At 42.3% G+C, this 103,098-nt stretch overlaps 3 protein-coding genes across 10 annotated transcripts; 1 reads left to right on the forward strand and 2 right to left on the reverse strand.

The window, feature by feature from the left end:
* Positions 1–6,385: 6,385 nt before the first annotated feature.
* LOC311516341 (uncharacterized protein) lies at positions 6,386–13,660 on the reverse strand. 3 transcript variants are annotated; one of them, XM_084620316.1, is made up of 3 exons: positions 13,173–13,660; positions 11,057–11,283; positions 6,386–8,317 (listed from the first exon to the last, which is right to left on the reverse strand). In XM_084620316.1, exons 2-3 carry the CDS (start codon positions 11,168–11,170, stop codon positions 6,767–6,769), a joined length of 1,665 nt encoding a protein of 554 aa, XP_084476442.1. In that variant the 5' UTR covers positions 11,171–11,283; positions 13,173–13,660; the 3' UTR covers positions 6,386–6,766. The 3 variants fall into 3 exon arrangements, with proteins under 3 accessions (XP_084476442.1, XP_084476441.1, XP_084476440.1); XM_084620315.1 differs by having other exon boundaries at positions 11,057–11,385; XM_084620314.1 differs by lacking the exon at positions 13,173–13,660 and having other exon boundaries at positions 11,057–12,087.
* Positions 13,661–28,736: 15,076 nt separating this feature from the next.
* On the reverse strand, positions 28,737–89,005 carry RNF182 (ring finger protein 182). Of its 6 annotated transcripts, none has more exons than XM_084620322.1 (2): positions 88,926–89,005; positions 28,737–29,751 (listed from the first exon to the last, which is right to left on the reverse strand). In XM_084620322.1, exon 2 carries the CDS (start codon positions 29,512–29,514, stop codon positions 28,777–28,779), a length of 738 nt encoding a protein of 245 aa, XP_084476448.1. In that variant the 5' UTR covers positions 29,515–29,751; positions 88,926–89,005; the 3' UTR covers positions 28,737–28,776. The 6 variants fall into 6 exon arrangements, with proteins under 6 accessions (XP_084476448.1, XP_084476443.1, XP_084476447.1 ...); XM_084620317.1 differs by lacking the exon at positions 88,926–89,005 and adding an exon at positions 60,350–60,469; XM_084620321.1 differs by lacking the exon at positions 88,926–89,005 and adding an exon at positions 60,071–60,121.
* On the forward strand, positions 88,565–102,852 carry CD83 (CD83 molecule). The gene is made up of 5 exons (XM_084620323.1): positions 88,565–88,801; positions 88,938–89,068; positions 98,309–98,540; positions 98,679–98,782; positions 101,002–102,852. The coding sequence occupies exons 1-5, from the start codon at positions 88,759–88,761 to the stop codon at positions 101,173–101,175; spliced, it is 684 nt and encodes a 227-aa protein (XP_084476449.1). The 5' UTR covers positions 88,565–88,758; the 3' UTR covers positions 101,176–102,852.
* Positions 102,853–103,098: the final 246 nt, after the last annotated feature.

Raw genomic sequence — 103,098 nt, forward strand, 5'->3', positions numbered from 1 at the left:
ATAAATTGGTTAGTCTCTAAGGTGCCACAAGTCCTCCTTTTCTTTTTGTGAATACAGACTAACACGGCTGCTACTCTGAAACCTGAAACGTGGAAATGTAATGTTCAGACTTGACCTCTGTTATGAACTCAAGTCTTTGGACTACGGATTCTCTCATACCTGCCCATTATGGCCCTGAATCTTCGTAAAATTGTTGTTCTGCTCCTGGATATAATTAAAATGTCCAGCTGAAATATATCCAAGGTAGTGCTGGATTCACACTCCAATGTCTGTTACCATTACTTGCCAAATGACTGAGTACTTCCCATAAAAAACAATTGCACTCAACTATTTTTCATATATACGCAAAATATCCAGTAATTCAGTGGTTCCCAAACTTGTTCCACCACTTGTGCAGGGAAAGCCCCTGGCAGGCCCGGCCGGTTTGTTTACCTGCTGCGTCCGCAGGTTCGGCTGATTGCAGCTCCCACAGGCTGCGGTTCGCTGCTCAAGGCCAATGGGAGCTGTTGGAAGTGGCAGGGGCCGAGGGACGTACTGGCTGTGGCTTCCAGCAGCAACCTGACATTTTTATTCCCTGTCTCAATTATCCATCCATTGTCCCCCCATGCATCTCACTTTCATCTGCCCACCAGCAGGTGTAGCAGTAGTCACTGAAGTTCCACAGATAAAGGAGAAACTACAATCCTGTATTAGCAATGATCGTGAGAATTGCGCTGAGTGGTGCAGGGTCCATGCTTCTGCCAGAGTGATGGTAGAGACTGAAAAGCAGTGCACAGGACTTTGGGAATTTAAAAAATAGCATGAAAATGATGGGATGAAGTAAACATTATGGGATGGAGAAAGTGGAATTGCGGGAATTTGACCCCTAGTTCCCAGAAATCCCTGGGTGAATTGGTGGTATCCCACAAGCACTGGGAAAAAGTCCCACAAGGCATTGTGCCGGACAGCAGCATTGGGCATATTGGGATGCTTATCCATGGTGCGCTGCATTTTCAAATACACCTAAGGGCATATGATATTTATTAAAAAATAGATATTTTCCAGTTCTCCACAACTCTCATACAGAGAAAACTGGATTCTTATATGCTGGGAGGAATTCTAGATATGTTGTGGCTATAGTTAATGGAGAGAGACTGCTTTAACATCAAGTTCTCTCTTTCTCAACAGCTACACTAAATTTTTTAATCAGTGCAGTAAAAAAGGAGTTACTTTTTTTATCCTTTCCAAGAAAAGAAATTTAATCCCCCGAGAGTGTAATAAGGAAGCTGCAGACCACTCAGAGTCCCGTTCTGCTCCTGTTCGCTCCAGTGGTGCAGGATCAACACAATAGGGGGAAACCTGGCCCCACTGAAGTCAATGGGAGTTTGGCCATTGATTTAAATGGGGTCAAAATTTCACCCAATGTCTGAGTGGATGCACAGAAAAACCTTCTGGGAGTGTTGGAAGAACAGGGCATTATTTCTAAATGATACTCAGGTTGATGTGTTGTGCAAAATGTTTAAAGTGTTAATCACATTGGCTTTTGTCAAAGGCTTAAACTGAGGCCTTGCAAAGAAAGAATGGGATAATATTGAGAAAATATTAAAATGTACCTTAATATAGTATATCTATGGCAATTCAAGGCTAACTTCTGTATAGGTCTTTGTAATAGGTGACTCAGAGGGCCAAGCTGCCTAGTGGTTGGAGCAACTGACTTCCAGCCCCTTGCCTCTCAGTCAGGGTGGTAGAGGTGCCTGTTCCTGACCTTAAGCCAGGGATCTTCAGCTTTTCACCCACATCTGGGTCTATGCCCCTACGAGGGTGTGTCTATTCCCCTAAAAGGGGGAACAAGCCTCCTCCATGGGGGCCCAGCCCAGGGCCCTGTTGGAAGCAACACTGGCGAGATCCTCCCTCCAGTGAATTTAAGTTGCTTCCCCAGACTACTTCCTACTTATAGATTCCTTCAGTTAGAGCATGGCCCCTATAGTCCAACAGTCAGTCACCTCACACCCCAAATAGTCGAAAGGAACAGAACCCTTCTGGACCTGCAAGTTCTCAAAGGGGAGGAGGTGGTTAAAGAAGGCGCTGCCTGAGGGCCTTACCTGCCCTGTGATCCCCCTCAGGCTCACTCTTCTTGTCGGAGAAGTGCTCCTCTTTCCTGCAGCCTGTCCACGACCCTTTGCCTGGGCTTCTGAGCATCCTTTAACCTGCTCCTCCAGTCACAGCATGATCAGCAAGTCTGGAGGGGCAGGGCTATCTGGGCCCGGTATTGCCTTTTAACCCTTTCAGGCCCAGGGTGGGTTTTGTATAACCCATGACAGTCTTATTCTACGCAATCAACGTTACACACATTTAACAGCAATACATACCAGTTCAATGTGGAAGAATAGGGGATTGGTCCACCATGGGGAGATGCCCCCAGATTAATTTATCCTGAAAATCTCCCAGGGAGTGATTCATAACATTACTAAGGTTAGTAAATAAATTGGTTAGTCTCTAAGGTGCCACAAGTCCTCCTTTTCTTTTTGCGAATACAGACTAACACGGCTGTTACTCTGAAACCTGTCATTGTAAGGAGATAAGCTATTACCAACAGGAGAGTGGGTTTGTGTATGTGTGTGTGTGGGAGAAAACCTGGATTTGTGCTGGAAATGGCCCAACTTGATTATCATACACATTGTAAGGAGAGTGATCACTTTAGATAAGCTATTACCAGCAGGAGAGTGGGGTGGGGGGAGAGAAAACCTTTTGTTGTGGTAAACACCCATTTTTTCATGCTTTGTGTGTATAAAAAGATCTTCTGTACTTTCCACAGTATGCATCCGATGAAGTGAGCTGTAGCTCACAAAAGCTTATGCTCAAATAAATTGGTTAGTCTCTAAGGTGCCACAAGTCCTCCTGTTCTTATTACTAAGGAAGTCTTCTCTGAGATTGTGTCTCTGTGTTATCAGGTTGGTGAGGCTTGCATTTTTAAGTAGGTAGAAGAGTAGGAAAAATATGTATGGTGTTTTTTGTTGGCAATGAGAATCATTTTAGCTCTTTGGGAAAATGTTGGTACCTAATACTGTGCAAGTGGTAATGGAACATTTTAGCAGAAAAGAAACATATATCATAGAATCTCAGGGTTGGAAGGGACCTCAGGAGATCATCTAGTCCAACCCCCTGCTCAAAGCAGGACCAAGCAGCAGTTTTTGGCCCAGATCTCCAAATGGCCCCCTCAAGGATTGAACTCACAACCCTAGGTTTAGCAGACCAATGCTCAAACCACCAAGCTATCCCACCCCCTAATGGTGAAGCACCATTAAACTGACTTTTAGCAGCTGGTAGTACAGTTTAAGAGATGCCAAAATCTGGGTTTGGTTACACTGATGTAGCCCCAAAGATGTCCACTGGTGTAATCTGAGATGGAAATTTGTCTGAAGATGTTTACAGCCTCCAAGCTGGCATCTTGTAATTCCTTGGGCCTTCATTTATAAGAAATCTATACTTAGGCAAACTGTATTTCATTTCAATGGTATACTTAGCTTTGAATCCCATATGGCAGCATCCAAACCAATCCTGCTTGCCATTTTCTGGAAATGTTTAGAAGTTCTGGAATACTACATGCAACCCTGTAAGAGGAGAATTTGGCACAATGTGCTTATGTTATCTTGCTTGCTATTTTATCTTATATGTTTTACTGATTTGTTTATTCTTTTATTCACATTAGAATACAAAATTTACTCTTCTTTTCTTTTCTTACTCTATTTTAGTTTGAAAGAAACACCACTGAATCTCACATTGGCCTTATACAAATAACAAGTGAATCCCATAATGTGGCCAGGCCAAAAAGGCTTTTTTAAATAAACTCCACTCAGAGTAATTGAGACAAAGAAAATAGAGTGATTCAAGAAACATTTAAAAAAGCCATTTGAAAAAAGCAAACTAACAAAATGGAGGAACATTGATCAGCTAAATAGCCTTTTATCATTCCCATGTTCTTTTAGGTACTCTCCTCACTTTTCTTTTCTTCATGATCTATAATTTTTCATCTCCAATAAGAAAAAAAGGTTTTAAAAAAGTTTAGATCAAAAAGATCCCCTATCCTTTAAGCACTATAATAAAAAGCAATCTACTATCCATCCTTCTGGACTGAGGAGAAGCTAGGTAACCATCTTTTGTTCTGCTCCTCATGCTCCATTATTTTCAATCCATGTACTCAAGACATATAACAATTGATGTCACTGAAATTTATCTGAGCTGAATTAGACAATGCTAAGTGCTTTAGAAGTGCCTGTACCTATCTTTAAAGGTCTTCACAGTGAACACTAGTATATCAATGAGTTACACCTCTTCCCTTTGTCATCATCTGCATTAATAATGGACTGTGAGCATGTCTCCAGTGCTTGTCAAAAGCTTTTTGTTTTTTACACATTCCACATAAGATTTGATGATGAAAAGTAAAAATTAAATGAACTACAGCCAAAGTAGTTGGATTGTTTTATTAGAACATTATGACAGCTTATTTTATCCATCTACTTGTTGATTTGTGAGGATTATATTGCTCTCTTAGAAGGCTGTTGTATGACAGCATTTAACACCTGTAGAAAGTGGCTGTGCTTTCTACTGCTGCTGTAATGTGTAAAAAAAAAAAAAAAGAAAGAAAAAGAAAAGAAAAGATGATCTAAGAAAATCCCCTAAAGACTCATTAAGAAGCTTACTGTCTGCACATTAGTGTATTGTGATAAATATATTTGCTGATTTTGATGTCAACATCAACTAACACGTATGAAAAGCTTATGCAACATCAAGGAGGTTAGTAAAATAAAAACATTCAGTTTAAGGGGTTAGATTAAACTAAACTGTGATTAACAGTTTACCATTACAAACAGTATCAAAAGGCAACGAGGAAATGACTGCATTATGCACAGCCACCACTACTATAAAGGTTCTAAAATAAAGTTCTGGGGTGCAACCCAGATCAGTGAGGGGTTGTGCCCCTGTCTGTCCTGTAACTCTAGGTGCCTTAAATGCTCTGCTGCTGTGACTCAGAGCCTGGGCCCTAGAAGCGGGGAGACAAGCCTGCAGGTCACACCCTGCGTGTCTGTGTGCTGGGCATCTCTGGATAAGCAATGCTGCCTCCTGCAGCCTGCCTACAGCACAAAGCCCCACCCTGGCTTCCACCAGCCTTGGCTACTACTTGCACCGTGAACCCAGCAGAACTCCCCAGGCCTGAATTTCCCTAAAACTATGTGCCCTGAAGTTAGGGTTGCCAACTTTCTAATAGCACAAAACCAAACACCCTTGCCCCTGCCCCACATCTGCCCCACATCTGCTGCTGCCCCGCCCCTTCTCTGAGACCCCGCTCCCATTCACTCCAGCCCCCCTCTCTCCGTCACTTGCTCTTCCCCACCCTCACTCACTTTAACTGGGCTGGAGCTGGGGGTTGGGGTGCAGGAGGATGTGAGGGCTCCAGATGGGGGTGTGGGCTCTTGGTTGGGGCTGGGGCCAAGGGGTTTGAGTGAGGGAGGGGGCTCAGGGCTGGGGTAGGGGGTTCGGGTGCAGGAGGGGGCTCAGGACTGGGGTTGGGGGTTGAGGGTGGGAGGGGGTGCGGGCTCTGAGAGGGAGTTTGGGTATGGGAGGGGGTTCCAACCTCAGGCATGGGGTTGGGGTGGGGGGGGTGCCATCTGAGAGGGAGTTAGGGTGCGGGAGGGGGTTCCAACCTGGGGCAGGGGGTTTGGGGTGCAGGCTCCAGCTGGGCGGCACTTACCTCAGGCGGCTCTCAGTTGGTGGCGCAGTGGGGTTAAGGCAGGCTCCCTGCCTGCCGTGGCTCCGCGCTGCTCCTAGAAGCAGCTGGCATGTCCGGCTCCTAAGTGGAGGTGCAGCCAGGTGGCTTTGCATTGTACTTTCTGCCTGTGCCCACAGGTGCCACCCCCACAGCTCACACTGGCCGTAGTTCCCGGCCAATGGGAGCTGCAAAGCCGGTGCTGGGGATGAGGGCAGCACACGGAACTTCCCTGATCACCCCTTGGCCTAAGGGACAGACATGCCGGCTGCTTCTGGGGAGCTGCACAGAGCCAGGGCAGGCAGGGAGCCTGCCTTAGCCCCGCTGCACCAGGAACCGGACTTTTAACAGCATGGTCAGTGGTGCTGACCGGAGACACCAGCGTCCAAACTGGATGCCTGGCAACCCTACCTAAAGTATCCAGTCCTCTCCTGGACCACTCAGAGAAATAATAAGGTTCTCTTGTTCCTTTAAAGAGACAAAAGCACATAATAACATTAACTTAACTGGGATAAATACACCCTGCCCTTCCAACACAGTATTGAGCTTGTTTATCGGAAAAATAAAACGAAATTTATTAACAGTGGGACACAGGTTAAGTGACGCCAAGTGTGGCGGTTCAATGATGAGACAGAACACAGCTTTATGCAAGCAAGCAGGCTGGTCAGCTGAGATGGGCTGTTCTGCCCCCCCGCCTTCCACCTTCTCCTTTTATTATATTTCTCCCCCCTAAGCATTACACACTGCTACCGCAAAAAGATACACAAAGGAATGTATGACGTTGATTAATATACTTATTTACCATCCTTTATCTACTACAATCCTGGTTCTCAAGCCTTGAGCCCAGGCTAAGAAAGCTTCCCACAGTTGCTGTCCCAACAATCAAGTTCTCATGGTTCATATCTAGCCCTTGTCCTTGGATAGAGCAATGTGTGCATTGCTTCTACAAAACAGTCAGGGTGTGCCCTGCCTGCTTCCAGGTGGAATAGCTAAACACGAACCCTTCATCCCCCCGTTTTTTATTTAATGATATTTGGCCATCTCATGGTAGCCGTCAATTTGTTTTGTCATGCTATTTAACTCCCAGCCAGACAAGGACATAACTTGGGGAGCTTTCCAGGGCGAAATTTTACAAAGTCTTAACAAGGAAGGAATACATTGTACACAGCAGCAGCAAAAAATAAGCCCAATGATTACAAACACAGCATAACCAAAAAGCTGTCGCAGCCATTCTAGAGAGGGCAGCCAACCTGTAAGCCAATTCCAAAAACCCTCAAACCCCAGATCTTGGCGTATGTGTGTTGTAAGACTGGCCAATTCAGCCAGTCTAGTTTCTATGGAGCGACTATTATCAGTTAAATTAAAGCAACACATGTGCTGAAACGTGGAGCAACCTAGATGGTGTTTCAGGAGCAGAAAATCAATGGCTGCTCTGTTATCCAAAATTGCATCCCTTAATTCGTGTTGTTCTGTGTTAAGTAAGGCAATAGCCTGGGATGTTGTATTAATTGCCTTTGCTGCAAAGCATGTCAGGTTATTTAAAGTTCTGGCTGAATACATAGCAAGCGCGGGGACCCCAACAATAGAGGCCGTTAAGGCAGTATACTCAGCACGACTAAAAAGCTCAACATCTGCAATACAATCATCTGAAAGGGGTACACTTCTTTTACTACGTTTTTGACCAGCAAAAGGCAATATAAGTGTCATTCTACTAAGACAGCAAAGGGTGCCATCACTTAAATTTGCAGGAATATAATTAAAGGTGCGTGAACCGCAAGTAAAAAACCATCCTGATGGTAGGATGCTATGGCCATAATTATATGAAACATTAACAGCATGGGAACAATTTAAAAGGGGTTGAGAAATTTTTCGACAGCCCAAGGGCACCTTTGTACTAGTGCAGTTAACTACACGCGCACAGGTGACATTGTGAGCCCCGGCTGGGTATGGTGTGTGGAGGGATATAGCCGTGCGAGGCAGAGTATAGTTGGCCGGGCCCCAATTAGCCATGCTAGAGTACTGGGAAGAAAGATTCGCATAAGCAGAGAACAGTGTCTTATTCTCCATCTCCTCAGGGTGATGACATACTGGAATAAGGCATGTACCTAACAAATCTCTGGCTGCTACACAATTAGATAGACAAAAGTGGGTAACATTTGCTATTGAAGCCAATCTTTCCCATATGTTATATGTCATTCGGGCTCGTAACGGGGGAAGCGCTTCCGAGCCAACCCCTACAGGAAATAGCAGGCACAAAAGGCACACAATCATCACAGAATTAGCAGTGATTTGGGCGAGAATCGCCACAAACAAAGTCTCAGGAGTCTCTGGCTGTTGATCTGCTGCCAGTCTTTGTTGGGCTGCGGCGACCAATGCTTTTACTGCTCCCCATGTCAAGGGCCGGTTTGGGACACTATGCCTCCTCCGTTTCCGTCCCGTCGTTGTCGACTCGGGGGGCAACGCGGTCTCCTCCAAAGTCAGCTGAAACTCTGGTATGGGATTCGACAGCCCCTGGTGCCATGCCATGTTGTTTAAGTGCCGGTCGCACACACCGAGCTGGAACCCACAATGGTCCTGCAGGGAGAGACACAGCAGCATATCCCCGACCCCAAGTGATTAGAGGTACTGGGCCCAGCCACTGTGCATCGGGCAGCTGACGGTAAAAGACACGCGGTCTTTCCAGTACCTCAGATTTGTGAAAATGCTGATCCGCAGGGGTCTGCTGATCTGCATTCAGTGTTAAATTATTTAAAGTAAACAAGAGGATATGCATTTGTTGTTGAATGTCTCCTAAGGTTCGGAGACGCAGCTCCCCTTGTTTTAATTGTTTATCTAGCAAGGTTTTGAGTGTGCGATTGGCACGTTCAACAATGGCTTGGCCCGTGGAATTATAAGGGATTCCGTGTTTAAGACGGACGTCCCAGCGGGCACAAAAGGTGGAGAGGGCTGCAGAGCAGTAGGCTGGGGCATTATCTGTTTTAATTTGGCAGGGGTGACCCATAACAGAAAAGCAGGCCAGCAAATGGTGAATAACTTTGTTAGTGGCTTCCCCACGTTGTGGGGTTGCCCAAAGGAAGCCCGAATAAGTATCAACGGAAACATGTAAAAATGAATAGGGGTGGAATTGTGGCACATGAGTAACATCCATTTGCCACAGCTGATTTGCTGCGGTACCTCTGGGGTTAACGGCATAAGAAAAAGTAGGAGCAACAGCAGCACAGTGGGGGCAGGAACGAACAATGGAACGTGTATGATCATCAGGAATGTGAAACTGCCGGGCCAAAACAGAGGCAGACTGATGAAAAAAGGCATGGCTTTCAATGGGGTCAGAAAAAAGGGAATTTACCTGACCACGCAACGCGCGATCGGCGCGTGCATTGCCCTCAGGGAGTGGCCCAGGCAGAGGGGTATGACTGCGAATATGAGCAACAAAGTAAGGGAAATGACGAGTGGCAAGAAGATGCTGCAAAGACAAAAACAGGCAAAGGAGGTCTGCATCAACCTGAGGGGTAATGAGGGCAAGGGGTAAATGATCAATTACCTGATAAACATAATGGGTATCCACAATTAAATTAAAGGGACAATCAGCAAAAAGTTGAAAGGCCAAAATAACAGCAGCCAATTCTGAACGCTGTGCAGAACGCTGAGGCAGTGTAAAACGAGAATGCCAACGAGGGGGGTCACCCAACTGATAAGTGACTACACCTCGGTGGGGAGAGCCATCAGTAAAAAGAGTGACAGCGGAAACAATGGGTTGAGAGCGGCTAAGACGATGAACAACTAGGGGCACCTTTTGGGTAATGACCAACCGAGGATCTTTTGGAGGATTGTAAGAAATCTCTCCCACATAATCACAAAGAGCAACCTGCCAGGCCAAGGAGGTGTGGCACAAAGAGTCAAATTCAGTACGGGACAAGGGGAGCACAATGGCAACTAAATCAGTGCCAGTGAGTTGCACTGCACGGTGGCGGGCTTTACGAACAAGATCAGATAGGGCATCTAAATACGGATAAATATTTCGAGGAGGGGTGGATGAAAGGTACAGCCACTCTATAATAGAGACGGCTGTGTCTGTACGGGGTACAAACAGAGCCGCAGTTGGCGTATGAGGGGTGGCAAGAAGAACCAATCGTAAGGGACGGACCTCTGGGAGTCTGTCCACAAACTGCTGACTCAATGCTGCATTGATTTGTCGAATGCAGGCAGTATGCTTTTCAGTGATGGCAATAAGCGCACCCGGTGCCCGGGCTCCACGCAGGAGCTCAAACAACGGCTGCAGCATTGAAGTGGGGAGACGAAAGTAGGGCCGAATCCAATTTAAATGACCCAAAATCTGTTGTAATTTAACAAGGGTTAGGGGTTGAGGTAGAATTAATTCCGGACGAACCGGAGCAGCATAGGTTTGTAAAACCTTATATCCGAGGTAGTGGTAGGGATAAGAGCGTTGGATTTTTTCTGGTGCCACTAACAGGCCATTTTGGCCGAGAATCTGAGATAAAGATTCAAGCTGTTGTGCCGTGACCCGGGGACCGCTTAGCAAAATGTCATCCATGTAATGGTAGACCTTTAGCGAAGGGTACCGGGCACGGAAAGGGGCAAGGGCCCGATCCACAAAAAGCTGACACAAGGTTGGACTATTTTGCATTCCCTGGGGCAAGACCTTCCACTGATACCTTTGAGAGGGTTGCTGATTATTATATTGTGGCACCGTAAATGCAAATTTTTCGCGATCTTGAGGGCAAAGGGGGATGGTGAAAAAACAATCTTTTAAATCTAACACACAAAGTTGATCGGTTTGAGGAATTAAATTTGGATTTGGTAAGCCAAATTGCAAGGGGCCCATAGGTTGGATGCGTTTATTTATTTCCCTTAAATCATGTAACAGCCGCCAAGCACCCGATTTTTTCTTAATAACGAACACCGGGGTGTTCCAGGGACTGGTGGAGCTCTCCAATCGCTGTGCTTGCAAATGCTGCTGCACAAGTGAATGAAGCGCTTTTAGCTTTTCTAGAGGGAGGGGCCACTGGTCAATCCATACGGGCTCTAAGGATTGCCATACCCAGGGTAATGCGGAGGGCACGGTGGGTGAGGGAGGGTTTTGGGCCATCAGATGTTAATATCGAGGGTGGTGTCTAACTTTGTAAGTAAATCACGGCCCCAAATATTGAGGTGGACAGGGAGTACAAAAGGGCGGATAGTAGCAAGGGTACGGCCTCCCGGTTTAGAGACTGTGACCCAAGACAAACTGTGGCGCCCGGGTTTACTACCCCCGATCCCACACAATTCTTTAGAAGGAACCATAGGCCAACTAACCGGCCACTCCAGATCATGAATCACCGTAACGTCAGCTCCAGTGTCCACCAGCCCTGTAAAAGGAACATCATTTAAGAGAAGTGTTAACTGAGGTTTCGAGGGGCGGACTGACATTGTCAGAGCAACAAGTGGAGAAGACGCGCTGTGAGACGGCGAGTGAGACAACGTCGATCCAAAGCCGCCTCCGCCCCGAGTTCGATCCTCGGCAGCTGGCACCTGATAGGGGACTAAAATCAATTGTGCAATTGACCGTCCACGCGGGAGCGACTGTGGAAGATGAGTCCACACCTGAACCTTAATAATGCCAGTGTAATCAGCATCAATGACCCCTGGAATGACAAAAAAGCCCTGTTTCCCAGCATGTGAGCGAGGGAGAACAAGACCTACAAAGCTGGCAGGGAGAGGTCCCGTCACCTGTGTAGGTATGGCACAGACCTCCCCTGGCAGCCGAAAGTCAGTGTCCTCCTGCATGATCAAATCAAGCCCTCCACTTCCAGCAGTCGCCACCCTCATAGAGTCTACGGATTTTAAGGCAGAGGAGCGGTTGTCTGAGTGGGAAACACCCCCGTTTGGCCCTGGGTTCGGGGGGGACCCGTCGCGCGGTTTCCCGACCCGCTACGACACTGATTAGCCCAGTGATAACCTTTCCCACACTTGGGGCACTTCTTTGAGGGTCGGGCTGGTGCCTTAAATGAGCGGCACTCCCGCTGAAAATGACCCTCCTTACCACAGCGGTAACAACGCTTCCCCTCCTTCCCGGTTTTTCTCAGGGCGGCAGCCAGAACTCCAGCCTTGTGGGCTTGTGTGCCAATGTTCTGGCACGCCCGCAGCATGTCTGAGAGCTCTAAAATACCAGAGGCTTGCGCTGCCTGGAGAGCACGGCGGCAATCCTCATTTGCATTTTCAACTGCCAATTTTAACAGGAGCTCGTGAGCTGCCTCAGTGTTATCCACCTGTTGGAGGATAGCCTCATGCAATCTGTTGGTAAAATCCAAAAAGGACTCTGAGGCACCCTGACGGATACTGACAAAGCTTTTGGTAGGCTTGCCTGAATCCGGGACCTTCTTGAAAGCATGCTGGGCACAGGTGGAAATAATAGGGAAGACGGTCTGAGGGAGTTGAGACTGCATCTCAATAGTAGCAAACGGGCCCTCCCCTGCCAAATGCTCATAAATGATACCGTGCTCTCTATGTACCTGAACTTGGCGTTCTGCCATCTGCCGATACTCACTAATCCAAATAACATACTGACTGGGTGATAACATCATGCGCAGCAGCGTTTTCCAATCCTCAGGGATACCCAGTACCTATCCCTTCAATGAGACCACGCACAAAGGTGCTAGTCAGGCCAAACTCACGAATTGCTTTCTTTACCTCTCTAACCACCGAGTATGGCAAAGTGGTCCAGGTGCCCACGGGGTTGCCCTGGTCATCATTCTGCCAGGTCACCGGGCAAACTGAGACCAGATCAGCCAGCTCTTCCGCTGTAAGATCTGATCGAGCTTTCGCTGCGTGAACCATTTGTTGCACCAGCGAAAGCTTCTGAGCAGGTACAGATGACCCTCCGGGGGGCCCCGGAGCATGGGGCCCCATGGACGGAGGGTGATCACACACTGGCTCCGGTGGGGAAGGCAAGGGACGCGGTGGTAATGAAGACACTGGGGGCAAAGCAGGGAGAGGGGGGGCTGTGGGTACGGGAGAGGGTCTTTCCGAAGCGACACGCTGGGTTGCATCGGTAGAAGGGGGGAGAGCTGCAACGGGGATGGCTACAGGAGCCGACGGGCGTGGCGAGATCACCAGCCTCATGAAAGAGGGCCTATCCGAGGTGACACGCAGTATCGCGTCGCGACAGAGGTGCCAGGCATGTAAAGCCTGCACGGGCGCCCAAGGCTCTTCGTGCAATGTCTGGCCCAATCGCTCCCAGTCCGTTAGCTTAAGGCTTCCGGCTTCAGGATACCACGGGCACTGGGCACGCACCTCCTGTAGCAGGAGAGTAAGTGCTCGAGCGGGGCAGTCATGCTGAGCCTTACGCAGCAAATACTGCAGCTCATTGCGGTGTTGCACTTGCAAAGCAGAGAGGGAGCTTCCCATAATTACCACAATGAAAAATACTCACCGGGATCCACGAAGCGGATGAGTGACGCGTCTGAAACCCTTGCCGGGCGAGGTGAGTGCTGAGGGCCCCACGTTTGGGCGCCAGTTGTGGCGGTTCAATGATGAGACAGAACACAGCTTTATGCAAGCAAGCAGGCTGGTCAGCTGAGACGGGCTGTTCTGCCCCCCCGCCTTCCACCTTCTCCTTTTATTATATTTCTCCCCCCTAAGCATTACACACTGCTACCGCAAAAAGATACACAAAGGAATGTATGACGTTGATTAATATACTTATTTACCATCCTTTATCTACTACAATCCTGGTTCTCAGGCCTTGAGCCCAGGCTAAGAAAGCTTCCCACAGTTGCTGTCCCAACAATCAAGTTCTCATGGTTCATATCTAGCCCTTGTCCTTGGATAGAGCAATGTGTGCATTGCTTCTACAAAACAGTCAGGGTGTGCCCTGCCTGCTTCCAGGTGGAATAGCTAAACATGAACCCTTCAGCCAAGTAAAAGGAATAACGGTAGAAAGGGTTACAAGCAAATAAAACTGAATATGCATTACTTTAGCAAGCTACGGACTTTGTTCAAGAGGGTTTCTCTCACTACTCATTCTTCTTCCCAGCCATGGCTGACTTTCCCTCAGTCAGGACCTTCCACAAAATTACAGGGTGCTGGCTTCCCTTGCCTTCCCAGTTGAAAGATCTTTGCCTAAGCAAGTTTTTCACCTATATTCATTTGCCAGAGACTTCAAACCCTCCTTTGTTTAAGGACCGACCCATCTTTCTCAGCTTGCAAGCGCTCTGGCCCCTTGCGTCCGTCGAGGGACGGATGTCCATATGGCTTCTCCTTTCTCTTTATATCTTCCCAAACTCACTGTTTTGTCCCCAGACTCAGGATGACCTCATGCTGTTCTTCCCTTAATGTTGATGTCCCATCCCCCGCTGATTTTTATGTAAATGGGGCTTCCATTGTTTTCGGCCACACCTTGCTTAATTTCTTTGGAGACAGTTAGATAGCTGTTACAGTCCCGCCTGTCTGGGAGGGAACATAGAATAACAGAATAATAGAATATCAGGGTTGGAAGGGACCTCAGGAGGTCATCTAGTCCAACTCCCTGTTTCTCTCTGAGTTTGGTCACAGACTTTAAAGCCTAAAATCATTGTTTCCATATTTCCTCATATAACATTAATACATACATGTCACAATGATATTAATCACCAGTGTGTCATCTGCTTTCAGAAAAGACCTTACTTGATACACTTGTGCAATACAGTAATATTGTGTACAATCAGTTGATTCAATTACTTATCATTTGAGGGTCAGACCCCCTGTCTCTATAGCTTAGGGAAAGTTTCTCTCTCCCACTGGGGAGTAAATGCCATGCTGTCTTCTCCCCTGCTTGATGACTTTGTTTACCTAATATGTAAACAGACCTTCATTGTCATTTCTTTTTTTGGCTACAAAATGCAGATTTGCATTGACGAACGTTTTGTGAATTCGTAACAAATTCACCACCTCCTCCCTATCCTGGCTGCTCCAGTTTGGCTTGCAAAATCCAGCAAAAGCAGAGGCAGAGAGGCTGCCTGTTATTTCTCCACCATAGTAGCCCTCGCGCTCAGGTGGAGAAACTGCAGGGAATTCCAGCAAATTGTGTGATATTGCAGCTGGGCTGCCAGAAGGTGTGATGAGGTTGCCAACTGTGTGAGTGACATGCAAGATGCCTGATACTGTGAATAGTGTGTGCATTATAATTACAGATGGATGAAAAAAATGCATTTATTTTCCTTGATGAATATTCATTCACATTGTAAAATGAATTTACTTTGACCATACACACACTCTCTTTTGTGTTCACTTTCTATGAACATTAAGCAGTCATTTTACTAGCACAAATGTTTACACAAAGAAACTTCCAAGTCACGTGCACAAATATTTGCAGAAACAAAATTTTCCGTTTGCACATGTGGGTAATTGTGTCAGTAGTGTTTGCATGCTCAACCAATCAAGGAACATAAACAAAACCATATTATTTATCTCACTAATTACAACCAGCAGCATAACTCAAAGTTTACATATTTGTGACCAATCAATTGAGGAAAAAATTCCAAATGATATTGGTAGAAAATACAAGCCTAATTATAATTCAGATCTAATTTGAATATTCAATCTAGCAATTTCCATAGGATTTTGTTCTTCTCCTTGTGCAGGATGCAGGAAACTATTGACAATAGACAAGCTAAGAAGTTAAAGGGTAGGAGCAAAGCTCTGGACATGGGTGAAAAATTCTTTAACGTACGTGCTACTGGGGGATTAGTAAAGACAGTAAAGCTTGGGGCACTTCCATTCTCAAGTGATTTAGCAGAAGGTAGGAAGGAGAGTCTCAGTTGGAAAGAATGAGATTGGACTGATCTATGGGAATAGATCAAAGTGCACTAAGGAGCTTTTAGCACCCAGCAGCAGGGTCCATTCAGTTAGTGTGTGGCAGGCTAGTGTGAGGTAGATTTACATCCCAGCTTACCACACACTAACTGTTCCTCTAGACAACCCTTCAGGGAAGATAACAAAGGTGGGTGGGAGCAGGAGATTGGAAAGAGAGAGAGAGAGATTCCAGGGTCAGAAATCTCTGGTGAGTGTAGGCAGCTGGTTGGAAGGGGTTGATGCTGAGTGCAGTTCTGTGCTGGGCTGAAGTATCCTTTAATCATTGTGATCGCTGTCACTATTGGGATGAAGGAACACCTGCACTAGTGGCTGCTGAAAACAGGACAGAACCTCTGAACTTGACCATTGTAAGATTGTGGTCAGGTTTGGTTTTGCAGTTTCAAATATGCCAATTTGAAACTGCAAATATGCCGTCCAAATATGCCGGGGATATGCCTCGTTCTCTCACCTCAAATTTCTGGACAGTAACACCCGTGTCCTAAGTGTTGGTAACAGCTTTCATCTTGAATTTACTTCCTGTCATTTTGTGTGTGTGACTGTTAGATACTTAGCATCCTTTGGATGGACCAGGTGCAGGGTGGAATGGCAGAGAATTCTCCTCAGGCCACGAAGTGCTTGTGCTTCTTTACAGGTGGTAAAGCAGATCAGTGAATGGACATGAATCTCTGGCCCCTTATGTACCAACCTTATGGGGTGGAAGATACAAGCTGCATAGCAGCAGTGTGTTAAACCCCAGCCCACTGTAGTACTACCGAATGGGATAAAACACATCTCCAGTCATACTCCATCATGTACTAATGGAACAATGATGCTTCCAGGAATGCTGTCAAATAACACTGCAGCACAAAAGAGAGTATGAGAGAAAGGCCTAAGAAAAGTTGTTTTGTATTTAATGGGCAAAATTATCCGCCGGCACAACTCCATTGTTTTCAATGGAGATGCACTGGCAGAACATTTGGCCCACTACCAGGAAGTGTTTCACAATGGAGAATACATAGTACAATATAAAGTTACTGAAGTTAGGGTAAATGTTCAGTGCAGTACGCTGGGAACTGTGCACTATTCTCCCATTAACATTGATTAAATGGGAACACAGGGTTAATTCCCAGAGCACTGTGCTGAAATCAGACTCCACAATATCCACATTGCTGTTCTACTTAAGTCACTAGAAGCTGCTTCACACTTCTAGATAGAGCTTGCAAAATAAAGTGTTTTCTCAGGTAGGAAGATTACATGCTAGTGTGCTGCACCAAATGGTTCAAATAGAACTCATTTGTCTGGGAAACAACAATGTTTTACATTTGGTAAAAACACCTACAGCTGGCAGGTAGCATCTCTCTCAAAGTATTTCTAAATGTGATAATTATTCAAATACCTGGGAGACCAAGCTATCCCAGCCCTCCCTATTTTGTTGCTATAGAGATTTACAAACCCTTGAAGCAGAGATACCAATGACTTATGTTTTCCCCCCTACAAAATAGGCTATTCAAGTCAAAATCCCAATCTGTAGTAAGACTAAACCACTAAATAACTTGCATGGAGGTTAATTGCAAGAAGAATGATTTATATCCCTTTATGATTTATAACTAAGGTCTGATGTTTTCTGGTTGTTGTTGCTCACCCTACCCCATGACTTTTTTTTACCTTAGAAATAGCTGGAAAGTCAAGTCTGGTCTTTCCAAATTTTGTGAGAGGACTCACTGAAGGTCTCAGATATGTGGCCTGTGAACCCTAAAATTGAAGGGCTGGTGTGTTGAATTGAATGAAGCTGTTTTTTCTCCCAAAGTTTTATATGGTATTGGTATTAAATAGGTGTTAACAAATAAGCAAACAACTTTGAACAATATGAGTTCAAATTACCTCTCAATAAATAATCAGGTTCATTTGCAAGATCCTTTTTTGGCAGTAACTGATGAGCTGTATCTTGATTTTAGTAAGGCTTTTGACATAGTCCCACATGTCATTCTCATAAACAAACTAGGGAACTATGGTCTAGCTGAAATTATTATAAGGTGGGTGCACAATTGGTTGAAATAACTATGTTTAGCATCATCTCAATATTTGCTGTCAAACTTGGGAGGGTGTATCTAGTGGGGTCAGTCCTGAGCCTGATACTATGCAATATTTTCATTATTGACTTGGTAATGGAGTGGTGAGTATGCTTATAAAATGACATCAAGCTGGGAGTGGACACGAGCACTTTGGAGGACAGGATTAGAATTCAAAACAACCTGGACAAACTAGAGGGTTGGTCTGAAATCAACAAGATGAAATTCAATAAAGACAAGTGCAAAAGTAGCGTACTTAGGAAGGGAAAAAATCAAATGCACAACTACAAATTGGGGAATAACTGGCTCGGTAGTAGTACTGCTGAAAAAGACCTTTGGGCTATCGGGGACCACAAATTGAATATAAGTCAATAATGCCATTATGAAAAAGACTAACCCCACAGGATGATGTATTAACAGGACTGTTGTATGTAAGAGTAAGACACAAGAAGTAATTTTCCCACTCTACTCAGCACTGGTGAGGCCTCAGCTGGGATACTGCATCCAATCCTGGGCATCACACTGTAGGAGAGATGTGAATAAATTGGAGAGAGTCCAGAGGAGAGCAATACAGATGAAACCAGGTTTAGAAAACCTGACCTATGCGGAAAGATTAAAAGAACTGGGCATGTTTAGTCTTGAGGAAAGAAGACTGAGGGGGGACCAGATATGTTAAGGGCTGTTATAAAGAGGACAGTGAGCAATGGTTCTCCAAGTCCATTGAAGGTAGGAAAAGATGTCACGTGCTTAAGCTGAGATTTAAGTCAGATAAAGGAAAAACTTTCTATGTACAAGGGGAGTTAAGCTCTGGAATAGGCTTCCCAAGGAGGTTGTAGAATCCCCATCACTGGAGTTTTTAAGAGGAGGTTGGATTTGGACAAACACCTGTCAGGTTTAGGTTTACTTGGTCCTGCCTCAGTGCAGGGGGCTGGACTTGATGACTTCTCAAGGTCCCTTCCAGCCCTACATTTCTATAATTCGTGGTGTCTCTGATATCATAATTCTACCTTTCTCCACTGATCCATAGAGTCTGTCAGGTTTTACTTACACACTAGAAAGAAGCAAAGAGGGCACAGATCCAGGCCAGCCCTTTTTCAGGTGCAGGCCACTTTTAAATAGAGGAGGGCCTGAACCAAAACCCTGGATCAAACACCCCTAACCTTATGGGGTATTTGGCATCTTGCTGTGAATTAGAAAAAAACAGGATTGGGGATTTTTGCTTTAAAAATAAGGACACCACTACACAAATGATTTACACACATTTTGTTATACGAAGGAGAGCATTTACTATCTTAAGATGGAAACTGCCTCAGTAGCCAAGTTCTGGCTAATGCTGGAAAAGTCATGTAATCTCACCCGTTACCAAAGAGACACATATGTGAACTGCAAAAACTGTGTTCTTACCTATCTATATTCTGGCTGAAGCCAGCTGTATACACAACACTCCCTCCCATTCTATTCCTCCTAAGAGATGGAATGATTTATGCCGAGGGACTGTACATAGGGATCATTGCCTCATTCGGGCAGCTGCATTTGCCTATGTGCACATGTATGTGTGGATCACGTCCACTTCCCCTGTGACCATGCACCATCACCGCCCTCTGTCCCAGAGGACCTGCAGATTCTCTGCAAACTGTTCTCTGCAACTTTCCAAAGGCATTAAAAATCAGTGGTGTGATCAGCTTTCACCATGTGCTCCTGTTGATGCCTGTACAGAAGGTTTTTCTGGCAGAAACATATTTCACCACTAGCCTGTTTTTAGTCCCATGTTTTTAACACTGTCATAAAAGATCAAATCCCGAAAATGTAGTGCTGCACTGAAAATACACATCAATAGGCCTACTCTGATATTTCACTCCTATGTGCAACTCCAGTATCTTGAGTTTCAGAGTAACAGCCGTGTTAGTCTGTATTCGCAAAAAGAAAAGGAGTACTTGTGGCACCTTAGAGACTAACCAATTTATTTGAGCATGAGCTTTCGTGAGCTACAGTGAGCTGTAGCTCACGAAAGCTCATGCTCAAATAAATTGGTTAGTCTCTAAGGTGCCACAAGTACTCCTTTTCTTTTAGTATCTTGAGTGTATCTCGGATGCTTTTGCTTTTCATATATTTAAAATGTGAGGCTGTGCAACACTTCACTTTGTGTACACTTCAGTTTTGTGTCCATGTAGATGCACACACCATACTATACCGTCTCATGTACTAAGAGCAGCTATTTTGTGGCTTTTTTGGTTAAGAGGCCACAGCAATACTAAAATGAATGGCATTGATCTGTTCCTTAAATTAATACAGTGAATAACAGGCTAATCTGTTTAGGTCATCAGAAACATATTTATCTTTTATGATTTTTTGTTGGAAAATTAAATTGTTATTGAGTGAAGAATTACTTTTACAAAAGTGCTAGATTATTTCAAATAGGAAAACTTCATTATTTTATCATTTACTACTACACTATAGTTTGTGTGGCTGGAAGACTAATTACTATTTCATTGATTCTCATTAGAAATAAAAACAAACAAAAAATAACCCCAAAGCTATAGGTGAAATTTTTCATAAGACTATCTAGGAAAAAACACATCGGGCAAGCTTCTGGGAATCACACTCCTACAAGCAGGCACCCGTTTTGCATTTCATCTGATAAACCTTAAGGTGATCTTTCATATTGATTGTACTTATCATTAAGGAAAAATCACAGTTATTACTTGCCAAGGAGAAAATGAGAGGAACATGATTTTGAAGGGTTCAAATATTCAGAATTTAAGTTAAAACTGTCTAGGGTCAGGTCCTCTCTGTTTCCAATTTGTTTACTTTATTCAAGAGTAAAATACAGTGAAGTTAGCTTGTCTTTATTTCACTGATCACAGCTTGCTCATTTATTTTTAACATTTTGCCAGGTCTCCCCTGCTGTTTTCCTTAAAGCCTCTCCTACTGTCAAGTTATATTCCCTCTATCTGTCTTTGTTACATGCTGCCCTTGTCCCTGTGACTTCCTCTCTTTTAACTTCCTTCTAACTCTTAGACCTTGCCATGCAGAGGATAACTGCCTGCCTGCCTGCATGTTTTATAAAGCTTAGGCTGACACAGCTGTATTTAACCATTATTTTATTTAACAATCGTCAGGACTGATGATCAGAAATTTGTTGCTGGCCCACGGAAATTTGTTGCTGTTCCACTGGCCTCCTGGACAGAGCCATGGAGGCTATTCCTTGTTCAGTGGAGAAAGGGCCTGCTCCAGTTGCTATGGAATGTTGAATGTTTCCGCATCCACCCCTTCTTTTCCAAGGATGAGCCTATCTTCAAGAACAAAGTCTGCGTCCTCACTGGACTCATTACCACCTATGGCATGTGAACTCCTAGAAGAGCATTGGGAGATTCCATTGAGCCTGGTGAAGGAATGCCCTAGGAGTACCTAGGCCCAGCGTACTGTTGACTTCAGTGGGAGCTGCAGGTGCTCAACCACTCTGAAATCAAGGCCTCTAAATGGTAATGTAGGGCGCTAGTTTTCCTTCAGCTCGATTAAATGCCAGTCAACAGGGGAAACAAATTTAAAAGCGGTTACAACCTGAATGGTAACAGCTCCATCCCTAAGTCTGCCAGGGCGAACAAGGAAAGGGCTGTGAGGATTGAAGAAATAAGAGATGAAATAAAGTGGGGCAGGGTGGGGGTGGTGGTGAGGGGGAAAGCTTACAGTCAAGAGAGATTCTCTCCTTCATCTGGAACTCTAGGATGGGATGACAGGGGTAAGGGGGAGAGGTGGGGGCATGACAATGGTAAATGGAGGAGTCATATAGCACTAGAGATTGTCACCCCCACCCACCACACACACACTCATTGGCCAGATTATTAAAATCAATCTCAGAGGATTGTCCTAAACCTTGTCTGACTCCACAGCCATAAAAGGTGGGTAACTGTAGCACTAGAGCTGACTTAATGGTAACTAAAGACATAGCCATGGGTTGCAGGGAAAGGTTGCATTATTGGGTTGGGGGGAGCTGATTTTAATCTCAAAATGTGCAGGCTGATGCTGTTTTCATTTTGGCTTTAATAAGCAGCCTCTCAGTCCAGCAATGTTTTGGTTTGACTACAGTATGAGACCACCAGGCCACAAGTTTTATGGAGCTAATTTCCATGTCCTCTATATGATAATTAAATATTCCCATGGAATCCACTCTCCTTTTGACAGGTAGACCTATTAGAAGAGGCCTATTTAGATAGACACACAGAAAATACGTACTGTATAAATGCATTAGTAAAGTTATCAAGTTGCATATACTGCATTTCCTTGCACCATGTATTTTATTAAGTAAATAGTAGCCCATAACAAGAAGTATAGTTATGCTGGACAATCAGACACCTCAGATGCATTGTAGGTATTGATACCAAAGGCCAAATGCTTTCAATAACCTCAGAAGTGTGCACTATGACTACATTAGTTATTGCTTATAGAATGTGTATTATCACTCTTTAAAAATAACTGGCTAATGAGAGGAGGTCAGTAGAATTATATCAAATACCTGTACAGTCTGAACTTTCCTCAACCACCTTCCTGGTTCTTGTAATTTGAAATAAACAAAAGGATTGTCTAGTGAATTATAATTAAATTGACAATGTAATATGTCCATTGAATCAGAGTTTTTACGCATGGATCAGCTGTCGCAGATATAGCTGCAAAGACATCTTTTGAAATTGGCCTCTTCAAAATTGAACCAGATTTCACATCTGGGTTGTGATGTCAGCATAAGCCATTCTACGGTGAAAAGTAATTAATCTGAGTTTCATTTTGTGTACAGGCAAGAGTTTTGCCATGTGTGGTCCAGGTATATACAGCTTTACTTATCAAAAGGATTTGATTTTTATGGTGTGTATTTCTATTAAAGTGACCCATTTTTAAATTCTATCTAAGCAGTGCACTCAACATCTCCTAGAGATCAAGAGTATTGCCATGTAGGCCCTTGGGGTGGCATATCCCTCTCAGTATCACTTGACATTTTTCACTCTTTAATCAAGACATAGGTGTCAGCGGTGACTTGCCAGGAAAAGCATATCCCTTGATTCATAGCATAACTTCTCAATGAAATATTAGCCTTGTACCAACTGTTTGCTTACTTATTATACTATCTGAATAACACGAATATATGAACTATTCAACCACAGTGTGAGAAAGATAAATATGACACACAAGCACAGAGTTCACCTAAGTTAAAATGTTGTTCCAAGGGGATATAAACGGAGTATAGGGATTACATTAAGCAAAGGAAAATATAGGCTGCGTATCAAGAAAACATTTCCTAACAGTGATGTCTGTTAGATAGTGGAACAATCCCACAAGAGAAGGGGTGGAGGCCATATTGCTTATCTAAAACTAGACTAGGTAGAGCACTCTCCTATATGGTGGAAGAAACAATGCTGCCGTGGCACAGGAAAGGGGCAAGATAGCCAAATAGGCTTTTCCCATATCTAATTTCTCTGATTCAATGGATTTTGTTTTATACAAGCCAATTTGTATAATTTATGGAAGATGTGTAAATACAGTAAGTGAATTTCAGCTGTACTGTTGCAAAACACAATATACCATCATTCGAATTTGATACCAAATTAAATTTGTGCTAGCAATTCAGACTGTGACATGATTTCCCTTTGTTTAAGGAATAATAGCTAATGCTTTGCAGTACAGGATACATCACTACAGGAACAACTGCTAAAATTGATTAGTGGGTGAAATTGTTGTGTAATTGCTGTTGAAATATAAAAATTCAGCTGCTAGAAAAATCTAACAGCTTATTTATAAAACTAAACAGCTGTACTTTCATGTACTGGCTAACATTTGACAGAAACCCACAGTAGGTGTATTTTCTGTGCCAGTGTTTCTTAAACTGTGAGGCTCCAACTTTTGATCGGAAAGCTGATGCAAAACCCCAGGGAAAATGGTTTCAGGTGGAGAAGAAAAGGAATATATATGGTTTTGCTTACTGCTTGGTAGAATGGAATCTCCAATAGTGAATACTTACAGCTAGTCCTTAAAAGGTAACGTCTAATTTGCTCATCTGAAAGTGGAAATGAACAAGAAAAAATACAACAGGTTGCCTTATCCACTTTAAATGTTTTAAAAATATAATTCCCAAATGCCCAATTCCCCCCTCCATTTCTCCAGGGAAGGCAACAGTCTCCCCTCCACCACATTTAAAATAAATTACATGGAGGGGACCTACGTATATTTTTGTAATAGGAGGAAGAATGACTTTGACAAAGTCTGAGAAACTCTGAATATATGCCATCTAAATGTATCTGTTAAATGGTTCAGTGTGTACCTGTCATTCACCTGTACCAACTCCATCCAAACGGAATGATTAAACCTCCCCCTCTCAGTTGCTATAACAGAAATCAAGCCATGGTATTAGAACAGAATTGCCACACAGCTTCCGACTAGTTCATATCTTACCATAGAGTGGTAGGGTATGAGGGGTTGTGTGTTCCGGGGTGAGTACCTTCCCACAACCCCTGCAAATATCTCTCATAGGAAAGTTAAAGACTTACCTTCTTTGAGTGCCTTTGGGTGGTTGGGAAAGGCTCTTCTCCACCTGAGGAAGGTGAATATTAGGAGTCTTTGGAACCACTATAAACAATGGCTCGGTGCCCTGAAAGCAAGTGAGACAGAGACCCCCTTCCTAAGAGACCACCAACTTTCCTTTCTCATGTCCATTCTGAAGTCATCCTTCTTTGATTAGTCCTGTATGATACTTGTCCATTATGTTTTACACTGTTTTGGACTCATTTGTGCTTTTAGATGATTATAATCTCTTGGCACAAGGACTCTGCTCTTTGTTGGACATACTATGAAATCCTGACTCCGTTGAAATCAATGGCAAAACTCCCATTGTTTTCAATGGGGCCTAGATTTCACCCATCATATCTATTTTACAGTAGCATACACACTTACGCAGCTGCATAGATAACCGATAAGACAGAACTTGAACAGCTCCTATGTCAAAGACATCAGTTTTCATTTTGGTTCGTCCTGTGAAAAGCTGTGTCATGCAGCTGAGGCCACAAATATAATACATGCCTTTAAATTATTAAAAATTGGATAGGAAATCAGTATGATCCTAAATGTTTCTTTTAATTCTACAATCAGCTGCTTTGTCACTGAGAAAGTAAATATACAAAATAGTAGTGACAGGGTCTGATCCTCCACTGTCTTGAACATCATCTAGTTATTTACACCAGTGCAAAGTGAGTGTAAAGAACAATCCAATCACATTTCTCTACACATCTACTAGTAGCATCTTATAATCACTTTGCATAGGTGCAAAAACTACATAATGTTCAAGACTTCAGAGAATAAAGTCCACAATATTTGGAGCAGCAGGTCTCAAACTGTGGGGTGGGACCCCAAAGTGGGGTGTGACCCCGTTTTAATAGGGTTGCCAGGGCTTGTGTTAGACTTGTGGTGCTCGGAGCAGTCTGAAGCTGAAGCCCGAGCCCCACCGCGGAGCTCAGGCTTTGGTTCTGAATGGTGAGGCTCAGGTTACAGGCCTCCTGCCCTGGACTGAAGCCCTTGGCCCCCTGCCTTGAATGGCAGGGCTTGAGCTTGGGCTTTGGCCCCCCTGCCAGGGCTGCCAGCCTTGGGCGGGCTCAGGCTTCCGTCTCCCCTCCTAGGGTCACGTAGTAATTTTTGTTGTCAGAAGGAGGTCACGGTGCAATGAAGTTTGAGAACCCCTGATTTGGGGGATCTAAACGGAGAGAGCAATATGGTAAACTGTTGTTGGATGTGCTTTGACAATTAAGTATGTTTAATTACAGAACTGTATCAACAAATACACAAATAAGAACCAGGTTAACTTCAGCTCCAGCAGAAATCACTGTTCATGGAAAATGTAATATTGGCGAAGGGAGCTAAAATTGGGAGGTAAGCAAGTAGGGCTTGATTCTGTTCTCATTTACATTGATTTCACACCAGTGTAACACCATTGACTTCAATAGGGTTACTCTTGATTTACTGCAGTGTAAGTGAACTCAGCGTCACAGACAATCAGTCCACAATGTTTTCTGTGTTTATCGTTCTCAGTCATTAAGATAATATTTTAAACCATGGAGAATGAAAGTAAATTAAAGAGATGGTATTGTTCTTTTAACTTTGATAACAGAGCAAATAACTTCTCTCATCTTCTCATAGAATCATAGAACATCAGGGGTTGGAAGGGACCTCAGGAGGTCATCTAGTCCAACCCCCTGCTCAAAGCAGGACCAATCCCCAATTTTTGCCCCGATCCCTAAATGGCCCCCTCAAGGATTGAACTCACAACCCTGGGTTTAGCAGGCCAATGCTCAAACCACTGAACTATCCCTCCCCCCCCCCGAGCTATCCCTCCCCCCAAAAATAATTGGGAGTTAGAACCTCCTGAAAATTCTGACTGGGTACATTACAAGTCATATAAGAATCTTATGAGACCTCAGGTAGAATAATGTGCTCCAGCTGAGTGGTAGGATAGCTATTTAATCAGTTTCTGCATAGTCCCACTTTTTGGAGTGGCCTAATATCGAAATGTGGTCTAGAATAACAGTGTACCTTTAACCAGCTGTCAGAGAAATCAAACTCGTAGATTCTGCAGAAATACGATTTGATGGCCAAGCCACACGCTTTGGCACCGCTTACAATAGTACAGTCAGTCTACTTTTTTTTTTTTACTTGTAGGCAAAAGGTATTATCCTCATCCACTTGATATTAAGTTATGTTTTAAACCCAAATAGTAAAATATGGGGCCGGAGCTAAGGCAACTCAAGGGCAACATTAATAATTTTAAAAATAAAAGACGGGGAAAGACACCAGATAACACTGCAGACATGTCAGACAGTTGTAATACATACATACATGGCACACACTTGCAGAAATTTCTTCCTGTGTCAGCCACCTATTTATTAGAGATATTACATTCAGACAAATTGAACAGGAAAACCCTACAAATATGTAAATCCCTGCCACAGACACACACATTTTCAAAACATTATGTATACTCTAAAAACCATATTGTTTTTTTTTTCTGGGGTGGTGGTGGTGTTGCACATTTCTCACAGTTGCCTCTGTTTGGATACTGAAGTTTATGGATTAGTTATATCATGTGATTTACCTATGGTGTAGATGCCAGCTCCTCTGACTACACATGCTTTACCACAAGCATTAAAAGAAGTAATTTAGTAATATCCCTTTCTAAGAAAGATGAAAATCTTGTAATGCTAATTATTAGTAATGGATTATTGAAAAGACTAAAACATTTCCTTTAACCATTGAGTACCTAACCCTGTAATCTCATATACTTGAAAAACTATACTCTGCTACATCTTTTCTTCTTGTACATATGTATTATTACACACTTCCTTAGTGTGAAGAAAAGTGTTACATTTTAATTGTCACCTTTTTTCTGTCTTTAATAGGAATGAAACTGTAGAAGTGATTTGAATCTTCTTCACAAACTGGGCTAATCCAATTTCAAATCACCTAAGGTGGCAACAAATCCACTTTATGCTTTCCTTGTCCTATCTCCATCTTGCATTACATGGAGTCACTTTCAGACCCTTGTTAGGCAGTGCACTTGGTCTTTACATTACTTGCACCTTTCCCCTTTATGCTGCACTAACCTTGCATATAGTCCCAAAACTATGCTTGCACTGATACATATTTCCATTTCATTTTTGGCTCTGCTGGGCATAGGAGAACTGAGCCTTAGTTATGTTCTCAACTCGCATTATTTATACACTTGGACATTAACCACTTCTTTTTATTTTGGTGGTCTTCCACGAGTTCAAAAAACTGACTAAAAACCAACCCAATTTTATAGGATCTGATTCTGTTTGAAACTCTGCTGGTAAATCATTAGTAACGACCAAAGTCAATGGAGCTCCATGCGGTGTAAGAGCCTGAGCCTTTGAGTTGCAGATTGTCATCAACTCTAATAAGTGAAGTCAGTGGGAGTTCAGCATCTTGCGGGACTGAGCTCTAAATGAAATAATTTATTAGGCCCACAGCATTTCCTGACACTATTCACACTGTGAATTTGGGAACCAGAAAGCAGATACACATATCTATAATTTTTCTTAAATCTGTATTATTTGTAAATTAGAGGGCCTATCTCCCAATGGAAGAGAAAAGTCTGTCGTGCAGCTAAAGGAACTAAGGGAGGTTCTCTTGTGTATCTACAGAAGGTGAGCATCCATAAGGTTGGTCAGGTGTCTTACTGGGGGAACTCATGGGGTTAATGTGTTTTATAAAGGTGGAAATGCACACGGCGAGTGAAGGTGTAATGGGGCATGGTTAGAGCAATTCATAGGAGGACTTTGAATAAGTGAAGGGAAGTCCAAAGGAGTTGGGCATTTCAGTAAGGAGTGCACATGGAAATAAGCTGCTCATGAGGGAGTGAACATGCATGGTTGTGTCTTGGGGTGGAATCTCAAGGGGACCTGCAAGAATAAGGAGAAGTGCATGCACAGTGGGTATATGGGAGGAAAATGTACGCAAGAGATATTTCTACTAAGACAAGATGACATCTGGACTCTCGCTACCCCAGGATGCTACTGTCTTTTAAGTGGAGAAAGGGAAGTCAGTAACCAATTATCTCTGACAAAGATTTCTGCTTCAGCAAAGGCTTGTGGAACCTATGGTATCTTGTCTTGTTCTTATAATAAACAACAAAGAGACTTAATTCACTAACAGACATAACACACGACAAAACAGAACATAATATGGGCTTTGCCTGGGAGAATGCCTAATGTTCCAATGTCTTCCAAGGGCCTGATCCTGCTGTTCTGACTCTTGACTAATCCAGCTGAAGACAAGTGCTACTTATTTGAATAAGGGCAGCAGCATCAGGTTAGGTAATTTTGCTTTTTTTCCTATAGTTTAACCTTCAAAAATTGACATGTACATTTTATTTCCATTCGGTGGTATAATGAACAAGTAGAATGAAGCACAATAAATATCAAAGCAAAATTAAAAAACAAAATAAATGGACCATAAAATTGTGGCCACTACTTCTGTTTAGTGTGATGAATAAAATAAAATAATAATAAATAGTAATACAATAGAGAAGATAAATTATGCTACAAACATGGCAGTGCCTTATTTCTTATTTCACTATATTTGTTATCAAGAAGACATGCAGTCCAGAAACTCATGGCATACACATTGGCAAAAGCCATAAACCATAAGAATAACAAGGCTCGAAGGAACAAGGCTGACGAAGACGACCCCCAGGGTGACTTTCTTAGATACCAGTAAGTAGATCCCTAAAGGCAAGGAACTAAAGTATAGCAAACCTAGCAACCAAATTAGCACTCGAATTGAGGTCTGGAAGAGCAAGGATGTACAGTTCCACACTGTCCAGTTGTGGGATACAGTTGCAACAGACTCAAAACTCGTGGGCCTGTAGAATTCCACCACCGGGGTAGAGTTCAGAGTCTGTGGGCTTTCTCTCTGCACTTCCATGATGGTTATAACCAGGCAGTTGGAGGAAGCGTGAGAAGGGCTAACAAGAGATGCCAGCCTTTTGGGAGTTAGCAACAGTTCTGTAGGATTATCTGGCAGGCACTTCTTCCCCTTTCCCCCACAAGCCAAATTCACAAGGATGTTGTTGTCATCAGGAAGACTACTAACCTCATCATCAGGCAGGCATGTCTCAAACCTACAGAATGGGCACACTATGACTCCCTGAGGAGAGTCCCCAAAGTCTATGATCTTGCAAAGGCATTTGGCACATACTCTGTGACAACACTCCAGCACTTTTGGTTTCCTCTGTCTCTGATTATAGCGGTTGTAACAAATCTTGCACTCAAGCTCATCTGAGCCCTGGGACTCCACAGGATCCTCTGGTAGTTGACTGATCATTTCTTCTTATGGTCTGTAGACTTGTGATGATGGGAGTCAAAAATAAATGCTTCACTAAGGATGCTATTAGGGCACCTCTCAGATTATCATACCACCCATATCAGCCAGGAAAACAAGAGAGGAAGATGTCACAAGTACCAGTAATCTTCATTCATTTTCAGCTTCTGTCAATGACATTGTACTGTGTGTCCTTCACTCTGTGCCATGTATCCATGTAAACAAGACAATGTGGACTTTCTGTAGAGGAAAGAGAGTCTAGCATTGTTAGCACTGAATTGACAACAAGTCTTTTACAGCTTTATCTTCCCAATAACATTTTAAAAGCTCTCTAATAGCATTCTTAAAATAGTTTTTTTTTTGTGTCAGACAGGGCATATACAGTAACCTTGCTGATTATAAAATTTTATACCACTCCAGACATTTATGTATCCTTAGTCTTGCATATAGCCCCATTGCCTCTCTAAACCTATTAAACCCTTATTGGGTCCTCATTCTGTTAGGTTTGTTCACTTATCTAGGACCCTGTTTTTTATTTTTCTCTCTTTACATATCTGTAAGTGCACCTCTTTTCCATTATGCCTCGAAGCCAAACATACAGGGCAATGAGGAGTGGGCTTTTACTATCCAGTCAACAGTCCCCCTTAAAAATACATTTTGGGCCCAACCATTACATCTCCCAAGTGCCATGGCCTTTTTTTCCTGATGCTTCTAACTTTCTATGCTGTGATGACGGGTTGTAGACCCCTAACTAGAGAGAAGGTTGTAGGAAGCTTGCATTGCTGCACCCCCTGTACTGGGTGGGGTTTCTGCCACCAGGACCTGCAGCTTGGGTTGTGCTGGCATAAATAAATAAGTCCTGCTATGTAACAGATATTGTGTGTATTATCCTGGCTTCTGGGCATGTTACAGATATTAAATACAAAACATCAACCAATGCTGCCTACATTGGGTAATAATAATTGTCAACCTCTATAAACCAGTGCAATGTGCCAGAGGGCAAAAAACTTTCCATAATATTACCCCAAATTCATTCACATTCTTGGCCAAAACACTAAGTTTCACAATGTGTTTTGAAGACCACAGCAAATTCATGCTCTGGCAGAGTACCACAGACAGTGTGTACACAGCTAGTTACTTGCCACTAGGAACACTCTGTCCTAATACTCTGATCCAGCTGAGCTGTGCTTGCAGACGCGGATTAAAATTTCCTTGGGCCAGAGCAAATCGGGGGGTAGGGGGCTCTCCCCCCACTTCTGTCTGTGGCACCACCCACAGCCCCACCGCTTTCTGCCCCTTCCCTGGGACCCACCCCTGTTCCACCCAGGGTCCCCCCATTCTGCCTGCCCCACAACCCGTTTGCTCCTTTCTGCTCCCCCCCACCGTGGTCCCAAGACCGGAGAAGCTCTGTCCCCACGCCATGGCCCCGGGGCCATAGCAGGGAGTGAGAACTTCTCCAGTCCCAAGGCCCCAGTAGGGGTCCAGGTGCTGGGGCTTCTGCCGCCATTCCCCGCACTTCTGCGTGGGACCAGGATCAGGACTCCGGGACTTCTCCTGCCCTGCCTGCCAAGTGCTTCTGCCAGAGAGAGGGATTGGGCACGGGGGCTTCCACTGCCGCCATGCAGCTTTTGCCAGGGATGGGGTTGGGGACCACTGCGGGGGCTTCCCCCACCCAGGAGCTTTTGCCGGGGAGGGGGTTGGGGGGTGCTTCCCCCATCCCACAGCTTTTGCCATGGTCGGGGCCACTGCAAGAGAGTTTCCCCCGTTCCAGAGCTTCTGCCGGGGCCAGAGGGGGAGCTTCCCCCACCCCATGGCTTCTGCCAGATTCAGGGGGTTACTGGCTGAAGAGAGAAGTCTTTTGGGTATTACTGTGTAGTCCTAATCAAAACTTAGCTCTCTACATATTTTTGCTTTCTGGCCCTGATGAGTGTTTCCAGGCTTCACCACAGCCTATGTCCTTGTATTTGTCTCTCAATCTTTAAACTTTAATATCTTGATCATTAGTTTTGGCAAGGTTTTGATTTTATTTATTCTCTTTTTTAGATTCTTCTGTCAATTAATTGTCATCCTCTCAGGCGCCCAAACATCTCCTTTATGGATCTCTAATGTACTTGTATTTTGTATTATTTGTCTTAACTTCCAGTGCAAATTGGGTTCTACTCTCAACTTCTAGGTTTTAAAATTTACTTTCAAATTGTTTACACAAGATACAACACTTTGAACGAAACAGGAATGGAAAACAATGAAATAGTGCAAACATATAATAATATACTCTTATGAGAATTTATATTATACAGACTCCGTCATTCATTTTCTTCTCTTATTTCTACATCTCACTTCATTCACTAATCTTTCCAAACATCCTCCACACCTTATTGATAAGTTAATTATTATTTGTATTGAAGGCATTATGCTAGGCACTGTAAACACATAATACAAACAGCTGCTCCCTGCTGCATGGAACTTAAAATCTAAGTATACCAGGAGACACAAGAGGTGGATACTCACATGACTCCTGGTTACTTTTTGCACTTCTTTATTCATTTACACTAGTCTTTTTATTTTACTCCTGGTATCATCTCCAGATGACCTTTAGTCATACATAAATGCCACAAGATACTAATCCATCTGGAATCTGGGAAACCTACAAAATGGGCACAGTAAGATGAAATGCTGGCCTTCAAGGATCCTAGAAGAAAAGGCTTAAAAAAACCTAAAAAAATTTGGGGCCTTGGATTTATAAATCCCATCTCATCTGTTTTTTTTGTACTGGGTGTGAGATAGGGCAGTGAATTCATCAATTCACAATTAGGGTTGGTCAAAAATTCTGTCAAAACTGTTTTTTTTTGTTTTGTTTTGTTTTTTTTACAGAAAATTGGGGTTTGAGAAACCAAATTTTTTTCACAAAGTCTGCTTGCCATGGAAAATTTCAACTTCTTGTTAAAAACCCTCAACCCCAAAATTTTCAGATTTGAATCAAAGATGTTTGTTTTTTCAATGAAAAGTCAAACATTTCTGCAGAAAACAAACCCATTTTCCAACCAACTCTACTCATAATTTTATCACATTTGCTTGCATACCATAAACATGTATTGTATGCTAAAAAAAGTATTTCTGTGTAGCAAAAAATACATTATTTGGCCAGATTCAGCACTACTATAAGACATCAAAATTCCATTGAAGTTCCACTTATAAAAGTAGTAGATTTGTCTCATTATTCCAGATTTCCTGAACCCCTTCTTCTAGCCTTCAAGTAACCCCCCAACCTCTCCAGGCTCATCATCACAAGCAAGCTCCCCACAGACCAGGACACACCAACTCAAAGTGGCACCGCGCCCTGCCAGATGCAAAACCTGCAGATGTGTCTCCACTGCTATGGTGATCAATACCCCCACAACACGCCTTTCAAGATTCCTGGGTCCAACAACTGCCTATCACAACATGTGCTGTACCTCATCCAGTGCACTAAATGTCCCCATGACAACAGTGGGTGAAACCAGACAATCGCTATCCTCTTGAATGAACTCACACTGCAAAATGATAAAAAAAAAAAAAGACAAAAACACACTATCACCTCTATGTGAACACTTTTCACAAAATGATCACTCTGTATCTGACCTCTCAGAAACAGGCACAACACTTTCAGAAGATGAGCCTGGGAACTTAAATTCACAACTTTGCTAGACACTTAAAAATCATGGTCTTAGAGACACTGGATTTATAACTTTTTACAACAATCTGTAACCTACCAACCTCCCTTTTTGTACTATGACTACAGGGGTGTTAACAGGCTACCTCACCCTGATTGGTCCCTTTGCATATGTACAAACTACTTATGCTAAACTGCTTTTGCCAGGGACACAACAGGAATGGAGTCTTAGAACTTTTAGAATTGAAAAGGAGAGGCAATATACATCTGGCTGTGGTTAGTTACAGAAGCAAAGCTGACTGTGCACTCAACTCTGCCACCTTTGTTCATGGGTATGTACACAGTTCCTGGACAAAGATGACAAAGACAACACTGACATTTCACACAGACGCTTCTATTCTCATAGCTCCACCTGAAATATATGCATCCGATGAAGTGAGCTGTAGCTCACAAGAGCTTATGCTCAAATAAATTGGGTAGTCTCTAAGGTGCCCCAAGTCCTCCTTTTCTTTCTGTTCGACCTTGTATTTAGTTGTGAAGCTGGGATTACCTTTCCCAGAAGAGCTCTGTGTAGCTTGAAAAACTTGTCTCTCACGCCAACAGAAGTTGGGTCAATAAAAGGTATTACCTCACCCACCTTATCTCTCTAAAATCCTGGGACCGACCTGGCTACAACACTGCATACAAAAAGAAGAGAGGCAGCCAGGAAGCTGGAGGTTGGGCATGTGTAGCAGCACGGATTCCTGTGTTTATGGGAACTAGAGCCCAGGGCCACACACAAGCACAGCTAAAGAGAGGTTAGAAATCAGTGTTAGTCAGGCAAGAAGTTCCCTCTGTATCACAGTTCAGGCATGGTGACAGGGCAGTGTGTGTGGGAAGCTTGCCCTACGGCTGCTGTGTAGATAAACACAGGACTCCATTCATCAGGGCTATCCAGCCAGTGCTTTTTACAAGCACTAAATGCACACAAATTTTTGTGTGTGTGGAAGTTTATGGTTATAGGCACATTTATGCAAATATTCATATTAGCTTAGTCATTAATTTAAAATGTATAAAATGTATAAAATGTCAGCTGAAGCTGCGCAAAACTTGGTAGTTATGAAAAAAGTACCCAGAGAATAACTGGCCAAGGAACAGGGGAAATGGGTGCTAGTTGTCTGTGTGGGGCCCATTTGAGGGAGTTTTACTCCCCTTACTTGAGCTTGCTTAACGCAGACTCTTGTAGAGGGCTGCAGACTGGCAGTGTTCGTTTGAAAACTGCTCCTCTGCTGCACCCATTTGCTGGGGGGTGGGGGGGGTTTGCTGGCTTGCAAGGGAGGCATGATGGTGATCCTGAAGGGGAAGCAGGGTGATGCCAGGTGCTTAAACTACCTGGTTGAATCTCTTTCTCGGTCTCCAAGCTGTTATGCAACACAGCGGGAGGCAGCCAAGTTGCTAGCTGCAGGAGCAGGTACCCTGATGTTTCCCTGTGGGCTGGTAACCACCAGAGAAACCTCTGGTGCTTGGGAATATGCCGCAAGTGCTGCTGCACTCCAATGAACATGGAACAGATCATTTTCTGAGCCTGGAAGTGGGAGCAGGAGCCATTTTATATTCCTGATCGGGCTGCTCCACCTCAGTCAGTACGGACAAGGTTAGGGATCTATTGCTACATTAGCAAAGCCCCCCAGCCTGTCCCAAAGAGCTTCCTTGAAGATCTTCTTTCTTCCAACTGGAAGTCACTCTGGAGGGAGCAGGAGAAAATTTACAGGGGAAATAAAAATAAATGTAATTCCCAGGGGAAAGAATCCCTTACAAAAGCTCACTGGCAAGGAGCAGATGAAAAACATCTGCTCTCTTTCATGGGGCCAGGACAAAGTGTTTCAGCAAATATGCCAGCAGGAGGAGCTTTGAGTTAATTAAAAAAAAAAAAAAAAAAAAAAAAAGGAACTGGCATCATCTCACTGGTTTGGATGGAAATACCCTGCTGATATGACTATAGTCCAGAAGAGGACATCCATATTAGAAGAATCCTATTTACAAGAAGTATTTAGACTTCCCTACAAAGGCCACACTTTGTCTTTAAAGCTCTGTAGCTGATTTTTAAACTATTATACCATCCATACCTATATTATAAATCAACAGCTCCTCCAACAAAAGCTCTTTACAAATGACAACAACCCAGTCCAAAATTACAGAGATGAAACAGCCAGAGGCATGCTGCCCTTCAAAAGAAGAGACTTTTTAAAAATATCAAAATACTTTCCTTCAGAAATCTCACAGAAGCTCTTTGATCACGTCTAGCTTTCCCAACAAATTGCAACCTCTTCTTCGGTATTGATTGAAAATCATATCTCCTGTAGACCACTGCATTCATATTCAACCAGTTCCAACTATATACTGTCTCAGCAGCAAGTGCCCATCTCACTGGATTTTTCCAGCTTGTGCCATGCAGTCTGCTAAAATAAAAAACTGCTTTACTCATCTTGACATTTGTCTACACTACATTCAATGCTCTGGCAGCTATAGTGTGTTCAACATGTTTCATGCCACATTTCTGCTAGCATTGGACAGTTTTTAACAATGAGCATTTGCCTGTCAGCTCTAATCAATGTGTCACTTTGCATTAATTACAGGATGTGGGATATTGATTTGTTCTTGGTTTATGGTGAACTGTGTACCTACACTGAAAAGTGCCTTAGTGAATTCTTTGCATGATAAAATGATTCTTACTGGGCAAGGGAGAGAAGCGTGGTTTTTTTTTATAAGGCTTTCAAAGAAAACCCAAGAAGTACTGTGCATGGAAGCGAAAATTTGCAACATGTGCAGCTTAAAGATTTTATTAATATTTTATAAATATATAATACCACATACAATAAATCTGAGGCAGGGACTGTCTTTTTACCAGAGGTTAAAAGAGCACTTAGCACAGTGGGGGCTCTAACTACTGCTGAGCTACAAATAACAACACTAGAATACAAAATATAGAAAACTGACATTCGGGTATGAGGTGCATGAAGGAAGTGAATAGCATATACAATGGTGTTATAGTTACAAAGAGTATAAACACATGTGTTAAACTGTCACAAACCATGTGTAATTCTTCCTTGTACCAATAGTCTAGGTGAGATTTTTAGGATCCTCTTCTCCTTAATAATGCACATCTAACTTAGAGTATATTTATTTATGTGAATGGCTGAGTGAGTACCTTGGCCTTTGAACGTTTATAATATGCAGTAACATAAAGGGTTTAAGGTATTGTGTAGTTTAAGGGATAACAATGTAATCAATGGGTAACACTGTTTTTCTGATTCCATTGGTAAAGGTTCCTTGTGTAGGCAGGGCAGACATTACTTACCTTGTTTTGTATCTAATACAGAGTGATATTTACCTACTATTGTACACTGGCTCGGCATGTACTTTCCACCACATTTTTGCCGATACATGAGCAGAGATCACCAGACTCCACCACATGTAACCTAGTGTAATTTGCATTACTTCTTAATTATTCTAATACTAAAACTATGTGCCGGATAGCAAGTGAAAGTGACAGGAATATCTGAGGATGTTTATTGAAAACAGAATACCCTGCATAACTTCCCTTTAGCTCCAGACAGAGGCTAAGACAATGCAGATACAAATCTTGCAACTGACTATGATGTAGACTGCTCCATCAATGAGGCACATAGAAACCAGCTTTTCCAGAGAACGATTTTATTTCTCATATATAATTATTAAATCATTTACACAGCAATATGCTGGTGGAATATTTTTATCCAAAATTAAGCTGTGCTTTATTTTATTTTTAGAATAAAAACAACAAAACACAAAGGGCCAGATCCCACAGAAGGTATATATTGATTTTAGTGGATTAATGCTAATTTACACAATTTAAAGATTTGGCCCCAAATTTGTATTTAAAATGGAAACAAAATTAGTTTTGTTAAAAAAATTATTCAACAATTCTTTCTTTCTTTCTTTCTTTCTTTCTTTTAATCTCTGTTAATTAATTAATTTCCTGTTTACTTGGGCTTCCACTTTTTTCTGTATTGGACAAACTGTTTGGTTACTTTTTCCTGCAATACTTTTTCACTGCAGATGGCTTTCCCTTTATGACTCTAAAATCAAAATAAATGATCCATTATAATATGAATAAATACTGCACTATAGAAATCCTATCCTTAAAAACACAATCATTATGCTATACAAAGAGATGAGAATTACTTCATAGAGCAGGCTCAAAAATTTACCACTCTTCTCTGGTAATATTTTTTTCACTGGGTTGCCCAGTTAGGTAGATAATCTGGGGCCCTGTTTTCCTTCTCCAGATTTTTTGCCCTTCAGAAGCTCTGAGAATTATGTGGTGTCTGTAAGACTTTGATTCTAGATGATGAATTGAAAAGATATACAATGATAAATAAAAAAGCTTGCCAACATTTTATTATGTTAATTAATGTTTAATTATGTGATCTGCAGATATGTAAACCACTTATCTTTATGCTCAGCATTAATAAAAAGCCAACATGTTATTATACTGGGTTTCAGAATGCCTGCCAATTAAAGATGATAACATTGTGGAAGTTTGCCAGGTAGTTTGCTTGACACAATACATTTGAATGTAACACATTAAAGTGAGTTAAGAAGCATCGTCACAGAAGCTTTTTGGTTTTTTTTTTATTTTAAGATATATTGTTGTACTGGAAAGTGTAGATTAATACATACAAAATTACACATCACTAAAATACTACAGAATTGTTTCCCTTAGGACATATTTTGTATTTTCTATCATTTGGGAGGGACCTTTGAGTGTGGGACCAGATGAGAACAAATTACAGTACTCAGTCATGATTTCTTCAGTCAGGTGAAATTACCATCTGTGCCAAGGGAACAAAAAAGGCCTATGTTCTGTAAATCCCACGTGAACCTTCAAAATAGAGTTTAAATAGAAATTAAGCAGTGCATAGGCCGTGTGCAGGTCTTCTGGTCTGGGTCTATAAATAATTCCAGCATGGAGTGCAAGGGAAGGTGTAATTCTTCCTTCTACTATTGCTATTACAACACGGGTGAAAGTAACTTAAAGGACTTACTGGTACTCCGGAGTCCTGAGCGGAGGGGCATGGCCTCGACCAGAAGAGGCGTGGCCTCAACCGGGAAGAGGTGGGGCCTTTAAATACCCAGGCCATTTAAATCAAGATTTAAAGGCCCCAGGGCTCTGGCTAAATCACCCCCAGAGCTACCAGCTGCAGAGGCGGCTGGGAGCCCTGGGGCTCAGGGGCGATATAAAGGGCCCTGGCCTCCACTACCACAGCAGAGCTCTGGGGCCTTTAAATCACCGCCGGAGCCCTGCTGCTGCTACCCCATGGCTCTGGCAGCAGGGCTCGGAGGGCGCTTTAAAGGGCCCGGGGCTCCCCACAGCGGCCGGAGCCCCTGACCCTTTAAAGCGCTGCCAGAGCCCTGCCGCCGCTACCACAGGGGATCCAGCAGTGGGGCTCTGGCGATGCTTTAAAGGGCCAGGGGTTCTGGCCGCTGCGGGAAGCCCCGGGACCTTTAAAGTGCCAGCCTAGGGAAGCTGGTCCGGTCCAGCACGGCGTACTGGCTCTTGCCGATGGACCGGACCGGACCGGCTTACTTTCACCTCTGAACACAGCTTCCCTGACACTGCAATGTTTTACTTGGTACACCTTGCTAATTAGCCACTGAACATCTATATATGGAAAAGAGATGGTTCTGAAGCAACATCCTAGATCTGGAAACCCTGCAATTTCAGGAAATTCAGATCTAGTTCTAGATTCGAACTCTATCGTCTATGCCTGCCTCTAATATGTAAATCGGTGATGGATGCAAATCAGAAAGTTTGGACATTTGGATGTTTATCTCTAGCTCTCTGAATTGTGATTCAGTCTGTACGCATGAAGTGAAATCTTGATCCCACTGAAGTCAATGAGAGTTCCGTCACTGACTTCAATTGACCCAGGATTTCACCCAAGAGATTTCCAGACCTCTTGTAAAACTTCCAGTACTCCCTGGTAGCCAGGCTGGCAAATCCATAAAACAGCCTAGGTGTGTCCTGGGTGAAACCAGGAAGTCCAGAGCCCTATGAAAATTAAACACAAAAACAATGACCTATGATGGTTTTGATCTCAGAAAATATTCCACTTCAATTGGTTCAAATTTTAAGGAAAGGTCTGTGTAAAAATTCTCTCTCATTCTTATTTTACCTGAACAAGTTAGCACAGCCACACTATAAAAGGAAAAAACAAAGGAATTATACTTGATGCAGTGTTGATACTGAAGTTTACGCATATTTTGCTATGTAGGTTTTATGTTTTATTCAGAATTGGTATTATTTTTCTTTGCCAAATAGAAAAGAAAATGTGAAAGACAACTGGATTTACTTTAGTTACAGAATGCTGACAATTCATAAGTGGCAGAACAACCTACTTCAGATACGAACTTTCACACATGAAGCAACCCTCTCAGTCCTTACCTTCCATCAACAAGCCTTTCTGGAGAAAATCTGAACCGAACTCTGTCCTGATTGATGTGCTATGCAATCTCCATAACTTCAGGGGTCATCTGAGAAACATATAATCAAACTCTCTAGGTATATTAACATGTAAGACCTGAACTTCAGTTTACTTGGAAAGTATATTTAAAAAATAAGTGTTGGGATAAAATATATACATTTTTTTGCACTATGCCAATATTTGGTTTACCAAAAATGTGACATTCCCCTCTCAGTTAAGTTTAGTACAAATGGAATTGTATTGAAGGAACTGAGAACGGGATCTAGTTTATAATTCTCACAAATATGCTAAAAAGAACCCTAATAAATTAAAAATCCAGATGTTGAGAGAAAAAAAATATCATTAAATTCTGCTACTTACTAATCATAGGATAAAGCTAAGAAGCATGCCTGCATTGTGGTCTTCCTGGTGTTTGAGTGATCACACAAATGTAAAAATCGTGAAGAGGCTAAGTTTGCCCATGACTGCATTAGTCATCGTGCAGATGTTTGTACTCATATTGGAACGATCCATTGGACATGCTTTGTACACAAGGGGGGGAAAAAGCAAATATAGCAACAATCCAGTAAGTTTGCTTTATGCTTCAAATTTTCTTGATGGTTACTTAATTCATGAGAGCCCTTGCTGGCAATTATGCCACCCCAGCAAGCTTCATTTTCATCTGATTTTCAAAGGCATATTTCCTTTGCCTTGATAGTTTTCACAAATAATGAAATGGAAAAATTCTGGCTGTATTTTTACATAAAGGATGAGGTAATTAGAACCTGTGTCCTCCCTTGAACTCGGTGAATACTGCAAAAAAGTATCTGTGAACATTCATTTGAATGTTTATTTGAGCCTTTCATGATTGAAAATAGTCGACAAGGAGTATCATAGCAATTCCTGTTCTGTATAGCAGAATTTCAGTTTCATAAACAGAGGTCCAGATTGTTTCCCCAGCATCTGCACATAGAGGGGTCCTCCACATGCAGATTTCTCTTCCTCTGTGTGTGGAAGGGGCGCTATAGCCCTTCAGAAGCACTGTTTCCTACACTCACCTTCCCCCATCTCATCCCAGACCTTGGAGGACCCTCTCTGCACAGTCAGAGATCCACACAAGAAAAGTGAGGGGAGGGGGGTGAGCTGGGAAAATAAAGGGTTTGGGGTAGGATGCTCATGTAGCTCTATGGAACTTGCATAGCAAAATTAATAAAGCTCTAGGCTGTGTTAATATTTCCACAGTCTCCAACAAGGAGCTTGAAGGGAACCATGGCCAGAGGGAATCCCTGTCAGTGCAGTTCCCATGGGAGCTGGGCTGGGGCAGTGGCCATTAGGAACAAGAGTAACTACATGGATACAGGGCTTCCACATGAATGGGATCGACTTTTCCAAAATAGGAGGACCCACCCACTTCCCCACAGCAGGACAATGGGGGATAATTTCTGTGAAGGATTTTCACATAAAAAAATCCCCTCCCATGGCTTTCCACATAGGCCCATGGGAAGTACAATGCAGGGACTTTTTGCTCTGTATTTGTACAGTGCCTAGTGCACTGGGGTCCTGGTCCATACCTAGGGCTCCTAGGCATTACTGCAACATGAACAAAAATACCATTATAGCTAGTCAAGGATTCCACAAGAAGTGTTGTGGTAATTTCTCAATCTATAAGCTAACTTTTCCATTGGTGAAACTTCTGAAGTCCATTCCTGTCCTCCGCTCCTGTCCTGTAGGGACCTATCCCAATTTCTATTGCTGTGCAATATAGAAATTTAATTTTTTTTAATGAATTTACTTCAGTGGAGTTCATGCCCCTTTATTTGTTTTATGTGAATGCTCTTGTGTATGAGTTTATTGGCAGGAATGATCACAAAAATGGCAAATTTTAGGTGAACATTGCAGGGTATGCACAGAAAGGGAAATGCCAACATTCATACTAGAAACCTGATTCTAAGAGTTAAACTAATCAAGTCCTGGAACAGAAATATGTCATATGCTCTATGTTTTCAATCAAAACCACTTGGATTGCAGATACCAAATAAACCACTTGCAAACAAGCTACAGAGAAAAAAATATTTGCAGAAATTATTCTATGAATAATTTGGAACAACAGATAAATGAGACAAAACTTCAATCTGTTTGCAGAGATTTAAACAGAAAAAGAGGTGAAACTGGTTGAATAAATTGCTTGGTACAAATGATTTTCCCAGCTGCAGTCTGTGCTTACCTCAAATGTGCAATAGAATCTATTGCAATGGACTTTTATGTGTAATGCGACTGGGAACTGAAAACAGATTCCTCTTAAACAATAGGAACGCAAGTGTTAGAAAAGCAATTTTGGGACTTCCTTGTAACAGATGGCATCATACTAATTTATAGCAAAGTGCTATAAAGTGTAGCCTCACCAGCCCCATGACTGCTGGAGTGTTGCTGTGACTTGCTTAAATCAAATTAATGCCGGAATAGGACTTCTCAGTCTTCAAGAGGACTGAAATTGCATTATTGAGACTTAATATGGTACTTAGCAATGAAATGTGCTGGTCTTGTCCCCGTTGTGGGTTGTCAATGAAAGAGAATATTGTATTGACAGCAACGGGAGACAATCCTTTAACTTAAGCAGTAAAGTTATTGCTAATGGATACAATGCTGTCTAGGTCAAGTGAAGGGCAGAATCTTCACAGACTGAACTTGTATATATAGTGGTAATACACAGACCACAAATGTTCAGCAAGGACACTGATGGTGGGCTGTTAAGAGACTTTCATGCCATGCCAGAACATACAGATATGTAGTCCCCTTTCAGTTTATTACAACTAGAACCGACACTTTAGTGTTGTTGATGTTGTTTAGATTAGGACTGATAATGTGATATTCCTGTTGGAGTATTTAATTCTAGGGCTTCCCTGGAACTGGATGAGGGACAGTCAGATCATGGCTCGATCCTGCAAACCCTTACTCACCTGGATAGGTCCTAGAGATACGAGCAGTTCCAGTACACTGAGGAGGCTGGCCAGACAGTTTACTGTGGAAGAGACGGGGAACACCCACTAGATGGGGTGAGCTCAGAACGTCTCCCCAAAGTGCTTGTGGATGAGAAGGGATTGGGTTCTTGGGGGAGACTTTGCTGCTCTCCACTTTACTCATTGCAGTCATAGATGGGAGAGTAGGTATTTCATAGTGTTGGCTGACTCTGGTGGAAAGTGGGAAGAAGGAAGGGGACCACTTTATTGTCTCCCCTTCTGTCAGCCAATGAAACTCTTCTCTTCACTGGGGGAGACAACACCCCCACCCAAAGTCATTTCTAATGAAGCCATGGCTAATATGGCAGTGGAGAGGCATCTCAGATTACATTTACAGCCCTTAGGGATTCCATGCATTGTCTCTGTGGATGCTCTCAAACATCCCTCCCATGCGCTGGATGCCAGTACCACTCCTTGGGCACTGAGCATGGTGAGCTGCAGAGCTCCCTCTGCACTGCATCTGCTGAGCAGTTGCATCACAATTTGACCCAATGACAGAGCATATATAGAGCAAAATCCAGACCTTTACTGCACTCCAAAGGGAACTGATACCCAGACTTCAGAAAACAGGTGCCATATATTCCCAGTTAAACTGCATTGACATCACTGAGCAAGCAGGAAGCCCCCACACGCTAGCCAACTGTAGCTTTCAACAGGTCTTCAAAAAGGTAACCTCAAGAAGTGCATATTGCAACCAAAGAATATGGAGGTCATAAAAGCCTGGATAATTGTGGGCATGCCTGCAATACAGAGAAGTGGTTGAAGTTATTTAGCCAATGCAGATGAAAAGGGGTACTTTTAACTATTGACACTACATGGTCCACCACTGCCAATATCAGCAAACCTAATGGTCAGTGGTACTGAAGGTTGCTTAGTGATCTAAAATAGCCCAGAGGAGACAATCAATTGGTTAAACTAGTGCAGTCTACATGTCAGATTGAGATTAAAAATAGTTTAAAAGGTGTCAAAATTGCTCCACTACAATCTTCTCAGTAACCTGGCTCAAATGAGGAAGATTAGAAATACAGCAGTAGTTGGCAAAACTGATATGAAGGGACAGCTTCTTAAACATGAACCTAACAGTCACTTGTGAAAAAGTGGATCCTTGGCAATGATTTCTTTCAGGAAGGAAATCTTAACCAGTAGTATACCCAATACCTCCTTCAGAGGAAGCCATACGGAGCCTGAGTCTACTAGCTCATAGGTTTCAGGCCAAGAAACCAGCACATCTAGCACCAAGAATCAGATTCTCAGCCTTTCACTGCTCCTAAGTGGGCAGCTGAGGAGGCTGGGTATGCTAGCTCTATGTCATTCCAAAGATCCCCTCGCATAAGGAGTATATTGGGGCTATGCAGGGGGTTTGTGGTTGGGATATGCTGTGCTCTAACAGACTTTGAGGGCATAGTGGCCTCTAGGGAACCTTTTACTAGCCAGAACAACTTGGAGCAGCCTGAGGCTACTCTTAGGCCTGGTCTATACTTAAACCATAGGCTGACATAGCTATGGTGCTCAGAGGGGTGAAAAATCCACACCCCTGAGTGCTATACCTACCTAAATCCTGGTGTAGATGCAGGTAGGTTGACAGAAGACTGCTTCCATTGACCTAGTTACTGTTGCTTGGAGAAGTGGTGTTCCTACAGTGACAGAACCCCCCCCCGCTTCCATCACTGTAGGCTACGCTGCATCTACACTATAGGATTATGCCAACATTGCTATGCTGCTATAGTCCTTGTAGCATAGACATGGCCTTAGTAATGCTGGGAGCATATTCAGGCCTGAATATCTACCCAGGATTAGGTGAGAGGACCAGAAAAGTGGCAAGTGCTCCAGTGTATCTGAAGATTTATCTCTCAGCACGTGTAACCTGTCAAAACTCAGAGATGATGTACTTCCCTCACCCCCGTCCCCACCCAAAAGGATTTGCTACCACAGAGACAGCCAATCCAATAAAATCTGATCATTCTTGTCTGCAAAGTAGATAGAAAAAGTCTTGCAGTGAGAATCACCTGGTTCTGTTTTTGGGCAAGGATAACCTGGGTTCCCTAGATTGTCCTCCACCCAAAATAGTTCTACTAGTCAGGACTTTGTGGACTCTATGGAGTAGGTATGAAAGTTTTCTTTGCCTTCACCACAGCCATGGCCCTTTTCTGTCATTTGCATACTACTACACTTGAAATGGTAAACTAATTTCAAATATTTAAAGTGTGTTTTTCCATTTAAACATATTTAAAAACACAAAAATCGCTGAGGCATATCACTGTCTCAGAAATTTCTCCATATGGCCTGCCCAGCAGTCTAACTAGAAAGTTTAGATAAAGGGAACTTAAAGTCATATAAACTATCATAAAGCAGGATCACATAAGAGTTCTTATACTTGCTTACTTAGCTGTTCTACCTCGTATTGTTTGAGACCTGATATATTATTTGTCACACAGTACACTGGGTTTTAGTTAAGTGCCTAGTTAATTGCATTCATGGTTAGATGCTGTACAATGCAAGAAGAATACAAATTAGAACCATCAAAAATTCTAGATTTCACTCTAATATGGACAAATCTCCTTAGCAACATATTATTTTCTTAATGAGTACTCCCAGCAATGTCACTTTTCCTTTTAGAGTGTCACAAAAGAACAGTTTGGCGGAGGAGAAAAGAATGAAGCAGGATAATGAAGGATAATTCTTGCCTGATCCAAATTAAGAATGAGAAGACACTTTGACAGGGAAAGAAACAGTAAGATTAAAGTTACATTAAAGAGTATAATTAATATTTCTTTAAAAATAATTAAAGAATATAATGGTTTTAATAAAGCAAAACCACCTTCACCCTCACTACTCTGAGCTGTTGAATGGAATGGTCTCCTGAACACTCCACTGCGTCTGATATCTTTTCCAAAAAGTGATGAGCGAATGATCAGCCAGCTCAGTGACTTGACGGACCAAACATTCCAGGATGATTTATATATTTCCTAATGCACTCACTTTCAGTGTGCTGAATGCTTGCAATTTGCATATATTTATAAGGTAAAAGTCCCTTCTCTGAAGTGCCAGGGGGTTAATACATAGGGCTGCATTTCATCCATTGTGAATCCATGGTTTCGTCACACGTCTCCAAACACTGTGCACACAAGTTGTAGTGTATTAAAATATATCCTTCTCCTGGGGTTTGGTTTTATTGACAAAAGGAGCTCTCAATGAAACATAAAATCCAGCCCAAGCGATCTCTCTAGATTGGACTGCTTACAACAAGACTAACGCAGGATTTCTCAGCACCCTCCCCCATATTCTCTCCTTCAGTAGAGCCACTCCCACCACTCTTCTATTAAGTGAATTATGAGTTACTTGCAACAGAGATAGGTTCAACAGAAGTTATTTAACATTGTCCAGCAGATCATCACTTTCTATCAAGTTGAGGTTTTGCTACAACAGCTGCCTATCAGTTGCACTTGTGTTTGCCTGCTTAGCACCAGATCTGTAAGCAGTCCATGGTGTTACACGAGCCATGGAGAGGAACAAAAAAGTGCTTTTAGAAAAGCGATAGAAGATATCTGAGAAGACCACAGAAGTTTTATCTTTCACTCTACAAGTTTCCATACCCAGAACACGTCTCAAATTGACCTGGATGGTTCAGAGGATGAGTAAAGACATAAAATTGAGACTGTCATCTTCAGGGTCCATATATTCCCCTCCCCTCATGTAGATTTGTGAACTGTGCTGCTCAGCCATATTCTTCCCTTAGAAAGGCGAGGCAGTGATACTACACAATAGATATGGCTTCACAATAGAAGACCTGCAGACCCTTCCCCAAAGGTTTTTGTAATTCTCTTAGACCCATACCTCCAGCCATGCAACAGTGTGTCCCTCTATAATGACCCCTCTAATAGAGGTAACAAAGTCTGCAAGTGGAAACTTTCAGTAACATTAACTTCCATGAGTTTCTAACAGAGCCCAATTCTGCAGGATCTCTTGCACACTGCTGTATAAATGGGAGGGGGATGGGACACAGGTGAGCCAGGGGGAAGAGCAAGCAAATACAGTGCTAGTGGATCTTACGCTACATAGATCTACCAGCTATTGCCCCCTCCAGAGAGGCATTCAGAGAGCAGTGGCCACAGTTTCCACACACTAAACCAAAATACCTATGATCAGACAGGTTACTTTTATGACACCTGTTAAAGGGAATGACTGTTTTCTTCAATAAGGTTATCTTTTTAAAAGATTTCCATAGTAAGGGGGAAAATCAAACAGATTTTTCTGAAGAAAAGACTCTTGTTGCAAATGCTAATAGTGCTATCTTTATGCAACAACTATCCTATTGACACATTTCTGAGATTGAACTATGCACCAAATAGAACCTTAGTTTATGTATCCAGATGTGCAATGGCTAATCCTGTAGTCCTCACTCAGGCAAAAGTTCCACTGAACTGAATAGGAAGTGGTCTGAAAAAGGTCTGCAAGATAATCCCACCTGGTGAAATTCCTTCCCCACAATGATACAGATTGAATTTTCTGACTTTTTTCAGCCTGTCCAAAAGGAAGGTTCACCCTGTTAATGAGGTATTCCTTCTCTATATCAAGAAGTGATTATGTTTTAGCCAGAGGATATCATGCCACCTGTGACCAAACCTCTAGCTTCCAATTATCCCTGCCAAACTGCACAAAATAAAAACAGTACTGAACACCACTTTTAGTGATGCAATTTATGGTATAATACATCTGTAAATAATTCTTACGTCACTGAGAAAAAGGGTGAAATGGTTAAAAACACTTAGATTACAAAAATGGAACTGGGGCAGGGCCATCCTTACCCATATGCAAAGCACCAAATTTCCTGGTGCCCTGCACAGCCGCATCCTGCTCCAGCCCCTGCTCCGGCTCCGGCTCTTCCCCAGGCCCCTGCCCCAGACCCACCTCTTCCTGCCCCTGCTCCACCCCAGCCCCGCCCCCACTCTTCTGAAGACTGCAACCAGACCCAACCCTGCACTCACCGTGTGGTAAGTGGAGGGACCCGGCCCCAGCCTGCTCCACTCCCCTGGCTTCCAGCCACGCCGCTGGCCAGTGCTGGGGGGTGGTTCCTTCCCGGTGGAGGCCTGGGGGCTGCGAAGGGCACCAAAACAGCTAGGGATGGCCCTGAACTGGGGCATAATGCTATGTCAACAGAACCTCTAGATGGGGGTGACCAACCTGAGCCTGAGAAGGAGCCAGAATTTACCAATGAACATTGCCAAAGAGCCACAGTAATCTGTCAGCAGCCCCCATCTGCTACCCCCCTCTAGCCCCGAGCACCTCCCGCCCACTAGCAGCCCCATCAATCAGTCCCTCCCCTTCCCTCCCCATGCCTCCCGCCCACCGCAATCAACTGTTTTGCAGTGTGCAGGAGGTTCTGGTGGGGAGGGGGGAGGAGTGAGGGCATGGCAGGCTCGGGGGAAGGCACCAGGGCCTTGGGGGAAGGGGTGGAATGGTGGCAGGACCTGAAGCAGAGCATGGGGTTGAGCAGTGAGCATCCCACAGCTCACTGGAAAGTTAGCATCTGTAGTTCCAGCCCCAGAGTCATCACCTATGCAAGGAGCTGCATACTAACCTCTGAAGAGCCGCATGCGGCTCCGGAGCCACAGGTTGGCCACCCCTGCTCTAGATATTGCAAGTCAGCCCCTGATCTCAGTTAGACCAGTGTGAATCCAGAGTAATTCAGTTGAAACCAACGTAACTTTAGCCAATGTCATGTTAGCAAATCTTGCCTATTTTTGTCTTTAAAAAACAGAACACCAATAGTGATGTCAAAGTAAATAAATGTTATAACAATGGTGGAATATCGTGTTAATGTTTTTTTTTTTTTTTTTTGCCAGTCTCATAGATAGGTTGCATTGAAACAAGGTCTACTGTTCCATTCTGTTGCTTTCATTATATATTTTTTAAAGGTATGTTAACAAATCTTATTTTTAGGGATTCATAACTTAGTTAATTTCATTTACATTTGCTTGGAATGTTGCATGAGAAATGTAATGTATGAGTATGGGCATTTTTTCCAAAGGGCCCTATCTGCAAACCATATGGAGGTAAAACTCCACGTTCACTTCCTGGGTGAGAGGGGACAGTGCCTGTAAAGCCTGCAAACCCTCAGAAATATTTTGGTTTGTAGCTTTAAAACTCTTTTTGGCTCATGTAGTCAAAGATGCAGTAGACAATCCTATAGTTCGTACTCAGGCAAAAGTCCTACTGGATTGAATGGGAGGCAATAAGAAAAGCAAACTAAAAAAAATTTTTTTACAAAAATGTCGGGTGTTAATCTGTAGAGAATGATGCTGTTATTGAAAACCATTTTTAAATTGTCAAGTTATTAAAGCTTGGCAACAGGTGTGCTTGTATCTACATCCACTCTGTGAACATCATAATTAAGAAATGGCATTTTAGTCATTACACCATCATCATACAACTCTGCATGTACTTGCATGCCCAAAATGATAAACTTGTTTTAAAACCAGAGGGTGTGTAAAAGGGGCAGACAGGATCTCTCTGTAAGTCTTTATGAATGCATGAATTCTGGAAGCTATTGGCAGAGTATCAAGTCTAATGGACCTGATCCAGTAGGTGAATGAAGCATTTGATACTCTTGCACTACATTGTATCCTGTCCAAAAGGGCCATTATGGTAGCAGAAGAAGTGTCTCATATATTCTATTAATGTACCATGTGAAATAATTGCTCCGTTGGGTCTGAGAGAGACCTAAGTATAATTCACTGGCAATAGCAGGGTTAAAACATATTATTTGGTAATCTTTTAATTCAACTATTCAGAAAATGAAATTTAATACAATAAATGATTAAAACAACATCAATAAGAATTGTATTTTTACTGAAAAAAAATCAAGGGAATTCAAATGAAAGATTTTCAATCCATTCTCAGTGTCCTGATTCCTGGGGCAAATTCTACCCTCAGTGGCACCTGTTCAAGGCCACTGAACTCAGCCCCATTGAGTTAAATGGGCTGCATGCGTGTAACTGAAGACATTTTGTAAGATTTGCTTCTGAGATCCCTATAATGCCTAAGCTAATAGTGGTATCTCAAATTAAAATATACGCCTGAAACGTAAGTTTCTTGGTGTTTGTCAGCTTTAGTTCGCACACTACTATTATTTTAGCATATTTCTGTATTTCTTATACTGTTTTTTGGGTCAGCATAAAAGTACTGGATAACTCTACTCTCAGTCTGGATCAGAACACTTCAACAGTAAACAATATCAGTGTGGCCACAGACCATGGCTATATATTTGTACACTATTATTAGTATTATTAATTCTTATGATGATGATGATTTGCTTTATAGTGCCCAAAATATACTTAGGGATTTAAAAGAAATATATAAAAAGACAAGGCCCCTGCAACAAAGGTCTTACAGTCTAATATTAGAGATGATGTGATGAAAAGAGAACAAACAGTCAATGTGGGGGAAGGAGGACAAGGGTTACAATTATATGGTGGCTCAGTTTGAGCAGATGCACATTTTGGGATTGTTTAATGAACAATGAAATCTTGTTATTTTAATGAACTCACTCACTTCTTGAAGGTGCTCTCACAGAAGTGTGTTTGAAAGAGTGAGATAAAGGATGAGAGTTTGGTGGATGGGATGAGGTTACAAACACGTGTGTGGGGGGAGTGGTATGGAAGATGGTATAGACATGAGTGTGGGAGAAGGAAATTCAGGAAAGGCGGCTTCAAGGCTAGCATTATTTGCAGAGTAGAGGGAGGTAGGATGAATTCAGTAGGAGACTGTCAGAGATATACGCAGGGCCAGATGTAGAGCCTTGAATATGATGAAAACTACTTTGACCTTGATATGCAAGCCAGTCCATGGAGTGAGTCAAAGATGGGAGAGGTGGTAACATGGCTTGTAAGATGGCTAAGGAAGATGTCAGGGTTTTGGACATGCTGGAGGAAAGCAATGTGGATATCAAGTCAGCTGGTGAGAAGTGGGTTACAGGAGACAAGGTGGAAGAGAGTATAAAGGAATAAATTTGTTAGTCTCTAAGGTGCCACAAGTACTCCTTTTCTTTTTGCGAATACAGACTAACACAGCTGCTACTCTGAAACAAGAGATTGAGACATTGGACAGATAGGAAGGTGAGGGAATTTTAGATATGTTGTGGAGGGAGCAATGGCAGGATTTTATCCTAGCCTGGATGTAAAGAGAAAAAGGAGAAGGAAGCGCTGAAATTTATCTTTGCATTGCAAACCTGGGAATTGCTTTGTTGTTGACAGTAATGGAGACTGGTTGAGCAGACAAGGATTTAGGAGGGAAAATTACAAGATGGCTTTGGTAATCCTTAGTTGGAGCTGTCAGCAAACCATCCTAGATGAAATGTTAGTGAATGCAGGAGAAAGCAGGCAATTCTATTTCCTCTCTCACTAGCCTCACAAGACTCTCTCACTAGCAAGAAGGTTCAATTTCCAACCATAGTTAATGGCACCTATGAAAACAAATTAGATGTTTTAGGCAGGTGAGGTCACTTCCTTAGGTTTTAGGCCACCAAGCTGACAAATGGTTTGGATATTATCATAGAAAATACCTTAAATAAAAATGGATAGCCATGGAGTGGCAGATGTGATTTATGGCAACTCCTTTATCTTTTGTGAGGAAATCATATTTCCTCAAACAAAACTTATTGGGTTTGTCATGGAATTGACAGACATGCATGATTCTGAGACATGATTTGTTTCTATGTACAACTGGATTACTACACTCCTGAATGAAAGATATTGTTTGTGACTCCAAGCCCACAGGGTTAGTCTAATACAGCTGGGTGTTCAACAAGACAGGATTGTGAATGCAGGATAAGGGACTATGGTGCTGCCAACATTTCATACATGTGAATGGTACATGTGCCCTGTACCACTTATGGCTCTAAGTTAGCAATGCTCTGGTTATGGCTGGGGAAATATTTACATTCTAGGCACCTGATTTCAAATATTTATAACCTGAATAAAGTGTACCCTTGGACTGAAATTTCTCATGTTTCTTTTCAGCCTTAAATTATTTAGGTAGAAAGTTTAGTAAATCAGAAATTGCCAAATGGGATTTTAAGTGTTAAGAAACACATCAGGTTCTTTTTTGTACTCAGATAACTCAAAACCAATAAACTTTTAAAACTCTGAACTTTACCCCTAGTTCTCAATGAGACGTTTATTTGCGGCTAGAAGGAATCATTGTGACTATCTAATCTTTTGTAAGACAGGTCATAGAATGCCACCCAGTAATTCCTGCATCAAGCCAGATCCCATCTGGGCCTTACAGAGGTGCACAGTCTCGGGAGGGTGCAAGGAACTTTTCCCACGCTCAGTGTGTGACCCTTATAACATAGGAACTGCTTCCTGACAGGGGGCAGGAAGAATGGTGATGAGGTGGAGCAGAGCTGGCCCTTGGACTGCTGCACAAGGGGCTGTAAGTTGCATCTCATTATGGGGCATAGCTTCTGAGAACCTGAGGAGGCGTTTTGGACCACATCCTGTGGTCAGCTAAGGCTGGGTTGTGCTGCTCTGGTGGAGCAATGTAACCTTAGCATCCTAAAATGCCAACAATCCCTCACTACCAGGAGCTCCTTAGAACCACAGACAGCTGGCTTAAGAGAAAGCAACCCTGAAACTGCTCTGATTTACACTGCAGACTTGGGGGAAGCAAGGATAGCTTTATGCCACCTTCTCAGCTGTTCTGAGAATACCTTGGTCATAGCTTAGAATCCAGGCCCCTGCTTTTCTGAGGCAGAATGTCTCCCGATGCTCCCTTAGGAATGGCACAGCTCTACACTTTCCTAGACATGGGACTGTTCTTACAAGACACAATTTTTTAACAAGCCGCTGTGCAGTATTTGTATGTGCCAGTGGTTCTCAACCTGCAGGCTGTGTGCGGCCCAGTTAGCACACAGCTGCAGCCCAGCTGTGTGCTAAAGCCTGCACAGCCCCACCCGGCGGGGTCTGGGGTCCATTGAAGGAGGGCACTGGGAAAGAAGGATTTTCCTCATTAGGTAAATTCCCATAAAGGAAAGGGAAAAAAAATCCTGACCTGTTACGGTTGTCCAACCAAAATGGAGCATATAATACACTTGATGCCACTCTTCTGAAAGCATACTAGAGAAGCTGGGGAGAGCCATGATGTATTTCTCTGAATATCATGTTGATAAGTTTAGCGAGGTTTTGGTCTATGAGTAGAGTGTGCATACAATATTATTAGCTATTGAATTTCACCTGGTATTTTGGGAACCATTCTTCCTTATCTCCATTCCACAATCAATATCCAAAAGGAGAGACTCCCCCCACCCCCTGCAACAAAAACCATTGCATTCAGAGAAGACTGGACGTCCTCACATAAATGTTGATTTAAGACTTCAAACAAGAGTGACAGGAAGAATGCCCATGGATTTATTAAATAAAAGAGAAGCTATGTTTAAACATTAAGGCTAGGACACATGAGGAGCGCAGCTCCCAGTGCTGGTCCACTGTCTACACTGCTGCTTTACAGAGCTGAAACGTGCTGTGCTCGGGGTGTGTGTGTTTTTTCACAATCCTGAGAACGTTGCAGCACTGTAAATTGCCAGTGTAGACAAGCCCTCCGTGACAACCAAACACCACAATTCTCATAACTTCACATGCATTAATTATATATATATGAATAGAGAAAGGACTTTCAGCAAATTGTAACCTTTCCTCTGATACCTTACAAGGCTTGCTTTATATGCAAAGGTAAGTCTTCACTCGTAATGTTAAAGCACTGTCGCAGCAGTGCCTTAACATGGCCGTGCAGTCGTAGCACCAGCTACTAGGAGAGCTCTCTCCCAGCGCTCTGAATACCCACCTCCACGCGGGGAGTAGCTCCCAGCGCTGGTGCACTGTCTACGCTGACCCTTTACAACGCTGAAACTTGCAGTGCTCAGGGGGGTGTTTTTTACACCCCTGAGCGAGAAAGTTTCAGTGCTTTCAAGTGCCAGTATAGACAAGCCCTCATATCAGAATTATATACAGATGAGGAATACGGGGGGTTGCAGGGTGCTCTCCCAAGGCAAAGAACGTCACAATAGATACTACCTGTAGGCCCTGAGGATGTCACATGGGCCGCAGCTGTGTGCTGCTTGGGTGGCAGGTTGAGAACCACTGATATAAATACACCTACTATGTTATACTGTCGGAAGTTACCTATCAGCCTTGAGTGATTATAGGCATATAATGGGTGAAAAGGGTGAAATGAGTTAGTACTTATGTGTACACATTTCAGATTGTAAACTATATCTCTAGTCTATCTGGTAAATAGGTATATTTTGATTTAAAATACCATAACTGTCTTGAGAAAGTCTTGTAGACTTTCTGCAAGTTAAAATCTCTCGCTTTATATAATATTGTAATGATTCACAGCATCATTATATTAATATGGTTATTTGTATTTAACTGGTTATAGGGCATGTACTATTGTCAATTCCTATTATGAATAATTTGAATATATTGCAATTGAAAAGAAAAATGCACAAAAAAGGCCCAATTTGCAACAAGGTCTGAAGATTTAAAGACCCTCCTCAAACACACACACCAGCTTTTTAACAACAAGAATGCAAAAAGCAAATCAGCAAGTCTCTTTATGTGCACTACTGTAACACAAAAAAGGTTGAATAGAATTTTAATTGTAAAGGAGTACAATATTAATGCATGTTAATGGAAACCACAATTTAAATTCTGACAAATTACCCTCACTCCCCAACACATATTTCAGCTTGAAGCAAATGTGTTTGGTTGTATTACTATAAACTGCTGAAAAAGAGACTTTAGATGGAAATGTGGCCAGATCTTTAACCACAGCAAAACACAGTGGGATAAATTCTGTTTGCAGTTTACATACACAGGACACCACTGGTGAACTTACATACAATTGCTCAAAACACGCCTTAATTTACCAGCAGGACCTAGGAAGGGCAGACAGTCACTTTAAGGTGGGTTCACTCATTCCTTTTGGAAAGATCTCAGAGGATTTCAACAGGCAATTTTTTTCCTCTGAGAATTCTCACTTATGGAGTCTCAGAGGGGTTAATCTTGTCAGCTCTCTTTTTCCATGTGTACATTTTGTAAAGCCACAGGGAGAAGACTATGAGATATTATAGGCTACTGTGTCATCAATATGCTGACGATTCTCAGTTATGTCTCTCTCTTACAGTCTGGAGAGAGAGAGAGTTGTTTCCATGATCCCCTTCCAGACATCAAATAAGCACATGCTTAAATCCCACTAAAATTAAGCATATGCTTAACTACTGTCATGTTGTCTGAAGATAGGTACTTTATACAAACTATTTGGTTTACGTTTAGTCCCGAAAACATGGATGTGATGCTTGGAAAACCATTCCTGAGAACTTTCAGGGACTATGACTGCATCCTTAGTTTTGCACACCTATCTGCCAGTTGCCAAATTGGCTTACAGTGTTGGGCTCTATCTATCCATCCATCCCAATAGCATCTGAGTGACTGATATGAAAATAAGCAGGTGGTTCATTGCTGGTATGTTCTCTCCCACCTTTGTCTTATGGTAGTGAAGATAATTTGTCCCAGCGATTAGTGTGTTTATGTTTTATACTGAGGGAAATCTAGGGCATCAAGATGGGTTTTTTGATCTTATTGGAGTCACACCAGCTCCTAGATAGAAGTGATGGTTGGAAATAATAAACAATAATAATACCTAGCTCTTATACAGCACTTTTCATTAGTAGTCTCAAAGTGCGTTACAAAGGGAAATAAGTATTATAATCCCCACGTTGCCCACTCAATCTTAATTTTGGCAATTCCTATCTTTTGACAGCTTGACTTTTCAACCTAAACATTTTTAATGCAGTTTTTTTTAAGGTAATTTCCTAGGTTTTTAAACAGTAAACTAGGAAAAAAACAAAACACCAGACATTCCACCATGTGGAACCATACTGACTCATACATGGTTGGTTCATCAGCAAGATTGGGACATTTAAGGATATCCACAGCACAGACCTCTGCCACTTGAACTAACAGAGTAGTTAATGTGGGCCAACCAGTAAAGGGAGACAAAGCACGTATTTTCCGTATGGGTTTCACAGATGCCTGCCGAGCGACAGCACAGAAATGTTGAAACTCAGGAACCCTGGGTTCGGTTCTCTATTCTTTGGGGAGTGTATCTAGTGGTTACAGACCCTTCTGTCCCTGGCTCCTCCAGCCTGTTCTCGTCCCAGTCTCCCCCTCCACCACCCCTTTGTCTCCTTGTCCCAGCCCCTTCTCTCTTCAGCTCCCCATCTCAGTCTCTTCTCCTCCCCCTTGTCCTAGTCTTCCTTCTCTCTACCCTCCAGAACCAGCTCCTCACCTCTCTGCATTTCACTCCTCTGCTTCCTCCTCCTCCTCACTGCCTGGGCACCAGTGGGGCATGAGGGGACTGAGAAAATGGAGACACAGTCTCCCTGCGCCTGGTTCCTGTGCACGGCGCCACAGCTGCCCCTGGCTGCCATGAGGAGCAATTGCAGGGAAAGTCATAATCAGCCTTGCAGTCCTGAGATGGAGCATGCTCAGCAGAGGTGGAATCTTCAGAGAATTTAGCTGCACAACTAACAAGTCTCTACTGAGCTTGAATGTGAACTGAGATTTTCAGAGGCTCATAACATGGCCAAATTTGGGCAGAATTTCACGAGACTGGCAAAACACACATCCCTGACACAGATGACCACCTGCTAAATTTAAAGTCCCTGCATAGAAGCACCAGAGCATGTCAACAAAATGGCTGTAAGCAATTTTTAACATGGAAAAAAGCAAACAATCTATTTTCCCCTAACCTTGTTCTGAGAAATGGCTGGAATGTTTTTGTTGAAATTTTCAAAAAAGTCAGCCTGAGGCAGACATCTGGTATGGAAAATTGCAGCCCAAATGGTTAGAATTTGGCAAAGATAAGCAACGGAAAACAGGATCTTATAATGGAAAATGTTGAGCAACCTTAACTTTAGGGATTGCTACAAAATTACTCTAAACTATTGATATGTACTCCCAAACTTTAACTCCATTTTAGCATAATTTTTGTCTGGGAATTAATAGAAGGTAGAAAATTGTCCCAGTCTCCCTATAATAAATAAGAGCTACATGTTCCTTTTTTTTGGCCAGAAAAAAAAATGGAAAGGTACATATGCATAATTATCACATTTTTATTATGCCTAAGTTGCTGTGTATCATGCCATTCAATCTGCAGGAAAAACAAGTTATAAGAAACCATCCATGATGTGGCTTTGAAAATCCATTATAGTGGTTTAAAAGTCACAGTTCATGTGCTGGGGAAGATGCATAGCATTATACATCTTTATATGTGCCTGCAAATGGAGCTGAAGCACAAGGCATATGTCCACATGGACCATTTCTGACTTCTTTGCGGTAGTCTAACATGTAGCCTATAAATATCTATCATTTGCAAGTTGCTTTTTTATGCTTGGAAATCCACTGTCATGATTACTGTATGTATATTACGCCACACTAAGCTGCAGATGTCTGCCAATAGCATGTTACTGCTGGAACATCATTTACAATGGGTAGGTACAGCAACACTTCAGAAAGTGTGTAAAGACCACACGAGAATTTCCTGAACCTTGTACAGTTAGATCCCACAGCACTCCATAGCAACAATGCTGGGAGGGCTGAAGTCACAGTCTCCAGGGTGCCAGTGCTGTGTATCTCTCTGTATGTATGAAACTGCTGCTGGTGTGTACCAGTGCCTATGGTGACCCTGTATCACTACTAGCAGTTCCTTGTAATGGCTTCCTATATGACTTCTTGGGCCCTGTCCCCTGCTTCCTGAGATATTATGTGGAATGAGGGACCTCAGGAAGATATGAAATGGCTTACTCTGCACAGTCCTGATGTGGTCTAAACTTCTTCTGCACCTCTTTACGTAGAAGGTTATGATACAGCCATATTCTCTGTGGTAAATTACCTTGTTCTTTCAGGGTACCAGTGTGGTACTTTGGCTTTTCTCTTCTGTCTCCTCTCACATTTCATCAAACACCACTCCCATTTTGGGAGTTTGCAGATATTCTACATGGAACCATTTCTGTAATGTAATTTGATAGCATAACCAGTAAGAGATTTTGGGCTTTCACTTGGGGGTTTAAGGTAGGATTTGTGTTAAGTTCCAATGTTTTTCTCACCTGGTGCCATGCAAACAAAGGGAGCAGAAGTCCCCTTGTCATTAATGTACACAATTGACCTTTTACTACCTGACAGATGCATTCAATTTCACATAGCCTGGAGGAAGGTCTAGAAATGCCATTTCCCATTGTGCTAACTTACCTCAGGTTGCTATTCCTATGCATTTAATAAATTCAGATTTGCTCCTTGGTGTTACATGCAAACAGAGGGCATTTAGAAGGATATGACTTTCAACAAAGCAACTGTTATGACACTTTGGCAAAAAAGGCAAACACTTTTTTTTTTTAAATATTGAGTAAACCTTTGCACATAGACTATGTAAACCAGTCTACTGGGACTTTAGGGTTTTTTTACTCAATACTTCCGAGGTCTTTTCATGCAAGGTTTAAATGAGAGATACTACAGTGATATACACCTTAGAATTACTTAAGATAGTTTAATATGTATTAATTTTAAATATCAGGTAATTTGTTTCTTACAAAAGAAGACAATTTCAGCTTTATACAAAGCTTCTGCTGCTTTTGCTCACAGCTGCTAAAGAAAGTTGAGCTTTCATGTCACCATTTCTTTATATTTCCTAGCTCAATATTCTCAAGTCTCTCTCAGTGAAGTGAAATTGGTGGGTTAATTATTTCATTTAAGAGTAACAATTTCTATATTCACCTCATAGACTCATCAGCGCCTAGGCTACAATTAGCTAATGAGGGTACTGAAATCCTGAAAGATGAATATTACATTATTTCCTGTGTCTTAAATCTTGACACTGTGATTATACTCAGAATACCCCATACCACTTCAAGTTCCAATCCTTAATTGACAATCATCATCTCTACTGCCAAATCTACCTCTGTACATGGTTCTTTTATATACAATCTCCCATCTTTTCCTGTTTACATCAAAGACCACACACGTTTCGAGTACCTGACAGGCTGCACACATGTACTGCTATAATTTCATTCCACTTCCCACAATAGAACACTACTAGCTAATTATTTAGACTGACCTTGCAGGATCCGGTCCTATCTGTCATCACTGGGAGTTGTTTTCATTCAGAAAGCTCTTTCAACTTCTATTAAATACATTTACTTGCAAAGCAAATAAGTAGCAATGCCGAAAAATAATTCTATTTATGAGCCCAGTACAAATACAATACAGGCATTTAACTGTATTGCAAACTTCTACAGACTGCCTTGTCAATGACCTTCCTATTGATCCTGTTTGGCATTAAAAGCAAATTCACCTTCCTACTATTCCAACCCTCCTAGCAACTCAATCCAGACTACCCTTGGTTGCCACAGTTAACCACATTTCTGACAGAGTTTAAAAACAAACAAACAAAACAAAACAAACACACACAACCCCTCCCCCCCCACTTTCTAGTGAAGGTTGAATTTGAGAGCAACAAACACATTTTACATAAAACCAAACAGTAACTTATTGTATGTTTACTCCCATCAGTGTGCAGCAATTTCTTGATTCATTAATCCTAAACCCAATGCTTCAGCATTTCTTGTTTTTCTCAGGCAATACATTTCAAAATCATCAGACCCAGTCGTTTCCTAAAAACAAGAATCAGAACAGAACGAGATATAACACAGAACTCCCAAGGGAAAACATTTTCTTTTCATTTGCAACAAAATATGAACTTCATTGATGAACATGCATGTTATTTTAAATATATAGATATCATTCCCACTGGAAATGAAAAGCCAAGCTCACCAGTTGCAGATCAGGGAACTAAAATGGAATGAAACCTGGAAGTATCATTTTTCTGTAAGCTTATCTTTCAAGTTGTTGCCAGGACAGTAAGTCAACCTGTCAGACTAACAGAAGAAAGTGACCTCAACAAGCACCGTGAACCCTGGAGTTGCACAATTAAACTGAACCATTTTTATTCCTCCCACACTTGAGGCAAAGTCATAAAACTGTCTGTTTCTCTCTAAGTCTTTTGTCCCTCTTCCTTTCAGAGGAGTCTTCATCACTAGCACTGAGTTTCTAGTGAACTTCAGAAAAACAAAAACAAAAATAAGAGATTTGACAGAAATCTCAACTTTCCTTCTTTTGCCTTTTACCACAGTATCTACGTATCTGCTCGTGCTCTTCTCTCACTATATCAATATTTGTGTGTATTAATCTTTCCTTTCCCTTCTTCCTTTTATTCTTTCATGTGTTTTTCTCCACAGTGGCAAAGCCAGGCAGAGTTCAGCCCCATCACTCCCTCCATCACACCCATTTCCTCACCTCCTTCCCAAATAATCCTGAGAGAGGGCAGGGGTGTGCAGGGGGCTTTGCATCAGGCTCTTTGGTGAATGAGCTGCTTCAGGCAGGGCTGCTGCTTGCTCCTTCAAGGGGAGACACTGGTGCAGTAATAAACTGTCAGCAAGTCATTAAATCCCATTGATGCTTTGGGAGCCCCAACCCCACAATGCCACCCAGAGACATAGTCAGCCCCCTGTGCAGGGGATGGGGATGCAGTGAAAGGAGAGGTGGCTGCAGATAGAACTGGGTGCCTCTCTGTACCTGTTTTTAGTGCTGCAGGCAGGGTTTCTTCAGGAGACGGTTCCCTCCTCCTCCCTCAGCCTCAGCAGCAGCAAGTGTCTGAGAGCAGGGAACAGGCTTTGTTACTACTCTGGAGACCTGGATCAGTGCCGTCGCTATAGAAACTGGCTGCAGCCTGAAGTGACACTGACAAGTGGCAGGGGGCCTGAGCTGTTCATTCAGGAATATCCTGGTCTCCTCCTACTGCAGCCAACCCCACAGCAGCCCAGCCCAGGGAGGGAAAGGGCCCAACCCAAGGTTGTTTCTCCCCATTCTCCTTCCACTTCTAGGGGGCAGTCAAGCGCAGAGCATTACTCGCCCCCCCCCATTCTTCCTCCAGTCTGAGGTGCTGGAGGGCACAGTTTGAGGGGAGAGCCCCTTGTTCACATTTTGCCATCAAACTGAAAGAAATGTTGGGATGCTCTCCCTGCTGCAGATGAGCTCACTCCTTTCTGCATGCTGCCAGAGACAGCTTATCCCTGGGGCTCACAAAAAGAGAAAATGTTGGACTTGCACCAAATGGTGGATATTTGCAAACACTTCCCAGGGGAGAAACACCCTTAAAATCCAGATGTGCATTTTAAATCCCTACCACTTCACATTATTCAGGGTGAACAAGGTGCCATACTATCCATTGGTTACAGAGATTTTTCAGAACCACAGTATAAACATTTCCAGCAAAGGCTGTGGTAGCCCATTGCGGGCCCCCAAGCAGGAATATTTTGGGTCCCTCCCACACAACACAATAAAAAGCAAATAGGGGACCCCTTTGAGCTGCTCAGGGCCCTAAGCAATTGCTTAATCTGCTTATGCTTAGCACTGGCTCTGATTTCCTGCAGCAGCACTTAATAGAAGTGATGTTTCTCACAAGAGAAAAAGTGGGTATGTTTTTGTTTAAATGGGTGACCTAATGAATCAGCCCCCCAGCCCTTTACCCCTCCTGGAGGCAAGTGTGAGCACACAGTACATGGGGTTTATCACACATTGTGGGGAATTGTTTTGTGGGAGTAGCTCATTATTCTCTAAGGGGAGCCCAATGGAGAGTATCACTCATTTGTTATTCTTAATAATAATCATGTTTATTAGAATAATGGCTAAGGACCAACCAAGAATTGGGCCCCATTGTGCTGGGTGGTGAACAAACACAGACTAGTGGATGCTCCCTGCTTCAAAGTGCTTTCAATCTAAATAGCTCAGGCAGACACTGGGTAGGGAAAGGGTAGACCACCTGCAGAGTGAACTGTGGGATGGCAGCAAATGTCATGTTAGCTCCACTGTTTTTAAATGGGGGGGGGGGTTAGTTAGGAGAGGATACGCTAAATGGAAAGGAAGGGAAAGGGGGTGAGACGGACAGGACAAGGAGGCGAGGGTAAGGGGACAGGTGTGAAGGGAAGCGGAGGTGAAGAGACTGAGGGAGGAGGAGGAGGGTTGGAACACAGCCAATCAGCACAGGGCAGAGAAAGTCCAGTCAGAACGAGAAAGTTCTCTGAATATATCCAAAGGTCTCTGCTTTGGCTGCTCCCGCAGCTGCTGCTACTGGCTGGAGTCTTCGGCTGGTTCCTCCCTGTGGTTTTGCCCTCAGGGCCACATGGGCATAACTCTCAACATTACACATAGCTGCATGGAGTTTCCCACGGCCAGCAGAGCAGTTCCTGAGCATAGTGGCTGCCGAGCCCAGCACTGGGGGAGCTGGGGAGATCCCAGGCCGCAGTGTGTCTGCCAATCCCTGCAGAATCATCAAAGCTGCAGTGGCTGGCCCCAGTGCCTTTCCTGCTGGGTCTGTGCCATGCTCATCCCCTGCCTTCCAGTCAGGCAGTATCACGCTCCAGCCCTGAGCTCCGCTGCAGCCACTGAGCTGCCCAGAGGAGCTGAGCATTCCCAGGAGCAGTTGAAGCCAGTGCCCTCCCTAGCTGTCCCCCAGCCAATTTTACACACTGCATGTAAGGTGAGTATTGCTGTGGGCACCACTGAATGTGGGAAATGTTCTGCTTCAACCACGCCAGGGGGTTTTGGGAGCCACAGCAGGACAGTCCCGCATAACCTGGGACTGTTGGGGGGTACGCATGGAGGTGTGCGTAGGAGAGGCACCACCTATGCCCTAGTGCTTCCAAAGTAGATGGGCATCTCCCCCTGCACAGTTCTGGATCCAGAGAATATATTGGGGAGGGATGGCCCCAGTTCAACCCCATTTTACCGCCTTCCCTTCCCAGTTCAGAAGTTCCTGCTTTGGCTGGCTGGTTCCTGTCTGCTCTCCCCCATTCCCCAAGACTACAGTGTGGGGGAGGCCCTACTTGGATCCTAGTGTCCTCAAAATGAGGGCCTCCCCTCACACTTCTTGGTTTGGTTATGCACAGGTGTGGGCTGGGGGGTACTTTTCCATGGGAGCCTCCTGCCCATGTGGGGTGTCACTCACCACCACCACAGAGCAGTGCTATGAGAGCCAAAGGGAAGTCAAAGGCAATTCCTATTCTTCGTCCTGTGCATCCTCCTCCTCTTCCTCCACAGGTTGTTCAATCCAACCCTGACTCCACTTTATGCAGCATGCTCTCATTTTATTTTCCCCTTTGAAAAGTTTTCTTCTCTCCCAAGCAAATGAAAGTTGATAATCATCCTTCTTGAATGAAAGATGGACTCTCTCTCTTTTCTCTTTCCTTAGTTTATATTTATTGACTTTGCTCCTAAATTTGCCAAATATAAGAAACCCAACACACAACACCCAAGCTACATTATCAATCTTAGCTGCTGCCAGTGCTAAACTACTGGTGATGACTATTAAGTATCAGCATTGCAAGTCACTGTGAGTTGATGAATCTGTGCCAAGATCTGCCTACGCATTTCAGGTTATACTCCTCAGGAAGAGTTTGGCAAAGACAAGAAAGCCCTTCCTCTCTCCCCATGACTTCCTCACAAAACATGGGTTAAAGCAGAATTTTTGACAGATTATAGAACAATGAACAACAGCAGGAGGAAAGAGGGAGAAGTGAGAACAGAGCAGAGTTGCTATGAAGGATTGGGGTCACCATCTACCAACCTACCTACCAAGGATGCCTGCTGAATACCAAATCTAGAGTGAGACAAATCCATCTGATCAGAGGCTGAATGGAATTGCTTTTTTACATTAAAGAACTCCTCTGATCCGAAGCACAAAGTGTAGGTTTAGAGAATGGGACATGTTGACCTTCACAGCCAAGGTGATATTTGCTTATTAATTCCCATTTGCAGCAGTATTTTTATATACCCTTTGGTTGTCTGGAATTTAATTATACTCTCAATAAATAAATTTGTTTAAAAATTAGCAAGTTAAAATGCAATTCATCTGAGATTTTATAGTAAAGAGGCCCTTCAAATTAAGACTGTAAAAATTTAAGAATGTGAACATTAGTTTGTAATAAACTGGTCAGTTAGTCTCAAGGGAGAAGCACAATGTCAACAGTACAATGCCTATTCATTTCAGTTATAAAAGAACTTCCCAGACAATCTTCTATCAGAAAGATGATTCTATCCGATGATTTTAACCCATATGGTTTTCTCCACATGCCCACAGGAATTAGAATTTGCAAACCATTGCCACATTTTCCTCCTTTACATGTTCACAGGAAGGGCTAGAAAAATGATAGAAAAGTGGACATCCTTGAACGCAGTACAGTATCTGGGCACTGATAACACTAAACTCAAAAGTAGCATTTTCAATCTGTAATGAAATTTACTTTAAAAAGACTGAGACTATTCAGCTTGGAAAAGACACAACTAAGGGAGGATATGATAGAAGTCTATAACAGTGGTTTTCAAACTGCAGGTCACGACCCAGTACCGGGTTGCGGAACGTAAAGCAATGGGTGGCGGCAGTTCTGGTCAGCACCGCCACTGAGCCGTTAAAAGTCTCGTTGGCGGTGCTGCACGGCTAAGGCAGGCTAGTTCCTACCTGTTCTGACACCGCGCTGTGCCCCAGAAGTGGCCATCAGCAGGTCCGGCTCCTAGGCAGGGGGGCCACGGGGCTCCAAGTGCTGCCCCTACCCCAAGCACCAGCTCCACGCTCCCATTGGCCGGGAACAGGCCAATGGGACCTGTTGGGGTGGTACCTGCAGGCGAGAGCCGTGCGGAGCCACTTGTGTGCCTCTGCCTAGGAGCTTCGGGGGTGCAGCATGGTCCTCGGTACCAGGAGAGGCAGGAAACCTGCCTTAGCACCCCCACTGCACTGCTGACCGGGAGCCGCCTGAGGTAAGCCCATGCTCCAATCCCCTGCCCCAGCCCTGAGATCCCCCAAACCCAGAGCCCCTTCCTGCACCTCAAACCCCTCATCCCCAGCCCCAGCGCAGAGCCTGCACCCCCAGCCCAGAGCCTTGACCCTCTCCTGTACCCCAACCTCCTGCCCCAGCCCAGAGCCCCTCCCATACCCCAAACCCCTCATCCCCAGCTCTGTTGGGTTGCGGGCATCAACAGTTTTCTTCAACTGGGTCACCAGAAAAAAGTTTGAAAACCACTGGTCTATAAAATCATGAATGGTGTGGAGAAAGTGAATAAGAAAGTGCTATTTATCCCTTCTCATAACACAAGAACTAGGGGTCACACAATGAAATTAATAGGCAGCAGGGTTAAAACAAACAAAATAAAAGTACTTCATACAATGCACAGTCAACCTCTGGAACTAGTTGCCAGGGGATGTTGTGAAGGCCAAAACTATAACTGGATTAAAAAAAGAATTAGATAGGTTCATGGAAGATAGCCATTGATGGATCTATTAGCCAAGATGTCAGGGATGCAGCCCCATGCTCTGGGGGGTCCCTAAGCCTCTGACTGCCAGATGCTAGAAATGGATGACAGGGAATGAATCAGTTGATGATTGTCCTGTTCATTCCCTTTGAAGTAGCTGGCAATGGCTACAGTCGGAAGACAGGATACTGCGCTAGATAGACCATTGGTCTGACCTAGTGTGACAGTCTATACTATTATGGTCACAACTTTTACAGAATATGGATAATGTCACACCCAGTGTAGCCATTCTTATGTTCTAAGTATTAACTATTTAATTTGTTGTCAATCCGTGAAGTAAGTAAGTTTTCAGATAGGGAAACTGAGGCATGACATTTAGGTGACTTGTCAAGCAGCACAGGAGTCCTCAGAATCAGAATTAAAACTCAGGTGCTTCTCGTTCCCAGTACTTTGCACAGTTCTCTCAAAAGATAGGATGTTGTTTTACCTGAAATGGGGCTCAACCCATGTGGATATATTTCATCTGGATCTTAGCCTTAGCCATTGGGCTCTTCCGGGTCCTATACATGTTTTCCATTTTTAAGCTTTTATTTTAAACTTAATTTTAGCTAAGTAAGAGTCATTAAGAGTCTTTTGGAGCCTATCATCTAGAATAGTGTTAGGAGGCAGTTCACTTTAATCCCAAACATGCCAAGTTGATGCAAACTGTTTTATGTTGCCATAGTTGAAATGCCGCCATTTCAGTGATGTCATTTTTAACCATCAGCATCAAATTTTGCAGCATTTTAAAGCCCTGGTTATCTTACGCTTTTGCTCTCCAACAGTCTCCCCTTCTCCTAACTCTGCAGAAGCCTTTCCAGGGTAAGGTGACCATACTTTTAAAATCAAAAGCTGGCTCACTTATAGCAGCATTTTATTAGGGTCACAAAATACTCAGACAAAAAACGAAGAACATTTAAAAAATAAAATAAAAGTGTGCTAGGGTTACCATTACCAGCTTCTGACTCAGCATCAACATGTGCTTATTCTCGGTATGAAGGATTTTTTCCCGTAACTCAGTGTTCTGAGTGACTTCATTATGAAACACTGAGCAAGTGTTGTTAACGTTCTCTTTGAGCAAAAGAACGGCTTTGAAAGTGTCCACACTCTTCTGCCTTTTGTCCTCGCTCCAAATACCATTAATCATACCAAACCCTTACTTAATTGGATTGTTTGTTCCTGGTAAACAGAGAACAAATCCTACCCCGTACAGCAATACATTTTAAAAAATAACCAAACTAAAAAACATTTCGACTGAGGAAATGGAAAACTCGGACATTTTCAGGCATCCTGAAAGAAGTTCTCAGGACACCATGTAAAAATCTGGTGCTGTCCTGATAAAACTTTTCATTATCATTGTCATGATTTGTATTGAAGTATGCCTAGAGGCTCCATCCGAATTGTGCTAGGCACTGCGCACACGCGACAAAAACAGCCTCTCCCCTAAAGCACTTACAGTTCAAATAAGTAGCTTTTTAGGGAGGGGATTGTCATTTGCTGTATACTTGTACAGGGCCTAGTCCAGTGTGGCCTTCAGGTGGTACCACAATATCAAAGTTAAATAGTAATAATTGTATAGTCTCTTTATTCAGGGGGATTGGGTTTTGCCAGTTTTGTGGGGACAGAAGTGAAGCATTGAAACATTATCACTATGTTGTACCTATTTTTTAAAAAAGATGCTCACAGCAATCCTGGGAATTAGAGACTAGTCAGCCGTATTTCAATACCAGGAACATTGGTTGAAAATGATAAGTAAAGAAAGAAAGCACCTACATAATATGATAGGGACAAACAAGCATGCCTTCTCTAAAGGAAATGTGCCTTCCCATTCTACTTCAGTTATTTGAGTATATTAACACAATACTGGATAAAGAAGATCAGATACAATTTATTTGGTCTTTCAATAAGACCTTTAATAAAGTCACTTACAAAAGTCTATTAAGGAAATTAAATAGTCTTGGGGAGAGAGAGAAAATGATGTTATGGATTAAAAACTGGCTAAGAGAAAGCAAAGAGTGGGAATAAATGGTCAATTTCAACATGACAAAAGGCGATCAGTGGGGCATCCCCAGGATCCATATTAGGATTGATATAAAATATATTTATTTATAATTGAGAAAAGGGAGTGAAATAAGGTGGCAAAATGTGTAGATGACACTATATTTTTTAGTCTGCAAAACACTAGAAAGATCTAGGAACCTTTGAAATATCTCAACCAAGAGAGGTGAATGGACAACACAATGGCTAGTGAAATTCATTGTTGAAAAATGGAATGTAATACATTCTGAAAGGAATAAATTAAACTGCTCATACAACTTACTAGGTTCTAACTTAAATGTAACCATCCAGGAAGAAGACCCAGACATCGCTGTGGACAGTCAACCCACAGCAGCAGTCAAAAAGCAGACAAAATGATGGGATGTATGAGGAATGGGATAGAAAAATCATACTGAAAATATTATAATCTGCTATACATCAACTATCTGCCTTCACCTGGAATACTTTAGTCACTTCTGGTAACCCCATCTCAAAAAAGAGGGTGATAAAATGATTAGAGGCTTGGAGAGAGAGTTCTGTATGGAGACACTGAAAAGGATTAGGGCTGTGTATGGAAGAGATGAATAAGAGGGGACATGATGGAGGTTATGTAATGGTATCGAGAAAATATGTAATGGTATCGAGAAAATAAATCCTGTGTTCCTAGTCAGCATTTTTCATAATACAAGAACTAGGGGGCTTCCAGTGAAGTTGAAAGGGAACAAAGAGAAAAGGAAATATTAAGATGAGAGCATCTAGTTACATTAGATAGGGTGAAAGCAGGGATAATCAGACTGAGGCTCGGGAGCCGCAAGTGGCTCCTTAACGTGTCTCCTGTGGCTCTTTTTGCAGCACATGATATTAAAACAAGTGTGTGATTTAATTATTAACCAGTCACAATGCTTTTAGTATGTTATTAACAAATTGTAGAATACTTGGTCAGTCAGAAAATTATATATGTATAGTAAACGAAACAATGAATTCACACTACTGTGGCTCTTTTGGGTAATGTTGATGGCTAATTTGGCTCGTGAACCACTGAAGTCTGAGTATCACTGGTTTAGAGAAAGGATTAGATAGCATAAACATTTGTTAAGGCATATAAACCCAGATATTTTGGAGCATACACCAACCGCTAACTGATGAGGGTGGTGGTGATAAAGAAAAAACTTCCCTGTGGGCAGGTATGATGGAGCGCAGAGCTCACCGCTAGTCTGGCACCTCCCTCTGGTCACTCTAGGGATTAGCTCTCAAGGTCAACACCAGTTCCCATGATTGCACACCATCATACTATCTCTCTCACAGATCTGCAGCTCTTCTCGCCCAGGAACCACAGTGCCCTCTTCATGATTCAGACCTCCGGCCAGGTCACTCAGCGTTCACCCCTTCCAGGGTACAGTCCTTCAATTCCCTGTCACTCCCACAGTGGCTCTGGCAATTTTCCAGTTCACTGACTCACCAGTGCCACTTCTCCAGTGGCGGGTAGGGGAACCCGGGCCTGCCCTCTACTCTGGGTTCCAGTCCAGGGACCCTCAACCCAACAGCTCTGGGCTTTCCTCTCCCAGCCCTCGCTGCTCCTTCCTCGTACTGCCTCCCACAACTCCAGGTGTCCCTCCTTGCCCTGGGTGTACCAGAGCCAAACCCTCCTCTCTCTTCCCAGGGAGTGACTGCCCTTTCCCAGCAGCAGTCTCTGGCTATTGCCAGCTTCCTGGCTTTATGGGCCCCACCTATTCCTGCACAGCGGAACCTGCTTGCAATCAATTCCTTGCTCCCTGGCTCTCCCTCCAGGTGGAGTTAGTAGGCCTACTTGGCCACCTTAACCCCTTCCAGTCCTTCCATCACAGCAGGTTATTCCATTATGGAATTTCCTCCACCTTCTTCTGAAACATTTGATCGCTCTTATAGAAAAGATATAGGACTGGATAGCCACTGGTCTGATCTGGAATGGAAATTTCTACCTTCCCCAGAGATGTGAATACCCACGTGGATATCGGAGACTGATGTCTGAAGCAGCAATAACTCACCACACCTGTAACCCCTTGGAGAACGTTTTTTGTACAAGACAGGGTGCTTGACCAATGACTTGGTGGTTGGGGGCCAGGGCAACAGAACAAAGGTGCCAACTCTTCGGACATGGCTGACAGATCTGCTTTTTCTGGGTAATTGTAGCACTCAGTCTTTGGCCTCATGTCTGACAACAACCAAAGGCATTCAGGTATCTGAGCATAAGCATATCCCATCAGGAGTTATTGCTGTTCCAAATGCCACTTTAAAACCCCCAGATATGGACTGAATTTTAATAAACTACAGGGAAAACACGCATGAAAATACAAAGTAGGATATATAAACTTTCTTTAACACCATAGAGCCCAAAGATTACACTTAATATTGATTTAAATAAAAACAAAACCAAAAATATTTGCCCAAGAGTTGAATATTCAGAAGTGCCTAAGGAACCTAATGAGCCTAAGTCACTTAGGCTATGTTTACACCTAACCCACCACAGCCGCACAGCTACAGCACTGCAGCTGCACTGCTGCAGTGCTTAGTGTAGCCACTCACTTCAGTGACGGGAGGGGTTCTCTTGTCACTATAGTCAATCCACCTCTCCTAGAGGTGATAGCTAGAGCTGTCTACACTGGGGTTAGGTCGGTGTAACTATGTCACCCAGGGATGTGGACTTTTTGCACCTCTTGAGCGACATAGCTGGGTCAACTTAACTTGTTAGTGTAGACCTGGCCTAAGGTCCAGACCCTCAAAGGTATTTAGATGCCTAACTCCCATTGAAATTTCATCTCAGAATTCTGTAATCCTTACTCAGGCAAAATCCTCACTGAAGCCAGCAGGTGTTTTGCATAATAATTAAGATTTGGCCCATTTTATTTATACATTTCTCAGATGATGGGATTCAGCAGAAGACCGTAACTGTAGGTTGCACAAGAAAGCAGGAGCTCAATACAGATTGGGAAAAAGACGATAATATAGTGAGACTTGGGGCAGACACATATCTGAACATATTCAGACAGTTGAAAAATTACCCTCCCACAGTCATTACTATATATAAACTTGTGTTATACTTTAAATTTAATGTCAAATAACAGTACTTTCACTTTATAGTATTGCACGTATCACTTTCACAATATAGTACAGGCTACATGATCCAAACTAGTCCTGGTACAGTTAGCTCTGTTCAGTGCAGAGGGATCAACATTTTTTCCATGTTATTTGTACTATTTTTTTTTTTTTAAAAAAACCCTGAGATTTTAGAACAGACTGGTTCAATCTGTCCTGCCCTTTGAGAGATACAAATGTGCCCATCTTTTCTTGACAGATATAAAAACCAATTACTGGCTCACAGCTGGGGTCTGTGCAGTAATTCAGTATCAGCAGTGACAGTTTCCCTTTGTGTTCCCCTCCCACAGCAAAAAAAAAAAAAAAAAAAAAAAGATGATGGCACAGCAACAACAGTAATGACCAAAAAAAAAAAAAAAAAGTGTAACAAACCCACTCTGGGAGTCTTCTTGTCACCACTGCCCACCATCTAGTATAATGTTTGGTTCAGTTTTTTCCTTAAAAACACAAACACAGATTGATTTCAGTAAAAATGTGTGTGAATCATTTAAAAACTGGGAAAAATTATAAAATATATAGATCTAATAGTAGCTCAGCATCTGACTCTACATTTATCAGAGTGATGTAAAAATTGGTAGAATTCACAGTACACTTTATTATATTGCTTTTCTTTAGGTACTCTGGTTCCCAGTGGGGTATGTGTGCCATGTGATGCAGAGGTGTTGCTGGGGTAATATTAATTACTCATTGTTCAAGAATAACAAGAAACTGTAATGGCCATAAACTGCCTGATCACACCTTCTTTCTTTAAACAAGTACTGTTATTGTTGTTGTTGTTATTATTTTCTTTTTTGCATTCAAACAGGGGTTCTCTCTTTTATTGTTCAGCTTCCTCTTATTTCTTTTCCATTGCTTAGGTACACGAGGCATTAGCTCATTGCGTACAGGAAGACAGCCTTTGTAAACAGAACAATGCAGAGTGTGTGGCTCTGCTTTGGAGCGATCAGTATATGCTGGATAGTAATTTCCCTAACTGAACTGATAGCACTCCATGACTCCAGTAGTTCACAAGTACAGTTCTAAGAACAGCATTGCAATATAATACACTGAATTTTTATATGGTGTTTGTCTTACAAAAATATCACAGAATGCCTTACAGTAAGATCTGTCTGAGGGCTAAAGTGAAAAGGAAGGGAACTAAGACAAGATTTAAAGAGAGGAAATGATTCAGTAGCTTAGGGGAAGTTGGGGGAGAGGAGAGAGAGTTTCAGATGATGGGTCAGAAAAATGAAAAGGCTACTCTGAAAGAGAGTTTTAGAAGATGTCTGTATATTTTATATTTAATTTTGACCTTTGATTTATTTTTTGTATTAAGCATATAATGATTTACCAGATACGCACAGAACATAAAGTCACACCTTTCCACATGACTAATAAGCAGCCATTAAAAGTTTCAGGTGGGTGTTTCCTCTTAATCCCACAACTAACTGGTAGTGTATGTAGATAGACCAATGACTAGACTTTTACTTTTCTGTTCGTCTTTAAGGGCCAGAATTGGGTTTAGGATAGTTAATCAAATTGACAACCTGTGTGTACTCTCACTCACAGTTTTTGTTTAAGTTGCTGGCATCAGAAGATGAAGAATTTTTTTTGTTACTAGTTCCAGAATTCCTGTGGATCCTTAGATACTGAACCAAAAGGGTGTGTTATAGAAGTTACTCATTTGTAACGGATGATGGTTGTGTCATAGGAATTTTGCAAAGAATAAGATTTTGGCTATTGAATGACTGATACCCAATAGTCCATGAAGAATTTTCTTTCTTTGCTCTCCCGTCTGAGGTAGACACAGCCTATTCATCTGCAGTTAGTGGGAGTAAGAGTCTTTATAAAGCTTGAAGATTATTTAAAAATCAATTGAGCTCTTTCTATGCCATGTTTGCACTATGGGTGCTACAGCGGCATTGGTTGCAGCACCTTAGCTATGCTGCTGTAACCCCATAGTGTAGACAGACTACAGCGATGACTGGGGTGTTCCCACAGCAGCAGAAAATCATCTCCCCAAGAGCTGGTACGTAGGCGGAAGGAAGACTGCTTCCACCGACCTAGCTATATTTACACCCCTGAACTCCATGGCTATGTCAACCTAACTTTTAAGTATAGACCAGGTCTTAGTCAAAGAAATTGACGGAGAGTTTTAACTTATTTAGACAAAAGTGGGGAGTGACTGGTACCCATATAAAGTGCCAGGAGCACAGGGATAGGGGGCTAATTAGAACTTCATTTTTTGAGATCATGGGCTCCATGATTTTCATGTTTCAATAACTGGTCATGTTAAATGCAACTTGATGTCATTTCTCTGTTTGGCTGTAACGTGATAATTTCTGAATGATGCATCTGATCAATTCCAAAATTTCAGGGAACGTTCTAGACATCAATGGGCAGAGTCTTATCAACTTTGATGAAAACTAGGAAAAAATAGGGGACACACAGAGCTTGGAACAGCGAAAGCTCCCTGAAAGTGGCTGGGGCCACTGGCGCCCGAACTGTGCCCCCCCTTCCTCCTGAGGCCCTGCCCTTGGGCAGCCCTTTCTCCCCAAGCCCTGCCCTCACGCTACCCCTTCTCCCCAAGCCGCCATCCTCACACTGCCCCTTCCCCAAGGCCCCACTTCTGCACTGCCTCTTCCCCTCCAAACCCCCCACGCTCGCTCCTGTCTGCCCCTTCTCCCCTGTCACTGGCCCTTATGACTGGTAAAAAGTGATGGGGCCATGGCCCCCACCCCCCATTACGGCACCCCATACAGAGCTCCTAGCATCTGGTTAACAGAACCAACAGTTTCAACTACATCTTTAGATCAAAGAACTTACTGATAGAAGAAATTAACACATTCCAGCATAACAGTACTCTTCATCATAACCCTGCCCATGTCCCAATTGAGTTTAAAATATTAATAGCCTGAAGAAAAAGAAAGGAACCAATAATAAGAATTGTGGTGGGAAAGGAGGTATGGGAGGCAGGAGGGATTCAGGAATAGGGAACCGTAGCATAGGGAAGAAAGGGGAAGTCATGCAGAACCCTTGGCACGAGTGGGATGGGTGGCAGTGGCATGGGGGAAGCATCAGAATTAACTTTAAACAAAATAGGTTTTATTTTGGCCCTTTTGGAACCTTATTGGTTACTGAATTCTGTTACCTGTCCTTAAAACATGCTCAACCTCTGGGGTGCTATTGCAAGCTATTTTTCAAGGATACTGTTGGATTCCCTAAAAGCTTTTGGATACCTACATAGCCAGTCTCAGATGACCAGCACAGCACCTTATTCTCTTGGACATCCAGCTGGCTACCGATCCAAATATTTGTGACTTCCAGGCTTGATTACTACAACACATTTTATCTAGAAAATAATCCACACAGCCTCAAAAAGAGCCAACTGGTGCAATATGTAGCAAGTCATCTACTTAGCAACCAAGATAGCAGCAAACACATGAGCCAGGTATATCACTCTCTGCCCTGGCTCCCTATTAAATGCAGAGGCTGGAACCCAGTGTAGAGGATGGGTCTGGGTTCCCCTACCAACCACCAGGAAGTGGCAAGGGTGTTGGTGATGCCAGCCACACAGCAGGTCTGGAAGGACTTAGAATTCCCCAGAAGGGGAGGACATTAGTGACCTGGTTGGAGGACCAACCATGAAGTGGAAAGTGAGTGTGGCCACAGAGCAAGACAGGATGGGGGAAAGACACCACCAGAGGGAGAGCGCAAGCCAGAGGGGGGCTAATTACCAGGACAGCCAGCAGGAGGCACTGTTAGTGGTGAGTGAACCCCAGGACACGGGTATTATAAATATATGCTATCATCAGAGGTAAAAGTAAGCCGGTACACCCCGGTACGGCGTACCGGCAAGAGCTGGTGCGCCATACCGGGGTGGATTGGCTTCCCCAGGTGCAATTTAAAGGGCCTACAGTGGCTGGAGCCCCCGGCCCTTTAAATTGCTGCCAGAACCCCGCTGCCGGAGTCCTGGGGTAGCAGCGGCGGGGTTGGGACGGAGATTTAAAGGGGCTGGGGCGGTAGCCGAGCCCTGGGCCCTTTAAATCGTTCCTGGAGCCCTGCCGCCACTCCCCAGGGCTCTGGCAGGCTCCAGGGATGATTTAAAGGGCGCGGGACGGTAGTGGCAGCCGGAGCCCCGTCCCCAGAGCCCTGCTGCCGGAGCCCTGGGGAAGCGATGGCGGGGCTCCGGGGACAATTTAAAGGACTCAAGGCTCCAGCCGCTGCTACTGCCCGGAGCCCTTTAAATCACTGCCAGAGCCCCCGGATGCCACTGTTACCCCGGGAAGGGGGAAAGAGGCACTTGCTGGTACAGGGTGGGCCAAGGCTGGCTCTGACCACCCCAGCCCTGCCCCTTCCTCCCGAGGCCCTGCCTCTTCCAGGGGCCAGAGCTGGCCCCAGCCCAACTCTGTACCGGTAACTCCCTAGACTTACTTTCATCCCTGGCTATCATCAGGCTTGCACACAGAAAAAAAAAGAGCCTTTTATGTCTTATAACTGCAGTACGAGGCCTTCTTTACTGCAATAAAAAGTCAAAAGGGACATTTTTTTCCCTTTTAATCTCCCAGAGCTTTGTTTTGAACACATCAATGAAGATTCAAATATTTTATTGAAAGTCAGTACAACTGATTTATGAAAAAAGTGTCACAATCCCTATGTAAAAGTGACTTTTGTATGCCTTGTGAGTGTTCAGTTCCCTACTTTCAAACCCAATGTGCTGGATAGAAAAGGGAACATATCACCTTAGAAAACTCATTGCAAGTCAAACACCATAGTACCAGATTACCATTTATTCCAACCCTTTATTTTCTGTCTATTTCCAATTACTGATCCATGAGAGGCCCCTCCCTCTTATGACTCCAGGACTGCTTACTTTGCTTTAGAGCCTTTAGTGAGGGAACCTTGTCAAAGACCTTCTGAAAGTCCAAGTACGCTATATCCACTAGATCACTCTTATCCACATGTTTGTTGACCCCCTCAAAGAATTCTAATAGATTAGGGTAAGGCCTGATTTCTCTTTACAAAATCCGTGTTGACTCTTCAACAAATCATGTTCATCTATGTGTCTGATAATTCTGTTCTTTACTAGAGTTTCAACCAGTTTGCTCGGTACTGAAGTTAGGCTTACTGGCCTGTAATTGCCAGAATTGTTTCTGGAGGCTTTTTTAAAAATTGGTGTCATATTAGCTCTCCTCCAGTCATCTAGTACAAAAGCTGATTTAAAGGGTAAGTTATATACCACAGTTAGTAGTTCTGCAAGTTCATATTTGAGTTCCTTCAGAACTCTTGGTTGTATTAACTGTCTTTTTGGTTGGCTAAGTTATGCAATGACTTAAATGTTGAGAGAATGATTCAGAAACATTGCAGGCATGGAACTGCAGACATTCACAGGCTTAATTTGAACACACAATTAGCATTATTATTCATGCAGTTACCATGATTGCACACACAACTTAGGTAATCATGTGTGTAAATCATCAATACAGCATTTAACTGGTTTTTGTACGCATAGCTTCAGTGTTGTGCATGCAAATGAAACACACAAAGGTGTGTCTAAACTGTTTGACAAGTAGGCGCTTTTTGGATTAATCTTTTCAATGTAGGGTATCAGAGGAAGCCAACAATCTAGGAGTGAATCTGGCCTTGAATGCTCTTGACAGCTTGGTGCTGGTCAGATCACCTGGAAAATTTGCTTGGAAATGCTATTTATTTTTGCCTATGTATAAGCAACATTAAACAGTATTTTTCTGTGTTCTATCCAGTCTATGGTCAGACAGTGTGCTGGTGCCACCTAGAGTTGGTTTGTCAAAACAAATTTTATGTTTAAAATGAAAATGACAATGACTATACTAACCCTTCAACTTCCTTATCCCAAAATAAAACTCTTGTTACTGAGGGTCCAGTCCTGATAGACAAAGCAGACAGTAATGTGAGGAGAAAGCCAGGTCTTCTCAGGGTGTGGAAGAACGTTAAATCAGCATTTGTAAAATATTGTGCAATACAAGACAGCAGGAGAGATGTAACAGAAAACCAAATCCCTGCCAAAAATATGAGTGCATGTATGGAAAGGCAACTTTTGATGCTATGAATTCCTGTAGCTAATTATACCTTCCATTTTAGATTTAGGATTCTGCTAGAAAAGCATTTCCTACCATACCACTGCTTCTTGACATCTGTTGATTTACCATTCAAATAATGTAGCATCATTGATAGTAGGTATACCAACCTCAGTATTAAAACATTCTGCTTTGACAGTCAGCAATTAAAACTGCACAGCTTGTGTTGCTCCTGCAAAATCTGAAAGTATGTATGTGTGGCATATGTAGATCTGTACTATAATGGTTACAGTTTTGTTTTCTGCATTCTGCACTTTTAAATGTCTAGGACTCTGCTGTCTGCGGAGGCAAGTGCCATTTAATGAGGCAGAGTTGGTGCAGCACGTTAGAGAGGGAAGACACACACTATACTCTCTCATGGAGATTTGACTGATTCCACCTTGATTTGTTGTTTTCCTTCACCTAAAACAAGTAATTGACACTGACAGCATCTGGAAAATAACATTATGAAACTGGTATTCCTGGAAGAATATTACCTTTCTCCCCGAAAAAATATCTTGGTCTTTTTCCCCAAGATGAGCCAAAAATATAGATTTTTAGAGTCTGAGATGTAGCAGGTCTAACCTAGCTACACTAACGTAGCTCCCTGAAAAGCCATTGGATAATCCTTAGACCTGAAAGCATCATAACAAAGCACAAGAAACAAATGTCATGTTCTACCTTATTTGGTTTTGACATTTTAAAGTTTTGCTCTCAGATTCATGTGACTCTAGTTTCCCTTCTGCTTTAGGTATATGTAGGCTAAATGACACAGCTAATACCACCATATTCAGGGAGATTTCTACAGGGGATTTCTCATCCAACAACCACCACTGAGGATCCTACAGCTTTGCTTACTAGCCATGAATGGAAAGGAAAGGTCACAGCTTTTTCCTGCCCACCATGATCTTGCTAGTCTGCATTGGGGGAAATTAGGGAGAAGATTCTTTAGGAAGATACCATATGTGCTTGAGGTCACCCAGCCAAAGAAGTGGAGTGCTTGTACCAGGGCCTGTGCACAAGTGCCATCATTCTTAGATCAGGTTTCAGAGTAACAGCCGTGTTAGTCTGTATTCGCAAAAAGAAAAGGAGTACTTGTGGCACCTTAGAGACTAACCAATTTATTTGAGCATGAGCTTTCGTGAGCTACAGCTCACGAAAGCTCATGCTCAAATAAATTGGTTAGTCTCTAAGGTGCCACAAGTACTCCTTTTCTTTATTCCTAGATCAGTGGGACTACTACTTGTGAAATAAGAAGGGAAACAGATAGAAGTTCAGCCATTTCAGAATTTAGAAAAAAGTTTAAAATCACACAGGAAATACAATTTTCAGAAAAGCCAACGTCCATGTTATTGATATTGGAGACCACTCAAATATTAACTGTGGCGAAGGTTGCTGAACAATTTATTGGAAAGATTTGGCTACTTTCCAAATTAAATTTTCAATACTACTGTATGTGGGAATCCAGATGTTATCCTCTGCACACCATTGAAGCAAAACATTCCAAAATGGCTATTTAAATGTTTGGTAAAAGTTTAATCAGAAATCAAAAACAGTTTCCCAACTATCAGGCTCTTTGACCTTTATTATGATGTTAGAAGAGATAGAGAAACGATAAAGCAATTTATAATTAACTGGTGTGACCAGAGAGGATGATCTTTGGATCAAGATACTCTCCAGATTATACTTAACTTATGTCATATGAAATGTGCAAGAAGCATATGTTCTTTTTCAAATGGAGACAAACAAATCAAACCAAAATCAGTATCAAATGTAGATCCTGTTGTATTTTAAATAGGACCAGCTGAAGAGAGTAATGTGGGATTTATTACATGTCACATAAAGTTCACGATTTACCAGGAAGTCTAACACCTTAAAAATGAATAAAACCTGGGCAAAACAATATAGCCAATCAAAAGCCCAGAATCATTAACAAAGCACAGACTGGCAGAAACCCCAGCCCTTTCCAACCTCACAATAACAGTATAAGACGCAAGAGCAGGAGGGAAACAGTGACAGCTGAGAATGGAAGGGGCCAGTATCAGTGAGGTTTTACTTTAGAAAGGGGGCAATAGCTGTGGTTTTGAGAGATTTGGAATGAGATCCAGTAAAGAAAGATCTTCATCCTGTCTGCCTGGTATTTATATAGCACCAGTCACTATTGTATATAACTCCTCCGGCTACCTCTCCACCCCTGTGGCCACCTTCTCCCAGAGAAAAATATCAAGGAGTGAGGCATAATACCTGCTTTCCCAAGCACTGGACACTTCTTTTCCTGGCTCCTTTGGCTATGGAGCCACTAGGACTGACCAGACCCACCCAGGACAGATCAGTGTGTGTCAGCAATAAAATCTGCACTTCACACCTTCAACCATGCAGCTCTTAGCTCCTCTAGCTGCTGCTCTATCCCTGTAGCTGGCTCCACCCAAAAGCTATCAGCCAAGCTGAGTTTTTAAATTTGCTTCTTCTCCCCAGACCTGACATATCATTACAGACGTTAATGGTCTTTTATTGATTATAAATTCCACTCAGCACCTGCTGGAATATCTGTTAGAGGAGCATGTAGCAAAACAAGAGTTTCTGAGGTAGGTACCTGACTGCACCTTGTGCTCGTTGAATGGCTCCTGATGGTGAGTTTATGTTAACTTACTCTAAGGTTATTTGAGGATGCAGCCAAGGTGGTGGTGGTGGTGGTGGTGGTGAACTGTGAAGATACTGGCTTCAGCTAAGTTGTGCCACTCACCTGACTACTGGAGAAGATTTTACTCAATAACCCATCGGAAAGAGCAGGTAGGTGATCACCCTTGATCCACAGCATGCTACAATTTTCCCTGCCTTTCACTGAAACATGGCATGAGCATGATTACATCCTGTCTATGTTATTGGATCCATGGCTCAAAAATGCTGTGTCTGTTTTCTTCTTCAGAGATCAGAAGGACCTTACGTCAATACAATCAAAAGCCGATAGTAGAGGATACAACCTTGGCCCAAAGCGCTTACAATTTAAAGGGGCCAAGGAAGCAGAGGAAAAAGTGTACAACATCCAAAGCAAAGTAGCCAGGATGATACTAAGCACATCAACTTATTACAATTACTTATTGACAATGTTACGTTCTCTTTTTAAAAAAAACTTTTACTGAAGCCGCTGCCTATGATACAGTCTAGAAATATTATACTTAGATTAACAGTGCATCAGCAACCCTAGCCAAAGCTTTCCATTTTTCATTTCTCCATTTTTTACTGCTGAGCTGCGCACCACCTGTTTCCTTCACCTCCCACTCAAAAAATCAGTGCTTCCCCTTTCCAGCTGTCATATGCATCACAGAATTTTTCTGACGCTACCACAAAGTGAGCACTCTCATTCTGTGGTCCCAGGCAGGGAGGAAGGCTGTGGGGGCGTGTGTGCTCCTTAGTCTTGGGGTAACCATTCCAGAGAGTTGGGGGGCCCAGCCGGATGCTCTTTTTCCTGTCCAGTTGCTCCTGATGGTGCTGCCTCCTCATGAAGTTAGGGTCTTGTTATAAGTAGCCCTTGGGGAGGAAAAGTCCACTGTGGAACTAGGGACCCCATAGTCTTGGGCCAGAGTGTCTTGAGTCATTAGAGGAGCTGGGTGCTTTCTCCCTCTACCTTTGAATACTCCAGCTGTTGTTGTCTCCCCAGGGAAGGTTAGCACCATTATAGGATACCTATGGGGAGGTGGGGGTTGCAGCCCCATGTAGTCTGGGGAAGGTCACTGAGGGGTCAGGTGCCCCATAGCTCTTGCGAGTCCTCGCTGCTCTCTGTGCTGCCATTGTCTCCTCATGGTAGCTTGAACCTTGTTATATTCCCCATCTGGGGAGCAGGCTACAGGGCTTTAGTTTGGTTTGAGAGGCAGCGGGAAGCGGGGGAGTTATCAGTACATTAAAATAATATAAAAGTAAAAAGTTTATATATATATATATATATATATTAAAACCTTTGAAATGAGATCATTTTGTTCTTTAACGTCCATGGAAGTGAGGGGTATCCAGAGTACTAGAAAGGCAAAATTTCCATAAAATATTATTCTGCCTTGATCAGAATAATTTCAGCCATGAAAAGGAATCAACACTTTCTCTTTCTTGCTTGGCAGAATGTAGACTACAGATTACACTTTCCATTAGCATTATTCATGTTGTGGTTTTCTCTCTGAATTTGAGTAAGCCTCTCAACAGAGATGGAAAAAAACAAAGTATTACTGGGATGAAAGCAGAAGGTGCAAATGGCCAACAACATGGACCTGTGTAGCTAAGCAGGGTGATATAGATACAGGGCCTGCTTGTGCTCCTGCTCCAGTTGAAGTCAGTGGCTAAAATTCTTAGAACAACATTTTCAAAAGTGGTCTTCAATTTTGGGTACCCCAATTTTGGAATTAAACTTTGAGTCAAATTTTCAGAGTTGCTGTACAAGTACAGTTGAAGTCAATCAACACAGTTGAAAATCAGGCCTAACATGTTTCAGGATGGGCACCCAAAAATGTAGGTATCATATATCAGTGGTCATTTAAAAAAACCACTTTGTTATCATTGACTTCATTGTTAGTAGATGCTCATCATTATGGCAAAATTCTCTCCAAGCCATGTTATCATTGACTTCATTGTTAGTAGATGCTCATCATTATGGCAAAATTCTCTCCAAGCCATGTCACGGAGTCCCTGGGCGATGCTCTGGAACTGCTCCCCATGAAGCCAGTCAGGACTCTGGGGCAGTCGCCTTTCTGTGAGCAGCCTATCTTCAGGACACACAGCTCACCCAGCTTCCACCTTCCTGGGTCTGACCTCGGAGCATTCAGCATCCTCTGCCCCTCCGTGCGCTTCCCCCAGCGAGTCTGCTCAGGCAGAGCTCCTGGGGAAGTCAGAGGGTCCTGCACCCCAACTTCGCAGTCAGACGTGACTCTCAGCCAGCCAGTAAAACAGAGGTTTATTAGATGACAGGAACATGGTCTAAAACAGAGCTTGCAGGTGCAGAGAACAGGACCCCTCAGCTGGGTCCATTTTGGGGGGCAGTGAGCCAGACAACCACGTCTGCCCTTCACTCCATGTCCCAGCCAGCCCCCAACTGAAACTCCCTCCAGCCCCTCCTCCTCTGGGCTTTGTTCCTTTCCTAGGCCAGAAGGTCACCTGATTCCTTTGCTCTCCAACCCTTTAGCTCTCACCTTGCAGGGGGGAAGGGCCCAGGCCATCAGTTGCCAGGAAACAGGGTGTTGGCCATTCTCTGTGTCCAGACTCCTGCACACACATGCCCTCTAGGGCTCTGCAATGATCATACACCCTTACCCCACCACCTAGATACTTAAGAACTGCCTAGGGGAAACTGAGGCACCCCCACACTATTCAGAGGAAACATTAAGAACAGTCTCACTTCGTCACAAGCCACACATCAGATTTCAATTCTTTCAACTTGCCCAGATTCCTACTGATTTAATAGGTTATCCATGCATGTGGAAAAGCAGAATATAAATCAGCATCTGCCAAACAGGCATAAAGAAAAGTCTGCCCTTAAACTTGTGCAGACTGCAGATTATTACTAGGCTTGGCAGATTTCAATTTTCATTGTTTTAATCATTTCAATAGATAATGTTAACATTTATTTTTAACAATTTGGAGAAAAAATCAATTTAAATGTTTGCAGATGTGCAAAGTTATGGGTTATACACTTTTTTCAATTTTCATCTATTTAAATTTTCAGTTGTGTCAGACAAAAGGGATCAGACAATTATTTAATGACAGTACAAGAGATACAAAAAAGTTAAAGCTTTCTAACCATTAAAAGACAGATTTTCAACATGACATGTCAAAACATACAATGTTAATATCCTTAAATAAAAAGCATTTAAAGCATTTTTCTTACTTTCCCTATCTGTAAATTTTGATGATAGTTGATGGAAATATTCATCAGTTTGGGTATGAATGATAAAATCAACATTTACCAATATTAACCCATAAACATTTAATTCTTTCAAGACTAATTATGAGTAATCTACATGCACTGCATTAGTTACAGCCCTGCAACCTTCACTAACCTATAACTAATTGGTATGGATAGCCTCAAGCACCTTCTGTGACTAAGTGGAAGCCCAGCGACTCCACCCCTGGAAAGCCCCAGAAAATACAGCAACACCTTTCAGTTTAGCTGTTGTGGATTTCTATAGCTTCTTAGGAACATTCATTTGACTGAGAGTCTTGAGAGTGCCTGTGCGTTCTAACATTTAACATAATACATTTTTAAGAAGCAGTCACCTTCTGCAACATAAAACAAAAGCCATTCTGTTTTTATCAGTGGAAGGGGTACAACACTGAGCTGTTCCTTTAGAAACGGTTTCTCTTTCCTGCTCAAGGGTTTTATAATTATCCGGACTCTCATTCGGCACACAAAGAGACTAAGGACAAAACTACTGTCTAAACTGCCTTCTTTCTAATCCCAGCAAAGAGTAAACATGAGCCCTCTTCCAGCAACATGGTGTCTAAATCCATTGCCAAGACTTATTTACTAAGGATAGAAACTGGAGCTTCTGCAGGGGTTCTAAAATATGAAAAAAAGCATTCACATACCATGTGAAGGGTGCCAACATAGGAACAAAAGTATTGTAGACAGATTTGTCACCACTGTGATCTTGCACCCCATAATGCTTTATGGAAATATGCTTATGAAAGTAAATATGACATACCTGGAATATGTTTTATGCTAGATATGCCATGTAACATATCTCTGCAAAGGTTATGATCTACTGAATATATTCATCCTATTTGTATGCATGTATCATTTTTCAGAGTAACAGCCGTGTTAGTCTGTATTCGCAAAAAGAAAAGGAGGACTTGTGGCACCTTAGAGACTAACCAATTTATTTGAGCATGAGCTTTCGTGAGCTACAGCTCACTTCATCGGATGCATACCGTGGAAACTGCAGCAGACTTTATATACACACAGAGATCATAAAACAATACCTCCTCCCACCCCACTGTCCTGCTGGTAATAGCTTATCTAAAGTGAACATCAGGTTGGGCCATTTCCTGCACAAATCCAGGTTCTCTCACCCTCCACCCCCCCCACACACAAACTCACTCTCCTGCTGGTAATAGCTCATCCAAAGTGACCACTCTCCCTACAATGTGCATGGTAATCAAGGTGGGCCATGTCCAGCACAAATCCAGGCTCTCTCACCCCCTCCCCTTCCCCCCCCCCCCAGGGACACACACACACACACACAAACTCACTCTCCTGCTGGCAATAGCTCATCCAAACTGACCACTCTCCAAGTTTAAATCCAACTTTAACCAGAACGTCTGGGGGCGGGGGTAGGAAAAAACAAGGGGAAATAGGCTACGTTGCATAATGACTTAGCCACTCCCAGTCTCTATTTAAGCCTAAATTAATAGTATCCAATTTGCAAATGAATTCCAATTCAGCAGTTTCTCGCTGGAGTCTGGATTTGAAGTTTTTTTGTTTTAAGATAGCGACCTTCATGTCTGTGATTGCGTGACCAGAGAGATTGATGTGTTCTCTGACTGGTTTATGAATGTTATAATTCTTGACATCTGATTTGTGTCCATTTATTCTTTTACGTAGAGACTGTCCAGTTTGACCAATGTAAATGGCAGAGGGGCATTGCTGGCACATGATGGCATATATCACATTGGTGGCTGTGCAGGTGAACGAGCCTCTGATAGTGTGGCTGATGTTATTAGGCCCTGTGATGGTGTCCCCTGAATAGATATGTGGGCACAGTTGGCAACGGGCTTTGTTGCAAGGATAAGTTCCTGGGTTAGTGGTTCTGTTGTGTGGTATGTGGTTGTTGGCGAGTATTTGCTTCAGGTTGCGGGGCTGTCTGTAGGCAAGGACTGGCCTGTCTCCCAAGATTTGTGAGAGTGTTGGGTCATCCTTTAGGATAGGTTGTAGATCCTTAATAATGCGTTGGAGGGGTTTTAGTTGGGGGCTGAAGGTGACGGCTAGTGGCATTCTGTTATTTTCTTTGTTAGGCCTGTCCTGTAGTAGGTAACTTCTGGGAACTCCTCTGGCTCTATCAATCTGTTTCTTCACTTCCGCAGGTGGGTATTGTAGTTGTAAGAATGCTTAATAGAGATCTTGTAGGTGTTTGTCTCTATCTGAGGGGTTGGAGCAAATGTGGTTGTATCGCAGAGCTTGGCTGTAGACAATGGATCGTGTGGTGTGGTCAGGGTGAAAGCTGGAGGCATGTAGATAGGAATAGCGGTCAGTAGGTTTCCGGTATAGGGTGGTGTTTATGTGACCATTGTTTATTAGCACTGTAGTGTCCAGGAAGTGGATCTCTTGTGTGGACTGGTCCAGGCTGAGGTTGATGGTGGGATGGAAGTTGTTGAAATCATGGTGGAATTCCTCAAGGGCTTCTTTTCCATGGGTCCAGATGATGAAGATGTCATCAATATAGCGCAAGTAGAGTAGGGGCTTTAGGGGACAAGAGCTGAGGAAGCGTTGTTCTAAATCAGCCATAAAAATGTTGGCATACTGTGGGGCCATGCGGGTACCCATAGCAGTGCCGCTGATCTGAAGGTATACATTGTCCCCAAATGTGAAGGAGTTATGGGTAAGGACAAAGTCACAAAGTTCAGCCACCAGGTTAGCCGTGACATTATCGGGGATAGTGTTCTTGACGGCTTGTAGTCCATCTTTGTGTGGAATGTTGGTGTAGAGGGCTTCTACATCCATAGTGGCCAGGATGGTGTTATCAGGAAGATCACCGATGGATTGAAGTTTCCTCAGGAAGTCAGTGGTGTCTCGAAGGTAGCTGGGAGTGCTGGTAGCGCTGGTAGCGTAGGGCCTGAGGAGGGAGTCTACATAGCCAGACAATCCTGCTGTCAGGGTGCCAATGCCTGAGATGATGGGGCGCCCAGGATTTCCAGGTTTATGGATCTTGGGTAGTAGATAGAATATCCCAGGTCAGGGGTCCAGGGGTGTGTCTGTGCGGATTAGATCTTGTGCTTGAAGTTATGATTATTGGCTGTGTACTTGTTTGATTTTAAGTAGCCTTATTAAGGCATTTGGTCAGCTTCTATAGAAAGGGATTTGAAAGTTAAGTGACCAATCAAGAAACACTTAACAGACAATGGCTCTTGGAAGACTCCAATCCACATAAGAAGTCTACCTAAGAACGTTCAAGGTAGCATGTGACCAATGGCTGCTACCTGTAAGTTCTGAGTCATGCATGGACATGTGACTTGCCCATGTGACTCCAAAACTCCATCTTGTAGCTGGGATTCCACACAGGGGGAGGGAGGGGTATCCACCCACAAGAGAAAGTCTATTTAGACCCCTTGGAGACCCCTCCATTTTGTCTTCAGCTGGCTCTAGAGATAGCCTCTCCACCCCCAAAGGATACCTGAAAGAAACTGGAACAAAGGACTGTAACCACTGGGGTGTGAGTGATTGCTGGACCCAGACTAGAAGGAGACTAGTCTGTAAAAAGAAGCTGACTGGAACACCTTTGAGGGTGAGATTCCATCTGTAATCACTTTCTTACTGTATTAGGCATAGGCTTGCATGTTTTGTTTTATTTTGTTTGGTAATTCACTTTGTTCTGTCTGTTATTACTTGGATCTACTTAAATCCTACTTTTTGTATTTAATAAAATCACTTTTTACTTATTAATTAACCCAGAGTATGTATTGATACCTGGCGGGGCAAACAGCTGTGCATATCTCTCCATCAGTGTTATAGAGGGTGAACAATTTATGAGTTTACCCTGTATAAGCTTTATACAGGGTAAAACTGATTTATTTGGGGTTTGCGAGTTGGGCATCTGAGTGTTGGAGACAGAAACACTTCTTAAGCCATTTTCAGTTAAGTCTGCCGCTTGTGGGACGTTGTTCAGACCTGGGTCTGAGTTTGTAACTGGCAAGTGTGTCTGGAACAACCAGGCAGGGTTCTGAAGTCCCAAGCTGCTTCCTGGTGGTCATTGTCTTGTAGAGAACCATATGGAGTTGAAAAGGAATTTGAGATGTGTCTATCAGGCAGACATAGGGATGAAAACTAATTTACATACCACATCATCAGGCATGTGCATCATACTAATATCTTAGCAAACCAATATCTGATTAGGAGGGAATGAACTGATACTAATATTTATTGAACACTGTCAGCGTTCAATAAATCCCAGACTTTTCAGCATTCTCTATGACACCTTGGATTTTCACACTTGTTTCTATTTTAATTAATGGTCAACTTCCACTCTTGGATTTGACCATGCAGCTCCTGCAATTAGTTGCAGCCCTGCAAAGAGGTGGACTTATTTCATCTCACAGACTGATAAAAAGTAATATAATTCTCAGTAGTCTCCCACCTAAACTAGTCCTACTAAGCTTTGATTACTTCTAAATGAAACTCAAGAGCCACCAGAATGCTTAAGATGAGGGGTAGGTTTGTGCTACAGAATCAATAATCATGTACATATAAGAGTGTTCAGGATCGGAAAGTACAGTCAGACTCAAAGTTTCCACAAGGGAAAATCCCTGCAAGGGAAATTTTAGAAGCAGAATGCTCTCCCACAGTCAAAGCAAATAAAATTTCACTTTCTTTTTCCATACCTTGCTTGGTTGCTGTCATGGCCCCTGCAGACTGTCCGTATATTTTATTGTGAGGATGACAGACAACTGAGTTTATAAATATTTGCAGGGGGAAAGAGAGAAGGATTTGTCTGAGGCTATAACTATCCTAGGGGAAAAAAATAATATTTTGAAATGTGTTAACTAACTTGATACTAAACACAAATTAACACCCTAGTCTAGACAGGACCAAGTCATGTTTTAAAACATTTTAGCTAATGTGTTTTAAATGACAGTCTATACTAAGGGAAAAGTCTTGTTTAATGTCACGGTAGTTAAAATGTGTTAATTAAAATGTTTTAAAACTGAATGCTTTTTCCTCATGCAGACTTGAGCTAAGTGGAGAAATGTTTTTTCCAGCAGTAGCAACAAGGATACCTCTCATACCCGATTCCATCTCTTCTCCCTTTAGCAAGGATGTTATGATTGTTTACAGAAAAGGGTACAAATAAATTCCCAGATGAAAATTGACTTTGTTAAGAAAAAGGATTGGAACATATTCCCCTGTCAAACACTGTTAATAGAAATTATAATTTAAATTAAACATCACCTATTGCTTTTCATCCATGTATCTCCCAGTACAATACAAATGTGGTTAGGCATCATATCCCCATTACTCATTTAAAAATAAAAGCTCAGGTTAGGTAGAGTAAAGCTTGTAATATTTACCAGACGTCACACAGAAGCGATAACGCACAGATGAAAATATATGTATCATATCCAACTAAGTAAAAACATGGTAAAATAGCACTAGCAGGGCTAGCTTCCACAGGGGAAGCGGGCCTGGATTTCTAGAAGTGCTAAACATACAAAATTAGCTGCTTTTGAAAATCAGCGCATAAAACAATTGTGAAGGTTTTACGGTAAATCCCTTGAGTTCTGAGTGGACAAAAAGAACCTGAACCATTTTCAAAAATGTCAGCATCTTTTAAAGCATTATGATTCATAAATGCTTTCTGATGAACCTCAAACTTCCCCAAAAAGTCTGCCCTGAGAATGGGTTATACAATTTTAAGGAAATAACTTCGTCAGAAAGTTAGAACGGAGTGTCCGAATTGGGCTTCTGACAGAAACCATCTGAGCTTGTCTATGTGGGGAAATTTACAGGGAAAAATTTACTGGTATAATTATCTTGCTGTAGTTGTACTAGTGTAACTCCCTATGTGAATACCCATTTTCTGGAATAGGAGTGCCATATTCTGGCTTCTGTTGCTTTCAGCACAAGATAAACTAAACCAGAAAAAATGGAATACGAGTGTCCACATGGGGAATTTTAACAATACAACTACAGCTACATAATTATACCAGTCTCATTATGCCCGTAAATTTCCCCATGTAGATATATCCTTAAAGCCTGGGCTATGGAGTCACCCTGGTGTTGTAATCTGAGGGTTTAACTATGGTTTCTGAAAAGGCAGTGAACACGGCTTGTCCTTGGCTGCACTTGCAGTTATACCATATTCAGCACTCACTGCTGACACCTATTGTCATCAGTGAGTAATTTTACTTTTCTGTTCAGTCCTGTTAAGGAGAGGGGCAGGAAAGGAGACGTCATCAGCAAAAACAGAAAGGGGAAGTGGGGGAGCCCTAGCAGGGTTAAGGGGAGGAGCCTTCACACTCCCACTCAGGGATTTTCCCTGCATCTGGGGACTTCAGACTCAAACTGTTTGGCTGGGACATACCCCTGCTGACGTTCTCTAGAGCGGTTTGCCTAAGGCTGGAAACAGCAGCTGCTTCACCTCTGTTCACACAGCTCCTCCTGCAAAGAACAAATCACAACTCCTCTGCAATCCAAGACAGCAGCAAGCCATGCTTTCGGCATACTACACCCAGCTTGTTATCCTGAGCAATGGTAAACATGATGCTTTCATTTTTAATTTTACTTCTCATTGATTTCTGCAGGGTGTATTTTGGCAGTAATTCTTCTGAAGATTGGAATGCTTAGGCCTCTCTTTTTAAAGATGATTTGTGTGTACCTGTGCTTGCAGTATGGTGTTTCATTCGTGGGACTTCTGTGGCCATTCCAGAGGTTGCAGTGATGTGTACAGAAGAAACCCTGCTGCCCTGTGAAGCTCCTCGGGACCCACACGTCACCTATGAGGCAGTGTCCTGGCATAAAGTAAGGAAATGTTACTGTGATTTATGAAGACTATGCATTTTGTTTTGCTTTCCCACCTGCTTCTAACTTTCCTCATAGGAAATGCTTGGTTGTTTTATGGAGAAGCATCTTTCTGTCAGAGCAGTGGAGGCATGAAGGTAGCATAGGCATTGCCTGCCATGACTTGTCACATGCCATAGGATATTTACACACTGCTGTATGCAGATGATTGAGCATGACTCTTTAGGTGTCCCTTGCCTGCTCACCAGCCTGCACTGTGTCAGAGTTCTGAGGATGCCCACACTGCTATTCTAGATATTCTGCTCTTCACAAGGCTGCATCTGTAATGTTGCTCCAGCCCTGGGCTAACCAATGTGCATTTGGTGCAGTTGCACAGACACCCCCATTTCAGGCCCCCCCCCAACCACTAGAAAAAAAACAACCCCCCAACTGACTGGTGCTGCAGCCCTCAGCACCTGCTCCAGTTCGCAACACCACTCGTTCACATTTGACCCAGTTGCTTCTTCCATGATGGAGGAGCGGCTGGGCCAAACCTGAGTGGTGCGGGGCCATGTGAGTGCGGGGTGGATGATGGGAGTGAGCACAGTTGGGTGGCCAGCACCTGGAGGAGCCACCCTAGCTTGGGATGGGAGCAGAGCAGTGGGTGGGTGCTACTGGTGAATGGCCAGGAAGAGGTCCCTACATACATAAAGATATATCTAAGTTAGTCAGAATTGTTCAGAATTTCTCTAGTTGTCCATCAATAAATCTAAAGTCTTTCTACCTTCAGGTTTTTTCCTGAGGGGTTGGGCTGAGTGGAAGTGAGTGCTTAGAAGGGAGGGCCTTCAACTTGATGGATTTGGAGAGTTTCAGTGATCCTTTTTTCCCCCCATCCGCTTTTAAAGACTGAATAAGCAAATATTTTACTTATAAATATTTATTAATCAATGAATACCCCATGTTTCCATCTCTGCACTGGGAGCCTGTAAAATGGGGGAATTCCAACTGTGTGGGATGTTTCCCTTGATTCCCACCCTGGGGAAACATCTCTACAGGGCTTGGTCTGGTTTAGGTCTGTGGACCTGAAGAAAATGGACAGAGGCAGGCTAAGGGTGGAAGAAAACAGGGGGACAAACTGGCTCCCAAATGTGCAAGTTAAAACAGCCTGAGGCTCTATTGTGCTGCTTCCCATACTGCGGGCAGAAACCCTCCTACATAGGGGTGAGGATCAGTTCTGATCAGTGGAGCACCAGGAAGCACAGCTCTTGCAGGAACTGTGCTTTCCAGAGCAGGAGCTGGTGGGGCCAGACAACAGAACAGAACTGAGAACCATCATTGTGAGAGAAGAATTCTGAGGAAACACTGCAGGACTGATTCGCTGTACCTCTCTGGTGGCACAAAGAAAGAGGATCTGGCCCTTGATGAAGACCACTGCATGCTCTCTCCTTTGGTTAACTGAGTGTTGCTCTCACCATCCACACCACTTTAAGGAGAACAAACAAATGACAGAGTGCAGCTAGGCAACCACATGTAGAATTAATCAGTTATTTAAAAAACAGCTACCGAAGGATTAATCAATGAACACCACATACGGCCCCCAAAGGGCTAATTAAAAAGTAATTCCAACAAACGGTATGAAATTTCAGACTGTAGAGTTCAAACAGCTGTTAGGCTAAATCTTTTGTACAAGGTCACTTTGAACTGTGCCGTAAATGCGAGCAATTAATCTTTGGCTTCTGCTGCTTTTTAAAAAATGATGGATGATGATGTGCCTCTGCAGTTTGTGTGGAATTAATGCTTAGATAACACACCTCGCAGGACATCATTGCCTTTTCTTAACAATTATTGGAGCACTTTTAGATTTTTTTTTTTTAAGATCTCCTTTAAAGAAGATATTTTAGAATACCAGGGTTTTCAAGTTTTATCTTAAAAACCCCTTAATAATAATAATAATATTCTAGCGCAAAAACCAAATAAATATAATATGGGAGTACTAAGTACTACAACTATGTCCAATGTGCTAAAGTCTCAATCCTGCACGTGAGTACACATGCGCTTAACGTGGCATGCATGAATAGGCCGTTGAAGTCAATCAAGCTACTTGTGTGTAAAGTTAGACGTGTGTAAGGGTTCATAGGCTCAGGGCCTAAGTCAGTTAGCTCAAGTGCAAGGGTTTTTATTCAAAAATACTTACAGTAGTGGGGCCTAGTGGATCAGGCACTAGGCAGAGTGCCACGTGCTCCTTGATGTTATTCCTGGCTTTGTCACAGATTTGCTGGGTAAGTTTCTGAAACTACACTTTTCATAACTGGGACCTGCATAAGGGTGATCTGATCTTCCTGGGATGCTGAGCACCCACAAGTACAGACAAGTCCTCTGGAGGGGTGGTGCTCAGCATCCGTACAATCAGGATACTTCTATTTAAGCGGCTAAAACTTTAGGGAGCAAACTAGTGAAATTGTGGCTTTGATCTCTCCATGTCTCATCTATAAAATAGAAGTGTGGATAATAAAACTTTATTCACCTACCTCTTAGGGCTCTTGTTTGTATAGAAATTTGAACATGTGAAGCATTTTGTAAGGGCTAAGAGCCATTCTTTTACTTTCAATTAATTTTAAACAGGATAAGAAGATATACACATTAAATTCTAGTCGATATCTGGCTGTTTTATTTGTGCTTTAGCTAGGAAAAACCTGATCTAAAAGTAAGTTTTGTTAAAAGGGGAAAAGCTTTTATTTAGCTGGGGGAAAAAACTCTTAACGCTCTAGCTCTTTCTTGTATAATGTAAAAATGAGGCAAAATGCTTTGGATAAGTATCCAAAATACATATCTGAAAACATATTTAAGTTAGTTTTTGTCTGATGCCTTTACATAAAGCACAGAGGGTCAGTTTCTATCCGCATATATACCCAATTAGAGCTGAGCAAAAAATTTCCATCAAAATCTTGGAAAAATGCCTTTTTGACTGCAAGAAATTTTGGGGGTTTTTTTGCTTGAAAAAAAATTTTTTTCCTCTGAAAAAATTCTAAATGAAAAATTTCAGTTTTTTTTCTTAAGAATTTAATTGCAGTAGGAAAAAGACCAAAACACACTTTCACTTTATTTTTAAAAATTTTTTACACTGGGTAAAGAAGGAGAAAATGCATTTTTTCCTCCCGATAAAAAAAAGCTTTCAAAACGTCAAATTTTTTAAAAAGGAATTTAGTGGCAAATTTCAAATTAAATACAATTTTTTAATTTTGAGGGGGGTTAAGTTTCACAAAATATACTTAACTTTTTTAGATGAGTTCATGACTCAGTTTTGCCATCTGGGCACAACACTGGGTTGTTGCTGGGGCTGAGGAGAAGGGTACACTCTAGGGTGAGCAGTGGAGCATGTGTGCAAAGAGTACCTTACCTTCTCCAAATCTGGGCAGTGTGTGATGGGTGGGGCAGACCAATGGCTCCTCCTCATCCCAGCACCCTTTGTGTGCTGCATGTCCTCGGGACACAGGGATGGAGAAGTCTCTGTGTTTCAGAAGGGTGTGAGGATGAATCCGCTCCTTTCATCTTTCCTCCCTGTATATACTGTGCACCATTGTAAGGCCCAGAGCACACTGAGTTTGCCTGGGTGTAACAGAGCAGAATGCACCGTCACATGGAACTTTTCTCTTGAAGTGAATTTACTGCCGTGCTAGGGAAGGGTAATAAATTCAGAGCCCTAAATAATAGTTCTCTTCACTAAGAGCTAGATTCTGCCAGGGGTAGAGTTCTCCAGTGGGTTTTTAAGAACTTTGCTGGATTGGAACCAGACTAAACATGGGCCAGAATCTGTGACCAATACTCACACTGAGTAATACTTTGAAATCAGTGGGACTACTCACCATCAATAAGCTGGGAGGGGGGGGGTGAGGGAGAGGGGGAGAAGGGGCAGACTCTGGCTCAAAATTAGGTAAAGCATAATAGCAGAAGAACAATCTTATTTTATATGCTGCCCCTCCACTAATAAGCCTAAGCACTGAATGGGAAAAAACATTTCTTCCTCATTCTGTCCTTGATCTTTGCGGCGAAAGTTCATAAGAAACCCATCAGTGCCAAGTGACCATGAAGGTGTTTTCGTGACACCAACATTTATCCACTAGGTAGTCTCAGTTCAGTTCCAGCTCATTCTGTATTAGCCACTGGACACTACACACTTGACATTTGAAAATAAATTCCTTCTTGTAATTTTTTTTATATTAAGATCAACAATTTATTTAACAGCGAAAAAATTCAAGTTTATTATTCATAGTGAATTTTTAAATGAAACCATTTCCCCAAATGATCCTACACTCAGAAAAACAATAGTAACACACCCATCTTGATTATGACATCAGCCTTGGAGCAATACCATTTTGCATGTAATAAAAAGCGGTTTTTATGATGAAGGGACATGATATTGTCAATTTAATGTACCATTTTGCTTAAGGAGAGTACTATGAAAGAAAGCCATTTGATGAGACTGGAGTGTGTATGTTAACTGAATAGCCATTTTCTTTCAAACATATCTAATAAAATTAAGTTTAGTTGATTATTTTTCCCCAAAGCGCAGGGAGTTGTGTGTAGGACCTCTGCACTGGGTGAATTTCACTCTTGGTTAACGTCAGCTAAGTTAGATGACGTTATAGTTTGTATTCTAAAGAACAGCTAAAAAAAACATTTTCTATCTGTGATCTAGAGAACAATTCTTGTCCCATACTGCACCTTGTTTGGTTTGCTGAAAGAAAGTCTATTACAGAATGTTTGCTGAAAGTGAATTTAAAATTTAGAATCGCAATTATTCTCCCCTGATTCTAAGAATTACATTCATCCAGTCAGAGAACAGAAGCACATTATGTAACCTATATGTTCAATCAATGTTTGGATATCAAATATTCACAAACAACACCTTGTAAACAAGCTACAGATCAAGAGCTATTTGTACAAATTATTCATCAAAATTTAAATAGTGAATACATTTGAGAATATGGCAATCTGTATGGATAATTCAGAGACAGAAAAAATACAACATTTATTTGGTAAATTATTCATTACAAATTACTTACCCAGCTCTAGTAACTACAAATTACTGTAAGGAACTAATTTTTTGGAGCAAAGTACTCTTTACATTGTGGTTTCTCGCCATTTTTCTCGCCTATCTCCAGAGAAGACAAAAGGCCTCAAATTTTGCTGTCAGTTAAACTGGTGTAACTCCTGAATAATTCCATCAAAATAATGGAATTAGTAAGGATTTACACCAGTGTAAGAGTAAAAATTTGCCCTAGAGAATTATTTTAAAGAGGTAAGAAGTCTTGCAGCTCTTAAGCCCTGTCTACATTGGCTCCCCAGTCATGTTTGTGAACAGTGTTTAAGTACAGTTCTAACTGAACAGTGCTTAAGCATGGTATGAATGGTGCCACGCTACATGAAAAACCATTAAAAAAACGGATCTAGTCTAGAACATCTAAAGATGTGTTTAAGAGAGTTCAAACATAGCAGTAGGGAGAGCCTAAGAAACCCAGTACAGAAAGGGGCCCAAATCCAATGTTTCGGAGAACCAAAGATTTAAAATGATTTGCAGAAACAAAACTATAGTCAATCAAATTTGATATATGCCCTGGAGAAAAGACAACCTTTCCTTTTCATGAGCCATTGATTTGTATTCATGTGCTGATTCAAGTTGTAATTGGGTTGACTCAGTTTTTGTCTTCCATCCTATTTCCCCGCTTGTAAAAAAGGCACTAAATTATATTTTGTTAGGACTAGAATTTGGAAAAATGCACACAGCTTCATGGGTGAATCCCCATGTGTTGATTGCCTCTTACCCCAGCATTTAAAGTAGCGTGCTTTTCCTCATTGCCATGAAGGTGATGAGCAACAACAAAGAGCAAGCTGTCTGGGTGGTTCTGAAAAGTTGGAAGCCTGTCAGAAATGTTGTCCCCAGGCCAAATAAATAGGACAATAAAAATAAACTAAAAATTCTTTCGTTGTTTAATTTATTTCAAGCAGAGAGGCAGAAGAACACTGCCTGCAGGTCCCTGTTTCCCAGCAAAATTCTTGCTTCAGTAATTCTCAGCAGCCAGTATGCTAATGAATCAATTTTTATGTAAATAAGTTCAACATTATATATTTCTGTGGGTTCCAGAATGATTCATAATGTGCCTTTTGGTTTTGAAACCTTGTAAAGGAATTACAAGAAAAAGGGGTATAGGTAAAGCCCAACTCTCTTTCATGATCCTAAGTGCTTATCAAGAACATTCAACGCTATGTAGCTCTATCAACAGTGGTAGCTCTACAACATGGGGTTGAACTGAAACACAAATCTAGGCAAAAAACATTTTGAGGCTGATTAAAGAACAGGATGGTTTGTATGTGTGTGGATTGCAGCCACTTACAGTGTCCTGAATCAACATCCGCTGACTGTGTGTCGAATTAATTAGACATACCCCATGTCATCCACCTTATGCTGTGCAGTTGTGGCATCACCTGGAGAAAATTTGGCATGGATTAGTATTGGATTATCATGGGAACCTGATGTGTTAAATGTTCTGTCTAGCAAAAGTTTGCTAAGTATCATGGGAGGAGGCAAAATGATGAAGTAGCATTTTGGTGACTTTAATTAGGTTTGGGAAAAATAAGTTAGTAGTAACGTAGACATGTGTTTAAGAGACAACATGACTGCTGCCTTGCCTCTGAATATTTTGTTGACTTTATTTTTAATGACTGTGGGCTATGCAGAGAGACTTTCAAATCCTTAAATTCCTTCAGATCTTTTTCTGCTAATTTTACAATTAAAGAGGATTTTAATATATATATATATACACACACACACACACACGGATATATATATATATATATATATATATATATATATATATATATAAAAATAAAGACTGCAAAGAGAAATTATTTACTTAAAGCATCTGAGGAAAAATAGAATCACTGATGAATGTGATGTCTTTTTACGCAAAGGCTCTAAAACTACCACCAGATGTCCCTGTAGCCTAAAACATGTAGCAGGGCTGTTATGCTGTACCCTCAAGTGTGAGTGATACTGAGAACTGTATTTTCCTGTGTTGAAAAGGAGACCACATGGAAATAAAGGAAGTACAAAAATAATAATTGTAAAGTAGAGATGGGCCAAGATCGGAACCATTTATGTGAATATTCCTTTCTCCCAATATTTAGAGATTTGGATAAAACAGGATCTGGATCCAAATAATGATCAGAGTTCCATAAATGAGGGAGGAACTGTAGGCGGTGAAGCTACCTGTTTTTTAAAAAAAAGTATATTCTGTATGTACAGACCATACAGAGGGTATATTTACACTTCACACTAAACCTGGGTCTGTGAGACCAGGTTTGTAGACTCAGTGTTTTCAAACCTGCGCTTGACCATCCACATGGCATTATAAATCTGAGCTTACAGTTGGTGGACCAGGTTTCACAGCTGTGCTAACGCAACCATACTGCATTATGCAGACCTTCTGACACGGGTTTGCGGCTTGACCTGCATCCACACTGCAAAATAGCAAGGCTTGGATGCAAGTCTCAGCAGGACATGGGCACTGACCCACCCCCCTAGGACATGAGTCCTAGAACTCTGCTGAATGTTTGCTGACCCAGGTCAGACTGATTTGTGTGTAGACGGAAGGGAGGTTTGGGCTCAAATCTAAGTCAGGGCCTGGGTTTAGTTTGTGCAGTGTAGACATACTCAGGGTGCTTTGGTGAATGTAAACTGAAATCATCTTACTCGTCTGTCTCTCTCTAGTGATAATTCTACTATTTTGGAGTTCTATAGTCATGCCTTACACCAGACCATCTCAAAGAACTTTAGAGCTAAAAGTGAATCCTACCTCACAACACCCCTGTGAAGTAGGGAAACATGATTATCTCCATTTTACAGATGGAAGAAATGAGACATCAAATGGCAAAGTCATTTGCCTAAGGTCATACAGGAAGTTAGTGTCAGGCCAAGACTAGAACTCGTGGACCTTGTTTAGTTCTCATTTGCACCAGCTTTTGGTTAGCATAATTCCATTGACTTTAGTGGTGGTTCTCCTAATTTACAACAGCATAAGAAAAGAATAAAGCATCCTATCTCCTGATTCCCAGTCCTCTGCCTTAACAACAAGACCATCCAACCTTTCCACTCACTGTTTGCTGTCAGGGAAATCAGAAATTGTACAAGATGACGTACAAGAATCTATATAATTATCTGAAACTTATATGTAAAATTTTAAAAGGAGTGTTCTAATTGGGTAGCCGAGATACTAGGAGAGCAGGACCTGTATTTTAGGGCAAAGGGATTGACAGCCAGAGCGGCTTTCTGTATTGCATTATAGGCAATTTTGCATTTCATTAGAGAGCTAGGACCAAATGCACACTTGATGGAAGCATGTCAATTCCATTCATTTCACTGAAGTTGATCCAGTCCCACCAGATCTGTATCTATTCCTGTACTAGAAGTATAGATCCCGATTTCCATATACACCACTCTGGCAGTAATAAAAGGTCTTAAAATGCTTAAGTCCATGTGACAAGGTCAAGGCGCTGCAACCTGTAAAAGGTTAACAGGCCCTCCTTGTTTGGGTGGAGTGTAACAGGAAGGGGAAGTTGAGTCAAAGGTGAATTAAGGGAAGGGAGTGCCTTCTTTCTTTCTGCTGGTTCAAATGGGGAAGGCCCCTGGGAATTATTGCATGTGCTCTTCCTTTTGTGGATAATAAGCCCTGAAGAAGGGAACTTAAAAGGACAGATTTGGAGCTTTAATCACTGGCCATGCCTCCTTCCTGATCAGCACCATACCCCTATTAGGGAGCTCTTACAACTCTCTAGCACAAGGAAGGCTGGCTGCAACAGCCCTCTCCCTCCTCCTCTACGGACCTCTACTAGGGTCTCTGTTAGCTTCCTAGGCGCTGAATTTATCCCACAGCCTTCTATTGTATTGTAGTTCCACTGGATATATATCCAGATTAGATAGATTAAGAAACCATGTTGAATAGTTGCATGTTTGTGTGTATGCACGCACACACATTCTTAACCACTGGAAATGTAGATAAAACTCATGATGGGCAGGATCACTTCATTTGCAGGCAGAAAATATTATACCATCATCCTGGAATTTTTCCCCTTCAAATATATTGTGCATTTTCTTTTTTAAACAAAGCTTGTGTTTGTATAAAATATCATTCCCCTAAAACTGAGGAAAGCCAGCAGATTATGCTCACTGTAGCTTTATCAATAAAATATGTTGGTGTTTTCCAGATCGTTGGAAATGGTGAAGAACTGGAAGAGATGGTACGGAAGACCCTTGAGAATGGTGTGGAATATTACTATCCAAAAGAACTTAATGGATCCTTGCAGCTCTCTAGTGACACCTCATATTCCTTGAGAATCACAAACACTACTAGCCACAACAGTGGGACATACGGGTGCAACTTGTGGGCACCAGCTGGAAAACACAACCAAAGTGGCACCATCATATTAAAAGTAACAGGTATAGTAGGGTATTTGACTTCTTCATGCTTGATATGGCAATTTAGTGATTAAAGACCATTTCAAGATATGTTTTACTTCAAAGGTGAACAGAGGTACCAATACATCTTTAAAACATCTCATTTATTTTATATTTCAGGTTGTACTGAACGATTAGATGAAAAATTTGAAAAATACAGAGCGGAACTTTTATTGCTGTCCTGCCTTGGGATTTTTTACTTGCTGCTCATCTTTTTTACCTGTGTAAGTAATGTTTTCTACATGTTTGCTTTTGCCTTTTCAAAATATTTCATTTACCAATAGAAGCTGGTTTCCATATCTAGTTTATGGCCAAATTCTGAATTCCTTGTATGCCCAAAACTTCTGTCAAAGTCACGGAGAGATTTGGGTGCACAAAGAATGCAGGATTGAGTCCTCAATAGATAAAGTATTTATTCACTCCATACACCAGTTTGACTCACTACATACTGTCCTTCCGGAGCACCAATGTGCTCATTTCTGCTCCCAGTTACGCCAAGTATAGATTCAGAGTAAGGCCATTAACTTCAGTGGATGCTCTCAGCAAACACAATGTGGCAACTGGAAATACAATTTGTCCAAGAATGAGGTACAGACCTACAGGATATCTGCTCCATTTATTATGTTCCCCAGTCTGATGGGCTGCATATTGTCCAACCTGCACACTGCGATCCTGATACGTCCCTCACTGAAATCCTGAGATTTTTGCCTGTTTCCTTATCTGTAAAATAGGGATGATTACTTCAGAGGGATGCTGTGAATCTTAGTATTTGCCATTATATGTCTGTAAAGCATTTTGAGATCACTGGATGTGGAGCAGTATAGAAGTAGAAAGTAATATTATACACCAAAGGTAATGAAATCAGTAGTTTGCAATTGACCATGAATTACAGCTCATTGAAAGCAAAATACAAAAGCCACTTCTTTGACCTGGCTGCACACAGCACCACCACTTGTAATGCCACCCCGGACAAAAAACAAACAAACCAACCAACCCACCCCAAACCAAAAATAAACAAACAAACCAACCTGAAAAAATGAGAATACCATGCAATGTAAACTTTGGTCCTTACTATCAGGAGGGAAGAGCGAGAGTGAAATATATTTTTCTCCGCACACTTAACTTTGAGATGGTTATGGGGATCTGGAGAGAGTAGGCATGTTAGAAGCTAGCTAGACAGGAATGGGATGAAACATTTATGATACTAGTGAAACCATTCCCTATGGCAGAAAAACCAGGAAGTCTATAGTTCATCACCTTGAGGAGGCAAGTCCCTCAAGTTTTAAGTGCTAATTAGATTTTTCAGTAATGGTTCTGTTCTCCCTCACCCCTTTGGGAATCTTACATGAGAGTTTTGGTGCGTTTTACTAAAAACCCCAAACCCTCCACCATTCACTTTTAAAGTTTTCTTGGCTAAATTTTATTGGTATTATTGTCATGTTCAGTGACACAAATCATAAATGCTATCTGATTGGAGAATTAGCTGCAGCTAAAAGTAGCTTTTCATATATCTTCAGGGAGCAATTAAACTCATGTCTGCCTGTTTTTTAGATTGACAATTTCTGCCAGTAATTTGTGCCATTCAGAATAAAGTTTGACAAGCTAAATCTTGTAGAAATTTGCTAAGAAGAAAGTATGAAAGCAAGTATATCACTCATTAAAAAAAGATGCCCCCATTTTGTTCAATGTCTCTAATGTGGCTCGTGCTGGTTGTACATATTACAACTGTAAATTTTATTTGCAGTTGAAGTTTTGTGATTTAAAAAAAAAAAAAAATGAACCTTATGTGGAGGTGACCATCCTGATGAAAAATTACATGCGACACTCTACTAGCATGGGAGTCCAATCTCAGGGAGACTAAATCAGCTTTCATCAATGTTTAATATTGTCTTAATCTTAGCAAAGAACTTTGCTATTCAATATGTCTGTTAAATTCTTATAAGCCTCATTATTCCTGAGCGCTTAACAGCCATTGAACTCAATGGCAGTTTTGAGTGTGGATCGATGGGAGGATTGGGACTTTAATAAGATTTATACTTCACAATTTGATGAAGATATTTCAGACTTTAACTGGCATACAAGTCAGGTGAAAACAGGTTTGTGATCCAACACTAGATTGTCACTTTTCAAAAAGATTACCAAACGGAGGCCCATTTTCACCAAAGCCTGTAAATTTAAAATAAGGTTCTCCGTTTCCCTGTGGTATCTAGGTCTTATTATTATGTGATACTTCAGGTAAGTGGGTAAGCAAGACAGTTGAACATTTTCCTTTTATTGGTGAGCCACAGTTTGGTGAGAAATGAATAGAGAAGGTGTTCCAATTAATTGTGGTTAGCACTGAGCAAACTCTTAACAGTAATTTTAATGTATAATCCTTACTTTAAAAATGTATTTAAAAAAGAACAAATTAACATCAAGTGATCCTTTTCTTTGCTTTTTTTAGACATGCCTAAAAAAAGAGAACATGCTTCCAGGTTACCATAAACACAGAAGAGAACAGAAACACACACTTATCCTTGTCAGTGCACAAGAAAAGAAGATTATCCAGTGTTTAGGAAGCAACAGCACTTGCAAAAATGGACCTAATTTGAGTTCTGGCCAAGTTGATGTAGTTTAAGAAAGCATGGGCTCATTAATAAACACATCATGAAGATGGATGGTTGGGCAGCATAGAGAGGAAATAAAAGCTAACATACTGCCTCTTCAGGGTAGCCTGATAGCTTGGGTAATCTGTCAAATACCTGCTTGTGCTGGACAAGTCTTCAAAGAGCATCTTCATACGGTACACTAGCTGGTGAATTTAAGGTGACTAACAAATACTCAGTGCCGCCTTACAGCTTTGTTACAAGGCTACTATAATGTTGGCGTGTGCTCCATTTCAATTCATTATAGCCTCTCTCAGAACAAGATGGGTATTTCTACCATCTGAAAACTACGTTACAGAGAGGATTGGACAGTGTTAATTTAGGGGATTAAGTTATCGACTGAACTAATATCTCGGCTCTTTTAACAGTCATGCACTACTGCTGCTGCAGTACAATTTTTCAGAAAGCTAAGCATATAGGCCTCACTCTCCTCTGGACGGTGAGCTCTTGTTTTTGACAGCATTCGCTACCATGACTGAAGTATGGCTACATAAGCATCCTGGAGTTTCACCAAAATCAAGCAGATATTTTTATTTTTGGGGAGTTAATCGCAGAGTGATTGATGGACAGAGATGTAAGAGAGATAGACAACATCCTGGAAATCTTTCCCTAGTATGCAGACCCTTCCATTAGTGCAAGGAGTGCAGATAAATAAGAGGCCTGTCAGTGATTTCCCAAGAGCACCTTTACTTGAGAGAACATTTATATGTATTACACATACATACATACACACACACAGCTACAAATTTATTATGCTTTTTAAACACACCACATCAGTGAAGAAGCACATGCTATTCAGAAGACTTATAAACAGATGGATTTTTCTATGGTTTATAAAACACATGAGACTGAATTTATCTCTGGTTTAAATCAGTGAAATTACACTAGGGCAAATAGGGCCTGTGGCTTGTAAAATCAGTCATCTGTGGGGGGTTTTAACCTGCCCTTGGAATATACTGAGAAAGCCAAGGGATATGAGAGGAGAGCACCTACTTTTGGCTGCTCATGGTGTATACGGAGTATATAAAATGAGGATTGAGGAAAGCTAAGTTCAGGTATCTCTAGGGAAAGGAGACCCGTCACCTTGAACCAAAGAGAGCAAGGGAGGTTCCAGACCTCAGATGATGGAATCTGAGAGAACAGAACTTCCCTCACTAGCTTGCCTGCATGCACGTTCAAGTAAGAATACAATTTAGAGGAATTCTAGAAGTTTGTGCTTGAGGTTTGAATCTGTGAAATGAGGAGCAAAACAGGATAGATTCACAATCACTTAACAATACCATTAAAATAATTGTATAAAAATTGGATTCAATAATTATAAAAGCTAATTGATGTAGTATAATTTTTAAAAGGGATTGTAATTCTAAATTGTGTAAAGAAGACTATCCTTTGACTGTATTGAAGGTTTAATGGGAGGAAAGCACAACTGTGTCACTCAACAACGCCCCTTTTGCCAATTGAAGTTCTGCACCAATTGAGTTTCAAGGGAATTCTGTTCAGTTGTTGGCCAGAAGGACGGTGAGGGTGCAGGACTGAATGTGTTATTTATTTGGTACATGCTAGATTACCACCACACATTTGAATTTATATGTAAAATTAATTACATAAAAGCATGTACTGTAAGTGAAATTAAATTCAGAGGTAACCTACCTACCTGTATTCCTGTGTGCCATGTATTGTAAATAAATTGCTCCATAGCAACTGTGGTTTATTCTACATCTGATACAGTTAACAGATTAAGATGCCTGACTCTGTGTGTGTGTGTGTAAGTAAGTAAAACTGATTATTTCGTGTATTTCCAAGTGGTTAAAATTATTTATTTACTCCTCAAAGTTCAATTTTAGGTAAATTAAACCTGTTCCGTCGCTAATAGATAAATGTATCCCCCCTAATTT

Source organism: Lepidochelys olivacea (genome assembly GCF_965140295.1).
Source record: "Lepidochelys olivacea isolate rLepOli2 genome assembly, chromosome: 2".
In the NCBI taxonomy this organism is placed as follows: domain Eukaryota; kingdom Metazoa; phylum Chordata; order Testudines; family Cheloniidae; genus Lepidochelys; species Lepidochelys olivacea.

Bases quoted from the DNA above. Each gene is read 5' to 3' on its own strand.
- CD83 (XM_084620323.1), top strand. From the start codon at position 88,759: ATGCTTTCGGCATACTACACCCAGCTTGTTATCCTGAGCAATG. The intron at 89,069-98,308 runs GTAAGGAAATGT...GGTGTTTTCCAG, and splicing joins AGGCAGTGTCCTGGCATAAA to ATCGTTGGAAATGGTGAAGA. The intron at 98,541-98,678 runs GTATAGTAGGGT...TTTATATTTCAG, and splicing joins CATCATATTAAAAGTAACAG to GTTGTACTGAACGATTAGAT.
- RNF182 (XM_084620322.1), bottom strand. From the start codon at position 29,514: ATGATCAGTCAACTACCAGAGGATCCTGTGGAGTCCCAGGGCTCAGAT.
- LOC311516341 (XM_084620314.1), bottom strand. From the start codon at position 11,569: ATGAGGGTGGCGACTGCTGGAAGTGGAGGGCTTGATTTGATCATGCAG. The intron at 8,318-11,056 runs GTTAGTTGGCCT...CTCTCCCTGCAG, and splicing joins TTCATGATCTGGAGTGGCCG to GACCATTGTGGGTTCCAGCT.